At 40.6% G+C, this 121,980-nt stretch overlaps 5 protein-coding genes and 3 long non-coding RNA genes across 9 annotated transcripts; 5 read left to right on the top strand and 3 right to left on the bottom strand.

The window, feature by feature from the left end:
* Positions 1–3,081: 3,081 nt before the first annotated feature.
* On the top strand, positions 3,082–8,456 carry LOC146643706 (cytosolic non-specific dipeptidase-like). The gene is made up of 11 exons (XM_085395100.1): positions 3,082–3,153; positions 3,501–3,644; positions 3,740–3,902; positions 5,276–5,364; positions 6,164–6,364; positions 6,481–6,565; positions 6,660–6,820; positions 6,920–7,084; positions 7,502–7,643; positions 7,828–7,975; positions 8,168–8,456. Exons 1-11 carry the CDS (start codon positions 3,094–3,096, stop codon positions 8,232–8,234), a joined length of 1,425 nt encoding a protein of 474 aa, XP_085251226.1. The 5' UTR covers positions 3,082–3,093; the 3' UTR covers positions 8,235–8,456.
* A 1,553-nt stretch (positions 8,457–10,009) lies between these two features.
* Positions 10,010–11,753, bottom strand: LOC146643707 (GTPase IMAP family member 8-like). Of its 2 annotated transcripts, XM_085395096.1 has the most exons (2): positions 11,723–11,753; positions 10,010–11,690 (listed from the first exon to the last, which is right to left on the bottom strand). In XM_085395096.1, the coding sequence occupies exons 1-2, from the start codon at positions 11,751–11,753 to the stop codon at positions 10,135–10,137; spliced, it is 1,587 nt and encodes a 528-aa protein (XP_085251222.1). In that variant the 3' UTR covers positions 10,010–10,134. The 2 variants fall into 2 exon arrangements, with proteins under 2 accessions (XP_085251222.1, XP_085251223.1); XM_085395097.1 differs by lacking the exon at positions 11,723–11,753 and having other exon boundaries at positions 10,010–11,709.
* An 8,866-nt stretch (positions 11,754–20,619) lies between these two features.
* LOC146643708 (cytosolic non-specific dipeptidase-like) lies at positions 20,620–30,860 on the top strand. Its single transcript, XM_085396366.1, has 13 exons — positions 20,620–20,837; positions 21,255–21,332; positions 21,704–21,847; positions 21,965–22,127; positions 26,014–26,102; positions 27,175–27,375; positions 27,488–27,572; positions 27,665–27,825; positions 27,936–28,100; positions 28,389–28,530; positions 29,407–29,554; positions 29,756–29,846; positions 30,289–30,860. The coding sequence occupies exons 2-12, from the start codon at positions 21,273–21,275 to the stop codon at positions 29,820–29,822; spliced, it is 1,425 nt and encodes a 474-aa protein (XP_085252492.1). The 5' UTR covers positions 20,620–20,837; positions 21,255–21,272; the 3' UTR covers positions 29,823–29,846; positions 30,289–30,860.
* A 4,177-nt stretch (positions 30,861–35,037) lies between these two features.
* LOC146643709 (cytosolic non-specific dipeptidase-like) lies at positions 35,038–41,802 on the top strand. The gene is made up of 11 exons (XM_085395699.1): positions 35,038–35,109; positions 35,470–35,613; positions 35,709–35,871; positions 37,871–37,959; positions 38,608–38,808; positions 38,891–38,975; positions 39,070–39,230; positions 39,341–39,505; positions 40,038–40,179; positions 41,296–41,443; positions 41,651–41,802. The coding sequence occupies exons 1-11, from the start codon at positions 35,050–35,052 to the stop codon at positions 41,715–41,717; spliced, it is 1,425 nt and encodes a 474-aa protein (XP_085251825.1). The 5' UTR covers positions 35,038–35,049; the 3' UTR covers positions 41,718–41,802.
* A 1,391-nt stretch (positions 41,803–43,193) lies between these two features.
* On the top strand, positions 43,194–56,149 carry recql4 (RecQ helicase-like 4). The gene is made up of 28 exons (XM_085396395.1): positions 43,194–43,552; positions 43,643–43,676; positions 43,762–43,844; positions 43,980–44,126; positions 44,471–44,628; positions 45,241–46,318; positions 46,402–46,484; positions 46,562–46,661; positions 46,903–47,080; positions 47,399–47,509; positions 47,923–48,090; positions 48,178–48,270; positions 48,363–48,499; positions 48,611–48,694; positions 49,284–49,472; positions 49,676–49,858; positions 49,977–50,178; positions 50,381–50,574; positions 50,702–50,785; positions 51,492–51,629; positions 51,743–51,862; positions 52,000–52,225; positions 52,721–52,850; positions 52,941–53,107; positions 53,679–53,856; positions 54,038–54,191; positions 54,284–54,392; positions 55,957–56,149. The coding sequence occupies exons 1-28, from the start codon at positions 43,469–43,471 to the stop codon at positions 56,076–56,078; spliced, it is 4,734 nt and encodes a 1,577-aa protein (XP_085252521.1). The 5' UTR covers positions 43,194–43,468; the 3' UTR covers positions 56,079–56,149.
* A 5,986-nt stretch (positions 56,150–62,135) lies between these two features.
* Positions 62,136–69,955, top strand: LOC146643711 (uncharacterized). The gene is made up of 2 exons (XR_014909249.1): positions 62,136–62,225; positions 62,642–69,955. It is a non-coding gene; the product is annotated as an uncharacterized LOC146643711 (long non-coding RNA).
* An 18,380-nt stretch (positions 69,956–88,335) lies between these two features.
* On the bottom strand, positions 88,336–90,954 carry LOC146643712 (uncharacterized). The gene is made up of 2 exons (XR_014909362.1): positions 90,028–90,954; positions 88,336–89,872 (listed from the first exon to the last, which is right to left on the bottom strand). It is a non-coding gene; the product is annotated as an uncharacterized LOC146643712 (long non-coding RNA).
* Positions 90,955–99,177: 8,223 nt separating this feature from the next.
* LOC146643713 (uncharacterized) lies at positions 99,178–101,433 on the bottom strand. The gene is made up of 2 exons (XR_014909379.1): positions 100,543–101,433; positions 99,178–100,387 (listed from the first exon to the last, which is right to left on the bottom strand). It is a non-coding gene; the product is annotated as an uncharacterized LOC146643713 (long non-coding RNA).
* Positions 101,434–121,980: the final 20,547 nt, after the last annotated feature.

Here is a 121,980-nt window from a genome sequence, read left to right on the forward strand (position 1 = left end):
ACACCCACGTTAACTGGTGATATACAGTTTGACGTGCCGTGTGACAGCCGCATGTGCAACGTAACATGACGTCATCGCAGTAGTCTGAAACAGCTGCAGGCACAGGTGTGTCTGATGTGTTGAACACCAAACTCGAAACACGAAATTGTTGAGCGGACTAACATCCGCTGTGAGTGTGCTGTAGTTGTTTTCACATCACACAAAACTGTGTGGGAATCATAACAAAGGCTGTAAGAGCATTTATCGAACCCAGTGGTTCCCAAAGTGGAGGGGGCAGAGCAACTGCAGGGGGGCAGTGTGAATCAAAAAAAAAAAAGAATGCTTGGACACTTCTACCATAATGTACAGGTTTTTGACTGGGCTTCCAAAAGCAAAGTACGGGATGATGTATTGCCAAATATGCTTCCAAACCAGCTTCCTTCCAAGCCAAAGGCTAGAGAACATGATGACGCATATCTTGCCTTTGGCTTCACCTGCACAACGGCGGTGCCAAGGTCGGTATCCCCGACAGAATTTATTTCCCCTGCGTCGGGAGCAGAAGCTGGGCTGTCCAAATCACAGACAAACAGTATCCCACAGTTGTTTATGTTTTTAAACCCATTTTGCACAGAGAGACATTTTTTGGAAAAATGTATTGACAGCAATGTTGAATATTCTTACAAAATAAAAACAACAAACAACAACAACAAAACAACTATACGTAAAATACACCATAAAATGGTATAATTTTATTGCAATTTTATTTTATTGCAACCTGTAATTTATTTAGTTTATTTGTTTAATTGAAGGTTTGGGGTGTGGAATAAAGTGCAATGGAGTATGAAAACAGCATTTGGGTGTGTGTGTGTGTGGGGGGGGGGCTAGCAAAAATTTTTTTTTGGGGAACTACTGCTTTAACCTGCTGTTAAGGTTCACATAATTGAGGAAGGAGAGTACAAACAACCATGGTCCAAGATCTTGGTCAAACAATTGATTTTAATGAATACACGCGTGGGAAGACCAGTCTGTACGCAGACAGGGATTGATCTTCAACTTAATCAAAGCATAAGCAGATATACCATCAGGGTTTGAATTAATGATGCCCCTTCATACGTCACAGACAGAATATATGCATACGTCAAATCAAAACCACAATGACTTTTAACACAGTTTAAAAGAACGTTGTCTTCGTCTCCATGGCAGGTACATCCTGTCACTGCCGGATGCTTGCTTGTCATCTTGACACCTCAGCAGCAGTTCTGCGACAAACTGCTCTTTTTGCAACCCCAAGCAAAACATGATTAAACTTCCACCTATAAATGATTCTCTTTAACTAAGTGTGTGTGTGTTTTCTGAAAGACACACACACTGTTTAAACCTCTGAATACAATATCAATGCTGCAGATTATATTATTAATGCAATAGTAATGTTGATGATTATTTACCAATAGCAGTAAAATAATTTCCCTGCTCCACACTGCGCACACACCTTCAGCCTGATCTTCGGCGTTTAGCGTCGCCCGGTAAAATGACATGCTCTTTACTCTTTTTTTAAATTCTAAAACAAAACAAAAACAACAAGCACATGAATGCATCTTTAAAGACGTAGTGAACTGCGTTCATTTCCTGGTTTGTTAGCGGCTACTGAAAAGCAAGTCTGGCACATATATCTTTGACCAACAGTAGTCAATCTGAAACACCGGAATAAAAACAAAGTAAGTCTGATTTTAATGGTTCTCTTTGCAGTTCAGACATGCCCAGTGTTAGGTATTTTAGTACCATGGGAGCATTTACTGGATATTGTTTTATAGTGACATTATACAGGAAAACTCTGTCATTCAATAAGGCCCCTTTGTTTTAGTTATTTTTCTCTTTGACCCAAGAATTGATGTGTGAGAATCACAGGCTGGTACAAGGTTGAAATACCACAGAGATCACTCCCTCAGCTACATTAGTTTCTTAATCTTTTAGGAGACGCCTGTTGAAGGCCAGATGGTTTGTTTCAGATTTCACTAATGAAAGAACTCTTTATTTTGTGCCTTGAAAATATGTCGCTGAGATAATCACAATTGTAGCTGAACTGATAAACTACACAAAGGATGCTTCTTCACCCAAGGGCAGGAAGACGCTCCCTTATCTTGGTCTGTACTGGTTTAAACTGATAATCTGCTGTCTCATGAATTTTACCCTCTATATAAACTGTTGTACTTGTGAATAAAGTTGAGTCGATTTGGGAAGACAACCTGAAGCAGTCTCTGTTTTCTTGTTCTCCCAAGCTGCTCCCGAGCTCGTACTAACACGCTGAATGGCATGCTTGAATATTACTTGAGAATATATTTGACTGTGTTACAGACTAAGGGACATTCTCTGCTGATAGGTGAAGGTACATTCTCTGCTGATAGACGTCCACGCCTCGGAGGAAGTCGATCCACGGATTAGGCCCTGGAAGCCGTTTCCTTCACCCAGGAAAAGTATTTGTCAGAGAGGGCTAGATTAGGTCTCAGTCACCTTAAGGCAGCATCTCTGATGTGTTACCTAGCCGTTTTACTTTCGCTTTACTTAGCGATTACACTCACTTCACTTGCCATTGTTGGCATTCAGTGCACACCTGTGAAAAATAACCTCCATGTGAAATTTTCATGGCTTATTTTCAGATTCTCCCTCAGCATGACACAATTAAATCGTCATTTATGGCTTTCTTCACACAATGAATGGACATCTTACCTCTTCAAAAAGGCTATCAATCAGACTACATTAACTGCTGTTTTATTCTAAGAAAAAAACAAATAAACTCCACATTTAACCTTTTGTGCAGATCTGAAATGCGAATTCTATTTTATTGTCATTTTATGGTAAAAATTTGTAATGTAAGCCTCATAGGTGTTAGCTTTTTTTCTCACTGTTTTTTTCTGAAAGCCTGGCATTAAAGCCCCAAACGGCTGCAGCTATAGTTCTGCAAAATTATGAAGTGAAACGAGTTTGGCTGGAAATCTCATCATTTACGTGAAGTGCATGCGTGCATGAAGGATTTGTCCTCTCATAAGATTGCACAAACCCAGAGGTGTACTCGCACCTGTCTGCTTGTTTAACCCTCAGCTCTCGTTCCTGGCAAAAATGGCTCATCTCACAGAACTTTGCAAGTATGTGGACGACCACCAGGACCTGTATGTGCAGGTAAGATCACTCAGGAAAAACAATAAATTGCAGCTGTTTAATTATTGCGTTTTTTGTATGATTGTCACTTGATTTAATGGCTTATTGAGCTAACTGAAAACTGGACAGATTTGCAACTTATTCACTTAAACTTGGATTATAGTAGGTGCCAACTGTAAAACCAGTTTTCCTGATAAGATTCAGTAATACTGTAACTGCTGCTTGAATCAAATCTTTGTGGGTCTAATGTCCTAAGAGTCACTCACATTGGCTCATTCTTTTGCAATCAGTAACTTCATGAAATAGTAAAAAAAAAAAAAAAAAAGGATTTTAATGTCTTTAAATCACTTATTTATAATTTACCTCAGCGCCTGGCTGAGTGGGTGAGTGTCCAGAGTGTTTCTGCTTGGCCTGAGAAGCGCGGGGAGATCAAAAAAATGATGGAGATGGCAGCCAAGGACATCGAGAGGCTGGGAGGGACTGTGGAGTTGGTGGACGTTGGCAAGCAGAAGGTCTTGCACTGGTTACATTTCTTAATGCATTAATGATTTGTATTTTACATTATCTTTTTTAACTTAAATTTCACCATAAATCATTATTCATACAGCTTCCCTCAGGAGAGGAGATCCCCCTGCCTCCTATCATCCTGGGGCAGTTAGGATCAGACCCAGCAAAGAAGACGGTGTGTATTTACGGGCACCTTGATGTTCAGCCAGCAAACATCAGTGACGGCTGGGACACAGAGCCTTTTACTCTGGTGGAGAAAGACGGTAAGAGGAGAATACTTTTGGCCTGCGTCCTGCACAAAACAACCCTGGAGCTGTTTCTGTATGAGCTCTAACATTGTCACAACCTGGCGAGGACTCAGTGTTTTAGTGGTCTTAACTGAGATTACTGAGAACAAAAAACCAAACCAATTAGCAGGTAGGTAATGCAGGATGAGGACATGTGGACTGAGGTGTGTAATTCCCGTAAGGTAGCATAGCTAAGAGAAGGCATGCTGCCAGCAAGCTCAACTATGTAGACTGGGAACATTGGGTGAATGTATTTTTAACAGGTAAAGATAAGAAACACAAAACAAGTCACAGGTGCGTCTTGAGAGCTTGAAAAAAGAAGGGTGTATTTAGTTTGTAAAGATGTTTCACCTCTCATCCAAGAGGCTCCTTCAGTTCTAAAACAAATGGATGTTTGTCTCAGGTATTTAACCCCTAATAGTTTTTCTCAGGTGGTCCCGAGGGTTGTTGATCATGCGAGTCATCACATTAGCCAGGGTGTGAAGAAAAAAAAGATGTCTTCACCATCATATGAGGTTAAAGTTGAGACCTTGCCCCACCACTTTAGGTTGTTTAGAGGTTGCCACCGTGAAAGACCATCGTTGAACGGAGGTGGTGAATTACAACGCAAGCTGTCAGCCACCTATAATGCAGACTTGAGATGCTATTTAGGCACTTCAGTCTCCACTCACACCTTGCCTCAGGTAACCTCAGCAGGTCACATGACAGAATGTCTCACTGCAACATGAATAAAATCAAATAACAATCAAATAAAATCAAACTCTAATTTTGGTGATTAGATTGGTTAAATTTATTTAAATGCTCTCAAAGCTTGCAGTAACAGGTAGCAGCATGTTTCCAAAGTCTTTTGATAGAACTGCATTCTTATCAACAGTCTTCTCAGGTTAAGTTGAACCAGTAAAGGTATTATTAGAATCTTTGGGAACACACTCGGATTGTGAAAAGGCAAAAAGGCTCAAGTGAGGCATTTTCCTTTGTGAGTCATGACTGGTCCTTTATTTCACAGACTGTGCATTTGTTTGTTCACATAACTAAGTCACTGCAGCATTCCTGAATTGGTGTCTATGCTTTGTTATGCTCCACACAGTAATGCAAAAGCTGTGCCTGAATAATTTTAACCTAGTCATTTTTTTGCTACTCTTTAGGATCTTCTTTAAGTTGAATTATTGCTCTACATATTTGCATTTAGATGTTTTTGCTTCCCTAAAATTGTGTTTCCTTGGGGGAGGTTTTTTTGAGCTACAAAATTCAATGCTGACTATGTAATAAATATAACCTTAGTATCATTTTTCAACTCCACTATCTTCTCATTAGAACCTTGAAACTGAAACAAAGTTTTATTTTTGTAGGTAAGCTCTATGGACGAGGATCTACTGATGACAAGGGTCCAGTGTTGGCCTGGTTTAACTGCATTGAAGCGTATCAGAAGATTGGAAAGGTACAGTTACTGCCAGATTTAAGCTGGCCAACAAAAGGTGTTTCAAGTTCAGATAGTTTAAAGATGATATGATATTTTAGTGTGTCCTAAAACAACCCTGAAGTGGCTTAACATGCTAAGTTGGCTGTGTTTGAACAGTGACAGGAGTATATTGAGGTGTGATGGTATAATTCAGAATCTGTAAATGTACACCGTTACTTAAAATGTTATTAATGTTTTTCTTTCGTTTTTGTACAGTGATAATAAAGCAGAATAGCTACTATAGCACTGTATTCTAAAAAGATATGTGGGTCATTCATACCACTTTAAAATATAATTTTGGCCTATTTACAAAAATGTGACCCTTATCTGTCTTTAGTTGGTGTTTTCTGCTATGGCTCTCTGGCTCTTCAGATGAAATGGCAGTAAATACTTGTTTAGTTGGTAGCAGTAAATTTCAGCTGATAAATGTACAGTATTAGTGTTTAGCTGCATAATAATTATCATATATATAATCGTCAGTTATATCCTTAGTCTGGACTCATGCTCAGCTTTGTTATTAAAACTCATTGTGAGAAATGTAAGACATGCATTACTGCTGTCTACTATTTATATTTACTCTGGCACATTTGGTGTGGGGCACCCACCACTGATTTGGAGATCATTTGTTGTTAAAAATGTGAAATTATTTCATATGTTTCAACTCTAGAAAATGAGAAAAACAGATTCACAATGAGCCTGAATTTAAACTTGAACCAGTAACCAAATTTTATTCTGTTGATTTTTTTTTCTTTCTTATGCATCTCTTTTCTTGTTGCAGGACCTTCCCATCAACATCAAATTCTGCTTCGAGGGGATGGAAGAATCTGAATCTGAGGGTCTGGATGATCTTGTGTTTTCTAGAAAGGACACTTTCTTTAAAGACGTGGACTACGTCTGCATCTCTGACAACTACTGGCTGGGCAAGAGCAAACCCTGCATCACCTACGGTCTGAGAGGAATCTGCTATTTCTTCATTGAGGTGGAGTATTGGATTATTGTTGTTGGGGGGTGGGGACAGTGTTTCAATTTAAGAGGGGCATACTTGAGCTTTTTGTGTTTTTTTTTTAAAATTGTGTTTTACGTTCAAACTTCAAGGTGGAGTGCGCTGAAAAGGACTTGCACTCAGGGGTGTTTGGTGGCTCTGTTCATGAGGCCATGACTGACCTCATCGCACTTATGGGCAAGTGAAGCTGATAATTGTGATTTTTAGTCTCACACACCTTATTTTACAGCAGTTTAGAGTTTTAATCATGTGTTTGTGACTTCCTGCACAGGCTCCCTGGTTGACAAAAGGGGTAAGATTTTGGTTCCTGGGATCTATGACAGTGTGGCGCCTCTGACAGCAGAGGAGCAAAAGCTGTACGAGAAGATCGACTTTGACTTGGATGAGTACTGTAAAGATGTGGGGGTTGACCAGCTGCTGCATGACACAAAGGCAAAGAAATTATTTATGTTGTTCACATCACTCATTGGTGGAAATGTGCTGTATAATGTGGGGTCATTCACACTTTTTGAACCTATTTTTCCACCATAGGAGCAAATCCTCATGCACCGCTGGAGATATCCTTCTCTTTCCCTTCATGGTATTGAGGGGGCTTTCTCTGAAGCAGGAGCCAAGACGGTTATTCCTCGCAAGGTCATTGGCAAGTTTTCCATCCGCCTTGTGCCTGACATGGACCCCAAAGTTGTGAAGAAGCAGGTAAACAATGTTATAGGTCACAGTGATCGCATATAACACTCACTTAACTTAAATCATCGTTTTATAATTAAGTAGCAGAAGTCACTCTGTATCTCTGCCACTTATTGGTAGTTTGTTGCTCAGATGATTTGCTCAGCCATCCTTATTTTTGTAAGATAAAGTGAATGCAGATGATTTTATTCAGAGAAAAAAACAAAGTCCCAGGTTACGGCATTAAAATACATCTGCAGAAAACCAGGCAAACCAATCAAGCAGACAAGACATAGTGATTTTGTCACAAATGATTGCGTAACAAGGAGGTTTTGTTAGGTTTTACTAAATGAATCTCAGCCTGGACTTGGAAATAGCTAAAGATCAACTTCAATTTATTTCTACATTAAAGCTTCAACAAGTCTAAGTTATTTTTCCCTCTTCAAGGTCATCGATCATCTGCAGAAGAGGTTTGCTGAACTGGGAACCCCCAATAAACTGAAAGTGACAGGGGACAGCGGTGCCAAAGCCTGGGTCTCAGACTTCAACCACCCACACTACATGGCAGGGAGAAAGGCCATAAAGACAGGTACAGGGACATTTTTTTATGCATATTTTTGTGGACATATTTTTAAGCCTTTTTCAGATATTTTCACTGATAGGCTTGTGCCCAGATTTGTTTTACCTATGCAGGGACAGCTAGGATGTTATTATTATTGTCATTATTACATTTTTACTGCTTTTGTTTTCTTTTCCTCCTCGTTGTACTGTAGTCTTCGGGGTCGAGCCTGATCTGACTCGCGAGGGCGGCAGCATCCCGGTCACCCTGACCTTCCAGGAGGCCACAGGCCGTAATGTCATGCTGCTTCCTATAGGGTCCTCTGATGATGGAGCTCACTCTCAGAATGAAAAGATCAACAGGTTGGTCACAGCTCACACCGTTTCACTTCTTTTGAAATGTGGAACAAGTAGATAAAACTGACGAAATATTGCAGTAAAAGGAGAGGATCATGTTTGTCATCTCCAGATTATTTCTATGCTAAAATGTGATCACAGGTAAAGTGAGTTTTTTAATTATAAACCATTATCATCGCTTTATTTCTCCATTTTCAGATCAAACTACATTCAGGGAGTCAAGCTGCTGGGAGCATACTTCCATGAGGTCTCTCTGCTGGAGTGATTTGATGGTGTCTCATAATGACAGGTGTAATATATGCTCATCCTCCATATCAGACCATAAACTTTGTGGATTTACTTTTCACAATGAACGGTTTTATACACCCTGTTGATAATATACATGTTTTTGTTACTTTATTTGAGTTGTTTTTCTTTTCTTTTCATGATGTAACAGGATTTACTTTTGATGCAGTGCACTACTTAGCATGTGGGTCATAACTCACAATAATACTGCCAGGTCTCTTTTGGAAATGAGATTTTTAATCTCAATAAGATTTTTACCTGGATAAATAAAGGACTAATAAAAAAAGAAATAAAATAATGTTGGTAAGCTTAATTTAGAAGCTGTCAAATGTGTTTGAGGCATCAGTGACAGCAGCATGACCAAATGCTGTTATTGTATTAGTGTTTTCCACATCACAGCATTAAAAAAGTACAATCAGTCAATTTGAATGTGTCGATATATGTAGAAGCTTTCCCAATGTTAACAGTTGTTGAATGTCCAGTTCCACAAATGACTGTGCTTGTTATATGTAACCGGTCCAGTCAGCCCTTTTATTCTGTGATTTATGACATTACTTGTCTTTATGTTACTTTAGGAAAGATAAATCAGGGTGAGTTTATATCACAAACTTAGTTAATGCCATTTCCTGAGAGAAGGATGAAAATACCACCAGGTATTCTGATAGCAGTCCATGGTGATAATCAAAAGGTGTAATGAAGCTACCTACCACTATTTATTCTTTTACTATACGCTATTATTTTTGCTAGTTCATAACCCAGCCATGGGGGCTTCCAATAAACCAGTGTACTTTTAGTACTGGCCCTGAAACCTGTGGCCAGAATCTAATGGTAAAGTCTTGTTTAGTGGTTTTCTTGACACAGAACAGGTGAGCTTTCGTGTACAGATTTCACAGGTTTACTCGCTGAAATAGTTTGTGACGTAGCAGCCCTCCTTTGGATGAATCCTTCCTCCCTCCCTTATACATACAGACATACATACATACATGTATTTATGTATGTGCAGTCAGACCAGCTTCTTTTGCAGTTTCTCCTCTGACAGCACAAGAAGCAACCCTCATCAATAAATTCCATCTGTTTAGCTCACGATGCTTTTAAACACACTCTACATCATCTGAGAGAGACAGATTCAAGAAAGCACCACAACTAATATTACATTTATCTCGGCATAAACCTATTGCTGCCGAGACAATTCTACTACAATGGTGAAAGCAAGACGCAAGTCACCAGAGCTCTTTGTGTGATCTTGTGCACGAGGGAGATGACCAAGACGAGCGCTGTTCCTGCTGCTCGAACCCCAGTCACTCTCAGACAGCTTCCCCGTAGCACTGCTCTTTATTGTGGTTACATAAATATGCATAGTCTCATTAACATGTGACATCTCAACCAGGCATATATGTGAACAAAGAGTACCTTGTCTGTGTGTAGGTGTGTGTGTGTGTGAAAATATGACCCTGCGAACAACTCCCCAAAGCTGGTGCTAGGAGTCCAACGGTTCACCTAAATAAAGGGCTCTTATACTTAAACAGATACAGAGTAGGTGTCCTCCCATACCATAAATCAGGAAGAGAAGGTACGACCTGTCATGACCTTAGGTTGTGTGTGTATGCCAGAGCACTTTGGAACGCACACAGTCTTTGCAGATGAGACATTCTATCAATATTCAATCGATTATATACCTCTAAACATTATTGATGCTATGTTTCTAAGTACAAATGACAATCATAAAATATCACTCCAACAACTAACATGATCAATAATTAATAATTCGTTTTAATTTAATCCAATAAAAAGTAAATAAGAAAATAAAAATGAGAATAATGAGAAGGACTTGTTAATATTGTCTTGATGATGTGAACGAGCTGCTGCTGAGTGAGTATTTGTCACTGTGTAGTACACGCCTGCTTCCTCACTTTAGCAGCAGTAGTACGATCCAGTGCAGCTCCAGCTGCCACACCCAGTCCAGCTCCAACCAGCACTCCTACTGGACAAGCTGCAGCTCCCACAATAGCTCCAATAGCAAGCTCGGTCGCAATCGCAGTACTGACTCCAGCAGCTGCTCCAGCACCGAGTCCAGCAGCAGCTCCAGCAACAGCACCAACCCAGCTGCCCCGGATAAACTTGTTTTTTCTCTCTGCTTCATATCTTGCTTCAGTGGCCATCAGCCCAGGGTTTTTCTTCTGAAGTTGTTCCATCTCTTTGGTTATAGCGCTCTCTGCCTTTTCAAACATCTTGTTGGTGTAGTAGCTTCCTCCGTTTCTCTGAACCATTAGTCTGATCTTCTCCAGCAGCTCTCTGACCTGAGCAGGATCTCTGCTATTGTTGTTAAAAACATGATATCGTCCTCCACACTGACGGATGAATTCACGAAGAGCTGGAGTCTTAGTGATGAGTTCTTCTATGGAGGCATTCAGATCTACATGTGTGAACAACACCATGGTGTAACGAACGGCTTCATCTCCAAACACCTCCTGAAGGATTCTCAGGGTTTTTTGTTCTTCATCTATAAATATGTTTGGCTGGATCACAACCAGGAACACATGAGGACCAGGAGCAGCCAGTGAGATGCATCTATTGATCTCCGTGTTCACCTGGCCTAAGGTAAACACAGAGTGAAACAGGCCTGGAGTATCAACAACAGCCAGGGTTTGAAAATCAAACAGAGCTGCTTCCTGCTGACACTCTGACATCACTGAGGCAGGGGATGAAGCTGATGCTGTTTTAAAGGCTTTTCCTCCCAGGATGGTGTTTCCCGATGAACTCTTCCCAGCTCCAGTTTTCCCAACAACAACAATCCTGAAGTCTTTTTCAGCTTTTCTCATGGACTCCTTAGCCTCTTCGAACATCTCATTGGTGTAGCAGCTTCGTTCGTTTCCCTGAACCATAGTGTTGATCTTCCTCAGCAGCTCTCTGACCTGAGAGGGATTGTCATCATCTCGGTTGTTAAAAACATGATATCCTCCTCCACACTGATGGATGAAGTCTTGGAGAGCTAGATTTTCCCCGATGAATTGTTCTATGGTGACTCCATCATGCTCCAGGTTATCTCCACATGTGAACAAGGCCATGGTGTAGTCTGCTAAGTGTACTCCAAACATCTGCTGAAGGATTCTCACTGTTTCTCGTTGTTCGTCTGTAAATCTGGCCACACAGATCACAACCAGGAACACATGAGGACCAGGAGCAGCAAAGGAGATGATTCTCCTGATCTCTGTCTTCATTTCCTCTTCAGTTTTAACATTATCAAACAGACCGGGAGTATCGACCACAGCCAGTTTTTGACCTTCAAACTCTCCTGTTTCCTTCTGACACACTGAAGTTATCGAGCTTGAAGATGATCTAGATTCAAAAGCACTCTTTCTTCCTAAGATGGTGTTTCCTGATGCACTTTTTCCAGATCCAGTTTTTCCAACAAGCACCATCCTGAGCTCTGGTTTCTCTTTTGTATTCTTCTTTTGTGGTTCTCCTGACTCTGTTTAAATAAATCAGAAAATTTTAACATCAGCGACTGTGTTAACATCAGTAAAACCAAATAAACAGTGTGAAAAAGTGTTTGAGCTCCTTCAGATTTTTTTGTATGTTTGTCTCTGCATGAGAATCCTCTGCAGGTTTGTGCAGGATAAACAGGTTAGTTTGCTGCACTGTATTGGGTTTAATGTAAAGAACAGTGTGTGACTGCTGCACAGTGGTTGTGGGTATGTCAATCAATGAAACAAAAGCCACAAACAAGAAAACAGAAGAAGCTACAAAAACCGAAACCTGCCCTTTGTTTTTCTGTCAAAAGTGTTAAAATTGTGTTTACTTCTCGTGTCATCCACAAACTGCTCCCATCAAGGATTTTTTTTAACCTTTGGTCGATTAATGTTTACGTCGGTCATTGTGCTCATGTATTTAGATCATATTGTACAATCTGCTTTACAATAACAACTACACAAAAACGTCAACTATTGTAAAAACAAAGGAAACCAGTGAGAGGAATAGATCAAATAAAGATAAAACCTGAGAAAGATAAAGTGAGTGTTGAGTTCTATTACTGTTTAATTAACACTAATATTATAGATTGCTCTTTTTAAATGTACTTGCCGAGTCGCTTGTATTTGCTGGCCATGTTCGTCTTTTACAGGCAGTTGATGTGTGGTTTCTGTCTCTGCTGAATAGTTTCCTCTTTATTACCCCATGGTCTGAGTCTGCTGTTAACACTTCCCTTTGAATGAGTGACATTTTAATAGGACGAAAAAGAAGCAGATACTTGCTGGTTATATGTCAGCAGATGTGTAATTTTGTGATATCGTCTGTGTTTAGTGCAATCTGTCTGTTGTACATCACTTCTGTAGTGTGCATGCAGCAAGGCACAAATTTTGTTATTAACAGTCATGTTTCTGCTGCCGTTACAGATCTGCGTGCAGACGTGAGACACACAGAGCAGCAGGCTTTACTGCGTTTGTTTTACTTGCAGGGAAGCAAAAGCATACACTGTGGTGGACCACTGGAGGGCTCCACTCACACCCAGTTCTCAGGAAGTGTTGTTGCTGTGTTTTGGAGAGAAAAGTATTCACGAAATATCACCATGTGGTGGCCTCTCGACCTGCTAGCCACCCGTCGTGTGATGACTCTCCTCCGGCACCCACCCACCCAAGGGAAATACGCCGCCCTTAAGGAGCTGTTTCTTCGGCGCTATGCCCTCTCCGACGCAGAGAGAGCCGAGAAGCTCCTCTCCCTCTCAGGCCTGGGTGGCAGTACGGCTCTCGAACTGATGCAGCACATGCTATCTTTTCTCGGACCGGACGACGGGGGATTGCTCTTTGCCCACATCTTCCTCCGACAGCTGCCAGTGGCCGTGAGAACCGGCCTCACCAACTCTCCGCTTCTGGGCGTGAAGGATTATCGCTCCCTGGTTGAGGAAGTGGATCGTATTTTCTTGGCTACCTGCACTTTCCACGATCACGGCCTGATCGTCAACCCTTCCAAGTGCCAGTTTGAGTTGCCGGTTCTGGATTTCATGGGCCACTGCATTTCCGCTGACGGTGTGGTTCCGTTGCCAGACAAGGTCCGGGCCATTTCGGCTTTTCCACGTCCCACGTCGGTTAAAGCGCTGCAGGAGTTCTCAGGGATGGTCAATTTCTACAACCACTTTTCCCCCAGAGCTGCGCACCTGCTGCAGCCACTCTGTGCTGCCTTGAAGGGTAAAACAGCTAATGACCCCATTGATTGACTCCCTGAACGCATCCAGCCATTTTCTGGGGCCAAGGCCGCGCTGGCTAACGCCGCCCTGCTGGCCAACGCCGCCCTGCTGGCCAACGCCGCCCTGCTGGCCCACCCGTTTCCATTGGCGGAGATTGCGTTGAACACCGACGCGTCAGACATGGCGTTTTCGACTCAGTACACGCCCTCTCTCATCCAAGGGGTCTAGGCCTCGGTCAAGCTGGTCAGCTCTAGGTTTGTTTCGCTGAGCCTTTGTAAATCGGTGAAAGACTGGGCAGCAGCGCTCATCCCACGCCCCAGGGAGGCGTTTTGATCATGTGCATGTGATCTGGTTGGTCCTCTGTTGCAGTCAGAAGGTTTCACGCACCTTTTGACTTTAGTGGACCGCACAACCCGCTGGCCTGAGGCAGTGCCTCTGGCGTCTACTAAAGCAGCAGCGGTGGCCAGGGCATTTTTGTCATTTTTCGTGTTTCGGTCCCCCCGCCAACATCACTTCAGACAGGGGCCCCCAGTTTGTTTCAGAGCTTTGGTCTGCCATGGGTGACGGCCTGGGAATCAAGGTCCACCGAACAACTGCGTACCACCCGCAGGCCAACGGGATGTGCGAGCGTTTCCACCGGTCGCTTAAGGCCGCGCTCCATGCTTCTCTCACAGATGGCAACTGGGTTGACCGTCTTCTGTGGGTTTTACTGGGGTTGCGCTGCGCGGTTAAAGAAGACCTCGGGGTTTCCCCGGCTGAACTTGGTCAGCCCCTCCAGGTCCCCAGGGAATTCTTGCCCGAGAGTCCACACCCGTGCTTCAATCCCTCTGGGCTGTCTCTCCATCCCCCAAGAGACTCGTTTTCTGTTCCTGGCCCAGTGCACCATTGTCTGCCCGACACATTTGATCCAAGGTCGTTGGACTCTTCACAGTTTGTTTTCATCAGGCATGACGCTCAGTGGTGGACCACTGGAGGGCTCCACTCACACCCAGTTCTCAGGAAGTGTTGTTGCTGTGTTTTGGAGGGAAACGTATTCAGTTGTGTGGTGATGAGTAATAAACAAGGATCGAGACAATCGAGAGCTCTTGTGTTGTCTGTGTTTACCTCCACAGTGGATCTAAATGTCGACCCCTGAACAGGATCCAGTAACAATCACTGTGGCAGATATCTAAGAAAATGTCTTCAGTATGAAGAGTTGGAAAACACCAAGACCAAACATGATTCACACCTACTGGCTGCACTCCATGAGTGTCTGGCTTCACAAATGAACCAGTAGCTAGTAGATGAGACACATCCAAAATGGCTCACTGAAGGCCAGACAGTCCTGATTCCTAAGGATCACCATAAGGGACTGGTCCCATCCAACTACCAGTCAAAGACCTGCCTCAGTGCCAAATGGAAGCTTCTGTTTGGCATCATAGCAGCTAAGATGAACAGGCATATGGCTCAATACTTGGCACGGAAAGGAATGGGCAGAAACACCAGAGGGGTAAAACACCATCTACTGATAGAAAGCACACCTGGATCCTGGAATGCCCTGAGCTATACAAGATCAACAGGATCCTAAGAGCCTTCATCAGAAATTTGATGGCGTTGTGGTGAACATCAGTCCAACTTCAAGCCAATCGATTTAACAAGGAGGTGGTCTTCTGTACTGCTGTTCCACATAGGCCTGAACCCCCTCAGTGAGATCATTGACAAGACTGGCTAGGGAAACCAACTACAGAAAGGCAAAATCATCAGCAAATCCTCTACATGAATGACAGCAAGCTGTATACCAGGAGTGAACGACACATCGATTCACTGACCCACACTACTATGATCTACAGCAATGACATTGGAGAAGTGTATTTGGATGGTAACAAAGAGAGGGAAGGCGGTTAGAACTGAGGGGATTATACAACCAGAAGGCAACATTGCAGACATCGAGGACAGCTATAGGTACCTGGGACATCCACATAGTAAGGCAAGTCCTGAAAAGTCAGCTGAATGGGTAGAAGAATGTCCGGGCAATTAACACCTACGCTCTACCGGTGATCAGATACCCTGCTAGGATAATAAGCTGACCAAAGAAGGAGACAGAAGCAACTAACATCAAGAAAAGGAAGCTCCTGAGCATGCATGTGGGATTTCACCCCAAACCCAGCACCATGAAACAGTACGCTAAGTGGAAGGAAGGACACTGAGGACTAGCGAGTGTCAAAACCACTGTCCAGGTTGAAAGTGAAGGCAACAGACCCCCAAGCTGGGTGAGTGGCTCTAGCAGATCCCAGGAACAACACCCAAGATCTTACTAGATTAATAAATGAATGAACCATAAGCACAGAAGGATTAGATTATTAAAGTGTTTTTTATTTCTATACTTGGCTATAATTATTCTCACCGACACTGCTGTAAGACAGCTAAGAGTAAAGATAAATAGTTGAAATGACAATAAAGGTTTTGACCAGCAGGGGGTGTGGGGTTGTGTGAACATAAAGTCTCGAGAAATGAAACCTGTTTTTAACCAATTGGACAGAAAGCTTCGAGGCTTCATCTGACCATCAGTAGTATCAATATTATCTTCAGACAACAATAAAACTATTTTAATAAAAACATAACAAAAGGTGTTGTGCCTGATCTTTAATCTCTGTTTCTGCAACATAAATCAGGAGCCAACACACCCACGTTAACTGATGATAGTCACAGTTTGACGTGCCGTGTGACAACCGTATGCTCAAGGTAACATGACGTCAACGCAGTAGTCTGAAAACATTGACAGCTGCAGGCAGAGGTGTGTCTGATGCGTTAAACACCAAACTCGAAACACAAAATTGTTGAGCAGTCTAACATCCACTCTGAGTGTGCTGTAGTGGTTTTTTTTTTATATCACACAAAAGTGTGTGGGAATCATAACAAAGGCAGTGGTTCCGAAAGTGGAGGGGGCACGTAAAATAAAATAATTAAACGTTAAAGATGGTTAGTTTAGTGGTTTATTTTATTGCAGCCTGTAATTTTTTACAGGGGGGCAAGATTTTCTTGTAGACTAGGAACACTGGGTGAATGTATTTTTAACAGGCAAAGATAAGAAACACAAAACAAGTCACAGAAGGGTCTTAAAAACATGAACAAAAATGCTTTTAAAGGGGGCCCTAGCAGAAGAAGTTTGGGAACCACTGCTTTAACCTATCAGCGCAGACACCTTCAGCCTGTTCTTTGGGGTTTAGCGTCTCCCGATAAAATCACGTGCTCTTTACTCTTTTTTTCAAATCTAAAACAAAACAAAACAAAACAAAAACAACAAGCACATGAATGCATGTTTAAAGACGAAATATTGACTGCGTTCTCCTGGTTTGTTAGCGGCTCCTGAAAAGCAAGTCTAGCACACATATCTTCGACCAACAGTAGTCAATCTGTGACACCAGTTAATCTGAAACACCGGAATAAAAACAAAGTAAGGCTGTTTTATGGGACAGGTAGATTTTAATGGTTCCCTTTGCAGTTCAGACATGCCCAGGAAACGTATTTGTCAAAGAGGGCTAGATAAGGTCTTAGCTATGGAGTGTTACCTACCTGTTGTGTCCACACATACTATTGCATTTGTTCTGTAGATGCATTTACCAGAAGCGCTAGAGGGCGCTAGTGAGTATGTTGTTCTGGTTGTGGTTTTGAAGAAGAAAAAAAAGAAAAATAAAGAAAGGAGTCAACTCCGGTAATCCTCTGTTCCTACCTGCGTGTGTGTGTAATGCTTGCTGAACTAACACCACACAACAAGTGGCGACGAGAGTAGTGGTGATTAAGTTATGGCTCTGCTCTCTTTGCAACCCCCGGCTGTGTTCCTGGATTGCCCGGGCGAACCGAAAATTCCATTTGCTGCGTGGAAAAAGTTGTTCGATAACTACTTGCTGGCGATCGGGGGTAATGACTTTGCTACGGAGAGGAAGAGGGCCCTGCTCATTCACTGCTTGGGAACGGAGGGACAACGAATCTACAGCGCCTTACCACTCGCTACGGATGATTACGAGGGATCCGTAAAGGCTTTGGAAACGTACTTTCATCCTAAAGTCAATGTTGTCGCCGAGAGATACCGTTTCAGGCAACGAGCCCAAGCTGTCGGTGAGTCTACAGATCACTACGTTGCAGCACTGCGTGAGCTCGTGAAACAATGTAAGTTACTTACAATGGCAAGAGTGCCTCCACAGATCTCTACATTGTGAGAACAGGAACACCCATACTGGGAATGGACTTGGTGACTGCACTCCAGCAAACCTCGGCTCTGCCCACTCAATGTAAACAGGAATGTGAGTCTCCAGTTGCATTCGGATGTGCAAAGGACTTTGTACATAAAGTGAAGGTGCGACCTGAAGTGAAGCCAATACAGCAGAAACTTCGACGCTTACCCCTGTCAGTCCGTGATGCTGTTTCCGCAGAACTCAAGAACCTTGAGGAACATGGCATCATAGAGAAAATTGATGCATCTGAATGGGTCTCCCCGATTGTAGTCACTAGAAGGAAGACTGGTGGCATACGCATGTGCGTTGATTTGAGAGAACCTAACAAAGCGGTGGTCGCTGACAGTCATCCCTTGCCACTGATAGAGGACATACTGTCTGAGCTGCGTGGGGCTGTCATGTTCTCCACCCTGGATCTAAAATCCGCCTACCATCAGCTGAAACTACATGAAGAGAGTAGAGGGCTCACTGCTTTCGTTACACATGAAGGACTGTACCAGTACTGCAGAGTTCCCTATGGGTTGAGTTCAGCACCTGCAGCCTTCCAAAAGATGATGACACAAATCCTACGCGGCCAGAAAGGGGTGCAATGCTACCTTGATGATGTCATCATATACGGAACGTCAGAAGCTGAACATGAGGCCAACTTGCGTGCTGTGTTACACAGAATCAACAATGCAGGACTGAAACTCAATGTTGACAAATGTCAACTCCGTCAAACTACTCTGAGCTTTTTGGGTCAAAAGATCGGTCCAGAAGGTCTGCTGCCAGATGACTCTCATGTCACTGCCATCCTGCATGCTCCGCCCCCTACTGATCCTGCAACCCTGCGCTCATTTCTTGGCTTGAGTGCATGGTACAGCAAGTTTGTGCCAAATTACGCGACTGTTGTTGAACCTATGAGAGCTCTTCTGCGTAAGGACTGTTCATTCCACTGGAACGAAGCAGCTCAAGCAGCGTTTGATCAAGTCAAGCGGTTAATCGTGCACAGCCCTGCCCTGGTGATGTTCGACCCCAGTAAGCCAACCATAGTCTCAACAGATGCCTCAGACTATGGTGTAGGTGCTGTTTTGACTCAACTTGACGGTAATGATGCAGAACATACTGTTGCATTTGCATCTCGCAGCTTGTCTGATGCAGAGAGGAAATACTCAATCGTTGAGAAGGAAGCTCTAGCTTGCGTCTGGGCTGCTGAAAAATGGCGCACATGGCTCTGGGGCAGAAAATTCCTCCTACGAACAGATCACCAAGCACTGACAACACTGCTGACTACTAAGGGCAATAACAGAGCTGGTCTACGCATAGCCAGATGGTCAGCTCGCCTGTTGGAGTTTGATTATGAAGTGGAATATAGAACTGGGTCACTGAACCATGTTGCTGATTGTCTTTCTAGGCTTCCACTTTCCGAGACAGACATGGCATGTGCAGAGGATGGGGAGTCAGTTGCAGCCATCCTCACTGATCTGAGTGCTGTGTCTGAGGATGACTTCCAGTCAGAGTGCAAAGACTGTCCAGTGTTCACAAAGCTCCGTGTGCAGATACAGAAAGGCTGGCCTGCTAGGAAGACGTCACTGGATCCTGACTTACAGCCGTACTTCCCAATCCGCCATGAACTCGCGGTCTTGAACGAGTGCATCATCAGAGGTACACATCGATTGCTAGTGCCTGAGTCGTTGCAGAAAAAACTCACTGATATAGCTCATGAAACTCACCAAGGCATCGTCCGTACCAAACAACGCCTGAGGGAAATGTACTGGTGGCCCAAAATGGATTGTCATATAGAGACACTGATAAAGAACTGTGCAACGTGCAGACAGAATGACAAGTCCGCTGTCACCCATGATGCTCCACTCCAACCCATTCCTTTACCAGCTGCTGCTTGGGAAAAGGTGTCTGTGGACATCATAGGCCCTTTTGAAATAGCCCCTTCTGACTGTAGATTTGCCATCACATTGGTAGACTACTTTAGCAAGTGGCCTGAAGTAGCTTTTGCTCCCCGAGCTGATGCAGCTACTATCATTCAATTCCTTTCTGTAGTTTTCTCTCGTGAAGGGAATCCAAAGACACTGATAAGTGACAATGGCTCTCAATTTCTCTCTGCTGAGTTCACTGACTTCCTGAAAAGCAGGGGAATCCAACACCTGAGATCCTCAGTGTATTACCCAAGAGCTAATGGGGAAGTTGAGAGATTCAATAGATGCATTAAAGACTGCCTACAGACTGCCTCGATTCAAGGACAACCCTGGAAATCGTTCCTGAGAACTTACCTGATGGACTACAGAGCAACCCCTCATTCAACAACTGGAGTTTCCCCTTCAGAACTGCTCCATGGACGACGAATGAGAACAAAGTTACAGGTAATGGATATGCCTGTTCCTCAGACAGAGAGGCATACCATGTGCGAAAGAGTTAAGAATAAGCAAATGAAAATGAAAGAATACACTGATGCTCGCAGACACGCCAAACCATCCAACTTTCAGCCTGGTGACAAGGTACGGGTTAGGAAGCCGTGGAAGGTAAAGAAAGGCGAGTTAAAGTTTTCCAAACCAAGGACTGTCATGACAAGGAAAGGACCAAACACTTATTTGCTGGATGATGGACGGACCTGGAACGCCTCACACTTATCGGCTCTGTCAGAGCTGAACGCAGGTACTGATTCTGACACAACAATGGACTGTCATAAACCAGGAACTGATCTAGCATCTAACTCTGAGTCTGATAGTAGGCTTAGGCCCACCAGGATGAGGAACCCACCTTGCTGGACTCAAGACTTTGTCATGGGAAAGTGAATGTTACTGAGTAATGTGAAATATGTTAAAAGTGTATTAGGTGACATACATCAGAATGGTGAAGTCAGGTTCACATAAGAAATCCTTGTTCAAAGGGGGAGATGTTGTGTCCACACATACTATTGCATTTGTTCTGTAGATGCATTTACCAGAAGCGCTAGAGGGCGCTAGTGAGTATGTTGTTCTGGTTGTGGTTTTGAAGAAGAAAAAAAAGAAAAATAAAGAAAGGAGTCAACTCCGGTAATCCTCTGTTCCTACCTGCGTGTGTGTGTGTAATGCTTGCTGAACTAACACCACACAACACTACCTGATTTGCTTTCGCTTTGCTTAGCGATTACACTCAAGATACTTTCACTTCACTTGCCATTGTTGGCATTCAGTGCACACCTGTGGAAAATTACGATGTGAGTATTTCATTTTTTATTTTCAGATTCTCACTCAGCATGACACAATTTGATCGTCATTTATGGCTTTCTTGACACAATTAAATGACATTTTACCCAAATAAAACTAAAAAAAATAAATTCCATATTTAACCTCTGTGCAGATCTAAAATGAGAATTCTCTTTTATTGTCATTTTATGGCAAAGCTTTGTAATGTAAGCCTTATACGTGTTGGCTTTTTTCTCACTGTTTTGTTCTGAAAGCCTGCAGCTCCAATTGACTGCAGCTATAGTTCTGCAAAATTATGAAGTGAAACGAGTTTGGCTGGAAATCTCATCATTTACGTGAAGTGCATGCGTACATGAAGTATTTGTCCTCTCATAAGATTGCACAAACCCAGACGTAGACTCACACCAGTCTGCTCGTTTAACCCTCAGCTCCCATCACTACCAAAAATGTCTCATCTCACTGAACTTTTCAAGTATGTGGACGACCACCAGGACCTGTATGTGCAGGTAAGATCACTCAGAAAAAACTATATAGTGCAGCTGCTTAATCATTCAGTTTTTTGTGTGATTGTCACTTGATTTAATGGCATATTGAGCTAACTAAAAACAGGACAGATTTGCAACTCATTCACTTAAGCTGGGATTATAGTAGGTTCCAGCTGTAAAACCAGTTTTCCTGATAAGATTCAGTGATATTATAACTGCTGCTTGAGTTAAATTTTGTGGGTCTGATGTCCTAAAAATCACTCACATTGGCTCATTCTTGTGCAATAATTAACTGCATGAAATAGTAAAAAGAAAAGAAAAAATTATAAAAGGTATAAAAAACCCATTTTTAATTTAATTTCTTTAAATTACTTGTTTATAATTGTCCTCAGCGCCTGGCTGAGTGGGTGGGTGTCCAGAGTGTTTCTGCTTTGCCTGAGAAGCGCGGGGAGATCAAAAAAATGATGGAGATGGCAGCCAAGGACATCAAGAAGCTGGGAGGGACTGTGGAGTTGGTGGACGTTGGCAAGCAGAAGGTTACTTTTCTTAATGGGTTAATGATTTGCATATTGCATGATCTTTCTTTTCTTAAATTTCACCATAAATGGACCTTGTTTTTAAACGGTCACTCAGATTAAGTTTCATTCATGCAGCTTCCCTCGGGAGAGGAGATCCCCCTGCCTCCTATCATTCTGGGGCAGTTAGGATCAGACCCAGCAAAGAAGATGGTGTGTATTTACGGGCACCTTGATGTTCAGCCAGCAAACATCAGTGACGGCTGGGACACAGAGCCTTTTACTCTGGTGGAGAAAGACGGTAAGAGGAGAATACTGAAAACAAATCCAAATCCAATCAACAGGTAGGTAATGCAGGATGAGGATGTGTGGAGTGAGGTGTGCGAATCCTGTAAGGTAGCATAACTAAGAGAAAACATGCTATCAACAAGCTTAACTATGTAGACTGGGAACACTGGGTGAATGTATTTTTAACAGGTAAAGATAAGAAATATAAAACAAGTCACAGAAGTATATTGAGAGCTTGAAAAAAGAAGGCTGTTGGCCTTCTTTAAGTTTTAAATTCTCATCCAAGAGATTTTTTCAGTTCTAAAACAAATGGTTGTGTCTCAGGTATTTAACCCCTAATAGTTTTTCTCAGGAGGTTCTGAGGGTTGTTGATCATGCGAGTCATCACATTAGCCAAGATGTGAAGAAAACAAGATGTGGGCCATTACCATCATATGAGTTTAAGGTTGAGACCTTGCCTGAACACTTCCATTTAGCAAAGCTTCAAAGATTGTGCAAAGGTTGTTACTGTGAAAGACCATCGTTGAACGGAGGTGGTGGATTAGAACACCAGCTGTCAGCCACCTACACTTGAGATCCTATTTGGGCACTTCAACCTCCACTCACACCTTGCCTCAGGTAACCTCAGCAGGTCACATGACAGAATGGTGAAACAGACTCTGCAAGTGAAAAGGCAAAAAGGCTCAAGTGATCGAACCCCCAGTTTCTACGCCCCCTAAAACGGGTCAGTGTCGGTAATGTTTTGACTTATTAATTGTTGAGCGTGGCGCTTCTCAATGCCCGATCTATGACAAATAAAACGTTCTTATTGAATGATCTTATTCTTTCCAAAAAACGGGACTTATTATTTTTAACTGAAACCTGCCAGCGTGATGGTGACTATTCTTCCCTTATCGAACTTTGCCCGGGCGGGTACTCCTTTGTCAGTCGGCCGCAGACTTCTGGTCGTGGCGGAGGACTGGCTGTGGTGTATCGAAACTGGTTTCACTGTCGCTCATTGATGGTTGAAAAAATGTCAACGTTCGAACTACAGCTGGTTAAAATTGGAATTAAAGATCCGTGTTACTGTGCTGTAGTTTATTGTCCACCTGGACCTAACGGTCAATTTTTAAAGGAATTCAGTAACTTTTTATCTTTCATCTTGAAGTTATATTAAAACTAGACTAGCCCCCTGTTACAAAACCCTCGCCCTGGATAAACTACAGCATTCGCTGTTTAAAGCCTGTCTGTCGTAAAACTGAGCGTTTGTGGAGAAAGACTTGTTTACAGGTTCATCTCTTTCATTTAAAAGACCTTTTAGTTTCCTTTAACGCTTCAATTCGTGATGCAAGGGCTGCTTATTTTTCAAACCTAGTCTCTAAGAGCAGAGGTAACCCTAAGGTTTTATTTGACACTATTAGGGATATTGTTGCTCCGGCTTCTGCTGCTGTCCCAATTTCTTCGAATGAAGACTGTGAAAATTTTCTTTCCTTTTTGTTGAAAAGGTTAGCAATGTAAGGAGCAACATCTCTCCCTCCATGTACCATTTGCCTGTTCCGATTTTACTTAAGCCTGTCAGATTTGAAAGATTTTCACCAGTGTCTTTACCTGAGTTGTTGAAGCTGGTTACTTCAATTAGATCATCCTCCTGCCCCCTTGATATTTTATCTGGGTCTTTGTTCAAAAATGTTTTTGAGTCTATTGATCCTAGTGTTCTTAAAATTATTAATGCATCTCTACTCTCTGGTCAGGTCCCTGGTTACTGTAAAAGTGCTGTCATTCACCCACTTTTAAAAAAGCCTAAACTTGATCCTTCTTTGCTTTCCAGTTACAGACCTATCTCAAAATTGCCTTTTATTGCCAAGATTTTAGAAAAGGTTGTGGCCAAGCAACTCACAGTTGTTCTAGATGAACATAACATTCTTGATAAATTTCAATCTGGCTTTCGTAAGGCTCACTCTACCGAAACTGCACTTCTTAGAGTGTCTAATGATATTTTGATGAATTATGATGCTGGAGAGTGCACTGTTTTGATGTTGCTGGATCTGACCTCTGCTTTTGACACTGTTGATCATCTTATTTTGTTATATAGATTAAACCACTGGGTGGGTGTATCAGGTACCGCATTGAAATGGTTTAAATCCTATTTGTCAAATCGATCTTTCTCTGTGGCTACCTCTAAGTTCAGATCCTCCGTCAGCTCTCTTGCCTATGGGGTGCCTCAGGGCTCTGTCTTGGGACTGTTATTGTTTTTGTTGTATTTACTCCCTCTTCTGCAACTTCTTAGCTCTTTCTCTGATATTTCATATCATTGTTATGCAGATGATATTCAGCTATATATCTCTTTTAGGCCACCTGATGTTTCTAAGCTCCAAATCTTGCAGTCCTGCTTAGATTCCGTTAGAGATTGGATAGCTGGTAATTACCTTCAACTAAATGCTGATAAAACCGAAGTCATTGTCTTTTCTCCTGAGAAATTTGTTCTCCTTGTGGTTAAAAATCTAGGCCCTCTTGTTTCTTATATTAAATCCTCCATTAGGAATCTTGGTGTTACATTTGATCCAGCTCTGATGCTGGACACACATGTTAAATCTTTGGTTTGCTCTTATTTTTACCATTTAAGAAATATCACTGAGTCCCATTGTGTCACGTTCCAAATTGGAAATGATTATTCATGTTTTTGTTTCATCTTGCTTAGACTATTGTAATTCCTTGTTTACTTGCTTAAGTAATGCCTCCCTGGAACGAATGCAGGGTGTTCAAAATGCTGCTGCTAGGCTTCTGATAAAGCATCACAAATACTACAATGCCACTCCCCTGCTGATTCAGCTGCATTGGCTCCCTGTCAAGTTCAGGGTCCATTTTAAGATCATAATCATGACTTATAGGGCCCTGCACGGTGGAGCTCCAACTTACTTAAGTGATCTTCTTCTTTCTTATCACCCCAGCAGGTCCCTGAGGTCTTGTGACCAGGGGTTGCTGGTTGTCCCGCATACAAGGTTAAAAACAAAAGGTGACAGAGCGTTTGTATCAGTGGCTCCCAGACTCTGGAACTCGCTCCCTTTGAGTTTGAGATCTGTGGACTCAGTCATGTCTTTTAAAAAGCAGTTAAAACGTATCTGTTTAAACCCGCTTTTGGTTGATTTTGTTTTGTTTTAGATTTTAATGTCTGTTTTCTGCCTTTGTAAAGCACTTTGTGATTTTATCTTGAAAGGTTCTATATAAATAAAATTTTACTTTACTTACTTACTTTCCCTTGTGAGTCATGACTGGTCCTTTATTTCACAGACTGTGCATTTGTTTGTTCACATAATTAAGTCACTGCAGCATTCCTGAATTGGTGTCTATGCTTTGTTATGCTCCACACAGTAATGCAAAAGCTGCACCTGAATAATTTTAACCCTTTAAGGCTTCTTTGTTTTGTGTTAAACAACACAGATTGACTCTGTTGTGCACGATCTTACAGACTCTTTAATACTGTGTAGCACAAGGTAACCTAATAATTTTTGCTGCTCTACCCTACATGTTTGCATTTAAAAAACTTTTTTGACGGGACAGGTAGGAGAGGTTTGGGTTTTTTTAGAGCCACAAAATTGAGCACGCGTAGTCTTGTGTGTTTTCTGGTGAGAGTCAGATGACACAAAATGCCACATCCTCTTCTCGCTGTATCATTCCTGCCTGCCTCAGCTGTGTTAGTGCTGCTTATGTCACATTTTACAAAAACCTGCTGCAGATCATTTTTTGTATCATGAAAAAGGATTTCATATCATTACACATAATCTTAGTCATGATTTAAACAAGCTTAAAACGGGGCACTGTCGTCTGCTGACTACGTAATAAATATAACCTTAGTATCATTTTTCAACTCCACTATCTTCTCATTAGAACCTTGAAACTGAAATAAAGTTTTCTTTTTGTAGGTAAGCTCTATGGAAGAGGATCTAATGATGACAAGGGTCCAGTGTTGGCCTGGTTTAACTGCATTGAAGCATATCAGAAGATCGGAAAGGTACAGTTACTGCCAGATTTAAGCTGGCCAACAAAAGGTGTTTCAAGTTCAGATAGTTTAAAGATGATATGATATTTTAGTGTGTCCTAAAACAACCCTGAAGTGGCTTAACATGCTAAGTTGGCTGTGTTTAAACACTGAAGTGAAATTACTGACAGGAGTATATTGAGGTGTGATGGTATATTTCAGAATCTGTAAATGTGCACTGATACTAAAATGTCATTAATGTTTTTCTTTTTTTTTGTACAGTGATGATAAAGCAGAATAGCTACTATACATCACTGTATTCTAAAAAGATATGCAGGTCATTTGTACTATTTTAAAAATATAATTTTAGCCTATTTACAAAAATGTGACCTTATCTAGCTATAAAATTAGAGTATATCCTTAGTTAGGAATTTCATTAATGGGTGTTTAGTCAGAGAAAGTAAATCCCAGCTGGTGAATGTACAGTATTTATTTTTATCTATATAAAAAATATCACACCTAAGATCATCAATTAAATCCTTAGTCTGGACTCATATTCAGCTTTGTTAGCTCATTTTGAGAAATGTAAAACATGCATTCCTGCTGTCTACTATTTACATTTATTCAGTGGAGCACCCACAAATTCATTGTACATGTACAATGACAATAAAGTGCTATTCTATTCTATTCTATTCTATTCTATTCTATTTGTGCGTTAAAGCAGCGGTCCCCAACCCCCGCACCACGGACCGGTACTGAGCCGCGAGAGTTGAGACTCTGGTGCGAAATGTATGGTTTTCAGGGTTGTTATCGTTTTTTTTTTTCCATTAACTCTGTTTTCCTGGGTCTTTTCACGTGTGTTATGAATAGATCTTTTTTTCGGTACCGGTACTAGTTTTATTTTGTTGTATTTATCCGCGACACCTTAAAGGCCGGTCAGTGAAAATATTGTTGGGCACAAACCGGTCCGTGGCGCAAAAAAGGTTGGGGACCGCTGTGTTAAAGTACACCACTGATTGGCAGATTGTTGGTTGTTAAAAGATTATTTCTACTCTAGAAAATGAGCCTAAATTTTTTTTCTTATGTATCTCTCTTCTTGTTGCAGGACCTTCCCATCAACATCAAATTCTGCTTCGAGGGGATGGAAGAATCTGGATCTGAGGGTCTGGATGATCTTGTGTTTTCTAGAAAGGACACTTTCTTTAAAGACGTGGACTACATCTGCATCTCTGACAACGACTGGCTGGGCAAGAACAAACCCTGCATCACCTACGGCCTGAGAGGAATCTGTTATTTCTTCATTGAGGTGGAGTATTGGATTATTGTTGTTGGGGGGTGGGGACAGTGTTTCAATTTAAGAGGGGTATACTTGAGCTTTTTGTGTTTTTTAAAATTGTGTTTTACGTTCAAACTTCAAGGTGGAGTGCGCTGAAAAGGACTTGCATTCAGGGGTGTTTGGTGGCTCTGTTCATGAGGCCATGACTGACCTCATCGCACTTATGGGCAAGTGAAGCTGATAATTGTGATTTTTGGTCTCACCGACCTTATTTTACAGCAGTTTAGAGTTTTAATCATGTGTTTGACTTCCTGCACAGGCTCCCTGGTTGACAAAAGGGGTAAGATTTTGGTTCCTGGGATCTATGACAGTGTGGCGCCTCTGACAGCAGAGGAGCAAAAGCTGTACGAGAAGATTGACTTTGACTTGGATGAGTACTGTAAAGATGGCGGGGTTGACCAGCTGCTGCATGACACAAAGGCAAAGAAATTATATATGTTTTTCGCATCACTCATTGGTGGAAATGTGCTGTATAATGTGGGGTCATTCACACTTTTTGAACCTATTTTTCATTATTTTTTCCACCATAGGAGCAAATTCTCATGCACTGCTGGAGATATCCTTCTCTTTCCCTTCATGGTATTGAGGGGGCTTTCTCTGAAGCAGGAGCCAAGACGGTTATTCCTCGCAAGGTCATCGGCAAGTTTTCCATCCGCCTTGTGCCTGACATGGACCCTAGAGATGTGGAGAAGCAGGTAAACACTGTGATAGGTCACAATGATGGCATACAACACTCACCTAAATCAAGTCATCTTTTTATAATCAAGTAGTTACAATGTAGCAGAGGTCGCTCTGTATCTCACACATATTGAGTTTATTAGAACTGACTCTGAATTAACATGACAAAGAGATGTAGTTAAGTTTTAGTACTTAAATCTGAGCCTGGACTGACTGTGGGCCACTTGGAAGTAGCCACATGATTAGCTTCAGGTTGTTTCTGCATAAAAGCTTCAACAAGTCTAAGTTATCTTCCCCTCTTCAAGGTCATCGATCATCTGCAGAAGAAGTTTGCTGAACTGGGAACCCCCAATAAACTGAAAGTGAACATGGGCCACGGGGCCAAAGCCTGGGTCTCAGACTTCAACCACCCACACTACATGGCAGGGAGAAAGGCCATAAAGACAGGTACAGGGACTTAATGATAAAAGCTGTTAGATTAAAGCGGGAGTTCACTCAATCGCACCCATTTCTGTTATCTTGCTACGAAGCTCAAATCAGCTGTGTGTTTATTATATTACAAAAGTGTAAAACACTTTCTCCTGCCATAGTACAACTGACTTTATTACAGCTTACATTGTGATGCTTTTTCTTTAAGACAAATCAGATATTTCGCCATGTTTAGAATAGAATAGAATAGAATAGAATAGAATAATCCTTTAATTGTCTCACAAGGGGAATTTTGGTTGTAACAGCAGCCAAAAAGACACATATACAAACAAACAGTACACAGGTCACAGAACAGAAACATACACAATTTTTCTTACATATTTACATTAAGGACAATGGTTACTATATACAGAGAGTACTGTACAGTTATTAAATTAAATAAAAATAACTACAGATAAGAGGCAAACCAGGTTGTAGTGCAAATCGGTTAATTAACTTATTGCAGTTACAGCGCAGATGTAAACATCTATGTTTGTTGGGAGCAGTTCTGATTGTACAGTCTGACAGCTGCAGGGAGGAAGGACCTGCGGAAACGTTTCAGCTCCTGGCAGATGTTTCAGGACATTAAACACAAGGACAAGCAATTTTTTTAACATAACTTTTTTTCTACATATCTTTATAAGCTTTTTTGTTTAATGCATGTTTTTGTGAACATTTTTTGGCATTTTTCAGATATTTCCACTGATAGAATTATATCCAGTTTTGATGTGACAACAAAGATTTAATAATAATAATAATAATAATAATGATAATATTATTATTATTATTATCATTATTATTATGACATATTTTGACTGCGTTTCACATTGTCTAATCCTCCTCGCTGTGCTGTAGTGTTCGGGGTCGAGCCTGATCTGACTCGCGAGGGCGGCAGCATCCCGGTCACCCTGACCTTCCAGGAGGCCACAGGCCGTAATGTCATGCTACTTCCTATAGGGTCCTCTGATGATGGAGCTCACTCTCAGAATGAAAAGATCAACAGGTTGGTCACAGCTCACACCGTTTCACTTCTTTTGAAATGTGGAACAAGTAGGAACTATTGATAAAACGGATGAAATCTTGTGGTAAAAGAAGAGGATCATGTTTGTCATCTCCAGATTATTTCTGTGCCAAAACGTGATCACAGGTAAAGTGAGTTTTTTAATTATAAACCATTATCATCGCTTTATTTCTCCATTTTCAGATCAAACTACATTCAGGGAGTCAAGCTGCTGGGAGCATACTTCCATGAGGTCTCTCTGCTGGAGTGATTTGATGGTTTCTCATAATGACAGGTGTAATATATGCTCATCCTCCATATCAGACCATAAACTTTGTGGATTTACTTTTCACAATGAACGGTTTTATACACCCTGCTGATAATAAACATGTTTTTGTTACTTTATTTGAGTTGTTTTTCTTTTCTTTTCATGATGTAATAGGATTTACTTTTGATACAGTGCACTACTTACCATCATAACCCACAATAATAGGGTAAAATTTTTGTAAGGTTAATTTAGAAGCTGTCAAATGTGATTGAGGCATCAGTGATAGCAGCATGACCAAATACTGTTACTGTGTTAGCGTTTTCCACATTACAGCATAACAACCACTTCAATCAGTCTTGCATTCATACTGTAATTTGAGTGTGTCGATAGTTTATGAAGACTTGTGGTTAATAGGGTGGTCCCTTTTGTTCCATGGTTTCAGACATGAGTTGTCTTTATGTTACTTTAGGAAAGATAAATCTGTCATAGTCTGCTGTGGGTGGCTGGAATTTCCATAAGGCTCCTGAACCTATCTGGGATCCGCCCCTGGGCAGGGCCACCACCAAGTCCAGCTCCTGCACACCTGGAGCCAATTGCAGGCAATCAAGCCAGAGGGATTTAAGCCACATGTTGATGTTCATTCACTGCCAGTTTGTCATCAACCCATTTGCTGGATTCATTTTGGCTCGCGCTTTACCTCTGGACTCAGGATACCAAGCAATCATTTTGAAAATCACTCTGTGCCTCACCTGGTTGCCTTCCTGCCATCACACTCCATCTGAAGACCCTGGATCTCAGGTCAGCCTCGCCACACCACTCGGCTCCCCTGGATTCTCGTCACTCCCATCTCAACACTCTGTGTCCCCTACTGCAATGTGACAGTTCCCTGCTCATATCCATTCTGCATCTCAGGCCCCGTTCCCTCACCCTAGCCACGTTTCCCAGGCCATGCCACGTCAAACTCTGTCTTATTGTTTCTTTTTGTCCTTGCTATGTTTCTAGTGCTTAAGCCTAATAAAATATTGTTAAATCATCTGCTGTCTCTGCTCTGGGTTTCTGCGCCTGAAATCAGTTCAGTACAGTCCCATGACAAAATCTGGGTGAGTTTATATCACAACCTTAGATAATTCCATTTCCTGAGAGCAGGATGAAAATACCACCATGTATTCTGATTGCAGTCCATGATGTTAATCAGAAGGTGTATTGATGCTACATACTGATTTTTACTATATGCTACTTTTTTTTCTTTTTTCTTTCAAGTGCACAACCCAGCCATGGGGGCTTCCACAAACCAGTGTACTTTTAGTACCAGTCCCAAGCCCAGATAATTGGAGATGGTTGTGTCAGGAAGAGTCTAAAATCTTGGCCAAATCAAAAAATGCAGCTCATAAAGAATGAGATTTCCATACCGGATCGTTTAAGGCCCGGGTTAACAACAATCACCTCTGGTGCTGTTGGCCAGTAGGGTTTCTGTGGAAACTGCTACAGTTGGCCAAAGACAAATAAGGACACAGAAGAAAGAGGGAAGGCATGTTAGGAGACAGTGAGAGAGAAAAGGAATCCTGCCAGGCAGGAGGAATAAAGTTAGACCTCAGATCGGGTTCATTGTACAATGTGACACTAAGGTCCCAAAAAAAAATCTACCCTGGGCCCTAGTTGTTACGCTTGAGGTCAGGATCTAATGGTAAAATCATGTTTAGTGTTCTTCTGCACAGCAGCCTCCCTCCTTGAACAGGATCCAGTAACAATCACTGTGGCAGACATACAAGAAAAGGTCTCCAGTATGAAGAGTTGGACAGCACCAGGACTGAACATGATTCACGCCTACTGGCTGCACTCCGTGAGTGTCTGGTCGCACAAATAAACCAGCAGTAGATGTGACACATCCAAAATGGCTCACTGAAGGCCGGACAGTCCTGATTCCTAAAGATCCCCATAAGGGACTGGTCCCATCCAACTACCGGTCAATGACCTGCCTCAGTACCATATGGAAGCTCCTGTCTGGCATCATAGCGGCTAAGATGAACAGGCATATGGCTCAATACTTGAGCAGGGCACGGAAAGGAATTGGCAGAAACACCAGCTACTGGTAGAAAGCACAGTAACCGGAGACTGCAAGATCAGGCTCACCAACTTGTGCATCACCTGGATTGACTACAGAAATCCTATGACTCAATGCCCCACATCTGGATCCTGGAATGCCTTGAACTATACAAGATTAACAGGATCCTAAGAGCCTTCATCAGAAATTTGATGGCGTTGTGGTGAACAACAGTCCAACTTCAAACCAATTAATTTAACAAAGAGGTGGTCTGTCCGCACTGCTGTTCCACATAGGCCTGAACCCCCTCAGTGAGATCATTGACAAGACTGGCTAGGGATACCAACTACAGAAAGGCGTAATCATCAGCAAATCCTCTACATGAATGACAGCAAGCTGTATTCCAGGAGTGAACGAGACATAAAATCACTGATCCACACCACTAGGATCTACAGCAATGACAATGGAATGTGATTTGGACATTGGAGAAGTGTATTTGGATGGTAACAAAGAGAGGCAAGGTAGTTAGAATTGTGTGAACATGAAGTCTCAAGAAATAAACCTTTTGTTTTATCCAATTGGATGGAAAGCTTCGAGGCTTCATCTGACCGTAGTATCAATATTACCTTCAGACAACAATAAAACTATTTAAATTAAAACATAACAAAAGGCGTTGTGCCTCGACTTTACCTGTACACATCTGTTCACTCCGTCAGCTGTTAAACACCTGTTGCTAATTTAGGAAACACACCCACGTTAACTGGTGATATACAGTTTGACGTGCCGTGTGACAGCCGCATGTGCAACGTAACATGACGTCATCGCAGTAGTCTGAAACAGCTGCAGGCACAGGTGTGTCTGATGTGTTGAACACCAAACTCGAAACACGAAATTGTTGAGCGGACTAACATCCGCTGTGAGTGTGCTGTAGTTGTTTTCACATCACACAAAACTGTGTGGGAATCATAACAAAGGCTGTAAGAGCATTTATCGAACCCAGTGGTTCCCAAAGTGGAGGGGGCAGAGCAACTGCAGGGGGGCAGTGTGAATCAAAAAAAAAAAAAAGAATGCTTGGACACTTCTACCATAATGTACAGGTTTTTGACTGGGCTTCCAAAAGCAAAGTACGGGATGATGTATCGCCAAATATGCTTCCAAACCAGCTTCCTTCCAAGCCAAAGGCTAGAGAACATGATGACGCATATCTTGCCTTTGGCTTCACCTGCACAACGGCGGTGCCAAGGTCGGTATCCCCGACAGAATTTATTTCCCCTGCGTCGGGAGCAGAAGCTGGGCTGTCCAAATCACAGACAAACAGTATCCCACAGTTGTTTATGTTTTTAAACCCATTTTGCACAGAGAGACATTTTTTGGAAAAATGTATTGACAGCAATGTTGAATATTCTTACAAAATAAAAACAACAAACAACAACAACAAAACAACTATACGTAAAATACACCATAAAATGGTATAATTTTATTGCAATTTTATTTTATTGCAACCTGTAATTTATTTAGTTTATTTGTTTAATTGAAGGTTTGGGGTGTGGAATAAAGTGCAATGGAGTATGAAAACAACATTTGGGTGTGTGTGTGTGTGTGTGTGTGTGTGGGGGGGGCTAGCAAAAATTTTTTTTGGGGGAACTACTGCTTTAACCTGCTGTTAAGGTTCACATAATTGAGGAAGGAGAGTACAAACAACCATGGTCCAAGATCTTGGTCAGATCTTGGTCTGGCACATATATCTTTGACCAACAGTAGTCAATCTGAAACACCGGAATAAAAACAAAGTAAGTCTGATTTTAATGGTTCTCTTTGCAGTTCAGACATGCCCAGTGTTAGGTATTTTAGTACCATGGGAGCATTTACTGGATATTGTTTTATAGTGACATTATACAGGAAAACTCTGTCATTCAATAAGGCCCCTTTGTTTTAGTTATTTTTCTCTTTGACCCAAGAATTGATGTGTGAGAATCACAGGCTGGTACAAGGTTGAAATACCACAGAGATCACTCCCTCAGCTACATTAGTTTCTTAATCTTTTAGGAGACGCCTGTTGAAGGCCAAATGGTTTGTTTCAGATTTCACTAATGAAAGAACTCTTTATTTTGTGCCTTGAAAATATGTCGCTGAGATAATCACAATTGTAGCTGAACTGATAAACTACACAAAGGATGCTTCTTCACCCAAGGGCAGGAAGACGCTCCCTTATCTTGGTCTGTACTGGTTTAAACTGATAATCTGCTGTCTCATGAATTTTACCCTCTATATAAACTGTTGTACTTGTGAATAAAGTTGAGTCGATTTGGGAAGACAACCTGAAGCAGTCTCTGTTTTCTTGTTCTCCCAAGCTGCTCCCGAGCTCGTACTAACACGCTGAATGGCATGCTTGAATATTACTTGAGAATATATTTGACTGTGTTACAGACTAAGGGACATTCTCTGCTGATAGGTGAAGGTACATTCTCTGCTGATAGACGTCCACGCCTCGGAGGAAGTCGATCCACGGATTAGGCCCTGGAAGCCGTTTCCTTCACCCAGGAAAAGTATTTGTCAGAGAGGGCTAGATTAGGTCTCAGTCACCTTAAGGCAGCATCTCTGATGTGTTACCTAGCCGTTTTACTTTCGCTTTACTTAGCGATTACACTCACTTCACTTGCCATTGTTGGCATTCAGTGCACACCTGTGAAAAATAACCTCCATGTGAAATTTTCATGGCTTATTTTCAGATTCTCCCTCAGCATGACACAATTAAATCGTCATTTATGGCTTTCTTCACACAATGAATGGACATCTTACCTCTTCAAAAAGGCTATCAATCAGACTACATTAACTGCTGTTTTATTCTAAGAAAAAAACAAATAAACTCCACATTTAACCTTTTGTGCAGATCTGAAATGCGAATTCTATTTTATTGTCATTTTATGGTAAAAATTTGTAATGTAAGCCTCATAGGTGTTAGCTTTTTTTCTCACTGTTTTTTTCTGAAAGCCTGGCATTAAAGCCCCAAACGGCTGCAGCTATAGTTCTGCAAAATTATGAAGTGAAACGAGTTTGGCTGGAAATCTCATCATTTACGTGAAGTGCATGCGTGCATGAAGGATTTGTCCTCTCATAAGATTGCACAAACCCAGAGGTGTACTCGCACCTGTCTGCTTGTTTAACCCTCAGCTCTCGTTCCTGGCAAAAATGGCTCATCTCACAGAACTTTGCAAGTATGTGGACGACCACCAGGACCTGTATGTGCAGGTAAGATCACTCAGGAAAAACAATAAATTGCAGCTGTTTAATTATTGCGTTTTTTGTATGATTGTCACTTGATTTAATGGCTTATTGAGCTAACTGAAAACTGGACAGATTTGCAACTTATTCACTTAAACTTGGATTATAGTAGGTGCCAACTGTAAAACCAGTTTTCCTGATAAGATTCAGTAATACTGTAACTGCTGCTTGAATCAAATCTTTGTGGGTCTAATGTCCTAAGAGTCACTCACATTGGCTCATTCTTTTGCAATCAGTAACTTCATGAAATAGTAAAAAAAAAAAAAAAAAAAAAAAAAAAAAAAGGATTTTAATGTCTTTAAATCACTTATTTATAATTTACCTCAGCGCCTGGCTGAGTGGGTGAGTGTCCAGAGTGTTTCTGCTTGGCCTGAGAAGCGCGGGGAGATCAAAAAAATGATGGAGATGGCAGCCAAGGACATCGAGAGGCTGGGAGGGACTGTGGAGTTGGTGGACGTTGGCAAGCAGAAGGTCTTGCACTGGTTACATTTCTTAATGCATTAATGATTTGTATTTTACATTATCTTTTTTAACTTAAATTTCACCATAAATCATTATTCATACAGCTTCCCTCAGGAGAGGAGATCCCCCTGCCTCCTATCATCCTGGGGCAGTTAGGATCAGACCCAGCAAAGAAGACGGTGTGTATTTACGGGCACCTTGATGTTCAGCCAGCAAACATCAGTGACGGCTGGGACACAGAGCCTTTTACTCTGGTGGAGAAAGACGGTAAGAGGAGAATACTTTTGGCCTGCGTCCTGCACAAAACAACCCTGGAGCTGTTTCTGTATGAGCTCTAACATTGTCACAACCTGGCGAGGACTCAGTGTTTTAGTGGTCTTAACTGAGATTACTGAGAACAAAAAACCAAACCAATTAGCAGGTAGGTAATGCAGGATGAGGACATGTGGACTGAGGTGTGTAATTCCCGTAAGGTAGCATAGCTAAGAGAAGGCATGCTGCCAGCAAGCTCAACTATGTAGACTGGGAACATTGGGTGAATGTATTTTTAACAGGTAAAGATAAGAAACACAAAACAAGTCACAGGTGCGTCTTGAGAGCTTGAAAAAAGAAGGGTGTATTTAGTTTGTTTTTTTTTTTTTTTTTTTTTTTTTTTTTTTTTTTCTAAATGACATCAGAAACAGCAGTATGCGACATTACGTGATGGCAGAGCTTCAGTTCATCCTTTGTCTTTTTTTTTTTTTTTTTTTTTTTTTTTAATAAATAGGACAGGGGGAATGAATGAGAGAGAGAGGGGGAGAGAAAGAAAGAAAACCAAAGGGGAGAAGAGACGGTGAGAAGGGGGGGGAAGAGAGAGAAAAAAAAAAACTCCTGGGTCACCTGTATGGAGAAAAAAAAACAAACAAACAAACAAACAAAAACAAACAGAGGAGACAGCAAACAACAAAGAGCAACATAATAATAGAGAAAACAAAGCACCATCACAATAAACTAGCTAGTCATAGATATCAGTATTTACTAAGTAATAAACGATATTGTGCAGCACGCAAGATAGACAGCGCACAGTGTGCTTTGAGGCAGCAGCCAAGAAAGCTTTAGTCCGCGTCTGTGAATACCCATGTGTGCATACCTGTGTGGATCAGCATGCTTGCATTCCAAAGGTTTCTCCATGTAATGATCTGCTAGGGAGTGTGGGGGGGCCACAGCCCCGTCCTCCAGGGTGTGAAGCGGGTATGGAGGATGTATTTAGTTTGTAAAGATGTTTCACCTCTCATCCAAGAGGCTCCTTCAGTTCTAAAACAAATGGATGTTTGTCTCAGGTATTTAACCCCTAATAGTTTTTCTCAGGTGGTCCCGAGGGTTGTTGATCATGCGAGTCATCACATTAGCCAGGGTGTGAAGAAAAAAAAGATGTCTTCACCATCATATGAGGTTAAAGTTGAGACCTTGCCCCACCACTTTAGGTTGTTTAGAGGTTGCCACCGTGAAAGACCATCGTTGAACGGAGGTGGTGAATTACAACGCCAGCTGTCAGCCACCTATAATGCAGACTTGAGATGCTATTTAGGCACTTCAGTCTCCACTCACACCTTGCCTCAGGTAACCTCAGCAGGTCACATGACAGAATGTCTCACTGCAACATGAATAAAATCAAATAACAATCAAATAAAATCAAACTCTAATTTTGGTGATTAGATTGGTTAAATTTATTTAAATGCTCTCAAAGCTTGCAGTAACAGGTAGCAGCATGTTTCCAAAGTCTTTTGATAGAACTGCATTCTTATCAACAGTCTTCTCAGGTTAAGTTGAACCAGTAAAGGTATTATTAGAATCTTTGGGAACACACTCGGATTGTGAAAAGGCAAAAAGGCTCAAGTGAGGCATTTTCCTTTGTGAGTCATGACTGGTCCTTTATTTCACAGACTGTGCATTTGTTTGTTCACATAACTAAGTCACTGCAGCATTCCTAAATTGGTGTCTATGCTTTGTTATGCTCCACACAGTAATGCAAAAGCTGTGCCTGAATAATTTTAACCTAGTCATTTTTTTGCTACTCTTTAGGATCTTCTTTAAGTTGAATTATTGCTCTACATATTTGCATTTAGATGTTTTTGCTTCCCTAAAATTGTGTTTCCTTGGGGGAGTTTTTTTTTGAGCTACAAAATTCAATGCTGACTATGTAATAAATATAACCTTAGTATCATTTTTCAACTCCACTATCTTCTCATTAGAACCTTGAAACTGAAACAAAGTTTTATTTTTGTAGGTAAGCTCTATGGACGAGGATCTACTGATGACAAGGGTCCAGTGTTGGCCTGGTTTAACTGCATTGAAGCGTATCAGAAGATCGGAAAGGTACAGTTACTGCCAGATTTAAGCTGGCCAACAAAAGGTGTTTCAAGTTTAGATAGTTTAAAGATGATATGATATTTTAGTGTGTCCTAAAGAATCAACCCTGTGGCCTGACATGCTAAGATGGGCGTGTTTGAAAACTAAATTGAAATTACTGACAGGAAGGAGTATATTGAGGTGTGAATTTTTATTCCAGTATCTGAAAATGTATAGCATTACTTCTTATCAAGGTTTTTATTTTGTTTTTGTACAGTGATGATAAAGCAGAATAGCTACTATACAGCACTATTCTAAAAGGATATGTGGGTCATTTGTATCATTTTAAAAATATTATTTTAGCTTGATCTGTTGAGTTTTTCCTTACTTGGTGCTTTCTGATATGGCTCTCTGGATCTTCTGATAATTAGAGTAAATCTTTAGCAGGAATTTCATTAATGGGTGTTTAGTCAGAACAAATAAATCCCAGCTGGTGAATGTACAGTATTTATTTTTAAACATGCATTCCTGCTACCTGCTATTCACATTTATTCAGTGGAGCACCCACAATTTGATTGTATATGAAATTGTGGGTCATTTGTTGTCAAGAGATTATTTCAACTCTAGAAAATGAGCCAGAATTTTTTTTCTTATGCATCTCTCTTCTTGTTGCAGGACCTTCCCATCAACATCAAATTCTGCTTCGAGGGGATGGAGGAATCTGGATCTGAGGGTCTGGATGATCTTGTGTTTTCTAGAAAGGACACTTTCTTTAAAGATGTGGACTACATCTGCATCTCTGACAACTACTGGCTGGGCAAGAACAAACCCTGCATCACCTACGGCCTGAGAGGAATCTGCTATTTCTTCATTGAGGTGAAGTCCTGTTGGATTACTGTTGGTGGGGAGACACACAATCTGTGTATTTTAAAATAATGTTTTACATTCCAACCTCAAGGTGGAGTGTGGTGGAAAGGACTTGCACTCAGGGGTGTTTGGTGGCTCTGTTCATGAGGCCATGACCGACCTCATCGCACTTATGGGCAAGTGAAGCTGATAATTGTGATTTTTGGTCTCACCGACCTTATTTTACAGCAGTTTAGAGTTTTAATCATGTGTTTGTGACTTCCTGCACAGGCTCCCTGGTTGACAAAAGGGGTAAGATTTTGGTTCCTGGGATCTATGACAGTGTGGCGCCTCTGACAGCAGAGGAGCAAAAGCTGTACGAGAAGATCGACTTTGACTTGGATGAGTACTGTAAAGATGTGGGGGTTGACCAGCTGCTGCATGACACAAAGGCAAAGAAATTATTTATGTTGTTCGCATCACTCATTGGTGGAAATGTGCTGTATAATGTGGGGTCATTCACACTTTTTGAACCTAGTGTTCTTGATTTCTTCCACCATAGGAGCAAATCCTCATGCACCGTTGGAGATATCCTTCTCTTTCCCTTCATGGTATTGAGGGGGCTTTCTCTGAAGCAGGAGCCAAGACAGTTATTCCTCGCAAGGTCATCGGCAAGTTTTCCATCCGCCTTGTGCCTGACATGGACCCTAGAGATGTGGAGAAGCAGGTAAACACTGTGATAGGTAACAATGATGGCATATAGCACTCACTTAAATAATGTAGCAGAAGTCGCTCTGTATCTCTGCCACTTATTGGTAGTTTGTTGCTCAGATGATTTGCTTAGCCATGCTTTTTTTAAGAAGTCCGTGAAACAAACTGCAATGTATAAAATTGAGAAATATTATGAATATATTATATTATGTAGTAAAAAACTGTGGAGGGATTTAATGTGAATGAAGGTAACTTTATTTAGACAGAAAACCAATATCACAGATCATAGCATTAAAATATACAGGCAAACCAACCAATCAAGTCACTTTCTTTTGCCTTACCTAATACAGTTCAACCCTTTGCACACATAGTGTTTTTTTTTTTAAAACTGACTCTGAATTAACATGACAAAGAGATTTAGTTAAGTTTTACTACCTAAAGCTGAGCCTGGACTGACTGTGGGCCACTTGGAAGTAGCCACATGATTAGCTTCAGTTTGTTTCTGCATAAAAGCTCCAACAAGTCTAAGTTATTTTTCCCTCTTCAAGGTGGTCGATCATCTGCAGAAGAAGTTTGCTGAACTGGGAAGCCCCAATAAACTGAAAGTGAACATGGGCCACGGGGCCAAAGCCTGGGTCTCAGACTTCAACCACCCACACTACATGGCAGGGAGAAAGGCCATAAAGACAGGTACAAGGACTTAATGATAAAAGCTGTTAGATTAAAGCGGGAGTTCACTCAATCTCCCCCATTTCTTTTATTTTGCTAAAAAGTCTAAATCAGTTCTGTGTTTTTTGTATTGCAAAAGTGTAAAACTGTCACGGTCCTGGGTCTCCTGACCCAGCGTTTTTAGTTCTTTGTGATTTTTGTATTATTGTACTTGTGTGTGATTTATTCTATGGCTTCTAGTTTTGATCCCTTGCCCTTCATGTCTCTCTGTGTCCCCTCTGTTCTGTGTAATTGTGTGTCTTTGCATGTTTGAGTTTCTTGTTTTCTGTCACTCTGCATTGTGCATTATGTTCTCATGGTTGGTTTTTTGTTACTTTCTCTAGTCTAGTCTCTTGTGTTCCCAGCTGAGTATTTCCCTGTGTATTTTGGTTCTTAGACCTCTGCCTTATGGTTTATGTCTCTGTATTTCTTAGTTGCTGTCTCCACTGTGTCAAGTTCGCGTCTCTGTGTGATACTTCCTGTTTTACTTTGATGGTCCGTGTCTCATGTGAATGCGTCCTGCTTTGCTTGTCTCGTCAGTCCTGATTTCTCCCAGCTGTGCCCTCCTTCTGTGTCTCATTCCCCTCGTTACTTCCCAGTGTATTTAAACCCTGTGTTTCTCTGAGTCAGTGTCGCGTCGTCCCTCTTGCTGTGTGGATCGCCCTGTGTGTCTCTCTGTGAGTTTTCCAAGTTCCCAGTTTAGATTAGTTTGTATGTTTTTTTCCCCTGCCAGCAAATAAAGCTGAGTTTTGAGTTCACCTCCCTGAGTCTGTGAGTCCTGCACTTTGGGTCCAACTCCTGCCTGCCGCACAGCGATTCATGACAAAAACACTTTCTCCTGCAATGGTGCAACTGACTTTCTTACAGTTTACATGTTGATACTTTTTCTTTAAGAGGAAAATATTTTTTCATGTTTCAGCTCCTGTCCTCGCTAGATGTTTCAGGACATTAAAAACAAAGACAAGCAAATTTTATAAGTTTTTTGTTATATGCATGTTTTTGTGAAACTTTAAGTCTTTTTCAGATATTTTCACTGATAGGAGTGTATCCAGTTTTGTTGTGACAAAAAAAAGTCTTATCCTCCTCATTGTGCTGTAGTCTTCGGGGTCGAGCCTGATCTGACTCGCGAGGGCGGCAGCATCCCAGTCACCCTGACCTTCCAGGAGGCCACAGGCCGTAATGTCATGCTGCTTCCTGTAGGGTCCTCTGATGATGGAGCTCACTCTCAGAATGAAAAGATCAACAGGTTGGTCACAGCTCACACCGTTTCACTTCTTTTGAAATGTGGAACAAGTAGGAACTATTGATAAAATGGATGAAATATTGCAGTAAATGAAGAGGATCATGTTTATCATCTCCAGATTATTTCTGTTCTAAACTTGATGACAGGTAAAGAGAGTTTTTTTTTTTAAAATTATAAACCATTATCATCGCTTTATTTCTCCATTTTCAGATCAAACTACATTCAGGGAGTCAAGCTGCTGGGAGCATACTTCCATGAGGTCTCTCTGCTGAAATGATTTGATGGTGTCTCATAATGACAGGTGTAATATATGCTCGTCCTTCATGTCAGACCATAAACTTTGTGGGTTTACCTTTCACAATGAATGGTTTTATACACCCTGCTGATAATAAATGTGTCTTTCTTACTTTATTTGAGTTGTTTTTCTTGTCATTTCATGATGTAACAAGATGTACTTTTGATGCAGTGCACTGCTTACCATCATAACCGTCTATAACAGGGTAAAATGTTGATAAGCTTAATTTAGAAGCTGTCAAATGTGATTGAGGCATCAGTGATAGCAGCATGACCAAAGGCTGGTACTATTTGGCGATGGAGATGGTTGTGTCAGGAAATATCAAGCTCATAAATAATGAGACTTCCATACTGGATCATTTAGGATTAACAACAACCACCTTGGTGCTATTGGCCAACAGGGTGTCCGTGGAAACTGTGATGCTGTTTTCCAAAGACAAGAGGAAAGAGAAGGCGGAAAGCATGTTAGGAGGCAGCAAGAGAGAGAGAAGAAATGGAGCTGCCAGGCAGGAGGAATAATGTTAGACCTCAGATGAGGTTCATCATACAATGTGACAATAAGGTCCACAAAAACAAAATCAAAAAAAAATAAAATAAATCTGCCTCTCTATCTGGACTGTAGTTGTTACGCATGTGGTCAGGATTTGATGGTAAAGTAGTGTTTTGTGTTCCTCTGGACACAGAGGAGATGAGCTGTTTGTAATGAAGTAATGAAATAGTTTGTAATGAAGCAGCCCTCCTCTGGATGAATCCTGCCATGTCTAAAAACTGAAATGATAGAAGTCAAAATTTACTAAAGAATAAAGGTGCAGGTAAGTATCCTGCAGGAAAATTAATTTAGAGAGAGAGAAGGAGAAGATGCAGGAAGGAGAGCGTTGTAAATGTTATACAAGAACTTATGAAGACGTTCAGACATATATTCTTTTATATTCTTTAATTCAGTCTGATATATTAGCTATAAATGAACAATAAAAGTAAACTTGCCACTGTGGTGAAACGAGTTGTGAAACAAACAAGGCTCAGTTACTTAAACCAGTAGCACTTGATGTCTGCTTTGAGACATCGCATTAATTCATTATTACTATTTTTTTTAAATGCCTGAAGTCCTGACAATTATAATAACAAAATGCGCATCTTATAGAAATTTCATGTTTACAGTATAATGTATCCCATAAACAGGCATAGATCAAAGAGCTGAGTCCTTTTAAACTGTCCATGTCTCTTTAATGAAGGCGGGTCAAAACTAAGCGGAAGTGCCTGCTTGACAAATGAGGTGACGAGTTTTAAGAAATTTGACGTTTTGCAAGATAAATGTACGTGCTTCACAGCTATGTATTGAAGGCGCTGTTGTTTCATTGCTATATTTTCATTTCATCATTAATGATTAAAAAAAAAATACTTGAACTCAATCGTTTGACACCAAAAAAGCAATTTTGTGGGATCGGAGGATACAGGAAAGAACCTGGCAACACAAGCTGACTTCCGGCGCGGGAAAATCGTAAACAACACAGCGGAAGGAGCTTTGATAGTTACTGTATACTTCACAAAAATGTCTTCATGTCATCTGCCATACTGGCAGAGATGTTAATTGGAGTGAGAAGAAGCTAAAGCAGCTAATAGAGGATAAACATATAAGCTTACGCTGCTACTTTCTTTGAAAAAAGAACAATAACGCCAATGTTATAACAGAAAATCGCCCGACAGCAGTTTGAAAACAGCCCTGTCCACCTCAGCATGGATCGCTACAATGACGTGAAAGTTTTGCTGAAAAACTGGGAGCAGGGGTTTGTCAAAGAGCACAAGAGAAAACCCAACAAGGTGAGTTAACTGTTAACAACAACGAGCTTTGTTAGCATGCTACCTGTTTTAGTATTATTGTTTATGAACGCTGAATGGTACATTTTTCAGGAGGACATTGATCGGGCTCCAGAGGAGACCAGAAGTGAGTGCTCGCCATCAGTATGAATTTCCAGCTGTAGTGTAAATAAGCGAAGAAGATTATGATTTATTTGGTGTCTTCCTTGCAGACTTGTATAAAGAATACCGCAGCTTAAAACAAGCCAAAGAGAACAGCAATGAGGCCGCCAATGGGCATACTCACAGCCAAAAGGTAATGAGGAGGCTCTCTTTGTGTCCATCGTTGTCTGACGTTTGTGTTTTAATCTCAAATGTAATAAATATCTAACATATCTGAACAAATCTCTCAATGAGGCTGTTGCTTTGTTTTCTGTCTCTGTCTATGAAGGAGTCAGACTGTTGGGGTTCCCACTTGAACCGCAGTGCATTGCCGACATCATCTCCCAAACTGACATCCCAGGACAGAGACAGTCTGAAGGCGTCTTCTCAGTATTATGGCCTAAAGCTTAAAAACAACTTGTCTTCAATCAGTAAGGTGAGAATCACCACACCTAATTCAACTTGTTGTGCTAAGACTGATTTGCCTGCAAAAGGACCATATTCACTTGTTGATGACCATCTGTGAGGATGATGACATTAACCAGTGGTAGTTAATTTCATTTTCCCTACATGTTGTGTTGTTTAGTGATACAAAGATAATGCAAATGATAGAAATAATTTAAGCCTAATTTTTTCAATGATTTCTATCATTTCCCTGGATTACATGTGGACAGAAAACAATAAAATAAACTAATGAGATATTGAAATTAGGAAATTACCAAAGTAGCCATTATATAATAATGTGTTTGTTCTGCTGTTATTTATTTATTATTAATGAAGGAGAGGCCTGTGTCACTGAAGAAAATGCACCGTCCTGGTCGGCTACCTCTGGACTCCTTGAAAGATGAACAAACTATAAGAACAAAGAGCGTCACTTCTCCTGCTGCCACTGCCAAGACCACAACCACTGACTCTGAATTCAGTCCCTTTTCACCAAGGTAATTAGATCAAGGAAAATAATTTCATTTCATGTTAACAATAAGTGTTATTCAGTGATAAGTAAGTTATTTTGTGAGCATAGATGCTAATTTACTTTTGGACCAAAGTGATGTGCTGTTCTTTCTTAAGAGCCGAGCAGCTGTATTTGGAATTAAGAAAGGGAGAGTGAAAGTTGGAAATCCTTTATACAAGAATAGAAAAGATAACATAGACGTGGATAACTGTTTCTAAATCCTTTAATGAAAAAAATGACTTTAATTTAGTGATGGTTTTCAGTTTGTGAAAGCTTTTAGCTCATATGGATTACTTATATATATAACCAGAAAATAAGGAAAAGGAATTAATTTTAATTTATACCCGAGATACTATTTCTCTCATTTTTATTATAAAAATTTGATTGCTTTTGTTTTTAACACTACTATTAGGATGAATGAATTGCAAAATAAAGCAGTTTGGATATTGGAGAATCCAATATCGTCTTTTACTTTTGAGTGTTCAAGCAAGATGGTTACTAAGTAGTTGTTTTGCTTGTGCCACTTTAAAAAGCTTGAATAATGTGACTTTGTGATGATTTATGTGAGCCCTCCTTGTTATCACGTCTTTGCTTACAGAATGAATCCTTGCCTGGGATCTCTGGCTTCAAAGACGCTCCAACCAGCAGAGCCTGAAGAGCCGTTTCAACCATTTGAAACGTTCAGACAGGACAATGATGAAGCTGCAGATGCTGCTGGTAGCTGTAGCATTGGCAAAGACACTAGTTCACAATTCACTACCTCTGCTTTAAGTCCTTCTCCCATCAGATCCTCCACCCTGTTGTCATCCTTATCCCCTGAGCAAAATTTAGGGGCTTCAAAAGTAGGAGCCAGAACTATGGGAAGTGAAACTAAAGGCATTTTAGGAGATGTAAAAGAAAATGCTGAAACATCAAAAACTCAGAATAGAGGTACCGATTCTGCAGGTGGTGAAAGTGTAATTGGCTTTAACGGAAGTCCACAGATTTGTGGAGGTTTCAGAGGAGGCAGAGGCCTTGGAGCAAGGCCTTCTCCTGCCAGCAGGCTGAGCCTTGTGGACAGGAAGTGGCTAGAGAGGTGTCAGGTGTTTGGAGAGATGGGAGCAGAGGAGAAGCCTGGAGCAGGCAACCAGGAGATGAATGTGGAGCAACGAGGGATGGCAGAAAAGGGAGAAAAATTAAAAGGGGAAATGCAAGGAGTCGAAAGAGAAGCAAAGGAAGAGATGGATATAGAGAGAGAAAGACAGGAGTCATTAGAAATGGGAAGAGGTAAAAAGTCTGAGAGTGTAACAGGGGATAAAATAGTCACTACTAGTGCTACAAACTCTGGAAAAAGCAAGAAAGAAGGGGTTGGCAAAGAGAAAAGGAAGGGACAGGAGGAGATGGAAAGAGGGCAGACATCACATATAACAGCTGATGATGACAATGAAAGCAGTCCAAAAACTAAAGCTTCAAAAAATAGGAGGAAGAAGAGGCAGCGAGAAGTGGGTGACACGCAGGGAAACGCTACAGAAGAAGGAGGAGTAAAAAAGAGACGGAGAGGTGGTAGAAAGAAAGAGGAGAGCTCTGACGTTAGCCCCAGCTCAGCTCACGGAGGAGCAGGAAAGAAAAAGAGAAGCAAGAGAAAAGAAGGTGATGGAGAGGGTGAAGGAGAGGAAGAAACCAAGGGACCAAAAAAGGCAAGGGGGGATTTGGAGGGTGCATTGTATGTCTTATTTTAAGCTTATATAAGATTATCTGATGTAGCTTTGCTTCTGTCTAGATGCCCCAAGAGAACTTGTTTGGAGACATAGAAGAAGAATTTGGAGTTAACAAAATCTATCGGGCACAGTCTGCTAGAGCCAGGTAGGACAAAGTGCATGTGAGGAAAGCAGAATGTCTTTGAAAGGTTTCTACATGTGTTTGTTTTCCTGTTTTAACAGAGTCGCAAAAGGAGCCGAGGGTAACTTTGTGAAAATAAACCTGAAGAAGAAATCTCATGTCAAAGGCTATGCCCTGAGAGGGATTGCTCTGCGCAGACAGGTATATTACATTTATTTATTTGTTTGTGTGTGTGTGTGTGTGTGGTTATCATTGTGCATGAAAGTTTAAGGCCTATTTTTTTAGGTTTACATATCAAAAAGAAGTGAGAAGAAGCGCACACTTTCTCAAAGAGTTTATGCTTATATCATGTATAACACGTCCTTGTTATAATACAAACTGAGTAATTAAAATGCATTTTTTATATTTTCTTGGTGTCATAAATGTCTTCTTGGTGTTGCAGTTGTACATGCAGAAGTTCCAGCTGAAGGGAGAGCGTTTCGGTGGAGGTGGGGGATATTTTGGCAGAGGAAGATGGGGGGGCTTCAGAGGGGGTTTCAGAGGGGGCCTCAGTCGACAGGGTGACACCTGCTACAAATGTGGAGGGACCGGACACTGGGCTATTGACTGCAAAGGGCGAGGTGATGCAGGAACAACAATAACTATTATTAAACGCATATCTCACCTTGTTGTGATTCCTTCAGAATGCTCTAGACAGTCCTTAGTGTCGTCAACACGGCAGTCACACCCATAGTAAGAGGAAGTCAGTTAGCAAAAAGATTACTTGTAGGGAGGGTGGCTGTAAAGAGAGAAGAGCTCTCTTCAAAGCTCCAGCGACGCCCTTCAGTTCGTCTTTTATCTGAAGGATGACGGAGTTGCTCTGCTAGAGTCCAAAAATAAAGTTTCAGAGCTGGAAATCAGCATCACAGGTCTGTTAAAAGTTTTGATATGTTTTGCAGCCCCTCCACCTCCTGTTGCTGACGAGAAGGCGGTTGAGGAGGAGCCGTTTGAATTACCCACCCTGGAGGAAGTTGCCAGGGCAACTGGGACACTACAACCTCAGCCACAGGGTACATCTGTTGACTTGATTGCATGCCGCTCTCTGACAGAACTAGTCGGCTTATGCATGACTGCATAGTTCCAGTGTCATAAATGCACTGTTTAAGTTTTACTTTGTGCATCATATTCATGACATTATGTGAAATTTAGTTTTATCTTTTATCTGGTTAATAACTGTTCTTACTTTACAATAAGAGCAGTTATTAACCTTATGTTTTCTACAGCTAACACATAGACTGGAGGTGTATGTTTACATCTGCTCATTAATGGAAAAAAGTTTTTAACACTTTGTTCATGTAAATTTGTGCACATTTATTTTTAGAGCTTAAATTTGAGCTGTTTTAAGTAACGAAGCTGTCAAATACAGATGTTTTGTGTTCCTAAGTCGTGCACGTTTAGACCCCGATGCGTTTGTGTGTTCCAGTGGCAGCATCCACTTTTAAAGAGGAGCAGAATGATCAGGAAAAGGAAGTGGACAGTAAGCGTAAAGATGAAGTGCTGCTGAATGTGATTCGCCCCGATTATGAACGACCTCCTCCTCCTCCACCCATGGAGCCGCTTTATGAGCTCACAGAGGATGGAAAAGTCCAGGGTAAGGACTGCACACTGATCTCATGAAATCTGAAAAATAGACATACAGTACACTGGCCTAAGAACTGATTTTTCTCTTTATATTAAGAAACACATGAAGATGTTTATTCGGCTCTAAGAGATCTTGGCTATCAGTCATTTCGACCAGGACAGGAGGAAGCCATCATGAGGATCCTGTCGGGTATGTAGTGAGCACACTCATGAGCTCATCTGCACACACTCATTTGCTAATTTACAATCTCTCTGTACATGTTTGTGTGTTTCCACCTTTAGGTCTGTCTACCCTCGTAGTGTTATCAACAGGGATGGGCAAATCGTTGTGCTACCAGCTCCCAGCTTACCTCTATGCTCAGAGATCCAAATGCATCACTCTGGTCATATCGCCTCTCGTCTCTCTAATGGACGACCAGGTAAACACTTGTACACCTGATGGCTGTAGGCACAGAGCAAATCTAATTTCTCTAAACTAATGATAGAGTTGAGAATGTATTTGCTGAATATCTTTTTGTGTTTCTGTGCAGCTGTCTGGCCTGCCAGCCAAGCTGAAGGCGGCCTGTATCCACTCCAATATGACAATGAAACAGCGAGAAGCAGCGATAGAAAAGGTAAAAGGAAGTGCATCAAGAATAAGATATGAGTGAGACTGAGCCACGTTGATTACAGCTTCTTTGTTAATGTCATTGAAAAATGAACAGCCTCTTATTGGATCCATGAATCCAGTCACACTAGATGCAAGTCTTTCTTCTCCTGCAGTCCCAGTTCTTTGGCTGGGATGCAAATAAATGGTTTAAGATAGTTAGTCATACAAACATATTTATTTATTTTATTTTTAAATATTCTGCGACACTCAGATGCCCTTTTTTATGCCAGTGTGAATACAAATATCCACATATGGTCTTAAATCAGATAGAGTTGGAATTTCAAATCAGTCAGATCAAGGTGTGTGCAGATGTGGTCCCAGTTCCATATGCTCGCACACCTCTGCACAGAAGTAACAGCTGTTTTCTCCACAAAAAGTCAAAATGTGTAGTTTGTCCCTCCTCATCCTTCTGCTTGCGATTTGCCGACTTCTACAGCACCTTATCTTCTAATTTCAGGCGTGAATTAATTGACTTCTATGCTTATTTGAAACTTTACTATATCATTGATTATTTTCCGTTCATACCTTGTATTCACCTCCTGCTATTTTTCCAGGTGAAGTCAGGCCAGGTATGTCTGCTGCTGCTCTCTCCAGAAGCCCTTGTTGGGGGAGGAGGTTCAGGTTCAGGGTGTCTTCCTTCTGCTCAGGAGCTCCCTCCTGTGGCCTTCGCCTGTATAGATGAAGCTCATTGTGTCTCAGAGTGGTCCCACAACTTCAGACCCTGCTACCTAAGACTCTGCAAGGTGGGTTGATGATTTCTGGAGATAATTGTACTCTAACACAAGTGATGTTAATTCTGCTACTTGTTCAAACAACTCACTGTGTTGAACTTTCCAGTTTGAAACAAGTAAAAAGTTCTGTCAAATTTATGTAAACTGGCTTCTTTAGAACAGTGGTATCACTCTTGATTATCTCTTTAAGTCTTTAATACAGTGCTTGTTTGTAGGTGTTACGAGAGCGTCTGGGAGTACGATGCTTGCTAGGACTCACAGCTACAGCCACTCTGTCCACTGCTCTGGACATTGCTAAACATCTGGAAATCAGTGATCAAGCCGGCATTGCTGTCAGATCTGCAGCTGTGCCTCCAAACCTGAATCTTTCTGTGTCCACGGATAGAGAAAAGGATCAGGTCAAATGAGTGTTTTTGTGTCCTGACTGACATTTATTTGTGGATTTTTAGTAGTTCTAGATCCAAGAGTCCTTCTCTTACTAAAATGAGTTTGCAATGTGTGCAATTGTCGTCTTAGGCTTTAGTCTCCTTGTTGAAAGGTGATCGGTTTGGTTGTCTTGACTCGATCATCGTCTACTGCACCAGAAGAGAGGAGACGGTGCGTGTGGCGGCACTTCTCCGAACCTGCCTTCAAGGGGTGCTGTTAAAAGAAAACAAGAAGAGCAGCAGCAGCAGTCGGTCAGAAAACAACCCTGTAGGGCAGAGAAAGAAAGAACTGGGTAAGTGTTTTTTAAAAATGTGATTAATTAAAAACTAGTAAGGAGAGAGTTGATATGGCGGGGGAACAAGTGAAATATGTATGTGGAGCCTATGCTGTGTTATGGAAATCTGTGGTACATAACTTAAGATAACATTAATTACAGGTGAAGTCTATTTCCTTCAGTCTCCTTGACTTTGTGGTTTTGTCCTTTATGTATTTAGCTCGGAAGAAGATTCGTAAACCACTGAAATGGCAGGCTGAATCGTACCACGCCGGCCTGTCGGGGTCAGAGCGGCGACGCGTGCAGAACAACTTCATGTGCGGAGAGCTCAGGATCGTGGTGGCCACAGTGGCGTTTGGCATGGGCCTGGATAAATCTGACGTTCGTGGTATCATCCATTACAACATGCCTAAGGTGGGCAGTGCTCGGATCTATCCTGACTCGTGTCTCCTCATACTGGACTTGAAAATACATTAAATATTTTTTAACTTTCTCTTTTAGTCTGTTTTGGGGCATCTTATCCTGTTTTTCTTGTTGACAGAGTTTTGAGAGTTACGTTCAGGAAATTGGGAGGGCAGGAAGAGATGGAGAGCCGGCTCACTGTCACCTTTTCCTGGACCCGGAGGTGAGTCTTAAAATTGTGATTACTTTCTTCATTACTGACGTCAATGATGTAGTTACAGAAAGCAGTACTGATGCAGTGGGATTGCAGTTCTTGGAAAAAATAGGTCTTTGTACACATTTGTTGTGATGGTCGACTGTGCTTAAGAAATGAACTTCCTCAATGTCAGCTGGCAATTTCAAACAAATCCCGTTTTAAATACTTTATAAATAATGATCTTTGGGGGCGTTCTGTGTCGGTGTAGATAAAATGACCCCAAATAAACCAGAGAGAAAGTGGAATCATGAACCTTCTGTCATATTCACAATCAGTTTGTAATAAAATGTTTGTGTAAGTAAGAGAGAGGAGTTGAGATGCTCCCGGTCATAAAGGGATGGACATGGTCAGCACAATACACATGTAGACTGTAGTGTTTAAGTGATTCTCAGTGGGTAATGAGAGGTCCAAAATGTGCCATGAAAATATCACACTGTTACACCACCAACAATCATCTTTCTTCTCCATTCTGGTGCTCTGTTTGAACTTCAGCAGGTTCCAACCGAACGTGTGCATGTGAAAAATGCATAGAGTTGCTGTCGTGTTGAGTGTGATTGTCTGATGATGAGATATTTGGACTGACAAGGAGCAGTACAGGTGAACCTAATAAAGTGACCAGTGAGTGTATATTGCATATACGAATAATATCATGTCATTCTGTGTGTGATTGTAGGGTGGAGACCTCCATGAGCTCCGTCGCCATATCTACGCAGACACAGTGGACTACTATACGGTGAAAAGACTGGTGCAGAAAGTTTTCCCAGCTTGCAAATGTAAACAGATACACCAGAAACAGCAGGAACTCTTCAAGGTAACTCCTCCTTCGTCTGTCTGTGAGTGTGTTTTAGCCTGAAGAAATGTCTTTGTCTGTAGAACTCAAACTTTCTGTGAAGTAAAGGACTGTGTGTCTGTGTGTTTGTGTAGGATGTTGAAGACTCTGAGCTGTTGGAGGTGATGGATGTGTGCGATCAGGAGAGCAGCATGAATTCTTCTGCTCAGCAAGACATGTCAGACAAAGATGAATCACAACCTGCTGCTGCACCTGTAAGTAAAGTGGGAACTGGTCTCTGATCGCTTCACACAATAGAGAAATTTAAACAAAAAAATAATGAAATGCTAATTTCATAATTACTTTTTTAGTACATAATTTTTTTTGGTAATATGACTATTTTTACTGCAAGGAATCAGATCTCAGTTCTGCTGGGCTAGCCATCCGAGAAGACAACGATAAAAGAGAGGAACGAAATGAGGATGAGATGAAAAAACAGACAGAAGACCAGAGAGATAACCGGGAGAGGGACCAAGAAGAGGAGCGCTGTGATTGGCCCAGAGAGCGAGTCTGTCACACGCACGAAAGAGCGATTCCCATCCAAGAGACCATCGAGGCTCTGGACATCACGGAGGAAGGTGAGTGGAAACGTACACTAAAAAAATCACATTGATTGATAAGACAGTAAAATGAACAGGTGTAGGCTGATTTGTACACGGAAAGCACATTAGCATAAATCTTTAAACATTTTAAAAATTATTTCTGACTCGAGGTTAAGACAGAATTTAAGCCTGATCTCATCCACGCAGGTTGTTTAGTGGCTCGTGCGCTGAATCCGCTGAAAGCAAAAGGCCAAAAAGCTAAAGCCAAAACAGTTTGATGACCAGATTACGCTCAAACAGATGAATTTAGAAAACAAATAAAATGATACAACTGGAGCAAACGTTGCATTAAAATAAGAAAACCATCTAATAAAATCACTCGTATTTATTCTTATCTGGTTTAACAGAACAAAACAAATCGTGTAGATTACAGAAATTCAACCTAAATTTCCCAAGAAACACTCTAAAATCCAGCAAACAACAACTACTCCCAGTGTTTTTGAAATTTTAACATTTTTTATGTTTTTCCAGGTGTGGAAACGCTGCTCTGCTATCTGGAGCTGCACCCACAGCGCTTCGTGGAGCTGCTCCACCCCACTCTGTCTGTGTGTAAAGTCAGCTGCTACGATGGGCCGAGGCAGCTCCAGAAAATCACTAAAATGTATGACAACATTGGCCGGGCACATGAACGTGTGCGTCTGTGATTGTAATGTTACTGTTAAGACGTCTTAAACTTGTCTTTTCTCTGCAGTTGTCCTCCGATCGCTGTGGTGTTGGCCAGGCGGCGGATGGCGGGCGAGCGGGTGGAGCAGTGCGACCAGCTTGAGTTTGATGTTGTCGAGGTCGCGGACACTATGGGATGGCAGCTCCCTCTCGTGAAGAGAGGACTCAGGCAGCTGCAGTGGAGCACCGATAGAGGTTTGTTCATGAGTTCATGTTTGCTTTGTTTTCATTTAGTATCGATTTAGTATCCACACATTCACAGCAATAACAATCCAGGCAGTCGCCATGGAAAATGTTTCAGGGAGGATCTCAGCCCTTATAAAGTCTGAAAATGTCTTTAACATACATTTAGTAATAGAAGACCTTAAAAAGTATTAAGCTGCCTTGAATTCGGTTCAGAAGGGTCTCACATCACTGAGAGTATGAGAGGCGGAAACGGGCTGCCATAGATACTTTTACTGTACCTACAATTTTCCTGACATCAGTTTGTGTTCTTAAGACAATCTGACCTTTTATATGTATTTTCCTTGCAAGTGTAGTTTAATTTAAAGTTTTACTAAAAGCCCATAAAAAGTACAACTTGCTTATACATGTAGGGATGCCCTGTTGCCTTCTAACGTCAGTGTCACTCTCTGATCGACCCTCTGTGGTTTTAGGGTCTAACCTTGAGTCTAAATTTAGTTCTGTGAGATGCTTGTTGGATGTCTCCCTTCTTTTCCTGCTGGGCTGCAGTAGAAATAATCAGTCAAAAATGCTTTTGTTTCAGCTGGGGGACGTAGCGGCGTCCTCGTCGAATTCTCCAGTCCTTCGTTCTACTTTCGTTCCTATGGCGACCTGAGCGATGAGGAGATAGACAGAGTCTGTCAGTTCCTCCATAAACGAGTGCAGGACCAAGAGAGAACGCAGCTGTACCAGCTGACGGCCTGTTTTAAGGCCTTCAAGAGGTACGCTAAGCTTTTTTAATTATCCGCTGATTTTATGGATTATCCACTAATTAAAACAAACACATTCTTAAATAAGATCTAGCCTGTTTTCCAGTATTGGCTAGCTTTGACCGTTTGTCTTTTTGCGTGCAGTTACCCTCTGTCTGCTTTGGTGTTTGACTTTGTGTTCGCTGTGCTTCAGTGTTGCCTTCTGCAGCGTACTGTCCTGTGTAGACGATCTGGACGAGAGCCGCAGTTTGCAGTTAAAAAGCCTTCTGTCCGAGTACTTTGATAAGAGGCGGGACAGGGACCACGCTCTCAAACCTTTTGATCTCGAGGAGCTCGACAAATATAAGGTTTTACAAAGACAAATAATGTAGAAAACTTTTCAGGAGTTGTAGTTAACGTGAAGTCTGTGAACGATTCGGCTTACCTCTGTATGTTTTAGCTGTTGGACTGGGAGGATCAAATCAGAGCCGACATCAGAAGTTTCCTCTCCAACCGAAGTGACGAGAAGTTTTCTGGAAGGGCTGTCGCTCGTATCTTCCATGGCATAGGTGAGGACGCACATGCGCACACACATTTACCTGCATAAGCGCAGGTAGTTTTTTTTCTTTTTCTTTTTTTGGACCAGAACATTTTTCTCTCCAAACCCTTCTCACTGAAGTACTTCATGCTTTACAATAAATGTGGAGGTGTTTGCTTGTTTACATTCACCTTTACACATATTCAGAATGTATCCTTTTAAATGGCACCAAATTATCCAACTTAAAAAAGCTGAAGCCTGTCTGTTGTGAATAGTTGGTCACAGATTTTTTTGTTTGTCAGAACATCAACTCCAAAGCAGTGAACCTATAAACCTCTAGAGGTCGTTAGAGAGCTAATTTAGGACTTTTCAGTTTTGCTGAGATTTTAATAGTTCAAAGTGTACAAACATAAGCTAGATAGCGTCAGAAAATTGTTGCTATAGATTATCTGTCAAGGCATGGAACGAAATTACTTATGTGTTATGTAAAAAAAGAGAGAAAAAAGGTTTTGAGAGGCCTTTGTGTTGACCTGTCAGTGTGTTCAGGCTGTATGTTGTACTGGATGGACTCCCTCCTCACTACAACTGTAAACTGGGATAAATAGCTAAGAAAATAAGGAGCTGAGAAGTTTGGGGGCTCGGGAGATGACTTGCGTTGGAAGTGCCAAACAGTTTGAGATTCACTGTGCTCAGCTAATCACATGTTCACTTCTCAGCTGACCAATGGGCTCTTTATTTCAAAAGTCTAACTCCCTCCTTACACTTATCTTTTATCTTTAATTTATATAAGTTCTCAGAAAGAACATGATGTTTATAACATATCTTTTTAAGAACCCAAAGCGTTTAGACAAAAAACCTCGTGAACAGGTGACATTTTAACTACTTGTTGAAATTTCCAAAGCCGGGGCGTTACAAATCCCAGATGGGAACAGTCCCCACATAAGGACTGAAGACTTTCTGTGGGGACTCGAGAGCACGACTTTATCAGGAGAATTCGGAGTCTGGGATGGGGTGTAGGGGAGGAGAAGTTCTGATAAGTGAGGAGAAGGATTTTTAAAGAAGATATAGGATCTGACTTGATGCAGGTAAGATCTCTGGCAGCTGACTTCTGAACATACCAAAGAGGACACCAGTGCAGTGATGTAGACGAGAAAGTTATGAAGACCTCCATTAGGGTTTCAGCTGTACAGTCTGACACTAACCTGAATCTGGATTTATGCAAGAGTGTAATAACCGCAGATACAGGGATAATCGCTCTCACATTTTCCTACATTTGAATTTTATTTTACTCTTTTGGGATTCTTTGGCTGTCAACCTGAAAAAAGGTTGAGGTGGCACGTTTCTATTAAAATAAGTTTTATCCAGCACCTCCCAGAATTATAGACCTTGATCTTTAGCCTTCCTTTTGTTATTAGCCACAGTTAAACACAGCTAATAATAGTAATTGTGCATTGATATTTAACTAAGGAGAAGTTGACAGTGCGATTTATTTCTCATGTATGAATTTCACTGTTTGGCCTTTGATCCATCAGCTGTGGATGTTGAAGTAAAAACTTCTATAAACTAACGCTAAATAAATCCAACCTGTGTTTCAGGCAGTCCGTGTTATCCGGCTCAAACCTACGGCAAAGACAGACGTTACTGGAGGAAGTACATCCAGTTTGACTTCAACCAGCTCATCAGACTGGCCACTCAGGAGATCATTCGCTTCAAGTGATCGACCAGATGGTCCTATCTTTTTTTTTTTTTTTTTTTTTTTTAACGTACGTCTCATTTGTTTGTATACAAAAACTAAATAAAATATATTTTTGTATCTTGGTCTTTGAGATGCATTTATTTAAAAAATAGGACAACCACAGAACAAATCTGTGGTCAGTAAACATAAAACCTCACATGTCTGTGAAGGTTCTCAGTCATTCAGGTCATCGTAGTCAAAGGAGCTTGCAAAGAAAAGCGTCTGGACTTCTTTAAGTTGCTTGAAGACGTTTCACCTCTCATCCGAGAAGCTTCTTCAGTTCTAAGGTCAAATGGTGGAGAGTCACATTGAAGAGAACGGCAAACTCAACATCGAAGTTTACCGGAAGCCCACACACACGGACCAGTACCTCCTCTTTGACTCCCATCACCTTCTGGAACACAAACTTGGAGTAATCAGGACCCTACACCACCGGGCAGAACATGTTCCCTCTAAGCCTGAAGGAAAAAAGAAGGAACACACACATGTAAAGGAAGCACTCAAAACGTGCGGCTATCCTAAATGGGCGTTCTTAAAGTCAGCAAAGAGGCACAGAAAAGAAGACCAGACACCAGCGAGGGAGGATAAGAAGGACAGACGCAACAACATTGTCATCCCCTATGTAGCCGGTGTATCAGAGAAACTCAGGAGAGTTTTCTCCAAGCATGACATCCCGGTGCATTTCAGACCCAGCAACACGCTCAGACAAAAACTGGTTCACCCGAAAGACAAAACGCCAAAACACAAACTTAACAATGTGGTGTCTGCTGTACAGTGCAGCGAGGAATGCTCAGACCTCTACATTGGAGAGACCAAACAGCCACTTCACAAGCGCATGGCACAACACAGAAGAGCCACCTCCACAGGACAAGACTCAGCAGTCCATCTGCATCTTAAGGATAAAGGACACTCTTTCGAGGATGCCAACGTTCACATTTTGGACAGAGAGGACAGATGGTTTGAAAGAGGAGTGAAAGAAGCCATCTATGTCCACTGTGAGCGACCATCTTTGAACAGAGGCGGTGGTTTACGACACCAACTCTCTGCCATCTATAATCCAGTTTTGAGTTCCCTTCCCAGACGCCTTAACACCCACTCACATCCTGGGCCATCTGACCTCAGGAATTCGTACGATAAGGTGGGGCCAGGTTTCACAATGAACACACCTGAAACTCTGGCTGATAGGGCTTTGGAGTTGACGTCACGCCGCAATGCATTGTGGGAGCGCGGCACCATTTTCGGGGTCTACGAATCAAATCAAACACACTGTGTTGGAACAACGATTACAAGATGCTTAAAAGCAGCTCAAACGAGAATGGACTGTATAGAGACCGATTGTGTCCAGAGGCGAAGCGGCGGTACTTGCAGAAAATAGCGTGCATTGGAAATGTGGACCCGTATGAAATACGGCCGTGGAGTAGAAACCCTGAAGACCAACCGCTATTGACGTAGCCTGACATATTTCATACCTTATCTGTGGAGTCAGCGCGTACAAGTCGTCATTCAAACAAAGGTAAGTCAGCTCGAGTACTGCGTGTGAAATGCGTTTGATTTCCCTGCAAATATTCACATTAGTGCAGCATAAATTCATTCATGAGGGGAAATTACAGTGAGAACATGTGGAGGCTGTTAGGTGGATAACATAGTGAGTTCAGTGCATTGATGTGACATTGTCCTGAAGGATTTAGTTATTCTCTATGGTTAAAGAAATTGCAATGATTTATTAATGTTTATTATAAATAATTCTAATTATACATCTTGCTTCCATATTTGTATCCTGTGTCACTAAAAATACATTTTATTTTAGTTTTATACATTGATTAATGACCTGCAGAATCTCCTTATCATATTAAGTGATTCATAATTGTCACTTTATGCTTTCTCCATCTCTAAAGTGATGACATCCTTCCATTACATACTTTAGGTTCATTTTCTGCAGGCAGGTTTCTGACAGAGAACAGACAGATTTAGACCATAACCTGCAGCGTTCTATAGATGGACACATAAAGAAATGCATAATTACATGTATGTGCTAACTTTCTAGACACTTTGTTACATTTATGATAAAGTAGATAAAACACATTTGTGTCGGCCTTGGCTCATAGTTCTTGTCTTTAAATGAACTTTGTCTGTGTGTGTTTCAGGTGTTGCTCTCTCAAAGACTGAATGAACCAGCATTGCAGCCATGGGTCACTGTGAGCATCACAGGGAAGGTTGAAGTCGCCCACTGCAGCTGTATGGCCGGAGTCGCAGAGCCCTGCACCCACGTCGCTGCTCTTCTGTCTAAAGTAGACGGAACAGTGTTGATCCGTGGCACAAGGACTGTTACAGATGAACCTGCATACTGGGTTTTGCCTGGTAATATGACCAAGATACAGCCAGAGGTTGGCCATAAGAGAGACGACTTCTCTTCAGCTGCCCAAAAAAAGGCTCTTGATCAAAACATAAACAGACCATCTGTAGTGACAGGTAAAAGGAGCCGTCCCCAAAACAGAAAAATCCCACCTGCTACTGTGGAGGAGTTGTCACTGCTATAATGCCATGTTTTATCTAGGGGTCTAGATTTATGCCTGTAGTGCACTGCTGTGTAAATAATTTGCATTTACTGAATATGTACTGACTGAGTCCCACTGTTGAATAAAGAAACAAAATAATTTTGCCTTTTTTTTTTTTTAATTAAAACCACTTTATAGAGCATCACATCAGTAACAGTGTAAAATCCATATCATTTACAGTTTACAAATGACAAAATGTTTACACCAAATCATGAGTGTTTACATGATATCACCCACTACTAACGTTACTTTATTTACTGTATCTTTTGAAAAAATAACAGCACAAGACTTAAGAACATTTAACAGGAGCAGGTTTCATTTTTCCCTGGTTTTACTACCACACTGTTCACTAAACGCAGCAAACCTTCACCATCTTATCCAGAAGGGTCACCTCTTCACCTTCACATGGAAGAAGTAATCTGATTGGCATGGTGGTTTGTTTGAAGCAGGTCCCTTGTGTAGCGCTGGAACCCAGTCATGATGTTTCATCCATTTCATCGGCTGGTTTGCTGCAATAATGGCAAATAATTAGCAACTCTATAAATAGAAGGTAGTTCTGCAAAATCACTCAGTAGGATGTTTGTTCTAATTTGCTATGAGCTCAGAGCGCATCGAAAATGAAACTAATAGGCTATAAAGAGTGATATGAACATATAGAACTTACCGGAATGAAAATGTCTGGAGCACCAACAGATATTTGGAGATGGAAGAGAACTGCACGTCAGCTCGTCTCACAGCTGCTATCCAGGCTGGACGCCTTCGTTTGCTAACATCGATACACGAGCTGCTTCCAGGTTGGGAAAGAATGAAAAGATAAACCATTTTCAACCTTATTCTCTTGCCGGTCGTGCGATCGAACATTGCAGCCGACCACACAGCAAATACGAACCGTGGCTGTTGTGTGTGCTCCCTTTTCACTTGCGCTAGACCCCCAAAATGGCGGATCGGGCCAAAATCCTTTCCACGCCCACCCCCGTGACATCACGCTCCAAAGCCCTATTGGGACCCACACCCAGTTTCACACCTTGGCTCAGGCGATTAGAGGATCATCAGGGGGTCCTTTTGTCCCTCCGTGGGGGGAAACTCCCACTAGGTTTATATCTGGGATTCTCCACCATTTGACCTTAGAACTGAAGAAGCTTCTCGGATGAGAGGTGAAACGTCTTCAAGCAACTTAAAGAAGTCCAGACGCTTTTCTTTGCAAGCTCCTTTGAATAAAACCCCACAGGTGAGGAAAATAAAATCCATGACCCAGAAATGAACTGACATAAGGAAGTAAAACTTAAAGTGTGGGATTTTGTGCTGTGTGTGCATGAATATTACTGAACAAAATTTTTAAACATGATAAGAATAACAATTATTTACTTGACTGAAATTTATTATGACCCAAATTTAAGGGGATTAGTGAAAAGGTGAGCCACTTTCTGAACTTGTGTTCCTTTTCCCCCAGTTTTTTTTATTGCCATTGTTAAAACTTTACTCCACTTCAGGAGATGCACATAAAGCTTTTGAGCTGTAAACATTTAGATTACCTGGTTAGTGGAAATGTTTTGGATTTTTTTTTTGTTTCACTGTAAATAGCAACAAGTATTTAAATCTCTTTTTGTAGCTTAATTTTTCCTACCTGCTGCTTAATCTATAGGCATCAGAGATGTACCGGCCTTCTCTTGAACCACTTGGTGAGCAAGTGAATCTGTGTTGGTGTGATGAGCATCATATTTCTTTAAAAAAAAGAAGAAGAAAAAAAAGAAAGCTGAAAGCTCAAACAGGCTTATTAGAGTGAGGTAAGTGAAACAGAGCCAGCAGTGCTTGGGTTTCTTTATTCATTGTACTTCCACCGTGCACGTACCTGATTTAACTCGATATCTTGCACGAAAAAGATGCAGCTTTTGTAGTTTTGCCTCTGTACTAACCGAAACAATCAAGAAGTGATTGACATGCAGGCATTCAGCTTTACTTTGTGAGGTTTACTAATTACACACATGCTTTCTTTTTTCCAGAAGGTCAAAAGTAATTTGAGAATGAGCTCATACACAATTTCCTGGCCAGGTGACACATGTTCTCTTACTGTTTCCTGACATGAAGCAGACGTAATATGTGAAGTTGATTAAAAGTGTTGAAATTATATTTTGCAGCTTCTCACTCTTTAAATATGTGACTTAAAGAGTTTGGGGGGAGACCATTATGCTGAAAAACCAAAATAAACCTATCAGGTTGATACCAGAGGCTTTTGGAGTGGCCAATTCAACAATCTGGAACATTCTTAAAAGAGAGACTCTGGCCAGCTGAAGAACAAAAAGCTTTGAAAGATCACAGATTCAAACTTCTATTCTATAAAATTTTTAGTTAATATTATTACTAATATTTTTGACATTTCAAAAGGGTATGACAAATCCAACACTAAAATCAGTTATTAAGATTGTTTCTTTTAGGTCTTTTATAAATGTTGTTCAAGACGGTTTGACATCAGGGTGGAAAATTTATTCTACAATGAGTTTTTTCTTCCCCCCCCCATATCATTTACAGTTTACAAATGACAAAATGTTTACACCAAATCATGAGTGTTTACATGATATCACCCACTACTAACGTTACTTTATTTACTGTATCTTTTGAAAAAATAACAGCACAAGACTTAAGAACATTTAACAGGAGCAGGTTTCATTCTTCTCTGGTTTTATTATCACACTGTTCACCAAACGCAGCAAACCTTCACCATCTTATCCAGAAGGGTCACCTCTTCACCCTCACATGGAAGAAGTAATCTGTTTGGCATGGTGGTTTGTTTGAAGCAGGTCCCTTGTGTAGCGCTGGAACCCAGTCATGATGTTTCATCCATTTCATCGGCTGGTTTGCTGCAATAATGGCAAATAATTAGCAACTCTATAAATAGAAGGTAGTTCTGCAAAATCACTCAGTAGGATGTTTGTTCTAATTTGCTACGACCTCAGAGCGCATCGAAAATGAAACTAATAGGCTATAAAGAGTGATATGAACATATAGAACTTACCGGAATGAAAATGTCTGGAGCACCAACAGATATTTGGAGATGGAAGAGAACTGCACGTCAGCTCGTCTCACAGCTGCTATCCAGGCTGGACGCCTTCGTTTGCTAACATCGATACATGAGCTGCTTCCAGGTTGGGAAAGAATGAAAAGATAAACCATTTTCAACCTTATTCTCTTGCCGGTCGTGCGATCGAACATTGCAGCCGACCACACAGCAAATACGAACCGTGGCTGTTGTGTGTGCTCCCTTTTCACTTGCGCTAGACCCCCAAAATGGCGGATCGGGCCAAAATCCTTTCCACGCCCACCCCCGTGACATCACGCTCCAAAGCCCTATTGGGACCCACACCCAGTTTCACACCTTGGCTCAGGCGATTAGAGGATCATCAGGGGGTCCTTTTGTCCCTCCGTGGGGGGAAACTCCCACTAGGTTTATATCTGGGACTCTCCACCATTTGACCTTAGAACTGAAGAAGCTTCTCGGATGAGAGGTGAAACGTCTTCAAGCAACTTAAAGAAGTCCAGACGCTTTTCTTTGCAAGCTCCTTTGAATAAAACCCCACAGGTGAGGAAAATAAAATCCATGACCCAGAAACGAACTGACATAAGGAAGTAAAACTTAAAGTGTGGGATTTTGTGCTGTGTGTGCATGAATATTACTGAACAAAATTTTTAAACATGATAAGAATAACAATTATTTACTTGACTGAAATTTATTATGACCCAAATTTAAGGGGATTAGTGAAAAGGTGAGCCACTTTCTGAACTTGTGTTCCTTTTCCCCCAGTTTTTTTTATTGCCATTGTTAAAACTTTACTCCACTTCAGGAGATGCACATAAAGCTTTTGAGCTGTAAACATTTAGATTACCTGGTTAGTGGAAATGTTTTGGATTTTTTTTTTTTGTTTCACTGTAAATAGCAACAAGTATTTAAATCTCTTTTTGTAGCTTAATTTTTCCTACCTGCTGCTTAATCTATAGGCATCAGAGATGTACCGGCCTTCTCTTGAACCACTTGGTGAGCAAGTGAATCTGTGTTGGTGTGATGAGCATCATATTTCTTTAAAAAAAAAAGAAGAAGAAAAAAAAGAAAGCTGAAAGCTCAAACAGGCTTATTAGAGTGAGGTAAGTGAAACAGAGCCAGCAGTGCTTGGGTTTCTTTATTCATTGTACTTCCACCGTGCACGTACCTGATTTAACTCGATATCTTGCACGAAAAAGATGCAGCTTTTGTAGTTTTGCCTCTGTACTAACCGAAACAATCAAGAAGTGATTGACATGCAGGCATTCAGCTTTACTTTGTGAGGTTTACTAATTACACACATGCTTTCTTTTTTCCAGAAGGTCAAAAGTAATTTGAGAATGAGCTCATACACAATTTCCTGGCCAGGTGACACATGTTCTCTTACTGTTTCCTGACATGAAGCAGACGTAATATGTGAAGTTGATTAAAAGTGTTGAAATTATATTTTGCAGCTTCTCACTCTTTAAATATGTGACTTAAAGAGTTTGGGGGGAGACCATTATGCTGAAAAACCAAAATAAACCTATCAGGTTGATACCAGAGGCTTTTGGAGTGGCCAATTCAACAATCTGGAACATTCTTAAAAGAGAGACTCTGGCCAGCTGAAGAACAAAAAGCTTTGAAAGATCACAGATTCAAACTTCTATTCTATAAATTTTTTAGTTAATATTATTACTAATATTTTTGACATTTCAAAAGGGTATGACAAATCCAACACTAAAATCAGTTATTAAGATTGTTTCTTTTAGGTCTTTTATAAATGTTGTTCAAGACGGTTTGACATCAGGGTGGAAAATTTATTCTACAATGAGTTTTTTCTTCCCCCCCCCCCCCCCACCCCCGTGACATCACGCTCCAAAGCCCTATTGGGACCCACACCCAGTTTCACACCTTGGCTCAGGCGATTAGAGGATCATCAGGGGGTCCTTTTGTCCCTCCGTGGGGGGAAACTCCCACTAGGTTTATATCTGGGACTCTCCACCATTTGACCTTAGAACTGAAGAAGCTTCTCGGATGAGAGGTGAAACGTCTTCAAGCAACTTAAAGAAGTCCAGACGCTTTTCTTTGCAAGCTCCTTTGAATAAAACCCCACAGGTGAGGAAAATAAAATCCATGACCCAGAAACGAACTGACATAAGGAAGTAAAACTTAAAGTGTGGGATTTTGTGCTGTGTGTGCATGAATATTACTGAACAAAATTTTTAAACATGATAAGAATAACAATTATTTACTTGACTGAAATTTATTATGACCCAAATTTAAGGGGATTAGTGAAAAGGTGAGCCACTTTCTGAACTTGTGTTCCTTTTCCCCCAGTTTTTTTTATTGCCATTGTTAAAACTTTACTCCACTTCAGGAGATGCACATAAAGCTTTTGAGCTGTAAACATTTAGATTACCTGGTTAGTGGAAATGTTTTGGATTTTTTTTTTGTTTCACTGTAAATAGCAACAAGTATTTAACACTAGGAGTCCCAGGCTTTGTGACCAGGAGATATTTTATTTTGTATTCTCATAATTAGTTATCATTGATTAATCATTTACCATTGTGGAATCTGATGACAGTATAATCTTTGTTTTATATCTATGGTAATCTGAGTAAAGATTAATGTATGCATATTATCATCATTGTAATCAAGTCTCAAATGGTATCCACAGCATTGTATTCACCGTCCATAACTGGAGGGTCCAGCAGGACCTTGTTCTAATTCATTTGCAGGCCTACATCAGAACATGCACATAGAGAGTTATGTAAACACGCACGTTCACCCTTATTTACACAGGGAGGTCATGTCAGGACATTCTCTAGTTGGACACACAGGCTCACAGAACTGCACAACATGACATGTCACACACTTCTCTTTCTCTAAAGTATCATCTGATGTTTGTATAAGGAGAACTTTGGACTATGGGGAGACTCATCATTTCCAGTAAGGTCTAACTGTGTGATGTCATCATGGGTTATATAAGGATGGGGAACGGTCCACTCTTTGGAGATCTGTGGCTGTACGCTTGTCTTCCCATGCTTCTGTCTTAGAAGCATGTAATAAAATCACTATGTTTGTCACCTACACGGACTCGGCTGTTTTTCCTTCTTACCCAAACTGAACCAGACGTAACAACTTGGTGCCGAAACTCCGGTTGGGGGAGAAGGGAGCTTGCAGCTCGTCGTTGAGGTGACAAACAGGGGCGAAGGCCAGCAGCTTATCTGAGTGACGCCAGGCGGAATAAGAAAAGGAAAGGTGAGTGCCACCTGTTGATTTTTATCCAAAGGCGCTATATTGGAAGTTAAAACTAAATTTAATTAAATAATATTCACTCAGTATGGGCTTCTGGCGTTGGTCCATAGTGATCTTGAGTAATTAGTTTTAAAATAGGGCATAGTAGTCTGACTAAATTTATTGCTGTTTATTTTGGGGGTGAATTTTGAGTTAAGAAGTTATGTGTTTAAGTTAATACGGTTTAAGGTGTGTGGAAACAAATAAATACGGTTTAAGAGGTTTAAATGTGGGTTGACTGGATGCCAGCAGTCACCTGGGTAGTGTAGGGCATTTGGTTTTAATTGGGTAGCAGAGACGGTCTCGGGCTTCAGATAAATGAAACTGGATGGCAGGGGTCCAACAGTGAGGCTTTTAAAACAAGTAAATTCGTTTAGGACTGAGAGCTAGGCTCTCTAAGAATGCAGTTGTTCAGCAGGTGGCGCTGACCCCTAATCGCGGACGCGTGGTTAGGTTCTAGCCCGGTTTGGCCTCCCGCTGGGGACTTGGGACTCCCGGTTAATTGGCCAGGTAATCTATGAGTGATTGCCTTCTACTGCATTGATTGATTAAGAAGGTTAGACCTGGCTGCATCCTATCTAAACGTTGGGCACACTGAGCTTTAAGTAAAGCCAAAAGCGTGAACTGTGATGTGTCACGTGGCCGGTGGAGCTCCGTGTTTTCCTGGCGGGGAAGTAGTTTTAAAAGTAATTAGAATTTAGTAATTTGACCGTTCTTCAAGGCGGCGTACTTGAAACGGTAATTGATCAGCAAGAGCCGGGCTCTGGGCTGAAAGATGCTTTTAAATTAGTCAAAAATTTAGGAACACCAGCAGAGAAATAGAGAAGTGAGATAAAGTTGTTCTGGCATATGGTGTTTTCTTAGGAATTCGAGCGCTATCGGGAGGGCGTTCCCGAGGCGTGTATTGACCAGCAAGGCTAGGCCTGGGCTATAGGTGCTTTTAAATTAGTCAAAAAGTTAGGTGTAACCTCTTCTGGCATATGACGTCTATGCGGGCCCGTGTGTATATAGATTATAAATTACCTGTGTGTGTAAATAAGTTCTATAAATCTGTTAAATCTGAAACTCCTGCTAAAAACTTCCTCCTCTTGGTATAAACTATAACTATAACTTCCTCTCTACAAACTCTTTTCTTTTCTCTCCCTCTTTCTCTCAGTTGGGATTCTGTGTGTGTATGTGTGCTGGAGAAAAAAAAAAAGGAAAAGGGTCTCTCTCTCTGTCTCTGTGAGAGAAAAAAGGTGGGGGCCGAGTGAGCCTGCGGGGCCAAGTGGGTCCGCGGGAGCGAGCGTGTATGCTGTATAGAGGAGAATGAGGAAGAAGGGAGTGAGAAGGAGCGAGTGAAAAAAGTAACCGAGTGTTTGGTGATTTTTTTATTATTTCAGAGGCTCTGGGTAAGAGTTTTGACTATATTGATTTAATTCTGTGGGTTTGGAGTTGGTGGCTTTAGCTGTGAGAGTTGTGAAAAGAGCAGGTTTTTCTTTTGTTGTGATGTTAAGTATAAATTCAATAGACTGTGAGTAATCGGTGTTTTTCTGCCTAGTGTGCTGCGTGGAAGACACAGAAGTGTAGAAATGTTTGTGGTTTATCTTTGTTTGACGTTTTATAAAGAGTTGGTTGATCCAGGGTGATTTCTCCCGTTTAAGGGAGGAGTTGGATTGTGGGTATGTTAAAGCTTTGCTGTAGGGGTATGAGTGTGAATTTGTGCTGGCTTCACATGTTTAAATGGATGCATAGAAGTTTGTGAGTGAGAAATTGTTATGGTGGGGTTTAAAGTTAGTAAAGAGTTAAATCAACCCTCCTCAAGAGTTCAATAATTTAGGCAGTTATGTTTATACGAATACTAAATGTATGTTTAGTGTCCTCATACAGGTGTTTTTTCTTAACCTGGAAACCTGAGTACGGAAGCAGAAGACAGGCCAAGTTTTGGCTAAAAATTCACGGCTGGACACCAGAGTTGTCCCCACCCCTCCCGGAAAAAAAAGAGAGAATGTAGTTTTAGGCAGGTTTTTCTCGCTGAACTGCTCTGGGTGCTGTGTCCCTGAATCTCACCAGTGTTAACCTCTGGCGGAAGACATGGAGAAAAGGAAAAGATGTTCCTGGTAAATGACTGAAACAAATAAAACCACACACAACCAGAGAAAGGTATGAGAAGTGAGGAACAGACACATGTGCGTGTTGGAGAAATGCCTCATTTGAGAAAGAGTTAAATTAACCCACATACAGACGCACCCACACATGCAATGAAGAAACAGCTTACATACATGTGCACGTACATGCAAGGTTAAAGTAGCGACACTTAACATACACCTGTTTTTAAATGATATAGTTTATACACTACTGACAAATAAACTCTCTGGGTTGCAGGACAACAACTTAACTTCAAAAGAAAAGATACTGGTCTGATGATTAAGTGAGGACACGACAAATTTAGTGGTTAAAAGGGTCGAATTGGGACATGTTTTGTTGATTGTTTAAGACAAATGACTACTGAATGGTAGAAAATTCCTTTTTAGGTTTCTAAACAGGATCTTAAGAATTTTAACACGTACCTGTGTTGTCCTGTCAACTTGAGGGGTTATGAGTTGATTATGTGGTGAGAAAAAACAAAAAAAAAAGGGGGGAAAGGAGACCTCGTTGTTTCTCCCCTCTCGGGATAACACAGCCAACACAGCACAGCCAACACAACATCATTTTCCTGTTCGCCTGTTTTGTTTTGTTTTTGTTTTTTCTGAAAGCCGAAGCTGACCTGAACTCCTACCCTCCCCTCTACCATCGTTGCCCTCTCCGCGACCATCTTTGACCCTTTGACCCCTGAAGGCCACAGCAGCTGGACTCACAACAACAACTTGAGGATGTCAACAGTGCTGCAAAAAAGCGATCTCATGCAGCAGAGACGGAGAGCACTAAACCTAAAGCCCGTTTCACTACACGGGGGAAAATTCCCAGACTGCGTCAGCTGACAGACCTGTGACGAGACGTGCATTAAGCCCGGAGGAAAAGGGAGGGTGAGCAAAAGAATGCTGACCTCTGAGAAGAGCCGAACAGCAGAGCTGCAGAAGGCCGTGGAGCAAAGTAAAGACAACATAAATAGACTCCAATCTGACGTGGAAGGAAAAGACTCTGAGGTGTTGGCCCTCAGTAAGAGCTCAAGGCATCAGAGCAGAAATTGAGCATGGCTCCGGAGGAGCTGGCTGCTAATTGAACTCATCAGTCAGACTTGGAGTCCCACATACAGGACTTGAAATCAGGCGGAAGCTTGCTGGAGCAGGAGGTCGCCAGACCTGATGCAAAGCTCCAACAGCAGGAGCAAGCCCTGAAGGAGCTACAGAAGCAAAAGGGTCAAGTTATAAGGAGAAGATGCAGGCAGCTGCAACAACGGATGAAAACAGACCCAAAGAGGAGGGGAGGACCCCAGGGCATGCTTCAGGCCGCTGGTTTACCTACACTACAGAACAGGAAGGTGATGAACACAAACATACACCAACACACAAACACACACTTCTGCATGCGCCGACTTAGAATGAAGAGAAACACACACATGAACACTTATGCACTCGTTGAAGGAGTGAAAACTGATACATACCCATGCACCAAAATCAAAATGTTGATTCAATTCACTAAGAAGTGACACACAATGCTCCAGCTGCTGCAATGAAGAATGCTTTATTAACAAAGGCTCAATGCTGCACACAACAAATCCAAATACAGAATCTGTTACAATAATAAGCCCGGAGGGCATTTGTGTGGTCTGGGGAGCAGGGTCCGGAGCGGTTTGGTTATGAAAACGATGCCTGTGCGAGATATCTGGGGCTTAAGGCCTCGACTCAATTGTTTACTGTACACCAAAAAGAAAAGAAAACAGCCTGAGCAGTGATGCAGAGTGAAAACGATGAATTAACAGTGTGAGTCTTATTTCAGAGCGCCACATCATTGGGATGGAGATTTAATAAAAGGAGGAACACACGGACGAAGAAGAAGAGAAAGGGGGGGCAGCCCTTGAACACGATTGCCTGAGGTATTAAAGTTCTGTACTAAATTCTGGTTTCCAGTGTGAGAAAAGTCACGCAGTGCCAGTAGTAGAGCTAGGTTGAGTGATGATTCTAAATTACTGTAAGTAAATCATCGTACACCCGTTCAAGTTTCATGATAACGGGGATCTAGACTTTGTTGAACTCTAGGCAAGTTGAACAGCTAAGATTTGAGTGACCAAGTAGCAGTTGAATAAAAGTCATTGAATAAGTGTTGAAATAAACAGGCAGAATTAAGAGAATTAAAACATTTCAAGAGCTCAAATTACTTAATATGGAAACGGTTCAATTTTGTTTCACGAACACAAAAATATATAGGTGTATGAATATGAAAAGGTTGAGGTGGTGTTGATTTGACTCTGTGTAGGTTTAGGTGGGTATTTTTATTGATGGGAGGAATATTCAGTGACAAGTCCTAAGACCCGGGCGTCTGCATTTTTGTTTTTGTTATCTTTCATTTTATTTTGTTTTATATTTTGAACAGTGCACTGATTTTTGTTTGTGAATCTTTTCTTTAAGCAGATCTGCACATCGGAAATTACAAGCATTACACGTCGGCGAGAAAATTGTTGTAAGTGAGTTTCTCCGCATTGAAATGGGTTCTGGAGGAAACACTTGTGGGGACAATTAGAGATGAGAGTCCCTGTCTAAAAAAGGATTCAGCGAGGTAATCCGATCTCAAGTTCTTCTTTTTCTTTTTGAAATGAGCTCATTTTGCTGAGGGCGGAAATCTAAATGCGGCGATGGTTTCCGCTATCAGCAAAGAAAGAAAAATGGATGAATGAATGAATGGATGAAAGACTGGAAATAAAACAAACGGACTGACTGGTAAAAGCTGACAAGACTTGACTACGACTTAAGGTTAACCTCCACCGAGATAGAACAAGAGGGTGGATGAATTTATGTGTGATTCTTTTTACAGGAAATCTTTTTATAGCACCTCTGGAATGTGGATGGGCTGCTAATGTTTGCTTTGCTGTGTTAAGAATGTGTGAGGAGGGTGCAGTAGAAAACAGACAAGTGACATGAAAACAAGTAATAATAACAAATAACTAATTTGGGGACTGTTTGACAGAGCTCACTAACTGGCCACTAGGGAGCTCTTGGTAGGGATACACAAGTGGAGTAACATTGCCCAAAGGGTGAATAAAACAAATTGTGGCAATAATAGTGATTTAATGATCAGAGAAATCCTGAACATGATACTTGTCTGTTGTGCTGAATCTTTTATTACTCTTATGATTTGCAGGTGGTTGTAAATAAGCTGTTTGCTTTAACAGGTTTGCTTTTTAGCTGAATTGCAAAATACAACTAGAACAATTAATTGAGACTAATTAAAACTAACCTGACACTGAGGAGGTTCTATATAAGGAAGAATTAAAACAGGTATAAAGTGCATTTGATCTTTAATTGCAGGTGTGACCATGAAGATTTTTGGTACGTATTGCAGGTTGTTGCTCATTATAGAATTGTGCTCAGGTTCATAAAGGCAAAAGCTATATAGGGGGTCTATGATTTGCTTTGTGTTTTAATAATTTAGGTATGGCAAAATTAAAGGTTTTTAGACAATTTAGGGGACCAGTCAGAAGCATAATTAGATGATCAGAAACTGAGTACTACACTTAAGTTGGAATTAAGAATGCCCAATTTGTTTGAGGTCTGTTGTTCACTTTTATACACACATTGCAAATGTGCTTATAAGGAGCTGGCACTTAGTCTGTGAAGGTCAAAAGCTTCATCCGACAACGGATCGGATTGATATATTGGAGCTATTGACTTCACGTGCAGAGGGTTAAATGCATGCACGCTTACACACATAAGCATGGCATAGGATTGGAATAAACAAAGTCAACAACATTAGGTTAGGAGAGCCAGCGCAGGAGAGGTGTTGGCGTTCTGTCTCTTGCAGAGAAGGGAACAGACACCAGACGGGGACACGGAGATATGGGGACCCTTCACAGCGACTGGGGTCAAGTGTCATGGCCTTGGGGCTCCTTGAGAAGATGGATCCCATAACCACAGCGATAACCAGGAAGGGGTTGGCGAAAACTAGGAACACCAGAGACCAACGAGGTTCGAGAGGCTTTTGGCAAAAAGGGGGACACGGCGGTGACAACGGACAACAAACACACAGATCTTTGTTTGAAAGTGGGGCAGAATAATCCCCAGATCTGTGTAACGACTGAAGGGTGGTTTAACCCCGGAAGTCGAAGAAAGAAGAATCCGAGGGCGTTTCTTCACTCCAAGAGGAGGTGGTAAAGGGGCCTGAAGCGTGACAGGCTGAAACTCGAGTCTGAAGCTAAAAGAACAGCTGGGTTGTGGGAAAATTGGAAAACAACGGAGGTGTTGGGGTTGATAAGTGTCATAACGTGTTTGTTTGGTTTGGAGACAAATCCTGGTGTGAGTTGGGCTGGCAAGCCAGCCCAAAGAGGAGGAATGTGACCAGGAGATATTTTATTTTGTATTCTCATAATTAGTTATCATTGATTAATCATTTACCATTGTGGAATCTGATGACAGTATAATCTTTGTTTTATATCTATGGTAATCTGAGTAAAGATTAATGTATGCATATTATCATCATTGTAATCAAGTCTCAAATGGTATCCACAGCATTGTATTCACCGTCCATAACTGGAGGGTCCAGCAGGACCTTGTTCTAATTCATTTGCAGGCCTACATCAGAACATGCACATAGAGAGTTATGTAAACACGCACGTTCACCCTTATTTACACAGGGAGGTCATGTCAGGACATTCTCTAGTTGGACACACAGGCTCACAGAACTGCACAACATGACATGTCACACACTTCTCTTTCTCTAAAGTATCATCTGATGTTTGTATAAGGAGAACTTTGGACTATGGGGAGACTTATCATTTCCAGTAAGGTCTAACTGTGTGATGTCATCATGGGTTATATAAGGATGGGGAACGGTCCACTCTTTGGAGATCTGTGGCTGTACGCTTGTCTTCCCATGCTTCTGTCTTAGAAGTGTGCAATAAAATCACTATGTTTGTCACCTACACGGACTCGGCTGTTTTTCCTTCTTACCCAAACTGAACCAGACGTAACAGCTTCTACCTTTCTACCTATAAAACCCGCCACCAGCCAAATGGCTGGTAGGCTTTTAGCTAAGCTTTAGCTTCAGCCAAGTGGAAGCTAAATTGGCTAGTCATTCATATGTATATTAGGTAGTTAAAAAGGAATTCAGGAGGGAGGGGAGTGGGGGTGTGTGGATGAGGGGGTGGGGGAGCTGCTAAAAGCTGTGAACTTCCTTTTGTGTTTCATCTTGATGCATTCTCAATCATCCAGGGAAATAAATCTCCAAAAGTCACCAACTTGGAGTGTTTCAGTTTGCCATCTTAGGGAGAAATCAACACACATGGGTGTTTGTCCTTTGTTGCTGAGATTTATTGATAAAAACAGTACAAAAAACCAACCATTTGTATACATATTTACAAATAATAATGAGAAACAAACTTACTAATAAGCTGTTGAACTGCCGGTCAAACAGATATTTCTACTGTGTCAGAGATGATGAATGTTTCCGTGTTCCTCTTTATATTTTCCATCAGTACACACACGTCATGACATTGCTCAGTCAATCAGCTGCACAATATACACAATATAGAGTTTAAATGTAAATTAAAAATATAAAAATGTAAAAAGCATTGGTCAACAGAAAGCTTGTTTGAACAGTAAAGTTTTTAACTGCTTTTTAAAAGATTCCACAGAGTCAACCAAACGTAGTTGTAGAGGTAGACTTTTCCACAGCATTGGTGCCACAGACCCCTTTCGTCTTCAGACGTGTTCTGGGAGAAACAAACAAACTCTTAGTCTGTGAGCGGAGACGGCGAGCAGTAGTGTATTTTGTGAGAAGCTTGGATAAATAATCTGGGGCTTGGCCATTTAGTGCGCTGTACGTTAAAACAATAATTTTAAAACGAATTCTAAAATCTATTGGGAGCCAATGTAAAGAACATAAAATAGGAGTGATGTGAGCTCGCTTGCTAGAGCAAGTTAGTAGTCTGGCTGCCGCGTTTTGTATAGCTTGGAGGCGAGAAAGTGATGATTTATCCAAGCTGGTAAACAGGGAATTATAATAATCTAAACGCGATGACACAAATGCATGGACAATTTTTTCCAGTTCAGCTAAGGAGACCATATGTTGCAGTTTAGAAATATTCCTTAAATGAAAGAAACAGGAACAAGACAGAGATTTTACGTGTATATGACTAGTTAGGAGTGAGAACGTGTTGATGTAGCATGTAGTGGAGGTGGAACTCCTTTCTAAAGCTTTTCTAACATCAGCTACAATCAACAAACAACAACAAAACAAACTGGATGAGCAGGATTCCAGTGAACTTACTGTGATCATGGGTAATGCTGCAAACCTTTATCACATTTTCACAGAAAAGAAACTAAATATATATCCTCCTTTAAAAAAAACACACAATGAAACACAGACATACTTATTTATGATAAGATCCACAGAGAGAGAGCCAAGCACGTACACAACATAGCATTGATGAGAAAAGAGTAAGAATATACAATCACAGGTTTACATAAGTACACAGTTGCGACTGAGGCCCTGATCAAATGTTCAAATAAACTGATCATAAAGTCTGTGTCTCTGTTTTATTTCAGGGAGTGCTGAGGAGGGTCTAACATGAAGTCACAGTCGTGCTCTCTGGACAAGATGTGGCTCATTTTCTCACATTTGTACAGCTTTTGGGATGTCAGAGTGCTGCACTCATCAATGCATTTGACTTCATCAACTTCAACTTCATCTTCAGGTGTGTGTGAGAAACCAACTCACCATAAACTGTTGAACTGCATGCCAGTGAAACAGAGACATTTTTGTTATTTGTGTGTGTCAGAGAAGATGAATGTTTCAGCGCTTCTCTTTACATTTCCCTTAAATACACAACTTTGTGTGTGTTTGTGACACTGACTCAACTGTCATCCCCTTTTCTCCTGTACAGCTAGTGCACATCTATAAAGGAGAATCAGAAAAATAAAACTTTTTTTTCTTAATGTGTCACTTACTCTCTATGGTACAGATCTGGGTCCACTCTGCAGTCATTCGACCCTCCAGTACTAACTAGAGATGGCACGATACCATGTCCGAGACGATACTGATATCATAAATTTGGATACCGATATGAATCCGATATAGTGTTTTTTCAATCAATAAAACAGTTTATTTAAAATCTTGCTGCTTTTTGTATAAAAAAATGGTAAATGGCCTGTATTTGTATAGCGCTTTACTATGGACCACAAAGCGTTTTACACTACATTTTGTCATCCACCCATTCACACACACATTCACACACTGGTGATGGCAGCTACATTGTAGCCACAGCCACCCTGGGGCGCACTGACAAAGGCGAGGCTGCCGGACACTGGTGCCACCGGGCCCTCTGACCACCACCAGTAGGCAACGGGTGAAGTGTCTTGCCCAACGACACAACGACCGAGACTGTTGGAGCCGGGACTCGAACCAGCAACCTGCTCAATCAACGTAATCAACTTTAATTTAATGCATGTATAAAAAATTGAACCGAAATCGATTCCTACAATAATTAAATAGATTCAAAATCTTTCTACAACAGAACTGCAGACTGCACAGATGGCACCTTCCCAAAGGAAAAAGTACTACAGCTTACTAGGGTATATTAGACTTAATAGTTACTATATACAGTAATGGATTTCTATACATTTTACATCAGATTAAAACTTTGGTTGTAAGATTCAGATAACTATTTATTAAAAGCTAGACATTTTAAATGAAAATAAGAAAGAAAGATATTTCTTTGTGCCCCCCTTTCCCTGTTGATGCCCCACCTGCCCCCCTGGCAAAACTTTGCTAGACAAACTTGCTTTAGTTCTTGGGATAACTTTCTGGGAGATGAAATATTGGTTTGGTAGCGAGGCTCCAAATGCTCAACCCGACTGCCGACAGGTCTCGCACGCCACAGCTGCTCTATCACGTGAGGCATACTGCTAAGGTTATGAGCTGAGTTACGCTATGGGATATTTAATGGATCGGATTACATTTTTTATTTCTCTCCGATATCCGATCCAGTAATTTAGGTCAGTATCGAACCGATACCGATACGTAATATCGGATCGGTCCATACCTAGTATTACCACGGGAGATTCAACCTGTTCGGACTCTCTCATTGGTAAGTGTGCAGGACTGTACCAGCTGTAGTTGATGGTTTTCCTTCGAGCAATTCTTTAATGTTTCCTTTTCATCAGCAATGAAGTTTTGTTGATGGTTTTCATTTGCTTTAGCAGCTTTGCCAGAAGTTAAATCTTTATTGAAATCCAGTTTTAGGTTTTTATCTGCATTGACTTTTCTCCCCTGAAGGTTCAGTTAGTTTGATGGAGTCCATAAAAGGTTTAAAGGCACTTACTGGGATTTCTAAAATATCCAGATTTTACGAATTATAGACAAAATTTATATACAGTATAATTATGATCATTTACAGTATAATTGATTGCTTTATTTATTATTTATTCATGTATTGAAATATAAGAAGCAGAACAGTGGAGGCAATCAAAACACTCGCTCACAGAGAAAGAAGGATGAGGGCTTTTACTGGATGTGACTGAACTGTTCAAAAAAAGAAATGGATCAAGAACACAAGAAGCATGATGGAGAAATCATGTCTGCTGTGGCTGCTCATAGGAACTCTGTAATGGTCCTCTCTCTCTTGTTTCTCTATATCAAACATCCGGTTTGCGTAGGAGGTAAACAAGACAGCTGTTTCCTCCTTTCTCTGCTTGAACCCCATCAGTCTGTGTCCTGGAAGTTACTGCTTTTCTCTATTGTTTTGTTAAATGTCAAACTTTGAGGTAATCTGGATGTCGTTTCTCTTTAGCTCTGACCTGTCCTCTGTACTGGGTGCAAGCCAGCACCAGCAAGGTGTTCCTAAGTAGGGCTGGGTTTCGTCACTGATTTCTAGAATCGATTCAATTCCAATTCACAAGTTCCCGAATCGATTCAATCTAGGATTCAATTCAATTCGATTTGATTTGAATCAGGAAAATTTTGCCTCAGACAGTCAGAAATATTATAATTCAGACACATTCAGTACATTTCTATATTTTTATATCTATAAATAGAAATCTGACACTTGCAAGACTTCAGCAAAGGTGTATAAGCATCACAGCAGATGCCTTTGTGTCAAAGAGGATAAAACAGAGAAAAACATGAAGGTGATTTTCCTGGCCTGGGATTTTGTAAAAATATTCTGCAGTAGATCAAAAACGAAAGAAAACCATTAATCAACATATGAACATTACCTGATGCTGCTGAAGTGAAGCAGAGCAAAGTTACAAAGGTTTTATTAGAGACACAGCTGAGCGTTTGCAATTTTGCATAATTTTAAAAAGTTTAAATTTGTTGAGAAGCCCATTGAACAGCAGAAATGGGGCTTTTTTTGGAAGTAAGTAAAAGGAAAAAAAACAGTGTCTGACAGAGCTGTAAACAACTTGTGCGTAACAAGCAAGTGAATAATGCAAAAAACAGATTTTTAGACGGGAAACTGTTCTTGGAGTATACACAGAGAGAGAGAGAGAGAGAGAGAGAGAGAAAGCTGTGCATGAAGTGATTTTTACCGTGGTGGAAGCAAAACAGCGAAACTAAGGGAATTCATGACGATGTTTATGTGAAGTGTAGTTTGGATCTTCTTTTGCTGTTGGTTCAGTCAATATTGTTTGGAGAGAGATCAAACCTGCAGCTTCATAATCACAAGAAGAGCGTAAACACAAAGCGCGGACCCGCCGACGGATCAGAATCAGTGAGTTTTCAGCCATGACCGTGTCATCGGGTGAGAAAGACGACATCTCACTGACCCATCGGCAAACATGCAACCTCCACACAGAAAGACCCCGGCCTGATGTTGGAATTGAACTCAGGACCTTCTTGCTGTGCAGCAACAGTGCTAACCACAGTGCTGCCTTGGTTACAAAACATGTTCACTAAAATTAAAAAGCAATTGTTGAAGAGATAAAATGGTCCTTTCTCGTTTTTATAAATATGATTTTTAACTTACAGTTATTATGCATTTCTTGTATAAAATAAAAAAGATAAAATGTGAGTTACTGCTAATTGTTGTATGTTTATGTAATAACAAATCCCATTCACATTTAAACACTGAATTTAGGCTTGGACATTATATTTAACACTTAGTGTGGAGTTGTCATGTTTTCCCTGACAATTCTCTCTGGACACTCCAGCTTCCTCCTACAGTCCAAAGACACACATGTTACTCCTAAAGTGGCTGCATATCTGTGTACGTGTGCTGACCCTGTAACAGACCTGTGACCTATCCAGGATGTATCCTGCTTTTCACACATCAAAGTTGGGATAGGTTGATAGGTAGCGTTGGCTGAGGAAATCCAAATCATGTGACGTCACCCTGAGATGCTTCTGAGAAACAAACTCACTAATAAGCTGTTGAACTGCATGCCAGTCAAACAGATACGTTTACTGTGTTTGTGTTTCAGAGATGATGAAAGTTTCCGCGTTCCTCTTTACATTTTCCATTAGTACACACCCATCCTGACATTCCTCCTGTCAGTCAGCTCTCTGGGTGGAAGAGAACAAAACACATAAATAAATGTTTAAGACAGGAGCTACTTAAACTGTTAATGTTCCTTTATTTGTTTTGCACACAGGTTTATCATTAAAAATCTTACCAACAATGACATAAACTACTTATCTTTATAATCTTTATAGAGAAATAAATAAAGTTGAAATTCGTATGTATTTCTTATGCCCAGCAGCAAAGCCAGACTGTGACTTTAGGCCTGTCTTCTTACAATTACTTGTGTGTGTGTGTTCTGAGTTTTCATCAGAGCCAGAGGTCAGCTACTCTTCACTGAAGTTTTCCACCAGTCCCACCACATTACACAATATGACACACATTAGCTGGTTCAGTGTTTAAATGCTGTAGGCCACAAATGATGCATTTTTCTGATTATTACAGATACAAACACTTTTTATCCCCTCCTTGAATCGCCACCTTATCGTGGTGGAGGGGTTTGTGTGTCCCAGGGATCCCAGGGGCTATGTTGTCTGGGGGCTTTTGCCCCCTGGTAGGGTCTCCCATGGCAAATTGGTCCTGGGTGAGGGACCCGACAAAGGCAAGGCAAGTTTATTTGTATAGCACAATTCAACAACAAGGTGATTCAAAGTGCTTTACAGAGACATTAGAAACAAAAACAAATAAAAAGCATGATTTAAAATTGATTAAAACAAGCAAATAAACTAACTAACTAATTAACAAACAAACAAACAAACAAACAAACAAAACAGTATATAAAATCAAAACAGATAAAATCAGAACAGTAGATAAAATCAGTAGTTAAATGTAAGTTTTGAAATTTAAGCTTAAAAGTGTGGATTTGGTGCTTTATTCAAATGCAGCTGAGAACAGGTGAGTCTTCAACCTGGATTTAAATAAACTGAGTGTTTCAGCTGATCTGAGGCTTTCTGGGAGTTTGTTCCAGATATAAGGAGCATAAAAGCTGAATGCAGCTTCTCCGTGTCTGGTTCTGACTCTGGGAACTGATAAAAGACCGGATCCAGATGACCTGAGGGATCTGGAAGGTTCATACTGGGTCAGGAGGTCATTGATGTATTTTGGTCCTAAACCATTCAGAGCTTTATAGACCAGCATCAGAACTTTAAAGTCTATCCTCTGACGGACAGGCAGCCAGTGTAAAGACCTCAGAGCTGGACTGATGTGGTCCACTTTTTTGGTCTTAGTGAGGACTCGAGCAGCAGAGTTCTGAATGAGCTGTAGTTGTCTGACTGATTTTTTAGGTAGACCTGTAAAGATGCTGTTACAGTAATCAAGCCTACTAAAGATGAATGCATGGACTAGTTTTTCCAGGTCCTGTTGAGACATCAGATCTTTTATCCTTGAAATATTCTTGAGGTGATAGTATGCTGACTTTGTTATTGTCTTAATGTGTTTTTCTAAGTTTAGGTCTGCATCCATCACTACACCCAAATTTCTCGCCTGGTTTGTGGTTTTTAGATGTATAGATTGAAGTTCTCTGGTGACCTGTAATCGTTTTTCTTTGGCGCCAAAGACTATTACCTCAGTTTTGTTTTTGTTTAGCTGGAGAAAATTGTGGCACAACCAGTCATTGATTTCCTCAATGCATTTACCAAGAGCCTGCACAGGGCCTTGGTCTCCTGGTGACATTGTGATATATATTTGTGTGTCATCTGCATAGCTGTGATAGTTTATTTTGTTGTTGTTTATAATCTGTGCCAGTGGGAGCATGTAAATGTTAAACAGAAGGGGTCCCAAGATAGAACCTTGGGGAACTCCACATGTGATACTTGTCTGCTCAGATGTGAAGTTACCTATTGATACAAAGTATTTCCTGTTTTCTAAGTATGTTTTGAACCAGTTTAGTACAGTTCCTGAAAGACCTGTCCAGTTCTCCAGTCGTTTGAGTAATATGTTGTGGTCAACTGTATCAAATGCTGCACTGAGATCCAGTAAAACTAGGACTGACATTTTTCCACTGTCTGTATTCAGACATATGTCATTAAACACTTTGGTCAGAGCGGTTTCAGTGCTGTGGTTCTGTCTAAAACCTGACTGGAAGGCATCGTAGCAATTATTCTGTTTTAAGTAATTGAGCTGTTGAGAAACTGCTTTTTCAATGATCTTACTTAAAAATGGGAGATTTGAGATCGGCCTGTAGTTGTTCATTTGTGTCTTGTCAAGATTGTCCTTTTTCAGTATAGGTTTAATTACAGCAGTTTTTAGTGATTCTGGAAACACACCTGATAATAAAGAAAAGTTGACGATCTGTAACATGTCTGACTCTAAAGTCTTTGAGACCTTTTTGAAAAAACTTGTTGGCAGGACATCTAAACAGCAGGAGGAGGAGTTCAGTTGACCTAAGATGTCCTCCAGGTCTTTGCTGTTAATAGGTTTAAACTGTTTCATGGTATTTAAACAGTTTTTTGGTGGACACAGTACATATCCTGGATCTGCTGTTGATGTACCAATAGCTTGTCTAATTTTTTGGATTTTTTCTGTGAAGAATTTGGCAAAGTCATTGCAGGCCATGGTCGCCCAGCCTCGCCCCCCTTAGTTCCTCCTTACCATCTTCATGCTCTGTCTCCGCAGTCTGATGTGTGATGTGTGAAGGGTCCGGGCTGTGAGGATTATGGCAGTGGTGACTTTTCCCAGGAGAAGCTGGGACCCTGTTTACTAGAAGGTTTTAAAATCTCTGTACTTTTAAGTGACAGAAGGAGACATGTGGCCTGGTCAAAACACAGAGAGATGCACTCTAAAAGATCTTTAAACATAGTAAACATACCTTGTGTGCCACAGACTGCTCCCAAACACGAGGGGACAAGTAATACCTCTAAAACACTTAAGTTGGCTTTATTAAACGTTAGATCTTTAGCTGGGAAAACAATTTTAATTAATGATTTAATCACTGAGCACAGCCTTGATTTTATGTTTTTAACTGAAACTTGGTTGGACCAAAGTAACAGTGGAGCTGTTCTCATCGAGACGACCCCTCCTAACTACAGTTTTATCAGTGAGGCCAGGGTGAGCAGGAGAGGAGGGGGGGTTGCTGTCTTATTTAATGAATCATTTCAATGTAAGCAGCTATCTCCTGGAAGTTTTCAGTCTTTTGAATATGTGGCTTTACAGCTGAAGGCCCCATCCAAAGTTGTGTTTCTTAATGTTTACAGGTCTCCCAAATACTGCACAGACTTTTTTAATGACCTCAGTGAACTGCTGTCTGTGATCTGTGTTGATGTTGACTGTGTAATTATTGTTGGGGATTTTAACATCCATGTGGACAACCCTCAGGACAAAGGGACTAAAGACCTGAGTAACATTCTGGGCAACTTTGGGCTGACTCAACATGTAACAGAGGCCACACATAATAGAGGACACACTCTTGACCTACTGATCTCCAAAGGCCTGAGCATTTCAAAGGTTACTGTGTCTGATGTGGGCATGTCTGATCATTACTGTGTTTTCTTTGAAAGTAAAATCTCAGCCCACACAAATATATCAACAACAGTGATCACAAAACGGTGTATAACTGAACACAGTAGTGCAATTTTTAACCAGGTCTTCCCATTAACACCTGACCTGTCCAGAGGGTCAGTCAATGAGCTCGCCAATAGCTTCAATGCTAACATGTTAAATGTAATGGACACTATTGCTCCCATTAAGGTGAAGGTTATCTCTGGAAGGAAAAAGTCTCCATGGAGAAACTCCACAAACAGCAAACCTCCACAAAAATGAAAAAAGAGAGTGTAGGAAAGCTGAGCGCAGATGGAGAAAAACAAACCTCCAGGTTCATTATGACATTTATAAAGAGAAACTTCACAATTATAATTTACAACTGAGGAGTGCAAGGAGGTCCTACTTCTCTGACATCATCACTAAAAACAGCCATAATGCTCGGGTCTTATTTTCTACAGTTGACAGGCTAACAAACCCTCCTGTGTCAGTGGCAGCTGAACTTCATTCGACCATGGCCTGCAATGACTTTGCCAAATTCTTCACAGAAAAAATCCAAAAAATTAGACAAGCTATTGGTACATCAACAGCAGATCCAGGATATGTACTGTGTCCACCAAAAAACTGTTTAAATACCATGAAACAGTTTAAACCTATTAACAGCAAAGACCTGGAGGACATCTTAGGTCAACTGAACTCCTCCTCCTGCTGTTTAGATGTCCTGCCAACAAGTTTTTTCAAAAAGGTCTCAAAGACTTTAGAGTCAGACATGTTACAGATCGTCAACTTTTCTTTATTATCAGGTGTGTTTCCAGAATCACTAAAAACTGCTGTAATTAAACCTATACTGAAAAAGGACAATCTTGACAAGACACAAATGAACAACTACAGGCCGATCTCAAATCTCCCATTTTTAAGTAAGATCATTGAAAAAGCAGTTTCTCAACAGCTCAATTACTTAAAACAGAATAATTGCTACGATGCCTTCCAGTCAGGTTTTAGACAGAACCACAGCACTGAAACCGCTCTGACCAAAGTGTTTAATGACATATGTCTGAATACAGACAGTGGAAAAATGTCAGTCTTAGTTTTACTGGATCTCAGTGCAGCATTTGATACAGTTGACCACAACATATTACTCAAACGACTGGAGAACTGGACAGGTCTTTCAGGAACTGTACTAAACTGGTTCAAAACATACTTAGAAAACAGGAAATACTTTGTATCAATAGGTAACTTCACATCTGAGCAGACAAGTATCACATGTGGAGTTCCCCAAGGTTCCATCTTGGGACCCCTTCTGTTTAACATTTACATGCTCCCACTGGCACAGATTATAAACAACAACAAAATAAACTATCACAGCTATGCAGATGACACACAAATATATATCACAATGTCACCAGGAGACCAAGGCCCTGTGCAGGCTCTTGGTAAATGCATTGAGGAAATCAATGACTGGTTGTGCCACAATTTTCTCCAGCTAAACAAAAACAAAACTGAGGTAATAGTCTTTGGCGCCAAAGAAAAACGATTACAGGTCACCAGAGAACTTCAATCTATACATCTAAAAACCACAAACCAGGCGAGAAATTTGGGTGTAGTGATGGATGCAGACCTAAACTTAGAAAAACACATTAAGACAATAACAAAGTCAGCATACTATCACCTCAAGAATATTTCAAGGATAAAAGATCTGATGTCTCAACAGGACCTGGAAAAACTAGTCCATGCATTCATCTTTAGTAGGCTTGATTACTGTAACAGCATCTTTACAGGTCTACCTAAAAAATCAGTCAGACAACTACAGCTCATTCAGAACTCTGCTGCTCGAGTCCTCACTAAGACCAAAAAAGTGGACCACATCAGTCCAGCTCTGAGGTCTTTACACTGGCTGCCTGTCCGTCAGAGGATAGACTTTAAAGTTCTGATGCTGGTCTATAAAGCTCTGAATGGTTTAGGACCAAAATACATCAATGACCTCCTGACCCAGTATGAACCTTCCAGATCCCTCAGGTCATCTGGATCCGGTCTTTTATCAGTTCCCAGAGTCAGAACCAGACACGGAGAAGCTGCATTCAGCTTTTATGCTCCTTATATCTGGAACAAACTCCCAGAAAGCCTCAGATCAGCTGAAACACTCAGTTTATTTAAATCCAGGTTGAAGACTCACCTGTTCTCAGCTGCATTTGAATAAAGCACCAAATCCACACTTTTAAGCTTAAATTTCAAAACTTACATTTAACTACTGATTTTATCTACTGTTCTGATTTTATCTGTTTTGATTTTATATACTGTTTTGTTTGTTTGTTTGTTTGTTAATTAGTTAGTTAGTTTATTTGCTTGTTTTAATCAATTTTAAATCATGCTTTTTATTTGTTTTTGTTTCTAATGTCTCTGTAAAGCACTTTGAATCACCTTGTTGTTGAATTGTGCTATACAAATAAACTTGCCTTGCCTTTGTCGGGTCCCTCACCCAGGACCAATTTGCCATGGGAGACCCTACCAGGGGGCAAAAGCCCCCAGACAACATAGCCCCTGGGATCCCTGGGACACACAAACCCCTCCACCACGATAAGGTGGCGATTCAAGGAGGGGATAAAAAGTGTTTGTATCTGTAATAATCAGAAAAATGCATCATTTGTGGCCTACAGCATTTAAACACTGAACCAGCTAATGTGTGTCATATTGTGTAATGTGGTGGGACTGGTGGAAAACTTCAGTGAAGAGTAGCTGACCTCTGGCTCTGATGAAAACTCAGAACACACACACACACACACAAGTAATTGTAAGAAGACAGGCCTAAAGTCACAGTCTGGCTTTGCTGCTGGGCATAAGAAATACATACGAATTTCAACTTTATTTATTTCTCTATAAAGATTATAAAGATAAGTAGTTTATGTCATTGTTGGTAAGATTTTTAATGATAAACCTGTGTGCAAAACAAATAAAGGAACATTAACAGTTTAAGTAGCTCCTGTCTTAAACATTTATTTATGTGTTTTGTTCTCTTCCACCCAGAGAGCTGACTGACAGGAGGAATGTCAGGATGGGTGTGTACTAATGGAAAATGTAAAGAGGAACGCGGAAACTTTCATCATCTCTGAAACACAAACACAGTAAACGTATCTGTTTGACTGGCATGCAGTTCAACAGCTTATTAGTGAGTTTGTTTCTCAGAAGCATCTCAGGGTGACGTCACATGATTTGGATTTCCTCAGCCAACGCTACCTATCAACCTATCCCAACTTTGATGTGTGAAAAGCAGGATACATCCTGGATAGGTCACAGGTCTGTTACAGGGTCAGCACACGTACACAGATATGCAGCCACTTTAGGAGTAACATGTGTGTCTTTGGACTGTAGGAGGAAGCTGGAGTGTCCAGAGAGAATTGTCAGGGAAAACATGACAACTCCACACTAAGTGTTAAATATAATGTCCAAGCCTAAATTCAGTGTTTAAATGTGAATGGGATTTGTTATTACATAAACATACAACAATTAGCAGTAACTCACATTTTATCTTTTTTATTTTATACAAGAAATGCATAATAACTGTAAGTTAAAAATCATATTTATAAAAACGAGAAAGGACCATTTTATCTCTTCAACAATTGCTTTTTAATTTTAGTGAACATGTTTTGTAACCAAGGCAGCACTGTGGTTAGCACTGTTGCTGCACAGCAAGAAGGTCCTGAGTTCAATTCCAACATCAGGCCGGGGTCTTTCTGTGTGGAGGTTGCATGTTTGCCGATGGGTCAGTGAGATGTCGTCTTTCTCACCCGATGACACGGTCATGGCTGAAAACTCACTGATTCTGATCCGTCGGCGGGTCCGCGCTTTGTGTTTACGCTCTTCTTGTGATTATGAAGCTGCAGGTTTGATCTCTCTCCAAACAATATTGACTGAACCAACAGCAAAAGAAGATCCAAACTACACTTCACATAAACATCGTCATGAATTCCCTTAGTTTCGCTGTTTTGCTTCCACCACGGTAAAAATCACTTCATGCACAGCTTTCTCTCTCTCTCTCTCTCTCTCTCTCTCTCTGTGTATACTCCAAGAACAGTTTCCCGTCTAAAAATCTGTTTTTTGCATTATTCACTTGCTTGTTACGCACAAGTTGTTTACAGCTCTGTCAGACACTGTTTTTTTTCCTTTTACTTACTTCCAAAAAAAGCCCCATTTCTGCTGTTCAATGGGCTTCTCAACAAATTTAAACTTTTTAAAATTATGCAAAATTGCAAACGCTCAGCTGTGTCTCTAATAAAACCTTTGTAACTTTGCTCTGCTTCACTTCAGCAGCATCAGGTAATGTTCATATGTTGATTAATGGTTTTCTTTCGTTTTTGATCTACTGCAGAATATTTTTACAAAATCCCAGGCCAGGAAAATCACCTTCATGTTTTTCTCTGTTTTATCCTCTTTGACACAAAGGCATCTGCTGTGATGCTTATACACCTTTGCTGAAGTCTTGCAAGTGTCAGATTTCTATTTATAGATATAAAAATATAGAAATGTACTGAATGTGTCTGAATTATAATATTTCTGACTGTCTGAGGCAAAATTTTCCTGATTCAAATCAAATCGAATTGAATTGAATCCTAGATTGAATCGATTCGGGAACTTGTGAATTGGAATTGAATCGATTCTAGAAATCAGTGACGAAACCCAGCCCTACTTAGGAACACCTTGCTGGTGCTGGCTTGCACCCAGTACAGAGGACAGGTCAGAGCTAAAGAGAAACGACATCCAGATTACCTCAAAGTTTGACATTTAACAAAACAATAGAGAAAAGCAGTAACTTCCAGGACACAGACTGATGGGGTTCAAGCAGAGAAAGGAGGAAACAGCTGTCTTGTTTACCTCCTACGCAAACCGGATGTTTGATATAGAGAAACAAGAGAGAGAGGACCATTACAGAGTTCCTATGAGCAGCCACAGCAGACATGATTTCTCCATCATGCTTCTTGTGTTCTTGATCCATTTCTTTTTTTGAACAGTTCAGTCACATCCAGTAAAAGCCCTCATCCTTCTTTCTCTGTGAGCGAGTGTTTTGATTGCCTCCACTGTTCTGCTTCTTATATTTCAATACATGAATAAATAATAAATAAAGCAATCAATTATACTGTAAATGATCATAATTATACTGTATATAAATTTTGTCTATAATTCGTAAAATCTGGATATTTTAGAAATCCCAGTAAGTGCCTTTAAACCTTTTATGGACTCCATCAAACTAACTGAACCTTCAGGGGAGAAAAGTCAATGCAGATAAAAACCTAAAACTGGATTTCAATAAAGATTTAACTTCTGGCAAAGCTGCTAAAGCAAATGAAAACCATCAACAAAACTTCATTGCTGATGAAAAGGAAACATTAAAGAATTGCTCGAAGGAAAACCATCAACTACAGCTGGTACAGTCCTGCACACTTACCAATGAGAGAGTCCGAACAGGTTGAATCTCCCGTGGTAATACTAGGTATGGACCGATCCGATATTACGTATCGGTATCGGTTCGATACTGACCTAAATTACTGGATCGGATATCGGAGAGAAATAAAAAATGTAATCCGATCCATTAAATATCCCATAGCGTAACTCAGCTCATAACCTTAGCAGTATGCCTCACGTGATAGAGCAGCTGTGGCGTGCGAGACCTGTCGGCAGTCGGGTTGAGCATTTGGAGCCTCGCTACCAAACCAATATTTCATCTCCCAGAAAGTTATCCCAAGAACTAAAGCAAGTTTGTCTAGCAAAGTTTTGCCAGGGGGGCAGGTGGGGCATCAACAGGGAAAGGGGGGCACAAAGAAATATCTTTCTTTCTTATTTTCATTTAAAATGTCTAGCTTTTAATAAATAGTTATCTGAATCTTACAACCAAAGTTTTAATCTGATGTAAAATGTATAGAAATCCATTACTGTATATAGTAACTATTAAGTCTAATATACCCTAGTAAGCTGTAGTACTTTTTCCTTTGGGAAGGTGCCATCTGTGCAGTCTGCAGTTCTGTTGTAGAAAGATTTTGAATCTATTTAATTATTGTAGGAATCGATTTCGGTTCAATTTTTTATACATGCATTAAATTAAAGTTGATTACGTTGATTGAGCAGGTTGCTGGTTCGAGTCCCGGCTCCAACAGTCTCGGTCGTTGTGTCGTTGGGCAAGACACTTCACCCGTTGCCTACTGGTGGTGGTCAGAGGGCCCGGTGGCACCAGTGTCCGGCAGCCTCGCCTTTGTCAGTGCGCCCCAGGGTGGCTGTGGCTACAATGTAGCTGCCATCACCAGTGTGTGAATGTGTGTGTGAATGGGTGGATGACAAAATGTAGTGTAAAACGCTTTGTGGTCCATAGTAAAGCGCTATACAAATACAGGCCATTTACCATTTTTTTATACAAAAAGCAGCAAGATTTTAAATAAACTGTTTTATTGATTGAAAAAACACTATATCGGATTCATATCGGTATCCAAATTTATGATATCAGTATCGTCTCGGACATGGTATCGTGCCATCTCTAGTTAGTACTGGAGGGTCGAATGACTGCAGAGTGGACCCAGATCTGTACCATAGAGAGTAAGTGACACATTAAGAAAAAAAAGTTTTATTTTTCTGATTCTCCTTTATAGATGTGCACTAGCTGTACAGGAGAAAAGGGGATGACAGTTGAGTCAGTGTCACAAACACACACAAAGTTGTGTATTTAAGGGAAATGTAAAGAGAAGCGCTGAAACATTCATCTTCTCTGACACACACAAATAACAAAAATGTCTCTGTTTCACTGGCATGCAGTTCAACAGTTTATGGTGAGTTGGTTTCTCACACACACCTGAAGATGAAGTTGAAGTTGATGAAGTCAAATGCATTGATGAGTGCAGCACTCTGACATCCCAAAAGCTGTACAAATGTGAGAAAATGAGCCACATCTTGTCCAGAGAGCACGACTGTGACTTCATGTTAGACCCTCCTCAGCACTCCCTGAAATAAAACAGAGACACAGACTTTATGATCAGTTTATTTGAACATTTGATCAGGGCCTCAGTCGCAACTGTGTACTTATGTAAACCTGTGATTGTATATTCTTACTCTTTTCTCATCAATGCTATGTTGTGTACGTGCTTGGCTCTCTCTCTGTGGATCTTATCATAAATAAGTATGTCTGTGTTTCATTGTGTGTTTTTTTTAAAGGAGGATATATATTTAGTTTCTTTTCTGTGAAAATGTGATAAAGGTTTGCAGCATTACCCATGATCACAGTAAGTTCACTGGAATCCTGCTCATCCAGTTTGTTTTGTTGTTGTTTGTTGATTGTAGCTGATGTTAGAAAAGCTTTAGAAAGGAGTTCCACCTCCACTACATGCTACATCAACACGTTCTCACTCCTAACTAGTCATATACACGTAAAATCTCTGTCTTGTTCCTGTTTCTTTCATTTAAGGAATATTTCTAAACTGCAACATATGGTCTCCTTAGCTGAACTGGAAAAAATTGTCCATGCATTTGTGTCATCGCGTTTAGATTATTATAATTCCCTGTTTACCAGCTTGGATAAATCATCACTTTCTCGCCTCCAAGCTATACAAAACGCGGCAGCCAGACTACTAACTTGCTCTAGCAAGCGAGCTCACATCACTCCTATTTTATGTTCTTTACATTGGCTCCCAATAGATTTTAGAATTCGTTTTAAAATTATTGTTTTAACGTACAGCGCACTAAATGGCCAAGCCCCAGATTATTTATCCAAGCTTCTCACAAAATACACTACTGCTCGCCGTCTCCGCTCACAGACTAAGAGTTTGTTTGTTTCTCCCAGAACACGTCTGAAGACGAAAGGGGTCTGTGGCACCAATGCTGTGGAAAAGTCTACCTCTACAACTACGTTTGGTTGACTCTGTGGAATCTTTTAAAAAGCAGTTAAAAACTTTACTGTTCAAACAAGCTTTCTGTTGACCAATGCTTTTTACATTTTTATATTTTTAATTTACATTTAAACTCTATATTGTGTATATTGTGCAGCTGATTGACTGAGCAATGTCATGACGTGTGTGTACTGATGGAAAATATAAAGAGGAACACGGAAACATTCATCATCTCTGACACAGTAGAAATATCTGTTTGACCGGCAGTTCAACAGCTTATTAGTAAGTTTGTTTCTCATTATTATTTGTAAATATGTATACAAATGGTTGGTTTTTTGTACTGTTTTTATCAATAAATCTCAGCAACAAAGGACAAACACCCATGTGTGTTGATTTCTCCCTAAGATGGCAAACTGAAACACTCCAAGTTGGTGACTTTTGGAGATTTATTTCCCTGGATGATTGAGAATGCATCAAGATGAAACACAAAAGGAAGTTCACAGCTTTTAGCAGCTCCCCCACCCCCTCATCCACACACCCCCACTCCCCTCCCTCCTGAATTCCTTTTTAACTACCTAATATACATATGAATGACTAGCCAATTTAGCTTCCACTTGGCTGAAGCTAAAGCTTAGCTAAAAGCCTACCAGCCATTTGGCTGGTGGCGGGTTTTATAGGTAGAAAGGTAGAAGCCTGGGACTCCTAGTGTTAAATCTCTTTTTGTAGCTTAATTTTTCCTACCTGCTGCTTAATCTATAGGCATCAGAGATGTACCGGCCTTCTCTTGAGCAGGTTTCATTTTTCCCTGGTTTTACTACCACACTGTTCACTAAACGCAGCAAACCTTCACCATCTTATCCAGAAGGGTCACCTCTTCACCCTCACATGGAAGAAGTAATCTGATTGGCATGGTGGTTTGTTTGAAGCAGGTCCCTTGTGTAGCGCTGGAACCCAGTCATGATGTTTCATCCATTTCATAGGCTGGTTTGCTGCAATAATGGCAAATAATTAGCAACTCTATAAATAGAAGGTAGTTCTGCAAAATCACTCAGTAGGATGTTTGTTCTAATTTGCTATGAGCTCAGAGCGCATCGAAAATGAAACTAATAGGCTATAAAGAGTGATATGAACATATAGAACTTACCGGAATGAAAATGTCTGGAGCACCAACAGATATTTGGAGATGGAAGAGAACTGCACGTCAGCTCGTCTCACAGCTGCTATCCAGGCTGGACGCCTTCGTTTGCTAACATCGATACACGAGCTGCTTCCAGGTTGGGAAAGAATGAAAAGATAAACCATTTTCAACCTTATTCTCTTGCCGGTCGTGCGATCGAACATTGCAGCCGACCACACAGCAAATACGAACCGTGGCTGTTGTGTGTGCTCCCTTTTCACTTGCGCTAGACCCCCAAAATGGCGGATCGGGCCAAAATCCTTTCCACGCCCACCCCCGTGACATCACGCTCCAAAGCCCTATTGGGACCCACACCCAGTTTCACACCTTGGCTCAGGCGATTAGAGGATCATCAGGGGGTCCTTTTGTCCCTCCGTGGGGGGAAACTCCCACTAGGTTTATATCTGGGACTCTCCACCATTTGACCTTAGAACTGAAGAAGCTTCTCGGATGAGAGGTGAAACGTCTTCAAGCAACTTAAAGAAGTCCAGACGCTTTTCTTTGCAAGCTCCTTTGAATAAAACCCCACAGGTGAGGAAAATAAAATCCATGACCCAGAAACGAACTGACATAAGGAAGTAAAACTTAAAGTGTGGGATTTTGTGCTGTGTGTGCATGAATATTACTGAACAAAATTTTTAAACATGATAAGAATAACAATTATTTACTTGACTGAAATTTATTATGACCCAAATTTAAGGGGATTAGTGAAAAGGTGAGCCACTTTCTGAACTTGTGTTCCTTTTCCCCCAGTTTTTTTTATTGCCATTGTTAAAACTTTACTCCACTTCAGGAGATGCACATAAAGCTTTTGAGCTGTAAACATTTAGATTACCTGGTTAGTGGAAATGTTTTGGATTTTTTTTTTTTTGTTTCACTGTAAATAGCAACAAGTATTTAATAATGCAAAAAACAGATTTTTAGACGGGAAACTGTTCTTGGAGTATACACAGAGAGAGAGAGAGAGAGAGAGAGAGAAAGTTGTGCATGAAGTGATTTTTACCGTGGTGGAAGCAAAACAGCGAAACTAAGGGAATTCATGACGATGTTTATGTGAAGTGTAGTTTGGATCTTCTTTTGCTGTTGGTTCAGTCAATATTGTTTGGAGAGAGATCAAACCTGCAGCTTCATAATCACAAGAAGAGCGTAAACACAAAGCGCAGACCCGCCGACGGATCAGAATCAGTGAGTTTTCAGCCATGACCGTGTCATCGGGTGAGAAAGACGACATCTCACTGACCCATCGGCAAACATGCAACCTCCACACAGAAAGACCCCGGCCTGATGTTGGAATTGAACTCAGGACCTTCTTGCTGTGCAGCAACAGTGCTAACCACAGTGCTGCCTTGGTTACAAAACATGTTCACTAAAATTAAAAAGCAATTGTTGAAGAGATAAAATGGTCCTTTCTCGTTTTTATAAATATGATTTTTAACTTACAGTTATTATGCATTTCTTGTATAAAATAAAAAAGATAAAATGTGAGTTACTGCTAATTGTTGTATGTTTATGTAATAACAAATCCCATTCACATTTAAACACTGAATTTAGGCTTGGACATTATATTTAACACTTAGTGTGGAGTTGTCATGTTTTCCCTGACAATTCTCTCTGGACACTCCAGCTTCCTCCTACAGTCCAAAGACACACATGTTACTCCTAAAGTGGCTGCATATCTGTGTACGTGTGCTGACCCTGTAACAGACCTGTGACCTATCCAGGATGTATCCTGCTTTTCACACATCAAAGTTGGGATAGGTTGATAGGTAGCGTTGGCTGAGGAAATCCAAATCATGTGACGTCACCCTGAGATGCTTCTGAGAAACAAACTCACTAATAAGCTGTTGAACTGCATGCCAGTCAAACAGATACGTTTACTGTGTTTGTGTTTCAGAGATGATGAAAGTTTCCGCGTTCCTCTTTACATTTTCCATTAGTACACACCCATCCTGACATTCCTCCTGTCAGTCAGCTCTCTGGGTGGAAGAGAACAAAATGACTTTGCCAAATTCTTCACAGAAAAAATCCAAAAAATTAGACAAGCTATTGGTACATCAACAGCAGATCCAGGATATGTACTGTGTCCACCAAAAAACTGTTTAAACACCATGAAACAGTTTCAACCTATTAACAGCAAAGACCTGGAGGACATCTTAGGTCAACTGAACTCCTCCTCCTGCTGTTTAGATGTCCTGCCAACAAGTTTTTTCAAAAAGGTCTCAAAGACTTTAGAGTCAGACCTGTTACAGATCGTCAACTTTTCTTTATTATCAGGTGTGTTTCCAGAATCACTAAAAACTGCTGTAATCAAACCTATACTGAAAAAGGACAATCTTGACAAGACACAAATGAACAACTACAGGCCGATCTCAAATCTCCCATTTTTAAGTAAGATCATTGAAAAAGCAGTTTCTCAACAGCTCAATTACTTAAAACAGAATAATTGCTACGATGCCTTCCAGTCAGGTTTTAGACAGAACCACAGCACTGAAACCGCTCTGACCAAAGTGTTTAATGACATATGTCTGAATACAGACAGTGGAAAAATGTCAGTCTTAGTTTTACTGGATCTCAGTGCAGCATTTGATACAGTTGACCACAACATATTACTCAAACGACTGGAGAACTGGACAGGTCTTTCAGGAACTGTACTAAACTGGTTCAAAACATACTTAGAAAACAGGAAATACTTTGTATCAATAGGTAACTTCACATCTGAGCAGACAAGTATCACATGTGGAGTTCCCCAAGGTTCTATCTTGGGACCCCTTCTGTTTAACATTTACATGCTCCCACTGGCACAGATTATAAACAACAACAAAATAAACTATCACAGCTATGCAGATGACACACAAATATATATCACAATGTCACCAGGAGACCAAGGCCCTGTGCAGGCTCTTGGTAAATGCATTGAGGAAATCAATGACTGGTTGTGCCACAATTTTCTCCAGCTAAACAAAAACAAAACTGAGGTAATAGTCTTTGGCGCCAAAGAAAAACGATTACAGGTCACCAGAGAACTTCAATCTATACATCTAAAAACCACAAACCAGGCGAGAAATTTGGGTGTAGTGATGGATGCAGACCTAAACTTAGAAAAACACATTAAGACAATAACAAAGTCAGCTTACTATCACCTCAAGAATATTTCAAGGATAAAAGATCTGATGTCTCAACAGGACCTGGAAAAACTAGTCCATGCATTCATCTTTAGTAGGCTTGATTACTGTAACAGCATCTTTACAGGTCTACCTAAAAAATCAGTCAGACAACTACAGCTCATTCAGAACTCTGCTGCTCGAGTCCTCACTAAGACCAAAAAAGTGGACCACATCAGTCCAGCTCTGAGGTCTTTACACTGGCTGCCTGTCCGTCAGAGGATAGACTTTAAAGTTCTGATGCTGGTCTATAAAGCTCTGAATGGTTTAGGACCAAAATACATCAATGACCTCCTGACCCAGTATGAACCTTCCAGATCCCTCAGGTCATCTGGATCCGGTCTTTTATCAGTTCCCAGAGTCAGAACCAGACACGGAGAAGCTGCATTCAGCTTTTATGCTCCTTATATCTGGAACAAACTCCCAGAAAGCCTCAGATCAGCTGAAACACTCAGTTTATTTAAATCCAGGTTGAAGACTCACCTGTTCTCAGCTGCATTTGAATAAAGCACCAAATCCACACTTTTAAGCTTAAATTTCAAAACTTACATTTAACTACTGATTTTATCTACTGTTCTGATTTTATCTGTTTTGATTTTATATACTGTTTTGTTTGTTTGTTTGTTTGTTTGTTTGTTTGTTAATTAGTTAGTTAGTTTATTTGCTTGTTTTAATCAATTTTAAATCATGCTTTTTATTTGTTTTTGTTTCTAATGTCTCTGTAAAGCACTTTGAATCACCTTGTTGTTGAATTGTGCTATACAAATAAACTTGCCTTGCCTTTGTCGGGTCCCTCACCCAGGACCAATTTGCCATGGGAGACCCTACCAGGGGGCAAAAGCCCCCAGACAACATAGCCCCTGGGATCCCTGGGACACACAAACCCCTCCACCACGATAAGGTGGCGATTCAAGGAGGGGATAAAAAGTGTTTGTATCTGTAATAATCAGAAAAATGCATCATTTGTGGCCTACAGCATTTAAACACTGAACCAGCTAATGTGTGTCATATTGTGTAATGTGGTGGGACTGGTGGAAAACTTCAGTGAAGAGTAGCTGACCTCTGGCTCTGATGAAAACTCAGAACACACACACACACACACAAGTAATTGTAAGAAGACAGGCCTAAAGTCACAGTCTGGCTTTGCTGCTGGGCATAAGAAATACATACGAATTTCAACTTTATTTATTTCTCTATAAAGATTATAAAGATAAGTAGTTTATGTCATTGTTGGTAAGATTTTTAATGATAAACCTGTGTGCAAAACAAATAAAGGAACATTAACAGTTTAAGTAGCTCCTGTCTTAAACATTTATTTATGTGTTTTGTTCTCTTCCACCCAGAGAGCTGACTGACAGGAGGAATGTCAGGATGGGTGTGTACTAATGGAAAATGTAAAGAGGAACGCGGAAACTTTCATCATCTCTGAAACACAAACACAGTAAACGTATCTGTTTGACTGGCATGCAGTTCAACAGCTTATTAGTGAGTTTGTTTCTCAGAAGCATCTCAGGGTGACGTCACATGATTTGGATTTCCTCAGCCAACGCTACCTATCAACCTATCCCAACTTTGATGTGTGAAAAGCAGGATACATCCTGGATAGGTCACAGGTCTGTTACAGGGTCAGCACACGTACACAGATATGCAGCCACTTTAGGAGTAACATGTGTGTCTTTGGACTGTAGGAGGAAGCTGGAGTGTCCAGAGAGAATTGTCAGGGAAAACATGACAACTCCACACTAAGTGTTAAATATAATGTCCAAGCCTAAATTCAGTGTTTAAATGTGAATGGGATTTGTTATTACATAAACATACAACAATTAGCAGTAACTCACATTTTATCTTTTTTATTTTATACAAGAAATGCATAATAACTGTAAGTTAAAAATCATATTTATAAAAACGAGAAAGGACCATTTTATCTCTTCAACAATTGCTTTTTAATTTTAGTGAACATGTTTTGTAACCAAGGCAGCACTGTGGTTAGCACTGTTGCTGCACAGCAAGAAGGTCCTGAGTTCAATTCCAACATCAGGCCGGGGTCTTTCTGTGTGGAGGTTGCATGTTTGCCGATGGGTCAGTGAGATGTCGTCTTTCTCACCCGATGACACGGTCATGGCTGAAAACTCACTGATTCTGATCCGTCGGCGGGTCCGCGCTTTGTGTTTACGCTCTTCTTGTGATTATGAAGCTGCAGGTTTGATCTCTCTCCAAACAATATTGACTGAACCAACAGCAAAAGAAGATCCAAACTACACTTCACATAAACATCGTCATGAATTCCCTTAGTTTCGCTGTTTTGCTTCCACCACGGTAAAAATCACTTCATGCACAGCTTTCTCTCTCTCTCTCTCTCTCTCTCTCTGTGTATACTCCAAGAACAGTTTCCCGTCTAAAAATCTGTTTTTTGCATTATTCACTTGCTTGTTACGCACAAGTTGTTTACAGCTCTGTCAGACACTGTTTTTTTTCCTTTTACTTACTTCCAAAAAAAGCCCCATTTCTGCTGTTCAATGGGCTTCTCAACAAATTTAAACTTTTTAAAATTATGCAAAATTGCAAACGCTCAGCTGTGTCTCTAATAAAACCTTTGTAACTTTGCTCTGCTTCACTTCAGCAGCATCAGGTAATGTTCATATGTTGATTAATGGTTTTCTTTCGTTTTTGATCTACTGCAGAATATTTTTACAAAATCCCAGGCCAGGAAAATCACCTTCATGTTTTTCTCTGTTTTATCCTCTTTGACACAAAGGCATCTGCTGTGATGCTTATACACCTTTGCTGAAGTCTTGCAAGTGTCAGATTTCTATTTATAGATATAAAAATATAGAAATGTACTGAATGTGTCTGAATTATAATATTTCTGACTGTCTGAGGCAAAATTTTCCTGATTCAAATCAAATCGAATTGAATTGAATCCTAGATTGAATCGATTCGGGAACTTGTGAATTGGAATTGAATCGATTCTAGAAATCAGTGACGAAACCCAGCCCTACTTAAGAACACCTTGCTGGTGCTGGCTTGCACCCAGTACAGAGGACAGGTCAGAGCTAAAGAGAAACGACATCCAGATTACCTCAAAGTTTGACATTTAACAAAACAATAGAGAAAAGCAGTAACTTCCAGGACACAGACTGATGGGGTTCAAGCAGAGAAAGGAGGAAACAGCTGTCTTGTTTACCTCCTACGCAAACCGGATGTTTGATATAGAGAAACAAGAGAGAGAGGACCATTACAGAGTTCCTATGAGCAGCCACAGCAGACATGATTTCTCCATCATGCTTCTTGTGTTCTTGATCCATTTCTTTTTTTGAACAGTTCAGTCACATCCAGTAAAAGCCCTCATCCTTCTTTCTCTGTGAGCGAGTGTTTTGATTGCCTCCACTGTTCTGCTTCTTATATTTCAATACATGAATAAATAATAAATAAAGCAATCAATTATACTGTAAATGATCATAATTATACTGTATATAAATTTTGTCTATAATTCGTAAAATCTGGATATTTTAGAAATCCCAGTAAGTGCCTTTAAACCTTTTATGGACTCCATCAAACTAACTGAACCTTCAGGGGAGAAAAGTCAATGCAGATAAAAACCTAAAACTGGATTTCAATAAAGATTTAACTTCTGGCAAAGCTGCTAAAGCAAATGAAAACCATCAACAAAACTTCATTGCTGATGAAAAGGAAACATTAAAGAATTGCTCGAAGGAAAACCATCAACTACAGCTGGTACAGTCCTGCACACTTACCAATGAGAGAGTCCGAACAGGTTGAATCTCCCGTGGTAATACTAGGTATGGGCCGATCCGATATTACGTATCGGTATCGGTTCGATACTGACCTAAATTACTGGATCGGATATCGGAGAGAAATAAAAAATGTAATCCGATCCATTAAATATCCCATAGCGTAACTCAGCTCATAACCTTAGCAGTATGCCTCACGTGATAGAGCAGCTGTGGCGTGCGAGACCTGTCGGCAGTCGGGTTGAGCATTTGGAGCCTCGCTACCAAACCAATATTTCATCTCCCAGAAAGTTATCCCAAGAACTAAAGCAAGTTTGTCTAGCAAAGTTTTGCCAGGGGGGCAGGTGGGGCATCAACAGGGAAAGGGGGGCACAAAGAAATATCTTTCTTTCTTATTTTCATTTAAAATGTCTAGCTTTTAATAAATAGTTATCTGAATCTTACAACCAAAGTTTTAATCTGATGTAAAATGTATAGAAATCCATTACTGTATATAGTAACTATTAAGTCTAATATACCCTAGTAAGCTGTAGTACTTTTTCCTTTGGGAAGGTGCCATCTGTGCAGTCTGCAGTTCTGTTGTAGAAAGATTTTGAATCTATTTAATTATTGTAGGAATCGATTTCGGTTCAATTTTTTATACATGCATTAAATTAAAGTTGATTACGTTGATTGAGCAGGTTGCTGGTTCGAGTCCCGGCTCCAACAGTCTCGGTCGTTGTGTCGTTGGGCAAGACACTTCACCCGTTGCCTACTGGTGGTGGTCAGAGGGCCCGGTGGCACCAGTGTCCGGCAGCCTCGCCTTTGTCAGTGCGCCCCAGGGTGGCTGTGGCTACAATGTAGCTGCCATCACCAGTGTGTGAATGTGTGTGTGAATGGGTGGATGACAAAATGTAGTGTAAAACGCTTTGTGGTCCATAGTAAAGCGCTATACAAATACAGGCCATTTACCATTTTTTTATACAAAAAGCAGCAAGATTTTAAATAAACTGTTTTATTGATTGAAAAAACACTATATCGGATTCATATCGGTATCCAAATTTATGATATCAGTATCGTCTCGGACATGGTATCGTGCCATCTCTAGTTAGTACTGGAGGGTCGAATGACTGCAGAGTGGACCCAGATCTGTACCATAGAGAGTAAGTGACACATTAAGAAAAAAAAGTTTTATTTTTCTGATTCTCCTTTATAGATGTGCACTAGCTGTACAGGAGAAAAGGGGATGACAGTTGAGTCAGTGTCACAAACACACACAAAGTTGTGTATTTAAGGGAAATGTAAAGAGAAGCGCTGAAACATTCATCTTCTCTGACACACACAAATAACAAAAATGTCTCTGTTTCACTGGCATGCAGTTCAACAGTTTATGGTGAGTTGGTTTCTCACACACACCTGAAGATGAAGTTGAAGTTGATGAAGTCAAATGCATTGATGAGTGCAGCACTCTGACATCCCAAAAGCTGTACAAATGTGAGAAAATGAGCCACATCTTGTCCAGAGAGCACGACTGTGACTTCATGTTAGACCCTCCTCAGCACTCCCTGAAATAAAACAGAGACACAGACTTTATGATCAGTTTATTTGAACATTTGATCAGGGCCTCAGTCGCAACTGTGTACTTATGTAAACCTGTGATTGTATATTCTTACTCTTTTCTCATCAATGCTATGTTGTGTACGTGCTTGGCTCTCTCTCTGTGGATCTTATCATAAATAAGTATGTCTGTGTTTCATTGTGTGTTTTTTTTAAAGGAGGATATATATTTAGTTTCTTTTCTGTGAAAATGTGATAAAGGTTTGCAGCATTACCCATGATCACAGTAAGTTCACTGGAATCCTGCTCATCCAGTTTGTTTTGTTGTTGTTTGTTGATTGTAGCTGATGTTAGAAAAGCTTTAGAAAGGAGTTCCACCTCCACTACATGCTACATCAACACGTTCTCACTCCTAACTAGTCATATACACGTAAAATCTCTGTCTTGTTCCTGTTTCTTTCATTTAAGGAATATTTCTAAACTGCAACATATGGTCTCCTTAGCTGAACTGGAAAAAATTGTCCATGCATTTGTGTCATCGCGTTTAGATTATTATAATTCCCTGTTTACCAGCTTGGATAAATCATCACTTTCTCGCCTCCAAGCTATACAAAACGCAGCAGCCAGACTACTAACTTGCTCTAGCAAGCGAGCTCACATCACTCCTATTTTATGTTCTTTACATTGGCTCCCAATAGATTTTAGAATTCGTTTTAAAATTATTGTTTTAACGTACAGCGCACTAAATGGCCAAGCCCCAGATTATTTATCCAAGCTTCTCACAAAATACACTACTGCTCGCCGTCTCCGCTCACAGACTAAGAGTTTGTTTGTTTCTCCCAGAACACGTCTGAAGACGAAAGGGGTCTGTGGCACCAATGCTGTGGAAAAGTCTACCTCTACAACTACGTTTGGTTGACTCTGTGGAATCTTTTAAAAAGCAGTTAAAAACTTTACTGTTCAAACAAGCTTTCTGTTGACCAATGCTTTTTACATTTTTATATTTTTAATTTACATTTAAACTCTATATTGTGTATATTGTGCAGCTGATTGACTGAGCAATGTCATGACGTGTGTGTACTGATGGAAAATATAAAGAGGAACACGGAAACATTCATCATCTCTGACACAGTAGAAATATCTGTTTGACCGGCAGTTCAACAGCTTATTAGTAAGTTTGTTTCTCATTATTATTTGTAAATATGTATACAAATGGTTGGTTTTTTGTACTGTTTTTATCAATAAATCTCAGCAACAAAGGACAAACACCCATGTGTGTTGATTTCTCCCTAAGATGGCAAACTGAAACACTCCAAGTTGGTGACTTTTGGAGATTTATTTCCCTGGATGATTGAGAATGCATCAAGATGAAACACAAAAGGAAGTTCACAGCTTTTAGCAGCTCCCCCACCCCCTCATCCACACACCCCCACTCCCCTCCCTCCTGAATTCCTTTTTAACTACCTAATATACATATGAATGACTAGCCAATTTAGCTTCCACTTGGCTGAAGCTAAAGCTTAGCTAAAAGCCTACCAGCCATTTGGCTGGTGGCGGGTTTTATAGGTAGAAAGGTAGAAGCCTGGGACTCCTAGTGTTAAATCTCTTTTTGTAGCTTAATTTTTCCTACCTGCTGCTTAATCTATAGGCATCAGAGATGTACCGGCCTTCTCTTGAGCAGGTTTCATTTTTCCCTGGTTTTACTACCACACTGTTCACTAAACGCAGCAAACCTTCACCATCTTATCCAGAAGGGTCACCTCTTCACCCTCACATGGAAGAAGTAATCTGATTGGCATGGTGGTTTGTTTGAAGCAGGTCCCTTGTGTAGCGCTTGAACCCAGTCATGATGTTTCATCCATTTCATAGGCTGGTTTGCTGCAATAATGGCAAATAATTAGCAACTCTATAAATAGAAGGTAGTTCTGCAAAATCACTCAGTAGGATGTTTGTTCTAATTTGCTATGAGCTCAGAGCGCATCGAAAATGAAACTAATAGGCTATAAAGAGTGATATGAACATATAGAACTTACCGGAATGAAAATGTCTGGAGCACCAACAGATATTTGGAGATGGAAGAGAACTGCACGTCAGCTCGTCTCACAGCTGCTATCCAGGCTGGACGCCTTCGTTTGCTAACATCGATACACGAGCTGCTTCCAGGTTGGGAAAGAATGAAAAGATAAACCATTTTCAACCTTATTCTCTTGCCGGTCGTGCGATCGAACATTGCAGCCGACCACACAGCAAATACGAACCGTGGCTGTTGTGTGTGCTCCCTTTTCACTTGCGCTAGACCCCCAAAATGGCGGATCGGGCCAAAATCCTTTCCACGCCCACCCCCGTGACATCACGCTCCAAAGCCCTATTGGGACCCACACCCAGTTTCACACCTTGGCTCAGGCGATTAGAGGATCATCAGGGGGTCCTTTTGTCCCTCCGTGGGGGGAAACTCCCACTAGGTTTATATCTGGGACTCTCCACCATTTGACCTTAGAACTGAAGAAGCTTCTCGGATGAGAGGTGAAACGTCTTCAAGCAACTTAAAGAAGTCCAGACGCTTTTCTTTGCAAGCTCCTTTGAATAAAACCCCACAGGTGAGGAAAATAAAATCCATGACCCAGAAACGAACTGACATAAGGAAGTAAAACTTAAAGTGTGGGATTTTGTGCTGTGTGTGCATGAATATTACTGAACAAAATTTTTAAACATGATAAGAATAACAATTATTTACTTGACTGAAATTTATTATGACCCAAATTTAAGGGGATTAGTGAAAAGGTGAGCCACTTTCTGAACTTGTGTTCCTTTTCCCCCAGTTTTTTTTATTGCCATTGTTAAAACTTTACTCCACTTCAGGAGATGCACATAAAGCTTTTGAGCTGTAAACATTTAGATTACCTGGTTAGTGGAAATGTTTTGGATTTTTTTTTTTTTTGTTTCACTGTAAATAGCAACAAGTATTTAATAATGCAAAAAACAGATTTTTAGACGGGAAACTGTTCTTGGAGTATACACAGAGAGAGAGAGAGAGAGAGAGAGAGAAAGCTGTGCATGAAGTGATTTTTACCGTGGTGGAAGCAAAACAGCGAAACTAAGGGAATTCATGACGATGTTTATGTGAAGTGTAGTTTGGATCTTCTTTTGCTGTTGGTTCAGTCAATATTGTTTGGAGAGAGATCAAACCTGCAGCTTCATAATCACAAGAAGAGCGTAAACACAAAGCGCGGACCCGCCGACGGATCAGAATCAGTGAGTTTTCAGCCATGACCGTGTCATCGGGTGAGAAAGACGACATCTCACTGACCCATCGGCAAACATGCAACCTCCACACAGAAAGACCCCGGCCTGATGTTGGAATTGAACTCAGGACCTTCTTGCTGTGCAGCAACAGTGCTAACCACAGTGCTGCCTTGGTTACAAAACATGTTCACTAAAATTAAAAAGCAATTGTTGAAGAGATAAAATGGTCCTTTCTCGTTTTTATAAATATGATTTTTAACTTACAGTTATTATGCATTTCTTGTATAAAATAAAAAAGATAAAATGTGAGTTACTGCTAATTGTTGTATGTTTATGTAATAACAAATCCCATTCACATTTAAACACTGAATTTAGGCTTGGACATTATATTTAACACTTAGTGTGGAGTTGTCATGTTTTCCCTGACAATTCTCTCTGGACACTCCAGCTTCCTCCTACAGTCCAAAGACACACATGTTACTCCTAAAGTGGCTGCATATCTGTGTACGTGTGCTGACCCTGTAACAGACCTGTGACCTATCCAGGATGTATCCTGCTTTTCACACATCAAAGTTGGGATAGGTTGATAGGTAGCGTTGGCTGAGGAAATCCAAATCATGTGACGTCACCCTGAGATGCTTCTGAGAAACAAACTCACTAATAAGCTGTTGAACTGCATGCCAGTCAAACAGATACGTTTACTGTGTTTGTGTTTCAGAGATGATGAAAGTTTCCGCGTTCCTCTTTACATTTTCCATTAGTACACACCCATCCTGACATTCCTCCTGTCAGTCAGCTCTCTGGGTGGAAGAGAACAAAATGACTTTGCCAAATTCTTCACAGAAAAAATCCAAAAAATTAGACAAGCTATTGGTACATCAACAGCAGATCCAGGATATGTACTGTGTCCACCAAAAAACTGTTTAAACACCATGAAACAGTTTCAACCTATTAACAGCAAAGACCTGGAGGACATCTTAGGTCAACTGAACTCCTCCTCCTGCTGTTTAGATGTCCTGCCAACAAGTTTTTTCAAAAAGGTCTCAAAGACTTTAGAGTCAGACCTGTTACAGATCGTCAACTTTTCTTTATTATCAGGTGTGTTTCCAGAATCACTAAAAACTGCTGTAATCAAACCTATACTGAAAAAGGACAATCTTGACAAGACACAAATGAACAACTACAGGCCGATCTCAAATCTCCCATTTTTAAGTAAGATCATTGAAAAAGCAGTTTCTCAACAGCTCAATTACTTAAAACAGAATAATTGCTACGATGCCTTCCAGTCAGGTTTTAGACAGAACCACAGCACTGAAACCGCTCTGACCAAAGTGTTTAATGACATATGTCTGAATACAGACAGTGGAAAAATGTCAGTCTTAGTTTTACTGGATCTCAGTGCAGCATTTGATACAGTTGACCACAACATATTACTCAAACGACTGGAGAACTGGACAGGTCTTTCAGGAACTGTACTAAACTGGTTCAAAACATACTTAGAAAACAGGAAATACTTTGTATCAATAGGTAACTTCACATCTGAGCAGACAAGTATCACATGTGGAGTTCCCCAAGGTTCTATCTTGGGACCCCTTCTGTTTAACATTTACATGCTCCCACTGGCACAGATTATAAACAACAACAAAATAAACTATCACAGCTATGCAGATGACACACAAATATATATCACAATGTCACCAGGAGACCAAGGCCCTGTGCAGGCTCTTGGTAAATGCATTGAGGAAATCAATGACTGGTTGTGCCACAATTTTCTCCAGCTAAACAAAAACAAAACTGAGGTAATAGTCTTTGGCGCCAAAGAAAAACGATTACAGGTCACCAGAGAACTTCAATCTATACATCTAAAAACCACAAACCAGGCGAGAAATTTGGGTGTAGTGATGGATGCAGACCTAAACTTAGAAAAACACATTAAGACAATAACAAAGTCAGCTTACTATCACCTCAAGAATATTTCAAGGATAAAAGATCTGATGTCTCAACAGGACCTGGAAAAACTAGTCCATGCATTCATCTTTAGTAGGCTTGATTACTGTAACAGCATCTTTACAGGTCTACCTAAAAAATCAGTCAGACAACTACAGCTCATTCAGAACTCTGCTGCTCGAGTCCTCACTAAGACCAAAAAAGTGGACCACATCAGTCCAGCTCTGAGGTCTTTACACTGGCTGCCTGTCCGTCAGAGGATAGACTTTAAAGTTCTGATGCTGGTCTATAAAGCTCTGAATGGTTTAGGACCAAAATACATCAATGACCTCCTGACCCAGTATGAACCTTCCAGATCCCTCAGGTCATCTGGATCCGGTCTTTTATCAGTTCCCAGAGTCAGAACCAGACACGGAGAAGCTGCATTCAGCTTTTATGCTCCTTATATCTGGAACAAACTCCCAGAAAGCCTCAGATCAGCTGAAACACTCAGTTTATTTAAATCCAGGTTGAAGACTCACCTGTTCTCAGCTGCATTTGAATAAAGCACCAAATCCACACTTTTAAGCTTAAATTTCAAAACTTACATTTAACTACTGATTTTATCTACTGTTCTGATTTTATCTGTTTTGATTTTATATACTGTTTTGTTTGTTTGTTTGTTTGTTTGTTAATTAGTTAGTTAGTTTATTTGCTTGTTTTAATCAATTTTAAATCATGCTTTTTATTTGTTTTTGTTTCTAATGTCTCTGTAAAGCACTTTGAATCACCTTGTTGTTGAATTGTGCTATACAAATAAACTTGCCTTGCCTTTGTCGGGTCCCTCACCCAGGACCAATTTGCCATGGGAGACCCTACCAGGGGGCAAAAGCCCCCAGACAACATAGCCCCTGGGATCCCTGGGACACACAAACCCCTCCACCACGATAAGGTGGCGATTCAAGGAGGGGATAAAAAGTGTTTGTATCTGTAATAATCAGAAAAATGCATCATTTGTGGCCTACAGCATTTAAACACTGAACCAGCTAATGTGTGTCATATTGTGTAATGTGGTGGGACTGGTGGAAAACTTCAGTGAAGAGTAGCTGACCTCTGGCTCTGATGAAAACTCAGAACACACACACACACACACACACACACAAGTAATTGTAAGAAGACAGGCCTAAAGTCACAGTCTGGCTTTGCTGCTGGGCATAAGAAATACATACGAATTTCAACTTTATTTATTTCTCTATAAAGATTATAAAGATAAGTAGTTTATGTCATTGTTGGTAAGATTTTTAATGATAAACCTGTGTGCAAAACAAATAAAGGAACATTAACAGTTTAAGTAGCTCCTGTCTTAAACATTTATTTATGTGTTTTGTTCTCTTCCACCCAGAGAGCTGACTGACAGGAGGAATGTCAGGATGGGTGTGTACTAATGGAAAATGTAAAGAGGAACGCGGAAACTTTCATCATCTCTGAAACACAAACACAGTAAACGTATCTGTTTGACTGGCATGCAGTTCAACAGCTTATTAGTGAGTTTGTTTCTCAGAAGCATCTCAGGGTGACGTCACATGATTTGGATTTCCTCAGCCAACGCTACCTATCAACCTATCCCAACTTTGATGTGTGAAAAGCAGGATACATCCTGGATAGGTCACAGGTCTGTTACAGGGTCAGCACACGTACACAGATATGCAGCCACTTTAGGAGTAACATGTGTGTCTTTGGACTGTAGGAGGAAGCTGGAGTGTCCAGAGAGAATTGTCAGGGAAAACATGACAACTCCACACTAAGTGTTAAATATAATGTCCAAGCCTAAATTCAGTGTTTAAATGTGAATGGGATTTGTTATTACATAAACATACAACAATTAGCAGTAACTCACATTTTATCTTTTTTATTTTATACAAGAAATGCATAATAACTGTAAGTTAAAAATCATATTTATAAAAACGAGAAAGGACCATTTTATCTCTTCAACAATTGCTTTTTAATTTTAGTGAACATGTTTTGTAACCAAGGCAGCACTGTGGTTAGCACTGTTGCTGCACAGCAAGAAGGTCCTGAGTTCAATTCCAACATCAGGCCGGGGTCTTTCTGTGTGGAGGTTGCATGTTTGCCGATGGGTCAGTGAGATGTCGTCTTTCTCACCCGATGACACGGTCATGGCTGAAAACTCACTGATTCTGATCCGTCGGCGGGTCCGCGCTTTGTGTTTACGCTCTTCTTGTGATTATGAAGCTGCAGGTTTGATCTCTCTCCAAACAATATTGACTGAACCAACAGCAAAAGAAGATCCAAACTACACTTCACATAAACATCGTCATGAATTCCCTTAGTTTCGCTGTTTTGCTTCCACCACGGTAAAAATCACTTCATGCACAGCTTTCTCTCTCTCTCTCTCTCTCTCTCTCTGTGTATACTCCAAGAACAGTTTCCCGTCTAAAAATCTGTTTTTTGCATTATTCACTTGCTTGTTACGCACAAGTTGTTTACAGCTCTGTCAGACACTGTTTTTTTTCCTTTTACTTACTTCCAAAAAAAGCCCCATTTCTGCTGTTCAATGGGCTTCTCAACAAATTTAAACTTTTTAAAATTATGCAAAATTGCAAACGCTCAGCTGTGTCTCTAATAAAACCTTTGTAACTTTGCTCTGCTTCACTTCAGCAGCATCAGGTAATGTTCATATGTTGATTAATGGTTTTCTTTCGTTTTTGATCTACTGCAGAATATTTTTACAAAATCCCAGGCCAGGAAAATCACCTTCATGTTTTTCTCTGTTTTATCCTCTTTGACACAAAGGCATCTGCTGTGATGCTTATACACCTTTGCTGAAGTCTTGCAAGTGTCAGATTTCTATTTATAGATATAAAAATATAGAAATGTACTGAATGTGTCTGAATTATAATATTTCTGACTGTCTGAGGCAAAATTTTCCTGATTCAAATCAAATCGAATTGAATTGAATCCTAGATTGAATCGATTCGGGAACTTGTGAATTGGAATTGAATCGATTCTAGAAATCAGTGACGAAACCCAGCCCTACTTAGGAACACCTTGCTGGTGCTGGCTTGCACCCAGTACAGAGGACAGGTCAGAGCTAAAGAGAAACGACATCCAGATTACCTCAAAGTTTGACATTTAACAAAACAATAGAGAAAAGCAGTAACTTCCAGGACACAGACTGATGGGGTTCAAGCAGAGAAAGGAGGAAACAGCTGTCTTGTTTACCTCCTACGCAAACCGGATGTTTGATATAGAGAAACAAGAGAGAGAGGACCATTACAGAGTTCCTATGAGCAGCCACAGCAGACATGATTTCTCCATCATGCTTCTTGTGTTCTTGATCCATTTCTTTTTTTGAACAGTTCAGTCACATCCAGTAAAAGCCCTCATCCTTCTTTCTCTGTGAGCGAGTGTTTTGATTGCCTCCACTGTTCTGCTTCTTATATTTCAATACATGAATAAATAATAAATAAAGCAATCAATTATACTGTAAATGATCATAATTATACTGTATATAAATTTTGTCTATAATTCGTAAAATCTGGATATTTTAGAAATCCCAGTAAGTGCCTTTAAACCTTTTATGGACTCCATCAAACTAACTGAACCTTCAGGGGAGAAAAGTCAATGCAGATAAAAACCTAAAACTGGATTTCAATAAAGATTTAACTTCTGGCAAAGCTGCTAAAGCAAATGAAAACCATCAACAAAACTTCATTGCTGATGAAAAGGAAACATTAAAGAATTGCTCGAAGGAAAACCATCAACTACAGCTGGTACAGTCCTGCACACTTACCAATGAGAGAGTCCGAACAGGTTGAATCTCCCGTGGTAATACTAGGTATGGACCGATCCGATATTACGTATCGGTATCGGTTCGATACTGACCTAAATTACTGGATCGGATATCGGAGAGAAATAAAAAATGTAATCCGATCCATTAAATATCCCATAGCGTAACTCAGCTCATAACCTTAGCAGTATGCCTCACGTGATAGAGCAGCTGTGGCGTGCGAGACCTGTCGGCAGTCGGGTTGAGCATTTGGAGCCTCGCTACCAAACCAATATTTCATCTCCCAGAAAGTTATCCCAAGAACTAAAGCAAGTTTGTCTAGCAAAGTTTTGCCAGGGGGGCAGGTGGGGCATCAACAGGGAAAGGGGGGCACAAAGAAATATCTTTCTTTCTTATTTTCATTTAAAATGTCTAGCTTTTAATAAATAGTTATCTGAATCTTACAACCAAAGTTTTAATCTGATGTAAAATGTATAGAAATCCATTACTGTATATAGTAACTATTAAGTCTAATATACCCTAGTAAGCTGTAGTACTTTTTCCTTTGGGAAGGTGCCATCTGTGCAGTCTGCAGTTCTGTTGTAGAAAGATTTTGAATCTATTTAATTATTGTAGGAATCGATTTCGGTTCAATTTTTTATACATGCATTAAATTAAAGTTGATTACGTTAATTGAGCAGGTTGCTGGTTCGAGTCCCGGCTCCAACAGTCTCGGTCGTTGTGTCGTTGGGCAAGACACTTCACCCGTTGCCTACTGGTGGTGGTCAGAGGGCCCGGTGGCACCAGTGTCCGGCAGCCTCGCCTTTGTCAGTGCGCCCCAGGGTGGCTGTGGCTACAATGTAGCTGCCATCACCAGTGTGTGAATGTGTGTGTGAATGGGTGGATGACAAAATGTAGTGTAAAACGCTTTGTGGTCCATAGTAAAGCGCTATACAAATACAGGCCATTTACCATTTTTTTATACAAAAAGCAGCAAGATTTTAAATAAACTGTTTTATTGATTGAAAAAACACTATATCGGATTCATATCGGTATCCAAATTTATGATATCAGTATCGTCTCGGACATGGTATCGTGCCATCTCTAGTTAGTACTGGAGGGTCGAATGACTGCAGAGTGGACCCAGATCTGTACCATAGAGAGTAAGTGACACATTAAGAAAAAAAAGTTTTATTTTTCTGATTCTCCTTTATAGATGTGCACTAGCTGTACAGGAGAAAAGGGGATGACAGTTGAGTCAGTGTCACAAACACACACAAAGTTGTGTATTTAAGGGAAATGTAAAGAGAAGCGCTGAAACATTCATCTTCTCTGACACACACAAATAACAAAAATGTCTCTGTTTCACTGGCATGCAGTTCAACAGTTTATGGTGAGTTGGTTTCTCACACACACCTGAAGATGAAGTTGAAGTTGATGAAGTCAAATGCATTGATGAGTGCAGCACTCTGACATCCCAAAAGCTGTACAAATGTGAGAAAATGAGCCACATCTTGTCCAGAGAGCACGACTGTGACTTCATGTTAGACCCTCCTCAGCACTCCCTGAAATAAAACAGAGACACAGACTTTATGATCAGTTTATTTGAACATTTGATCAGGGCCTCAGTCGCAACTGTGTACTTATGTAAACCTGTGATTGTATATTCTTACTCTTTTCTCATCAATGCTATGTTGTGTACGTGCTTGGCTCTCTCTCTGTGGATCTTATCATAAATAAGTATGTCTGTGTTTCATTGTGTGTTTTTTTTAAAGGAGGATATATATTTAGTTTCTTTTCTGTGAAAATGTGATAAAGGTTTGCAGCATTACCCATGATCACAGTAAGTTCACTGGAATCCTGCTCATCCAGTTTGTTTTGTTGTTGTTTGTTGATTGTAGCTGATGTTAGAAAAGCTTTAGAAAGGAGTTCCACCTCCACTACATGCTACATCAACACGTTCTCACTCCTAACTAGTCATATACACGTAAAATCTCTGTCTTGTTCCTGTTTCTTTCATTTAAGGAATATTTCTAAACTGCAACATATGGTCTCCTTAGCTGAACTGGAAAAAATTGTCCATGCATTTGTGTCATCGCGTTTAGATTATTATAATTCCCTGTTTACCAGCTTGGATAAATCATCACTTTCTCGCCTCCAAGCTATACAAAACGCAGCAGCCAGACTACTAACTTGCTCTAGCAAGCGAGCTCACATCACTCCTATTTTATGTTCTTTACATTGGCTCCCAATAGATTTTAGAATTCGTTTTAAAATTATTGTTTTAACGTACAGCGCACTAAATGGCCAAGCCCCAGATTATTTATCCAAGCTTCTCACAAAATACACTACTGCTCGCCGTCTCCGCTCACAGACTAAGAGTTTGTTTGTTTCTCCCAGAACACGTCTGAAGACGAAAGGGGTCTGTGGCACCAATGTTGTGGAAAAGTCTACCTCTACAACTACGTTTGGTTGACTCTGTGGAATCTTTTAAAAAGCAGTTAAAAACTTTACTGTTCAAACAAGCTTTCTGTTGACCAATGCTTTTTACATTTTTATATTTTTAATTTACATTTAAACTCTATATTGTGTATATTGTGCAGCTGATTGACTGAGCAATGTCATGACGTGTGTGTACTGATGGAAAATATAAAGAGGAACACGGAAACATTCATCATCTCTGACACAGTAGAAATATCTGTTTGACCGGCAGTTCAACAGCTTATTAGTAAGTTTGTTTCTCATTATTATTTGTAAATATGTATACAAATGGTTGGTTTTTTGTACTGTTTTTATCAATAAATCTCAGCAACAAAGGACAAACACCCATGTGTGTTGATTTCTCCCTAAGATGGCAAACTGAAACACTCCAAGTTGGTGACTTTTGGAGATTTATTTCCCTGGATGATTGAGAATGCATCAAGATGAAACACAAAAGGAAGTTCACAGCTTTTAGCAGCTCCCCCACCCCCTCATCCACACACCCCCACTCCCCTCCCTCCTGAATTCCTTTTTAACTACCTAATATACATATGAATGACTAGCCAATTTAGCTTCCACTTGGCTGAAGCTAAAGCTTAGCTAAAAGCCTACCAGCCATTTGGCTGGTGGCGGGTTTTATAGGTAGAAAGGTAGAAGCCTGGGACTCCTAGTGTTAAATCTCTTTTTGTAGCTTAATTTTTCCTACCTGCTGCTTAATCTATAGGCATCAGAGATGTACCGGCCTTCTCTTGAGCAGGTTTCATTTTTCCCTGGTTTTACTACCACACTGTTCACTAAACGCAGCAAACCTTCACCATCTTATCCAGAAGGGTCACCTCTTCACCCTCACATGGAAGAAGTAATCTGATTGGCATGGTGGTTTGTTTGAAGCAGGTCCCTTGTGTAGCGCTTGAACCCAGTCATGATGTTTCATCCATTTCATAGGCTGGTTTGCTGCAATAATGGCAAATAATTAGCAACTCTATAAATAGAAGGTAGTTCTGCAAAATCACTCAGTAGGATGTTTGTTCTAATTTGCTATGAGCTCAGAGCGCATCGAAAATGAAACTAATAGGCTATAAAGAGTGATATGAACATATAGAACTTACCGGAATGAAAATGTCTGGAGCACCAACAGATATTTGGAGATGGAAGAGAACTGCACGTCAGCTCGTCTCACAGCTGCTATCCAGGCTGGACGCCTTCGTTTGCTAACATCGATACACGAGCTGCTTCCAGGTTGGGAAAGAATGAAAAGATAAACCATTTTCAACCTTATTCTCTTGCCGGTCGTGCGATCGAACATTGCAGCCGACCACACAGCAAATACGAACCGTGGCTGTTGTGTGTGCTCCCTTTTCACTTGCGCTAGACCCCCAAAATGGCGGATCGGGCCAAAATCCTTTCCACGCCCACCCCCGTGACATCACGCTCCAAAGCCCTATTGGGACCCACACCCAGTTTCACACCTTGGCTCAGGCGATTAGAGGATCATCAGGGGGTCCTTTTGTCCCTCCGTGGGGGGAAACTCCCACTAGGTTTATATCTGGGACTCTCCACCATTTGACCTTAGAACTGAAGAAGCTTCTCGGATGAGAGGTGAAACGTCTTCAAGCAACTTAAAGAAGTCCAGACGCTTTTCTTTGCAAGCTCCTTTGAATAAAACCCCACAGGTGAGGAAAATAAAATCCATGACCCAGAAACGAACTGACATAAGGAAGTAAAACTTAAAGTGTGGGATTTTGTGCTGTGTGTGCATGAATATTACTGAACAAAATTTTTAAACATGATAAGAATAACAATTATTTACTTGACTGAAATTTATTATGACCCAAATTTAAGGGGATTAGTGAAAAGGTGAGCCACTTTCTGAACTTGTGTTCCTTTTCCCCCAGTTTTTTTTATTGCCATTGTTAAAACTTTACTCTACTTCAGGAGATGCACATAAAGCTTTTGAGCTGTAAACATTTAGATTACCTGGTTAGTGGAAATGTTTTGGATTTTTTTTTTTTTTGTTTCACTGTAAATAGCAACAAGTATTTAATAATGCAAAAAACAGATTTTTAGACGGGAAACTGTTCTTGGAGTATACACAGAGAGAGAGAGAGAGAGAGAGAGAAAGCTGTGCATGAAGTGATTTTTACCGTGGTGGAAGCAAAACAGCGAAACTAAGGGAATTCATGACGATGTTTATGTGAAGTGTAGTTTGGATCTTCTTTTGCTGTTGGTTCAGTCAATATTGTTTGGAGAGAGATCAAACCTGCAGCTTCATAATCACAAGAAGAGCGTAAACACAAAGCGCGGACCCGCCGACGGATCAGAATCAGTGAGTTTTCAGCCATGACCGTGTCATCGGGTGAGAAAGACGACATCTCACTGACCCATCGGCAAACATGCAACCTCCACACAGAAAGACCCCGGCCTGATGTTGGAATTGAACTCAGGACCTTCTTGCTGTGCAGCAACAGTGCTAACCACAGTGCTGCCTTGGTTACAAAACATGTTCACTAAAATTAAAAAGCAATTGTTGAAGAGATAAAATGGTCCTTTCTCGTTTTTATAAATATGATTTTTAACTTACAGTTATTATGCATTTCTTGTATAAAATAAAAAAGATAAAATGTGAGTTACTGCTAATTGTTGTATGTTTATGTAATAACAAATCCCATTCACATTTAAACACTGAATTTAGGCTTGGACATTATATTTAACACTTAGTGTGGAGTTGTCATGTTTTCCCTGACAATTCTCTCTGGACACTCCAGCTTCCTCCTACAGTCCAAAGACACACATGTTACTCCTAAAGTGGCTGCATATCTGTGTACGTGTGCTGACCCTGTAACAGACCTGTGACCTATCCAGGATGTATCCTGCTTTTCACACATCAAAGTTGGGATAGGTTGATAGGTAGCGTTGGCTGAGGAAATCCAAATCATGTGACGTCACCCTGAGATGCTTCTGAGAAACAAACTCACTAATAAGCTGTTGAACTGCATGCCAGTCAAACAGATACGTTTACTGTGTTTGTGTTTCAGAGATGATGAAAGTTTCCGCGTTCCTCTTTACATTTTCCATTAGTACACACCCATCCTGACATTCCTCCTGTCAGTCAGCTCTCTGGGTGGAAGAGAACAAAATGACTTTGCCAAATTCTTCACAGAAAAAATCCAAAAAATTAGACAAGCTATTGGTACATCAACAGCAGATCCAGGATATGTACTGTGTCCACCAAAAAACTGTTTAAACACCATGAAACAGTTTCAACCTATTAACAGCAAAGACCTGGAGGACATCTTAGGTCAACTGAACTCCTCCTCCTGCTGTTTAGATGTCCTGCCAACAAGTTTTTTCAAAAAGGTCTCAAAGACTTTAGAGTCAGACCTGTTACAGATCGTCAACTTTTCTTTATTATCAGGTGTGTTTCCAGAATCACTAAAAACTGCTGTAATCAAACCTATACTGAAAAAGGACAATCTTGACAAGACACAAATGAACAACTACAGGCCGATCTCAAATCTCCCATTTTTAAGTAAGATCATTGAAAAAGCAGTTTCTCAACAGCTCAATTACTTAAAACAGAATAATTGCTACGATGCCTTCCAGTCAGGTTTTAGACAGAACCACAGCACTGAAACCGCTCTGACCAAAGTGTTTAATGACATATGTCTGAATACAGACAGTGGAAAAATGTCAGTCTTAGTTTTACTGGATCTCAGTGCAGCATTTGATACAGTTGACCACAACATATTACTCAAACGACTGGAGAACTGGACAGGTCTTTCAGGAACTGTACTAAACTGGTTCAAAACATACTTAGAAAACAGGAAATACTTTGTATCAATAGGTAACTTCACATCTGAGCAGACAAGTATCACATGTGGAGTTCCCCAAGGTTCTATCTTGGGACCCCTTCTGTTTAACATTTACATGCTCCCACTGGCACAGATTATAAACAACAACAAAATAAACTATCACAGCTATGCAGATGACACACAAATATATATCACAATGTCACCAGGAGACCAAGGCCCTGTGCAGGCTCTTGGTAAATGCATTGAGGAAATCAATGACTGGTTGTGCCACAATTTTCTCCAGCTAAACAAAAACAAAACTGAGGTAATAGTCTTTGGCGCCAAAGAAAAACGATTACAGGTCACCAGAGAACTTCAATCTATACATCTAAAAACCACAAACCAGGCGAGAAATTTGGGTGTAGTGATGGATGCAGACCTAAACTTAGAAAAACACATTAAGACAATAACAAAGTCAGCTTACTATCACCTCAAGAATATTTCAAGGATAAAAGATCTGATGTCTCAACAGGACCTGGAAAAACTAGTCCATGCATTCATCTTTAGTAGGCTTGATTACTGTAACAGCATCTTTACAGGTCTACCTAAAAAATCAGTCAGACAACTACAGCTCATTCAGAACTCTGCTGCTCGAGTCCTCACTAAGACCAAAAAAGTGGACCACATCAGTCCAGCTCTGAGGTCTTTACACTGGCTGCCTGTCCGTCAGAGGATAGACTTTAAAGTTCTGATGCTGGTCTATAAAGCTCTGAATGGTTTAGGACCAAAATACATCAATGACCTCCTGACCCAGTATGAACCTTCCAGATCCCTCAGGTCATCTGGATCCGGTCTTTTATCAGTTCCCAGAGTCAGAACCAGACACGGAGAAGCTGCATTCAGCTTTTATGCTCCTTATATCTGGAACAAACTCCCAGAAAGCCTCAGATCAGCTGAAACACTCAGTTTATTTAAATCCAGGTTGAAGACTCACCTGTTCTCAGCTGCATTTGAATAAAGCACCAAATCCACACTTTTAAGCTTAAATTTCAAAACTTACATTTAACTACTGATTTTATCTACTGTTCTGATTTTATCTGTTTTGATTTTATATACTGTTTTGTTTGTTTGTTTGTTTGTTTGTTAATTAGTTAGTTAGTTTATTTGCTTGTTTTAATCAATTTTAAATCATGCTTTTTATTTGTTTTTGTTTCTAATGTCTCTGTAAAGCACTTTGAATCACCTTGTTGTTGAATTGTGCTATACAAATAAACTTGCCTTGCCTTTGTCGGGTCCCTCACCCAGGACCAATTTGCCATGGGAGACCCTACCAGGGGGCAAAAGCCCCCAGACAACATAGCCCCTGGGATCCCTGGGACACACAAACCCCTCCACCACGATAAGGTGGCGATTCAAGGAGGGGATAAAAAGTGTTTGTATCTGTAATAATCAGAAAAATGCATCATTTGTGGCCTACAGCATTTAAACACTGAACCAGCTAATGTGTGTCATATTGTGTAATGTGGTGGGACTGGTGGAAAACTTCAGTGAAGAGTAGCTGACCTCTGGCTCTGATGAAAACTCAGAACACACACACACACACACAAGTAATTGTAAGAAGACAGGCCTAAAGTCACAGTCTGGCTTTGCTGCTGGGCATAAGAAATACATACGAATTTCAACTTTATTTATTTCTCTATAAAGATTATAAAGATAAGTAGTTTATGTCATTGTTGGTAAGATTTTTAATGATAAACCTGTGTGCAAAACAAATAAAGGAACATTAACAGTTTAAGTAGCTCCTGTCTTAAACATTTATTTATGTGTTTTGTTCTCTTCCACCCAGAGAGCTGACTGACAGGAGGAATGTCAGGATGGGTGTGTACTAATGGAAAATGTGAAGAGGAACGCGGAAACTTTCATCATCTCTGAAACACAAACACAGTAAACGTATCTGTTTGACTGGCATGCAGTTCAACAGCTTATTAGTGAGTTTGTTTCTCAGAAGCATCTCAGGGTGACGTCACATGATTTGGATTTCCTCAGCCAACGCTACCTATCAACCTATCCCAACTTTGATGTGTGAAAAGCAGGATACATCCTGGATAGGTCACAGGTCTGTTACAGGGTCAGCACACGTACACAGATATGCAGCCACTTTAGGAGTAACATGTGTGTCTTTGGACTGTAGGAGGAAGCTGGAGTGTCCAGAGAGAATTGTCAGGGAAAACATGACAACTCCACACTAAGTGTTAAATATAATGTCCAAGCCTAAATTCAGTGTTTAAATGTGAATGGGATTTGTTATTACATAAACATACAACAATTAGCAGTAACTCACATTTTATCTTTTTTATTTTATACAAGAAATGCATAATAACTGTAAGTTAAAAATCATATTTATAAAAACGAGAAAGGACCATTTTATCTCTTCAACAATTGCTTTTTAATTTTAGTGAACATGTTTTGTAACCAAGGCAGCACTGTGGTTAGCACTGTTGCTGCACAGCAAGAAGGTCCTGAGTTCAATTCCAACATCAGGCCGGGGTCTTTCTGTGTGGAGGTTGCATGTTTGCCGATGGGTCAGTGAGATGTCGTCTTTCTCACCCGATGACACGGTCATGGCTGAAAACTCACTGATTCTGATCCGTCGGCGGGTCCGCGCTTTGTGTTTACGCTCTTCTTGTGATTATGAAGCTGCAGGTTTGATCTCTCTCCAAACAATATTGACTGAACCAACAGCAAAAGAAGATCCAAACTACACTTCACATAAACATCGTCATGAATTCCCTTAGTTTCGCTGTTTTGCTTCCACCACGGTAAAAATCACTTCATGCACAGCTTTCTCTCTCTCTCTCTCTCTCTCTCTGTGTGTATACTCCAAGAACAGTTTCCCGTCTAAAAATCTGTTTTTTGCATTATTCACTTGCTTGTTACGCACAAGTTGTTTACAGCTCTGTCAGACACTGTTTTTTTTCCTTTTACTTACTTCCAAAAAAAGCCCCATTTCTGCTGTTCAATGGGCTTCTCAACAAATTTAAACTTTTTAAAATTATGCAAAATTGCAAACGCTCAGCTGTGTCTCTAATAAAACCTTTGTAACTTTGCTCTGCTTCACTTCAGCAGCATCAGGTAATGTTCATATGTTGATTAATGGTTTTCTTTCGTTTTTGATCTACTGCAGAATATTTTTACAAAATCCCAGGCCAGGAAAATCACCTTCATGTTTTTCTCTGTTTTATCCTCTTTGACACAAAGGCATCTGCTGTGATGCTTATACACCTTTGCTGAAGTCTTGCAAGTGTCAGATTTCTATTTATAGATATAAAAATATAGAAATGTACTGAATGTGTCTGAATTATAATATTTCTGACTGTCTGAGGCAAAATTTTCCTGATTCAAATCAAATCGAATTGAATTGAATCCTAGATTGAATCGATTCGGGAACTTGTGAATTGGAATTGAATCGATTCTAGAAATCAGTGACGAAACCCAGCCCTACTTAGGAACACCTTGCTGGTGCTGGCTTGCACCCAGTACAGAGGACAGGTCAGAGCTAAAGAGAAACGACATCCAGATTACCTCAAAGTTTGACATTTAACAAAACAATAGAGAAAAGCAGTAACTTCCAGGACACAGACTGATGGGGTTCAAGCAGAGAAAGGAGGAAACAGCTGTCTTGTTTACCTCCTACGCAAACCGGATGTTTGATATAGAGAAACAAGAGAGAGAGGACCATTACAGAGTTCCTATGAGCAGCCACAGCAGACATGATTTCTCCATCATGCTTCTTGTGTTCTTGATCCATTTCTTTTTTTGAACAGTTCAGTCACATCCAGTAAAAGCCCTCATCCTTCTTTCTCTGTGAGCGAGTGTTTTGATTGCCTCCACTGTTCTGCTTCTTATATTTCAATACATGAATAAATAATAAATAAAGCAATCAATTATACTGTAAATGATCATAATTATACTGTATATAAATTTTGTCTATAATTCGTAAAATCTGGATATTTTAGAAATCCCAGTAAGTGCCTTTAAACCTTTTATGGACTCCATCAAACTAACTGAACCTTCAGGGGAGAAAAGTCAATGCAGATAAAAACCTAAAACTGGATTTCAATAAAGATTTAACTTCTGGCAAAGCTGCTAAAGCAAATGAAAACCATCAACAAAACTTCATTGCTGATGAAAAGGAAACATTAAAGAATTGCTCGAAGGAAAACCATCAACTACAGCTGGTACAGTCCTGCACACTTACCAATGAGAGAGTCCGAACAGGTTGAATCTCCCGTGGTAATACTAGGTATGGACCGATCCGATATTACGTATCGGTATCGGTTCGATACTGACCTAAATTACTGGATCGGATATCGGAGAGAAATAAAAAATGTAATCCGATCCATTAAATATCCCATAGCGTAACTCAGCTCATAACCTTAGCAGTATGCCTCACGTGATAGAGCAGCTGTGGCGTGCGAGACCTGTCGGCAGTCGGGTTGAGCATTTGGAGCCTCGCTACCAAACCAATATTTCATCTCCCAGAAAGTTATCCCAAGAACTAAAGCAAGTTTGTCTAGCAAAGTTTTGCCAGGGGGGCAGGTGGGGCATCAACAGGGAAAGGGGGGCACAAAGAAATATCTTTCTTTCTTATTTTCATTTAAAATGTCTAGCTTTTAATAAATAGTTATCTGAATCTTACAACCAAAGTTTTAATCTGATGTAAAATGTATAGAAATCCATTACTGTATATAGTAACTATTAAGTCTAATATACCCTAGTAAGCTGTAGTACTTTTTCCTTTGGGAAGGTGCCATCTGTGCAGTCTGCAGTTCTGTTGTAGAAAGATTTTGAATCTATTTAATTATTGTAGGAATCGATTTCGGTTCAATTTTTTATACATGCATTAAATTAAAGTTGATTACGTTGATTGAGCAGGTTGCTGGTTCGAGTCCCGGCTCCAACAGTCTCGGTCGTTGTGTCGTTGGGCAAGACACTTCACCCGTTGCCTACTGGTGGTGGTCAGAGGGCCCGGTGGCACCAGTGTCCGGCAGCCTCGCCTTTGTCAGTGCGCCCCAGGGTGGCTGTGGCTACAATGTAGCTGCCATCACCAGTGTGTGAATGTGTGTGTGAATGGGTGGATGACAAAATGTAGTGTAAAACGCTTTGTGGTCCATAGTAAAGCGCTATACAAATACAGGCCATTTACCATTTTTTTATACAAAAAGCAGCAAGATTTTAAATAAACTGTTTTATTGATTGAAAAAACACTATATCGGATTCATATCGGTATCCAAATTTATGATATCAGTATCGTCTCGGACATGGTATCGTGCCATCTCTAGTTAGTACTGGAGGGTCGAATGACTGCAGAGTGGACCCAGATCTGTACCATAGAGAGTAAGTGACACATTAAGAAATAAAAGTTTTATTTTTCTGATTCTCCTTTATAGATGTGCACTAGCTGTACAGGAGAAAAGGGGATGACAGTTGAGTCAGTGTCACAAACACACACAAAGTTGTGTTTTTAAGGGAAATGTAAAGAGAAGCGCTGAAACATTCATCTTCTCTGACACACACAAATAACAAAAATGTCTCTGTTTCACTGGCATGCAGTTCAACAGTTTATGGTGAGTTGGTTTCTCACACACACCTGAAGATGAAGTTGAAGTTGATGAAGTCAAATGCATTGATGAGTGCAGCACTCTGACATCCCAAAAGCTGTACAAATGTGAGAAAATGAGCCACATCTTGTCCAGAGAGCACGACTGTGACTTCATGTTAGACCCTCCTCAGCACTCCCTGAAATAAAACAGAGACACAGACTTTATGATCAGTTTATTTGAACATTTGATCAGGGCCTCAGTCGCAACTGTGTACTTATGTAAACCTGTGATTGTATATTCTTACTCTTTTCTCATCAATGCTATGTTGTGTACGTGCTTGGCTCTCTCTCTGTGGATCTTATCATAAATAAGTATGTCTGTGTTTCATTGTGTGTTTTTTTTAAAGGAGGATATATATTTAGTTTCTTTTCTGTGAAAATGTGATAAAGGTTTGCAGCATTACCCATGATCACAGTAAGTTCACTGGAATCCTGCTCATCCAGTTTGTTTTGTTGTTGTTTGTTGATTGTAGCTGATGTTAGAAAAGCTTTAGAAAGGAGTTCCACCTCCACTACATGCTACATCAACACGTTCTCACTCCTAACTAGTCATATACACGTAAAATCTCTGTCTTGTTCCTGTTTCTTTCATTTAAGGAATATTTCTAAACTGCAACATATGGTCTCCTTAGCTGAACTGGAAAAAATTGTCCATGCATTTGTGTCATCGCGTTTAGATTATTATAATTCCCTGTTTACCAGCTTGGATAAATCATCACTTTCTCGCCTCCAAGCTATACAAAACGCGGCAGCCAGACTACTAACTTGCTCTAGCAAGCGAGCTCACATCACTCCTATTTTATGTTCTTTACATTGGCTCCCAATAGATTTTAGAATTCGTTTTAAAATTATTGTTTTAACGTACAGCGCACTAAATGGCCAAGCCCCAGATTATTTATCCAAGCTTCTCACAAAATACACTACTGCTCGCCGTCTCCGCTCACAGACTAAGAGTTTGTTTGTTTCTCCCAGAACACGTCTGAAGACGAAAGGGGTCTGTGGCACCAATGCTGTGGAAAAGTCTACCTCTACAACTACGTTTGGTTGACTCTGTGGAATCTTTTAAAAAGCAGTTAAAAACTTTACTGTTCAAACAAGCTTTCTGTTGACCAATGCTTTTTACATTTTTATATTTTTAATTTACATTTAAACTCTATATTGTGTATATTGTGCAGCTGATTGACTGAGCAATGTCATGACGTGTGTGTACTGATGGAAAATATAAAGAGGAACACGGAAACATTCATCATCTCTGACACAGTAGAAATATCTGTTTGACCGGCAGTTCAACAGCTTATTAGTAAGTTTGTTTCTCATTATTATTTGTAAATATGTATACAAATGGTTGGTTTTTTGTACTGTTTTTATCAATAAATCTCAGCAACAAAGGACAAACACCCATGTGTGTTGATTTCTCCCTAAGATGGCAAACTGAAACACTCCAAGTTGGTGACTTTTGGAGATTTATTTCCCTGGATGATTGAGAATGCATCAAGATGAAACACAAAAGGAAGTTCACAGCTTTTAGCAGCTCCCCCACCCCCTCATCCACACACCCCCACTCCCCTCCCTCCTGAATTCCTTTTTAACTACCTAATATACATATGAATGACTAGCCAATTTAGCTTCCACTTGGCTGAAGCTAAAGCTTAGCTAAAAGCCTACCAGCCATTTGGCTGGTGGCGGGTTTTATAGGTAGAAAGGTAGAAGCCTGGGACTCCTAGTGTTAAATCTCTTTTTGTAGCTTAATTTTTCCTACCTGCTGCTTAATCTATAGGCATCAGAGATGTACCGGCCTTCTCTTGAGCAGGTTTCATTTTTCCCTGGTTTTACTACCACACTGTTCACTAAACGCAGCAAACCTTCACCATCTTATCCAGAAGGGTCACCTCTTCACCCTCACATGGAAGAAGTAATCTGATTGGCATGGTGGTTTGTTTGAAGCAGGTCCCTTGTGTAGCGCTGGAACCCAGTCATGATGTTTCATCCATTTCATAGGCTGGTTTGCTGCAATAATGGCAAATAATTAGCAACTCTATAAATAGAAGGTAGTTCTGCAAAATCACTCAGTAGGATGTTTGTTCTAATTTGCTATGAGCTCAGAGCGCATCGAAAATGAAACTAATAGGCTATAAAGAGTGATATGAACATATAGAACTTACCGGAATGAAAATGTCTGGAGCACCAACAGATATTTGGAGATGGAAGAGAACTGCACGTCAGCTCGTCTCACAGCTGCTATCCAGGCTGGACGCCTTCGTTTGCTAACATCGATACATGAGCTGCTTCCAGGTTGGGAAAGAATGAAAAGATAAACCATTTTCAACCTTATTCTCTTGCTGGTCGTGCGATCGAACATTGCAGCCGACCACACAGCAAATACGAACCGTGGCTGTTGTGTGTGCTCCCTTTTCACTTGCGCTAGACCCCCAAAATGGCGGATCGGGCCAAAATCCTTTCCACGCCCACCCCCGTGACATCACGCTCCAAAGCCCTATTGGGACCCACACCCAGTTTCACACCTTGGCTCAGGCGATTAGAGGATCATCAGGGGGTCCTTTTGTCCCTCCGTGGGGGG

This window comes from Rhamphochromis longiceps, linkage group LG22, assembly GCF_057381845.1.
Source record: "Rhamphochromis longiceps isolate RC_006_pf linkage group LG22, R_longiceps_female_GT1.1, whole genome shotgun sequence".
Taxonomy (NCBI): Eukaryota; Metazoa; Chordata; class Actinopteri; order Cichliformes; family Cichlidae; genus Rhamphochromis; species Rhamphochromis longiceps.

Coding starts and splice junctions, on each gene's coding strand:
- LOC146643709 (XM_085395699.1), top strand. CDS start 35,050: ATGGCTCATCTCACAGAACTTTGCAAGTATGTGGACGACCACCAGGAC. Junction 35,614..35,708: donor TGGACGTTGGCAAGCAGAAG/GTCTTGCACTGG, acceptor TTATTCATACAG/CTTCCCTCAGGAGAGGAGAT. Junction 38,976..39,069: donor CGACCTCATCGCACTTATGG/GCAAGTGAAGCT, acceptor CTTCCTGCACAG/GCTCCCTGGTTGACAAAAGG.
- LOC146643707 (XM_085395096.1), bottom strand. CDS start 11,753: ATGTTAAAATTTTCTGATTTATTTAAACAGA. Junction 11,691..11,722: donor TTCTGATTTATTTAAACAGA/GTCAGGAGAACC, acceptor AGAATACAAAAG/AGAAACCAGAGCTCAGGATG.
- LOC146643706 (XM_085395100.1), top strand. CDS start 3,094: ATGGCTCATCTCACAGAACTTTGCAAGTATGTGGACGACCACCAGGAC. Junction 3,645..3,739: donor TGGACGTTGGCAAGCAGAAG/GTCTTGCACTGG, acceptor TTATTCATACAG/CTTCCCTCAGGAGAGGAGAT. Junction 6,365..6,480: donor TCTGCTATTTCTTCATTGAG/GTGGAGTATTGG, acceptor TCAAACTTCAAG/GTGGAGTGCGCTGAAAAGGA.
- recql4 (XM_085396395.1), top strand. CDS start 43,469: ATGGATCGCTACAATGACGTGAAAGTTTTGCTGAAAAACTGGGAGCAG. Junction 50,786..51,491: donor ACCTTTTCCTGGACCCGGAG/GTGAGTCTTAAA, acceptor GTGTGATTGTAG/GGTGGAGACCTCCATGAGCT. Junction 54,192..54,283: donor AGGAGCTCGACAAATATAAG/GTTTTACAAAGA, acceptor TGTATGTTTTAG/CTGTTGGACTGGGAGGATCA.
- LOC146643708 (XM_085396366.1), top strand. CDS start 21,273: ATGTCTCATCTCACTGAACTTTTCAAGTATGTGGACGACCACCAGGAC. Junction 27,573..27,664: donor TGACCTCATCGCACTTATGG/GCAAGTGAAGCT, acceptor CTTCCTGCACAG/GCTCCCTGGTTGACAAAAGG. Junction 28,531..29,406: donor GAGAAAGGCCATAAAGACAG/GTACAGGGACTT, acceptor GCTGTGCTGTAG/TGTTCGGGGTCGAGCCTGAT.